We start from the raw sequence: 139,717 nt of genomic DNA, 5'->3' as shown, positions 1-139,717 counted from the left end.
GACCCAAGTCAGTCAGTGGTCATTAGCCTCCCAGGGGAGAAATGGTCGACTGAGACCGTAGAGGAGTTAATGAAGTCAGTGTCCCCAGACCATGAACCATGGGTGATGGAGATAAAATCAGACCCAGACATCTCATATCAGTACGCGCTAGTGGAATACTGGGATGGGATGCCGGAGGCTTGCAAGCGCAACTGTGTACGGACACAAGACAACAGATCCTATAGGTTGGCGCACGCAACAAAGGAGGAGCCATCGCCAACGGGATCACCGCAGGCTGCGGCCCGTACCTCACCCGAGAGTCTCAGATCAGCACCGGCCACCCTTAGCGCAGAACTGTGTGCTGTCCTGGGGAGATTGTGGCCCAGTGCAAGAAGGATCCCACAGATTACCCGATGTCGGGGTACAGAAAACTCCGGATGTTTTCAGGGAGGAAACCTGTACCTTCGGAAGAAGAGGGATTTGAAGAGTGGCTAGATAGCGCAACTCAGGCACTAGAGGAATGGGAAGTTCCAGAGCGCAGAAAGAAACAGAGGATTATGGAAAGTCTAAAGTGGCCTGCTCTAGAGGCCGTACACAACCTGAAGATGAGCAGGACAGACTGTAATGCGCAGGAGTACCTAGATGTATTACAGAATGTGTTTGGTGGGACAGAGAAAATCTCTGAGCTTGCTTATCAGTTAGAGCATTGCTACCAGAAGAAAGGTGAAAAACTATCAGACTACATGGGACGTTTAGATAAAATCCTGCATAGGATGATCCTAAGGAAGGGGATCAGCCCAGGGAAAGTAGATGAGGCCCGTGCTCAACAGGTACTGAGGGGAGCTCAACCCATGGATCCTATTACATGGACACTGCATGCCCGACAGGATGGGAAGAATCTGGAGTACACTGACCTCATCCGAATGATCAGAGAGGAAGAGGCCCTACTGGAAGAGAAAAGGGAAGAACATCTCATCGAGCCCGTCAAACAACCGGTAGCAATAGTTACACCGGCCATGACTCCCGCTAGAGATAAGGAGGTGGACACTTTGAAGTTACAGATGTCCCAGGGGATGGAGATGTTGACTGCTATGATGGCGAAAGGTCAAGGGGGAGCCGAGAAACCAAGTCCTAGGAAGGAGTTGTTTCCAGATACACCAACACCAAGCCCCACTCGAGACCGAGAAGAGATGCTATGCTACAACTGCGGGGGCAGTGGCCACTTCGCCAGTAGATGTTCCAGTCCCAAGAAGAAGAAGATAGATAACCGCCAGAAGGCGGGAAACTCCAGAGGGCCCCGGTGAGGGAGTCAACCGGGTGCCCATGCCTTTCAGTGAACTCCAAACTGAATAGAAGGAAGAGAAAGAGAGAAAACCAGACCCCTCAGAAGGAATGTCTACAAATAAGAAACAATAACATCCCTCAGTGGGTTTGTACTCCCATTACTGTGGGGAGGGTCAATGCATACCAGGCTCGAAAAAGAATAAAGTCAAAAACCAACTGGATGAAGACGGGTCCCCAGAAGAGGGTGGCCTCAACCCGGCCCTGCCCAGAAGAATTGGTCGGCCCGTCCCCCACTGTCTCCATCCAGGTGGAAGGAGTCTACACGAAGGCCCTCCTGGACACTGGAGCTCAAGTGACTTTGTTGTACAGAGACTTCTATGATAGGCACTTGAGCCATTTGCCTATACAGAAGATAGAAGAGCTGGAGATATGGGGCCTGGGAGCTCAGAGTTTCCCCTACGATGGTTACCTGCCCATAAAGCTGACCTTCGATCCATCTGTGGCGGGGAAAACAGAGGTGTTTGACACCCTGGCAGTTGTGTGTCCTAGACCGCCCGGGGCCAGCAAGATGTCCCTCATCATAGGGACCAATACGGATCTGGTGCGAAGACTTCTGACCCCTCTAGTGAAGATGAGAAACCATCAAGATCCCAATATCCATCCCATGCTGAAGACAGCCTACCAACGGTTGGTCCTAGAGCAGAAGACCCCAGGAGAGGGGATAGGGAAGGTGTGGAGACTTGGGAGAGAAGGAGTGGTGCTAAAGCCCGGATAGGTAGCCTGCCTCAGGGCCACGGTGAAGCTTACCTGGGAGCAGCCTGGCCCCTTTGTCATGCTGGAATCCGATCCAAGGGAGGACCACTCAGGCCTGGAAGTGATACCGGAAGTGATTCCAATCAAGGCCCTGAAGAAGGCTCCAGGAAGACTCCCAGTGAGTGTGAGAAACCCTACGGAGAGACCCATAGAGATCCCTGCCAGGATGCTGTTGGGGCAGGTGAGTCCTGCGGCCCCAGTCAGCTGGTCAGAAGTAAAAGGAACGGGTGAAGGAGGAGATGTTTGGGAAAAACTTTCCATGGAGAACCCGGACCTACTTGGAGCCTGGAAGGAGAGAGCCAAGGCCCAGCTGACTAGATGGGAGAAGATTTTCTCAAAGGATGAGTTTGATGTGGGATTTGCCAGGAGTGCCACCCACCGAATCCGCCTCCAAGAAGACAAACCCTTCAGGGAAAGGGTTAGGCGGGTCCCTCTAGCAGATCTGGAGGATCTGAGGGAGCAGCTTGCGGAGTTGAAGAAGACTGGTGTGATTCGGGAGTCTAGAAGTCCCTATGCCTCCCCCATAGTGGTGGTCAGGAAAAAGAACGGGTCATTGAGGCTTTGTATCGACTACAGGACTCTCAACAGGAGGACCATCCCTGATCAGTATACCACACAGAGAATAGAGGATGCCCTACAGAGTTTGTCTGGTGCCAAGTGGTTCAGTGTAATGGACCTCAAGAGTGGGTACTACCAAATCCTCATGCACCAGGAAGACCGAGAGAAGACAGCTTTCATAACCCCAGTGGGATTCTTTGAATTCAACAGAATGCCTCAGGGCCTGTCTGGAGCCCCTGCTACCTTTCAACGCCTCATGGAGAAGACCGTTGGAGACATGAACCTCATAGAAGTCCTTGTGTACTTGGACGATGTCATTGTCTTCGGGAAGACTTTGGAAGAACATGAGGCCAGGTTGGAGAAGGTGTTGAGAAGACTCAGCGAAGAGGGACTCAAGCTTTCTCCCGAGAAGTGCCGGTTTTACCAATCCTCTGTGAACTATCTGGGACACATAGTGTCTGAAAAGGGAGTGGCTACAGACCCTGAGAAGTTGGAGGCAGTTACCTCTTGGCCAAGACCGACAACAGTCACAGGACTCAGATCTTTCCTGGGGTTCTGCTCCTATTATAGAAGATTTGTGGATGGGTTTGCCCGGATTGCCAAGCCACTAAACGAATTGCTCAAGACTGAAGGAGAAGAGGATGGCTTGGGACCTAGGAGGGCCGGTGAGTCGGTTCAAGATCAGTGGAACCCAAGGTGTGAAGAGGCTTTCCGAACCTTGAAGAGGAGCCTTACCACGGCCCCAGTCCTGGCCTATGCCGACCCCACCAGACCATATGAGCTACATGTCGATGCCAGTCATGAGGGCCTAGGCGGAGTGCTCTATCAAGAGTATGAAGAGCAGCTGTGAACAGTGGCCTATGTGAGCCGGAGCCTGACTCCCTCGGAGAAGAACTACCCCACTCATAAATTGGAGTTCTTGGCCCTCAAATGGGCAGTAGTAGACAAACCGAAGGACTATCTCTATGGGGCGGAGTTTACCGTAAAGACAGATAACAATCCTCTGACCTACCTCTTCACTACTGCAAAGTTAGATGCAACCGGACACAGATGGTTGGCTGCATTATCCGGATTCAACTTAAGTCTAAAGTACAGACCAGGGGCTGGAAATAGGGATGCAGATGCCCTGTCCCGAAGATCTCATGTCATGGTCAATGACTGGGAAGACTGGACCCAGGTAGCACCGGAAGAAGTGCGAGCACTCTGTCAGGGTGCTGAGTTTCAAGCAAGAGGGGGCTCCAGAGCAGAGGAGATAGGAGTCACTGCAGTGGGAGTCCCTCAACCCTACTGTGGGGTAACTCAACTAGCAGAGGAACTCCTGCCAAAGCTGTCCAGAAAGGAGCTGAGCTATGACCAATTGGAAGACCCCATGGGGAGATTGGTCCTTGAAGCTTTGGAGAACGAGAATCCAGAGGGACTTCGACATCACCCTTCCAAGGAGGCTCGCCTGCTGAGGAAAGAGTTGGATAAGCTACAAGTACATCAGGGAGTGGTCTACCGAAGGGGCCCCTCTGATAACTCAGAAGATAAGTGGCAGTTGTTTCTCCCAGAGAAGCACCGAGAGACGGTACTAATTGCCTTACATGACCAGCATGGCCATCTAGGGGCAGAGAGAACTTTCCAGCTTGTCAGAAGCCAGTTCTATTGGCCCTGTATGAGGGCAGAAGTGGAGGAATATTGCCATTCTTGTGCACGATGCATCCAGAGGAAGACTCTACCCCATCAAGCTGCCCCAATGGGCAACCTACAGAGTCAGGGTCCAATGGATCTGGTGTGCATTGACTTTCTCTGCCTCGAACCCGATTTGAATGGATTGGGAAATGTTCTGGTGGTAACCGATCATTTCACCCGTTATGCCCAGGCTTTCCCCACCAAAGACCAAAAGGCCTCCACTGTGGCCAAGGTGCTCATGGAAAAATACTTTGTCCACTATGGATAACCACAGAGAATCCACTCAGACCAAGGAAGGGACTTTGAGAGTCGTCTGATCCGGAACCTACTGGACTCATTGGCAGTAGAGAAGACCAGGACTACACCTTATAATCCACAAGGAGATGCCCAACCTGAGAGGTTTAATCGGACCTTACTAAACATGCTTGGAACTCTAGAGACAGAGAAGAAGCAACACTGGAGCCAACACATATCAGCTTTGGTGCACGCTTACAACTGCACCACAAGTGATGTGACGGGTTACTCCCCCTACCGGCTCATTGAGGAGAGAAGCAGAACGTTGGTCTGCCTATGTAAACAAGGCCGATCGCCGATTCTGTCAGTAGGGAAGGTAGTGATCTTGTGTTTCTGCTAAGCAGGAACACAGATCTCTGCCTTCCCACAGTACAAACACCTCCCCCACAGTTAGTAAGCACTCCCTAGGAACACATTTAATCCTTTGATCACCCCTTTCCAGCCAGTGTCATTAGTACAGTGGCAGGGCATATTTTTAGCACTGATCACTGTACTGGTGTCACTGGTCCCCAAAAAAGCATCAAAATTGTCAGTGTCCGATTTGTCCGCCACAATACCACAGTTCCCTCTATAAGTCGCTGATTGCCGCCATTACTAGTAAAAAAACAAAAACAATTCCACAAATATATCCAATCATTTGTAGACGCTATAAAACTTTTGCGCAAACTAATCAATTTACACATTATGGTATTTTTTTTTTTTTCAAAATTGTTGGTCTCTTTTTGTTTATAGCGTAAAAAAGAAAAAAACGCAGAGGAGATCAAATACCACCAAAAGAAAGCTCTATTTATGGGAAAAAAGGACTTCCGTTTTATTTGGGTACAGCGTCAGGCAATCGCGCAATTGGCAGTTCAAGTAACGGAGTACCGTATTGCAAAAAATGGCCTGGTCATGAAGGGGAGAGCTGAAGTGGTTAAACTGCTCATGCATGAATATTTATGCTATACTATCAGCACAAATACATTTGTTGTATTTTTTTCTAAGACATCATAGTGTACAGGATTTTTTTCTGACAGGTCATTTAGCTTAGCACATGTACAATTTACTACACATAAATCCACTTCTTTTTTTTTTTTTTTTTTTCAATTCATTCATCTTAAGTAAAGTGTTGATCAACATTATCTACTGCATCTTCTAATACTTTTACAATTATTTTATATATTTATTCGTATCATATTACTATTACTCTAACCTAGATGGATCAATGAATAGTTAAAGTGAAGAGACATAGTAAGACTTGTATGATGACAGTCTGTATTGGAAAGCAGATGGTGATCAGTAAATTCAGCGTCTGTTTCCTGGGGGAATCCGGCAGAAACTTTCATCCAATAAAATCTCAGGTTTGTTGTTCTTTGGTGACTTTTGTTGTATTGTGAATGGAGCGGTCCCACCACTGTAATCATGTGCCGGTCTTGTGGTGTCTCTAGGGGGCGCTCAGCTCAGGTGTCAGTAGTCCTGGGAGAACGGCACACAGAAGGTTTACAATCGCTCTAATAATGAAGAATGATGTCAACGGCTTTACTATTCTCTACAATCTGCTGCCATGTGTGAGATATTGTCACACCATTCTAAATGTGACTCCAAACTTTCATCCAATAGAACAAACTCCGACTGTTCCCTGAAGAAGACGTCTAATAATACTTTACTAAAGAACTGCTTTCCAGGATCAGCAATGCTGAGGAATTAAATTTATAATGTTTAGTAGTTTCTTTTGCTAGATATCCAGTATATACAGCATTATCTTTAACATTCAGATGCAAGTATACAAAATAATGTAATTGTTATTAGCATATAAAATGTTAAGAAAGCTATATAATAATTCAAGATAAAATGTACTATTCAATAAAATATCAATAATACTAATGATTACAATAAATACTATAAATAATGGACTTTTGATTAGTAAAGAAAGCTTAAAGTGGTTGCAAACTTTCAAAAAGATTCACTGGCAGCCCCTCTATAAAGCCCCATACACACTATCAGATTGTCTGCTGACTTTTTCCTTCAGATTTACCAAAACCATATAATATGAGGTCAAACCTTAGGAGTTTCAATGTGTATGCAATCAGGCAGGCCCTTCTACTACATGGTTTTGGTAAATCTGAAGGAAAACTCAGCAGACAATCTGATGTACACAGTGTGTACGGGGCTTATTATATAATCCAGACATAATGCTCTATGTAAGGACTCAACCACACGGGGTGTTTTTACAGCTGCTTTTACCAGCATCAGACGTTTTTTTATTTTGTTTTTTTTTGCAGCTTAAAAACACCTCTCGATGTTATTCAATGGCCTCATGTACACACAGGCTTTTAGGAACTGTAAGTGGCATAGGTGTTTTCAAGCTGCAAAAAAAAAACAGGGCCAGTGCATTCTGAGGACCAGCATTTACAGCTGTAAAAACATCTGACGCTGTTAAAAGCTGCTCATTTTTATGTCAAAATCAATGGTTTTATGAGGATTCACCTGGTGGTGCAATTTGTGTTCTGAGAATCTTGAAGGAGAACCCCTTGCCAAAATGAAAAAAATTTAAAAAACGTCTCGCCCCCCTCCCCCCAAGAACCATCCCAGACCCTTCAGTCTGGTATGGATTTTGAGGGGAACCCCCACACCAAAAAAATGGTGTGGGGTCCCCCCTAAAGTCCATATCAGACCCTTATCGGAGCACCCCCCCTTCCTGGAACATACCAGGCAACACGGCCTCAACATGGGGGGTGGATGTTTGAGGTGGGGGGCTCTGCACCTCACCCCAAAGCATATTGACCCCATATTTATGGGGACAAGAGCCTCTTCCCCACAACCCTGGCTGGTGGTTGTGGGGGTCTGCGGGCAGTCAGATTATCGGGGACATGGGGACAAGGTGCTTTGGGGTGGGGGGGGGGGCTGAGAGTCCCCCTGCCCCAAAGTACCAACCCACATGTTGAGGTCGTGTGGCCTGGTATGGTCCAGGAGTGGGGGCGCTCGCTCATTCCCTGCTTTTCTGACCTGCAGGGCTGCATGCTCAGATAAGGGTCTGGTATGAATTTTGGGGGGAATCCCACACCATTTTTTTTGGCATGGCGGTTCCCCTTAAAATCCATACTAGACCGAACTGTGCATGCCCTGTGTGCATGGGGCCTAAATGTTTTTTTTTTTTAACCAAATCTTCTAAATAATTTTTTTTTCAGCTATATTCAGGCTGGTTTTGTTCCCTCTGACGTCAGCCGGGGAGGTCCCTGCTGTGAAATATTAGATCAAAAATTTTAATTGCATGCCCCTGTTTAAAAAAAAAATGTCCTTTGGTGGTGGTGGTGCCACAACACTGTAAACCCTCACTGTTACGCTTGGTGGGCACAGGAGCGGGCCCTGCTGTGAAATATTAGATCAAAAATTTTAATTACTTGCCCCTATTAAACAGGGGCAGAGAAATTGGGCCTTAGGCGGTGGTGCCCTAAACCAAAAATATTGTTGGAAGCTAGCATCATCAAGATTGAGGAGGAATAGGTGTCAGGGCTGGCTTAGCCCCTCCTTCTCTGGGCTGGTTGTTCAGCTGTCGGCTAATAGCCGGCTCTCATCTCAATCCACAGTTACCAGCTGTTCCTGATTATGCTCATCTGACCTGTCTACTTAAAGCCATCTAGCTCACTTCCCCTCTGTCTTCGCCTTGGTCACATCACAAGAAACCATCTCCTTCAGTTTGTTTAAATACTGGCTTGCTGACATCCCTTCTGGCTCCTTATCCTGCTTGCTGTTGCTCTACTTGGATCCCTGACTTCTGGCCTGGCTGACTACCCAATCTGGTTTTTGAACTCTGGCTTGGCTGACTACTCTATCCGGTTACTGGACTCTGGCTATGCTTGACTATGCTTTTTCTATTTACCTTTTTATTTTTATTAATAAACAAGTGTGATTTAATTGTACTTCTGTCTCAGTCCGATTCATGGTTTCTGACAATAGGATAGTCATTCAGCATAGGCAGTCTTCAAAGGATCCCATATCCATAGAAAAATCAATCAGTTACATCAGCTTGAGAGCTGCTGATCCAAGACTGTTTCATTTTTATGAATGTGAGCCTATCAACGGAGTTTGTGGAAAAGCACACTCTATGATCTGTTACAAACCCTCCAGCAGCACTGAATGTGCATTCAGAAAGAACGCTGGATGCAGTACAGGCCTCCGAGGGTCTGGAAATGCATTGCACAAACCTTTCTTCAAGGCCTCCTGAAGATGTTTCATCCTCTGCTCCCTCTGCGAAGGCAGGATGAGTTCTGCAACCTTACCCTTGTAACGTGGATCAAGAAGGGTTGCCAGCCAGTAATGATCCCTCTCCTTGATACCACAGGGTCCTTTTGCAAGCTTTGCAGAATCAGGGAGCCCATGCAGTGTAAGTTTTCAGAGGCATTCAATTCAGAGTCCTCTGGATCATTAAGGATCACATGATCCGTAACAACCTCCTCCCAGCTACGTACATTTCCTTGGGTTTCTGGGGACTGAAAACCATCCCTTGAAGTCTGCTGAGTGTTATCCTCCATGTCCATGCTGACACAATCCTCCTCCTCCTCCTTCTCCTCTTCTTCCTGTGTGTTTGGCGGGCCTGAAGGAATGCTATCTTGATAAAGGGGGCCTTGAGAGGTAAAGAAGTTGTCCTCTTCCTCCCGCTGTTCTGCCTCAAGTGCTCTGTCCATTATTCCATGAAGCGTGTGCTCCAACAGGAAGACAAGAGGGACAGTATCACTGATGCATGCATTCTTACTGCTCACCATCCTCGTGGCCTCCTGGTGATAGGACAGTGCATGCATCCTTGATCAGTAGCCACTGGCATGGCAAAAAGAAGACAAGCTCCCCTGACCCTGTCCTGGTGCTATACTCACACAGGTACTCCTTGTATGGCCCTCATGGTGGTCATGTCACAAATGAGGCAATTGGTGGGCAGATTGCATTCCCTTTGAATGTCAGCCAGCAGAGCACTGGCATTGTATGACCGGTGGAAATGACCACAGACTTTTATGGGCTGTCTCAGGAGATCTTTTAAGCCTGAGTACCTGCTCAAGAATCGCTGCACCACCAAATTTAAGATGTGTGCCAAACAAGTATCCCTGTCGGAGGGCGAAGAGAAGGATGGCGCCATTGTCATATACAACCATTCCTGGCTGAAGCTGGCGCGGCGTCAATCACCTCTGAGCCTGTTCCTGCAAAGCTGACATAATCTTGGCCCCAGTGTAGCTCCTGTCCCCTAAGCAGACCAACTTAAGCACCACATGGCATCTTTTTGCCTGACTGCTTACTTAGCCCCTTGAATGCCTATGGAGCACCGCTGGTTCAGAGGACAAATCTACAGAAGAGGCCATAGCGGAAGAAGAAGAGGAGGGGGTTGAGGAGAGAGCTGTGGCAAAATCACCACTAGCATTTTGAAGGCATGGTGGCAGAACAAGCTCCAACAATACTGAACCCTGTCCTGCATCCTTCCCAGCTACCAGCAGAGTTACCCAGTGTGCTGTGAATGAAAGGTAACGTCTTTGTCCATGCCTGCTGGACCATGAGTCTGCGGTAATATGCACCTTACTGTTGACCGCCCTGGCAACGGGGCCAAAACATTGACTTCCACATGCCAGTAGAGAGCCAGAATGGCCTTCCGTGAAAAGAAATGGCCTTTTGGAACCTGCCACTGAGGTGCAGCACATTCCACAAGTTCACAAAAAGGGGGCAGAGTCTACCACCTGAAAAGGCAGCAGTAAATAAAAAAAAATATTTTTTTCCTCAGTTGTTTCCTCTGTCATTCCTCTCAGAACAAAACATGGATTTGTGTGTTTACACACACACTTTCGTGTTTTGCCCTCGTGCTTGCAATGGCTCATGGCCGGCGGTCCTAGCGATCATCGACCACGAGCATCAGCGACCTGCTGTGCAGTGGGCGTATGTGCGCATCTCCGGTGGCATGCGAGCACCTGCTATATCGATCCCGCGAACCGACGTATAGCTATGACAGTTCACGGGATTGTGCCGACCTGCCGCAGTATAATGATGACGGCTAGTCGGTAAGCGGTTAAAAACACTGCTCCCGAAAAAAGAGCCATTTTAAAACTTTTGTTTTTTCACATTCGTGCCCTGAGACTTTAACAGTGTTTGCATGTTCAAACAAACTTTTTGCCTGTTCACATATTCTGCTGCGAAGGGGGGTGTTCGGCTTATCCCTAATAAACAGTCAAAAAGGGAGGACAGACCATATTGACCTCATAAAGAATGAGGATGGACATCTGGTTACAAAAGATGGGGAGATGGCGAAGGTATTGAATTTATTTTTCTCCTCAGTCTTCACAAAGGAATTGGGGGGCTTCAGTAGCCAAAACTGCAGTGTTTATCCTCATGACATGTCACAGGAAGCACCCTCATGACTAACAGAGGATATAATTAAAAATAGACTTGAAAAACGTAACATTAATAAGTCACCGGGACCAGATGGCTTGCACCTGAGGGTTCTTAAGGAACTCAGTCAAGTAATTGCCAGACCATTGTTCCTAATTTTTACAAACAGTCTACTAACTGGAATGGTACCAGCTGATTGGAGAAAAGCCAATGTAGAACCAATATTTAAAAAGGGCCAAGATACATCCCTGAGAATTACAGACCAGTAAGCCTAACATCAATAGTATGCTATACAAGATTTTAGTAATGAGAATGGTATCATTAGCAGTAATCAGCAAGGATTCATGAAGAATCATTCTTGCCAAACCAATCTATTAACCTTCTATGAGGAGGTGAGCTGCCATCTAGATAGGAAGGCCCGTAGAAGTGGTGTATCTGGATTTTGCAAAAGCATTTGACACAGTTCCCCATAAATGTTTACTGTACAAACTAAGGTCTGCCGGCATGGACCATAGGGTGAGTACATGTATTGAAAACTAGCTACAAGGGCGAGTTCAGAGGATTGTGATAAATGAGGAGTACTCGGATTGGTCTAGTGGGGTTCCCCTCCTGGAGGATGGGGCATAAATGACCTGGTATGGGCAACTAAGTGGCAAATGAGGTTTAACCACTTAATGACTGCACCATAGCCAAATGACAGATACAGCGTGGCTCGATAATTCTGGGAGGGTGTACTATGACTTCTTCCTAGAATCGTGCTCCCGTGCACCCCTTGGGGCATGCACACGAGAGTATCCATGACTGCTGGGTCCAGACAGCGGCTGTTTACCACGTGATCACTCTGTCAAATGACGGAGCGATTACTTGTAAACAAACCAGCATCTTGTCGGGTTCCTCTCTCCCCTCTCTGTACCGATCGGTACAGTGTGAGCTGAGAGGGGAGATATCGGTTGCAGCAGCACTGTGGGCTGGATCTGTAGTGCCCACATTGTTGAACTGTGAAAATTACAGCCTCATCCATCCATCCATCCATCCACAGCCATCCATCCCTAATCAGCAATACTCATCCATGCACAGCCATCCACCCATACTCAGCAATACTCATCTATCCATCCATGCTCAGCCATCCATCCAAACTTAGCAATACTCATACATCCATCCATGCTCAGCCATCCACAAATACTCAGCAATACCCAGACCTACTCAGCCATACTCAGCCATACTCAGCCATACCCAGGCATACTCAGCCATACGCAACCATGCCCACCCATACCCAGCAATACCCAACCATACTCAGCCATACCCAACCATACTAAGCCATACCCAGCCATACCCAGCCAGTACCCAGCAGTACCCAGCCATACTCATCCGTACCCAGTTGTACCCAGCCGAACCCAGCCGTATCCAGCCTTACTCAGCCGTACTCAGCTGTTCCCAGCCATACTCAGTCGTACCCAGCCATGCACAGCCATACTCAGTCACCCCCATCCACAGCTCATCCATCCCCATTCATGCTCAGCCATGCCACATCAGTTCTCATCCATGCCACTACAGTGCCTCACAAAAGTGTAATAGTTAGTCAAATAAGATTTGAAATTTATGTCCCTAGAACACCTGAAGGTGCTTCCCCCATGGTGTGCCTCTCTATGTTGCCAGGCTGGGGAAAAGTCTCACACATGTGGTATCACCATACTCAGGGGTAGGGATGGGCCGAACGGACCCCATGTTCGTTTCGGACCAGAATCTCTGAACACCACAAAAGTTTGGACCCGAACACCAAACCTCATTAAAGTCAATGGGACTCAAATGTCAAATATCAAAAGTGCCCATTTTGAAGGCTTAAATGCAAGTAATTAGGCATACAATGGTTATAGGGGTCCAGGTCCTGCCCTGAGGGACATGTATCAATAAAAAAAAAAGTTTGTGAAAAAGTCATTATTAAACGAGCAGTGATTTTTTAGATTTTTAAAGTGAAAGCCTAAAAATGAAAAATATCTTCCAATATAGTGCCTGGGGGGTCCTCTTAGCCCTTGTACACACGGTCGGAGAATCCGTCGAAATCTGTCCTATCGGACCGTGTTGTCGGATAATGTGTGTGGTATGCATCGGACTGATTCCGTCGGACCCAATTTTCCAACTTGTTGGAAATATTTCCAACCAACTGGTTTGATCGGACATACTCCGATCATGTGTAGAGAATTTTGATCGGACCAAGTGCCACGCATGCTCAGATCAAATTCCTACATCAAAGCTATTGGCTACTAGCCTGAATGTAGTCCCATTGTAACGAAATTACGTTATCACGTTCTGAATGATGGGATTTTTCGACAACTTAGTCCGACCGTGTAAATGCAATAGTTTTGGACAAGATCCGACGGACAAAATCCGACGGATTTGGTTGTCGAAATCTCCGACCGTGTGTACAAGGGCTTAGTATAACTGTAAAGTGGCAGATCTGTACCATGTCTAGAATCTGCTGCAGCAATCATTGAGTTTATAAAGCCAAAAATAATGAAATTTTTCCTGCAAGCTGTCTTTATTTTGCTCGGCAACAGCTGGGGAGCCAGTGTGTATGATGAGGTTACAACGTAGTGCACTGGGAACACGATTAGAGATTTTTTGGATACATTCTGGTGTCACTTTGCCTTTGGAAAGAAGTAACGGGTGCGTTAAAATTTATCCTTTGACCTTCCCACCATAACCCTATAGGGGTAATCTTGATGAAAGCAAGAATATGCCTTGCTGTAAAAAATTGCAATGATATGCACCTGTCAAACAGGTGCTGAAAAATTGGTCTTTGAGTGTCGGTGGCGTCTTCCCACTGTCACCCTATAGAGGTACTCTTGATGAAAGCAAAAATTTGCCTTGCTGTAAAAAATTGCAATTATATGCACCTGTCAGACAGGTGCACAAAAATTGATCTTTGTGATCTTTGGGTGTTAATTGTGCCCATGAAACCTATACCAAAAAGATTCTTCCAGATGGAATGATTGGACACTCTCAAAGCTAGGCAGCCTCAAAGTCCTGCAGAGATTCCACATCCAAAAAAGACTTAATCAGTGACATCGGCATCAGATGCTTCATAGCTGGTAATCCAGGATTGATTCATTTTTATAAATGGTTTTATAAATGGTCAAGTCAAAGTCGAACGGTCCACAGAGTCTGTGGACAGATGCGTTCTATGATCTGTGACAAAATCTCCTGCAGCACTGAATGCCTGTTCTGAAAGCACACTGGAAAGGGCAGCCCAACAACTCAATAGCATACTGGGCAAGTTCTTGCCACTGGTCTATTCTCATGACCCAGTAAGCCAGTGGATCGTCAGCTGGAAAGCTCTCCATCTCTGTTTTGGCCCCGAGGTAATCATCCACCATGTGATGCAGACACTGCCGATCGGATGTGGAAGCTGACAGCCCTGGGCGGCAAGGACTAAAACAATAAAAAAATGCCTCACTTAGGCAGATGCCTTCTCCAGCGCTCCTTTCTTGACCAACGGAAGACCCAAAACAACATTTTCCACCACTTAGTAACCTACTAGTGTCAGTAAAAACATTCAATAAAATCCCCTTTAATGCTTCCTCAAGAGATTTTATCTTCTGCACTCTGTGGGGACGGGATGAGTTCTGAGACCTTCCCCTTATAACGGTGGTCTAAGAGGGTTGCCAACCAGTAATGATCCTTCTCTTTTATGCCACGTATTATTGGGTCCTTTTGCAGGCTTTGAAGCATGAAGTTGCCCATGCTCCTCAAATTTGCAGAGGCTTGAGAAGCAGACTCCTCGGGGTCACTCAGGATGACAGCATCTGGAATTTCCTCCTCCCAGCCACGTACTACTCCCAAGGGTCCTGGGGTTTGAAAGCCATCGCTTAGAGATTGGCGAATGTCTTCCTCTTCTTCAAAGCCTATGAAAGTGCCAGAATCCTCCTCCTCCTCCCTTCTCTCCTCCTGTGTGTTCTGTGACATAGGAATGATGGTGTCTGGATAAAATGGGCCTTGAGAGGAAAGGAAGTCCTCCTCTTCCTCCTGCTGCTCTGCCTCCAGTGCCCCGTCCATAATGCCACGCAGAATCTGCTCCAGCAGGAACACAACAGGGATTGTGCCACTGATGCATGCATTGTTACTGCTCACCATCCTTGTGGCCTCCTCAAATAGTGACAATACAGTGCATGCATCCTTAACGATTAGCCATTGGCATGGGGAAAAAAAGCAGAGGCGGCCTGAGCCTATCGTTGTGCCGTACTGACACAAGCCCTCTGCTGTATGTATAGCCACTGCAGCATTCCCAAAGTTGAGTTCCACCTGGTGGGCATGTCACAAATCAGGTGATTTACAGGTAGGTGGAATTACCGCTGAGTTTCAGCCAACCGAGCACTGGCTGTGTATGACTACCTGAAATGGCTACAGACTCTTCTGGCCTGCTTTAGTACATCTTGTAACCCTGGGTACGTACTTAGGAAACGCTGCACCACCAAATTGAGGACATGTGCCAGGGATGGCACATATGTCAACTTTCCCTCTTTAAGGGTGGACAGGAGGTTTGAGCCATTATCGGACACCACCATTCCTGGCTCCAGCTGGCATGGTGTGAACCACCTCTGGGCCTGTCCTTGCAGAGCTGCAAGAATATCTGCTCCGGAGTGGTTCCTGTCCCCTAAACACACCAGCTGAAGCACTGCATTTAGCCTGACTCTGGGAAAAGCCCTTTGAACACTTAGGGGGTACCTGATGTTCATATGACAATTCTGCAGAGGAGGACATGGAGATGGAGGAGGAGGAGGAGGAGGGGGTAGAGCTCACAGGTCTGGCATCATCACCACCAGCTGTATGGAGACATGGGGGCACAAGCTGCAGCACTGAGCCCTGTCCTGCATCCTTTCGAGTTGCAAGCAGAGTTACCCAGTGTGCTCTGAACAAAATATATCGTCCCTGCCCATGCTTGCTGGACCACGTGTCAGCAGTAAGATGGATTTTACAGCTGGCTCCCTTGCCCAATGATGCCAGAACATTCCCTTTCACATGAAGGTAGAGAACGGCCTTACATGAAAAATAGTATCAACTGGGAACCTGCCATTCTGGTACAGCACATTGTGCGAATTCACAGAAGGGGGCAGAATCCACCAGGCTAAAAGGCAGAAGTTGGAGAGCAGAGAAATTGCCGGCTACAGTCTACAGCCTGTGGTGTGCTGCTGGTAGATGATCTGCTAGGACCTTGGACACCCTGTGCTATACCATCATCCCTGTCAGTGGAGGCTGCTAAAAGGTAATGACTCGGTATCACAGGGGCAGACTGAAGTGGGTAAAGAGGAGGAGGAGGGACAGATTTGTGCCCCTTTTGTGTGGCTTTTTGGTGCTCTTGCCAACGGGCTGTGTGGTTGGACCTTAAATGCCTTGTTAGGCATGTGGTACCCAAATGGTTGGTGTTTTTGCCACGTTTGATGTGCCTGTGACACAGTTTGCAGATAGCAACAGTGCGATCTGCTGCAGATGTGCTGAAAAAGGCCCAGACAGCTGAGCTGTGGGGAGTGGCCCGGGAGATAACAGCTACAGAATGTGTTGGAATAGGGTGGCTGATCTCTACTCTTTCTTGATACTGATCTCCTTGGGGTTGTGCCGCCTCACCTTCAGTTTCCTACTGTGCTCTATCTGGCACCCAGGTTGCATCAGTGACCTCATAATCATCATCTCCTCCATCTTTATCATTACCACTGGAGACAACTCGGCAATACACTGCGGCTTGGGGAACATGAATGCCAATTTGTCCAGTGTTCCTCCCTCTCTCTAGGCTCATGTTCCTGTCATCCTCAACCTCAGAACCAGCATCTGAATCCAATAATGGCTGGACATCATCAAGGAACAAGTGGTTGGCGCTGTGGTCAAATAGCTCAGCTGACTCCTCAATGGCTGATGTTAGGGCTATGGCATTAATAGATGTGGACAAGGAGGCAGGTTTATCCACTCTGGCAACTGCAGGGGCCTGCACACTTGTCTCTGCTTGTGTGACAGAGGATGATGAGGATGAGGAAGGTTTAGTAAGCCAGTCCACCGCCTTCTCTGCATGCTGGGCTGGATAGCACGGGCAAACTCACTAAACAGAGGAAATGATGCCCTGCCTGAGGACTGACCACCACGTCCACCTTTGCCTGTGTACACATTTGCCAGACATTATTGGGAGGGAGGGGGCAGTGCTTATAAGCAAATATAAAGGAGAAGTTGAAATCTGTACATAGATGCACTTTAATCAATGTAAAGAGGTGTTTGGTGCACTTTAATTTGAGTACTCACACTACACAGACACACTCCATGGATACAATATAATATACTGCAATATGATGCGTCAAACATACAGTGAGGCACAGAACTATATGGCGTTGAACTGGCAGTAACGCGTACAGAACTAAATGGCGTTAAACTGGCAGTAACGCACAAAACGATATGGCATTAAACTGACAGTAACGCACGCAATACGATATGGTGTTAAACTGGCAGTAACGCACCCAAAACGATATGGCGTTAAACTGGCAGTAACGCAAGCAAAACTATAGTGTTAAACTTGCAGTAACACATGCAAAAATATAGCGTTAAACTGGCAGTAACGCATGCAAAACTCTATGGCTTTAAACTGGCAGTAACGCACGCAATATGATATGGCATTAAACTGGCAGTAACGCACGCAATACGATATGGCGTTAAACTGGCAGTAACACACGCAATACGATATGCCGTTAAACTGACAGTAACGCATGCAATACAATATGCCGTTAAACTGGCAGTAACACACGCTATACGATATGGCATTAAACTGGCAGTAACACAATCAAATATACAGTGTTCAACCATCACTACACTGATGCTATCTGAACTGTCCCTACTCTAGCTATACACTAATGTTGAGATTACTGACACGGTCTCACTACACTACACTGAAATTATCTGAGCTTTCCCTACTCTAGCTGCACACTATGCAAAGCTGAATGATGGTCCTCCTCACTACACTCACACTATCCCTAGACTGACACTAAACTAATATTCTACACTGACAATTGAAGCAAAATAGCACAGTATAGCACACTAACTGATAGCACTGAACAGAGTCCTGTTCTATCTCTCTCCACGCCAAAATCACACTGAAAATGGCTGCCATTTAAAGAATAATTTTATACTGTGGGGCGGGAATGAGCCTTGATTGGATAAAGTCATGATGACAGTGTCCAATCATGACTCTGACAGTGCTCTGTGCCCTGATTGGCTGAAGCTTTCACTGCTTCAGCCAATCAGGGCTTGCAATGCACTGCTCAGCACCGCAATGCATTGTGGTCGGTTTGGGGGGGAACAAACGGTCGAAGGACCCACTTGTTTGGCTATTTACCGAATGCCCGGACAGGGAAAGTTCACCCATTCCTAGAGTAGGAGAATCTATTTTGGGGAGTAATTTTTGGTATGTACATGCTATGTACATGCTATGTGTTAGAAATGTTGTATAAATGGACAACCGTGTAAAAAAATGTTTTCATTTTCTTTCCACATTTTCCAAAAACTTGGAGAAAAAAATGACATGTTTAAAAGACTCATTATGCCTCATAGATTATACATTGGGGTGTTTTATTTCCAAAATGTGGTAATTGTTGGGGGGTTTCCATGGTCCTGGTACTCCAGGGTCTTCAAAATTGTAAGAGGTAGTCAAGAAATTATATGTTTAATTCATGCTCCTAGAACGCCTGATGGTGTTCCCTGCATGTTGGGCCTCTGTATGTGGCCACACTGTGGAAAGGTCTCACACATATGGTATCGTCATCCTCAGAAGTAGTAGAATGTGTTTTGGGGTGTAATTTTTGCTATGCATATGCTGTGTGTGAGAAATAACTGGATAATATGACAATTTTGTGAAAAAAAGAAAAAAAAATCTTGATTTTTCAAAGAATTGTGGGAAAAAATTACAACTTCGAAAAACTCACCGTGCCTCTTACTAAATACCTTGGAATATATACTTTCCAAAAAGGGGTCATTTGTTTTTGTTTTTTGTTTTTACTTTCTTGGCTAATAGGGTCTCGAGAAATGAAATAGGCTGTCAGTACATCAGGTGTGATCAATTTTCAGAGATTGGCACCACAGCTTGTGGTCCTTTCACAAAGACCAAATAATATACACCGATTTTTGTTATTTTTACCAAAGATACAGTATGTAGCAGCATAATTTGTGGCCAAAATTTATGAAGAAAAATTACTAATTTGCTAAATTTTATAACAGAAAACAAAGAAAAATGCATTTTTTTACAGATTTTCAGTCTTTTTTCTCTTATAGCGCATAAAAAACAACAAAAAAAAAGTGATTAAATACCACCAAAAGAAAGCTCTATTTGTGTGAAAAAGGGACAATTTCATATGGGTACAGTGTTGCATGACTGAGTAATTGTCATTCAAAATATGAGAGCACCGAAAGCTGAAAATTGGTCTGGTTAGGAAGGGGGTTTAAGTGACTAATGTAAAAAATTTAAAATAATGAATTTGGGTGGAAAAAATATGAATGCAATCTACTCACTCGGGGGAGAACCTCTGGGGGAATCTAGGATGAAAAAGGACCTGCGGGTCCTAGTAGATGATAGGCTCAGCAATGGCATGCAATGCCAAGCTGCTGCTAACAAAGCAAACAGAATATTGACATGCATTAAAAAGGGGATCAACTCCAGAGATAAAATGATAATTCCCCCGCTCTACAAGACTCTGGTCCGGCCGCACCTGGAGTATGCTGTCCAGTTCTGGGCACCAGTCCTCAGGAAGGATGTACTGGAAATGGAGCGAGTACCAAGAAGGGCAACAAAGCTAATAAAGGGTCTGGAGGATATTAGTTATGAGGAAAGGTTGGGAGCTCTGAACGTATTCTCTCTGGAGAAGAGATGCTTGAGAGGGGATATGATTTCAATTTATAAATACCGGACTGGTGACCCCACAATAAATAAATACCGTACTGGTGACCCCACAATAGAGATAAAACTTCTTTGTAAAAGGGAGTTTAACAAGACACGTGGCCACTTAACCACTTGCCAACCGCCGCACGACGATGTACGTCCATTTTTTGAAGAGGGATATCACGGTAACGGCAGCAGCTGCTGCCACAACCGAGGTGTCCATCTCTTCAGGCGGCGGTCAGCTGTACGATAACGGTGGTCTCCGTGGCGGATTCGCCGCGAGATCACCGCTATCGGCGGCGGGAGAGGTGCCACCCCCCCTCCCGCCGCCCTCCCGCACCTTCCGCCGCTTACCGGAGCCGTCGGTAGCAGCGGAGGCGATCGTGTCCTTCTGTCGGCTGGGCATAGAGACAAGTGAGGCTAAGATGGCCCCCACTCGTCTCTATACCATAGGAGGGCGGAAGCGACGTCAAAACGTCACTTCCGCCCATACCTCTTAAAGGTATATTTTTTTTTTTAAATGTCAGATTTTCTTTTTTTTGTTGCATTTTAGCCCAAATATGAGATCTGAGGACCTTTTGACCCCAGATCTCATATTTAAGAGGACCTGCCATGCTTTTTTCTATTACAAGGAATGTTTACATTCCTTGTAATAGGAATAAAAGTGATCCATTTTTTATTTTTTTTTTAAAGTGTAAAAATAAATAAAATAAATTAAAATAAATAAGAAAAAAAAAAAAAAATTAAAAACACCCCGTTACGACGAGCTTGCGCACAGAAGCGAGCGCATACGTGAGTAGCGCCCGTATATGAAAACGGTGGTCAAACCACATATGTGAGGTATCGCCGCGATCGGTAGAGCAAGAGCAATAATTCTAGCCCTAGACCTCCTCTGTAACGCAAAAAATGCAACCTGTAGAATTTTTTAAATGTCGCTTATGGAGATTTTTGAGGCTAAAAGTTTGACCCCATTCCACGAGCGGGCGCAATTTTGAAGCGTGACATGTTGGGTATCAATTTACTCGGCATACCATTATCTTTCACAGTATAAAAAAAAATTGGGCTAATTTTACTGTTGTCTTATTTTTTTATTCAAAAAAGTGAATTTTTTCCAAAAAAAGTGCGCTTCTAAGACCGCTGCGCAAATACGGTGTGAAAAAAAGTATTTCAATGACCGCCATTTTATTCTCTAGGGTGTTAGAAAAAAAACAATATAAAATGTTTGGGGGTTCTAAGTAATTTTCTAGCAAAAAAAACTGTTTTAAACATGGAAACACCAAGTCCGAAAAAGAGGCCTGGTCCTTAAGTGGTTAAAATTAGAAGGAAAGAGGTTTAACTTTAAACTATGTAGCGGGTTCTTTACTGTAAGAGCGGCAAGGATGTGGAATTCCCTTCCACAGGTGGTGGTCTCAGAGGGCAACATCGATAATTTCAAGAAACTATTAGATAATCACCTGAACGACCGCAACGTACAGGGATATACAATGTAATACTGACATATAATCACACATAGGTTGGACTTGATGGACTTGTGTCTTTTTTCAACCTCATCTACTATGTAACTATGTAACAAGTCCTCTATGTGATAGTATGAACAGGTGACAGGCTCTATACTTTATACAGACATCCGGGGACTTTTAGACCCCTAATGTCTTCCCTGCCCCCCTGCAACCAATAAAGCACAGAACTTTCATAGAAGGATCTCCACACACTGACAGCTCTGAGTGTATTAAATGTGAAGAGCGGCCTCAGCCCCAGCTCCTCCCGATGGCCACAACACTGATGCGTTTCGCCCCCGGGGGTTAGACATAGCAGGGTGGGGCCATTGGAAGGAGCTGGGGCCGAGGCCGCTCTTCACATTTAATTCAGAGTGAGACACTATTGATGTAAAATCTCAATGGAAAGAAAACATTTCATTATCTGGGCATATTGTCGGAATTGTGTAGGGAGCGCCGTATATTTACTGTATGTTGAGAAGATTATGAGGTGGTCTTGAGTGTCTGAAATTTGTTGGATACTTTTAACCACTTAAGGACCAGCCCTATTATTTTAGAGTCGGTATTCACAAGTTAAAATCATTTTTGTTTGCTAGAAAATTACTTAGAACCCACAAACATTATATTTTTCTTTTTCTTACACCCTAGAGAATAAAATGGCGGCCGTTGCAATACTTTCTGTCACACCGTATTTGTGCAGCGGTCTTACAAGCGCACTTTTCTTGGAAAAAATAAACTTTTTTTTAAATTAAAAAATAATACTGCAGTAAAGTTAGCCCATTTTTTTTTGATATTGTGAAAGATGATGTTAGGCCGAGTAAATTGATACCCAACATGTCATGCTTCAAAATTGTGCCCGCTCGTGGAATGGCAACAAACTTTTACCTTTAAAAATCTCCATAGGCGACGTTTAAAAATTTCTACGGGTCAGTGCGCATGCGCCGCGCCCTGTGATGGTCGCCTGAACACAGGGCTCTGCAATGTCCCAGCCTTGCCGCTCACTTAGCGGCTGAACACCGCCGAAACACACAGCGCCACGAGTAGCAGAGGTACCCACCGACACAGGGGCACTAGCGGATGCCAAAAGGGAAGGCGAGGAGAGGGCTGAGCACCGTCTCGCAAGCCTCCCCGGAGCGGCCAACATTTCTAAGATGGCGGCGGAGCGGCCGCCTCACGAGGCCCTCGCTGGAACAGCAGGCTCTTCTCCCTGGCAGGACAGACTCCACGAAGAGGTATGTGGAGGGGGTCTCTCCCAACAACTCCAGGGAGTTCCCCAGTCCCCTGCCACCACAATATCGCTAATACAGCATACACTGGAGGACATCCAGGGCCTATCTCCTGAAGGGGATCACATATCACAGCATGCAGGTGCCTTCATAGACGCAGCACAGCTCATCCCTCAGCCATCCCAGTCCCCTTAGCCACAGGACATGTCTTTTATGTTTTCCAAATTTGCAGAGCTGCTTGACAGGGGGCTAGCGCAGACGGCGTCTAGAATTACCCCTGATATAAAATCTGATCTCCATATGCTGGGCTCCCGCATTGAAAGTATTGAACTTAAAATGGATGCCACGATCGATCGAGTAAATCAGAATTCCGATTGTTTCCAGGAACTACACGATCAACTTGAGGGGGCTTATGCCAAAATCGACGATTTGGAAAATAGATCCCGCAGACTCAATTTCTGCATCAGGGGGCTTCCTGAATCGGTAACAGATGTACATGAAGCTGTCCATTCACTTATAAAGACCCTCATCCCTGACATTAGAACACACCGAATGGAACTGGATCGCGCTCACAGAGCCCTGGGCCCCCCCCGCCAAGATGGTCTCCCACGCGATATAGTGGTTAAACCTCACTACTTTAGCGTCAAGGAAGAGGTGATGAAGAGAGCTCGGTCATCACCCCAACTTCAAATTATGGGTCACCAGATACAACTATACGCTGACATTTCTTTCTTCACCATCCAAAAAAGGCGATCCCTCAAACCTTTGCTGACGATCCTGACTCAGAAGAATATTAAGTACTGGTGGTTATTCCCATTCGGCTTGAAATTTGACTTTAATGGTAAACCTTTCCGCTTCACCTCACTCCATGAAGGAGAACTGCTGCTCCGCAAGCTAGGCCTCATTCCTTCGGATCCACCATCCCCCATGCAGGCCACTTTGTCTGGGATGTCCAAACGTCCGCCACCATCCAGCCCTCTCACTTCACTCTGGATCTCCCCCAAGCACAAGAAAGCTAAAGATGGTCTTCCTCCATGAAAATGACACAGTCCTATTTTTGGCCCAAAAATGTATTTTTTCTGTGGGACTCTTTTTTGAGTCTGAACCTTTTTAGGTTCTTTGGTTTCAGGACCTTTTGCTAATTTTTCTCTCTCATTTTACCCCCCTTATAACACCTTCCCACCCCCCATTTTTTTTTTTTTGTGTGCAAGTTATATATCACAGCCATTAGTTATGGTGTGCTACAGGTGTTCAGTTTTGTCTATTAGTTATAAATTGATTGCTATTAGGTTGGTGCTGTGGGGGCTGGGACGTTCTTCCTGAGCACTCTTTCCTCTCTGGGTGGGATAGTCCCTGAGGGGCCTGTCTCATCTAGTCTGGACGACTCCTCCTTTGTGAGGATAGAAATGTTGATTTCCTTCGGTGGGTGGATCCGTTATTATCCCCCACCTGGGAAACATTTTTCTTCTATGTATTTTTCTCTTGTCTGTTTCATTTTCTTCTTTTTCCTCCTTTCTCTCCCTGATATAGCATATGAAGCGGTCTCTCTCTCCCTTGCGGCTCATTTAGAAGCATGGATGTCCTTTCCGGTGCCTCGCAGTCTGCAGCTGGTAACAAGCGAGAAGGTGGGTCCTCAGGGTATCCCTACCTTCTGTGCCTTTCTGCTCCATGGCTAACATACCCTACCACAAACCATTACTGCGACTAGCCTCCCATAATGTGCAAGGTCTTAATTCCCCAATCAAACGTAAAAAGATTTTCCAGCATTGTCACGCCCTAAAAATTGATATCCTTTTTCTTTAAGAAACACATTTCCCGAAATCTTATCAACCCTCTTTCATTCACGCCAAATTTCCCAAATTTTACTTAGCTAATTCTGACAACAAAACCAAGGGGGTAGGTCTTTTTTTTTCAGGAAGGGTTCAATTTTCTTTGGTTTCCGAATTTAGAGACCCAGGGGGTAGATTTATTCTCCTTAAAATTATTATAGATGAACAAATTTACTCTCTTATCTCATATTATGCTCCCAACAAGGGGCAAGCACAGTTTTTCCAATCCATGCTTAGTACCTTATCTACACTGACGGAAGGAATAGTCATTTACGGCGGAGATTCTAATTTAGCTTTTGACTCTGGGGAGGACAAATCAAGTCCCCCAGGAAGGAATAGGGTTCGTCCGACTAAGCAGAGCCTTAAGGTAGCCAGACATTTATATCATTATGGTTTGATCGATGCCTGGAGGGAACTTAATCCCAGGGTTCGGGATTATACTCATTACTCTAGTCCTCACCAAACCTTTGCAAGAATTGATCATTTCTTTATCCTCCAACAACATATCCCACTAGTGCGTCGGTCAACCATTAGGGACTCTGCTTGCTCGGACCATTCCATGGTGCTTCTCTCCATTCAGGGAGGGTCGATCCCTCGATCCGAGTTTCACTGGCGCTTAAATGCCTCCATTCTCAGCAACCCTGTACACATTACGGAAATAGAACAACATATCCAGGATTACTTCCGCCTCAATGATGTGGAAGACATTTCCCCCCTCAACGCTATGGGCAGCTCATAAGGCCACCATAAGGGGAGTCCTCATCCAACTGTCTACCAGGTTACGCAAGGCTCGTAAGGCAGAAATACACAAACTTGAAAGGGAATTTTCTTCCCTAAGCAAAAGTCATAAAGCTAACCCCACACAACTCTCTACAGACAGACTAGATGTGGCCCGTAATGCATTAAATCTTGCACTTACTGCGGTAGCAGAAAAAGACCTCAGATGGGAGGGAGGACGCTATTACCAACATAATAATAGTCTTGGTACCCGACTTGCTAGACGTCTTATCCCTAAAACCAAACTATTTTCACTTCCCAAAATCAGAATGGATGATGGTTCACTATCCCAGAATCCCCCAAAAATTTTGGATGCATTTCATGATTTTTATCTCTCCCTCTACGGCAATACAGATAGTGGCTCGCATTCCGACGCTATTCATTCATTCTTACAGTCAATTCAAATCCCCACACTGAAGGATCACCATAGGGACGATTTGGAAGCTCCATTTTCTGCAGAAGAAATAGAAGGGGTCATTAAGGACCTTAAGTCGAATTCGGCACCGGGGCCCGACGAATTCTCGGTACCTTACTATAAACATTTTTCGCAAACTCTAGCCCCATACCTAGCACGCTTCTTTAATCACCTCAGATCTGGCTCTCCTTTGGATAAAGCCTTAAATTCAGCTTTTGTCACGGTAATTCCCAAACCTGGGAAGGACCCCAGTTGCGTGTCTAATTATAGACCCATATCTTTGATCAACAACGATCTTAAAATCTTAACTAAACTTTTGGCTAATCGTCTTTCTAAATTCATTAGCCTATACGTACATGCTGACCAAGTGGGCTTTATCCCAGGGAGACAAGGCCCGGATCAAATAAGGAGGGCCGTGGACATAATCTCACTGTTGCAGTCCAAGTGGGACGGGGGTCCCCCTCAACAGGGGTGCCACCTCTCACTGGATCTAATGAAGGCGTTTGACTCAGTATCCTGGTCATTCCTGTTCCCCACACTGGAAAAGTGGGGATTTGGACAATCCTTCATGAACATCATTCACGCACTCGACTCCAGAGGCTTGAATAAAGATGCAGGGATATTTTTCAAACCCCTTCTCGATCCTTAGGGGCACAAGGCAGGGGTGCCCCTTATCTCCATTGATTTTCGCCATGGTCATTAAAACACTTGCTATATCAATTAGAGCGAACCCTGACATTAAGGGTATAAGATGTGGATCGAAGATACACACGTGTGCTCTATTTGCTGATGATGTTCTGCTATTTATTTCCTCTCCCACCACCTCGCTCCCAGTAATATGCAAACTCCTTAATGATTTTGGCGGTATCTCTGGGTTAAGGGTCAATTATGCCAAGTCCTTAGTGCTTAATATCTATACTAGTTTCACAACTTAAACATAACTTCCGCTTTGATTGGTCAGAATCGACTCTCCCTTACTTAGGGATACACCTGACAGCTCCAAATTGTATTCAGCTAATTTCCTCCCGACATTCCGAAAGCTAGAGGAAGATCTGGCCTTCTGGGATACCCTTAAGTTATCCTGGATGGGCAGAGTAAATTCGGTTAAAATGACACTTCTTCCACGAATTTTGTATCTCTTTCGGTCATTACCTATCCCTGTACCTAAGGACCGCATTCGTAGTTTTCAGTCCAGAATCATGAAATTTATTTGGGGTTCCAAGGGTCATAGAATCTCTAAAGAAACACTTTTCCGTAATAAAAATCAAGGGGGTCTAGGGGTCCCAAACATCCTTTCTTATTATCAGGCGGCGCTACTCTCCCAACTGTCTACTATATACCTTAAAACATCCCAGCCAGATTGGGTTCACATGGAGAGACAAGCGGTCCCTAACCATACTTTGGATTACCTCCTATGGAGCGCGCCTAAGTCCAGACCGGCCGTTATGGCACCTACTCTCTCCCACTCCATCGCCCTTTGGGACTCTTTGAAAAATAATCGATTTATTACCTCACACTGGAAACCACTTTCCCACATATTCAGGAATCCCCTCTTTCTTCCAGGGCAGGATATTATGGCCTTCCGTTGGTGGCTAGATAAAGGGTTGTATAGGATTGGCCACTTTATTTCACCCAGATCATAAACCTCTAGCCTCAGATCTGTAAGCTGATTGTTCATAGTCTTATCTGGTTCAAATGGTTTAGTTATATTTAGTCCAAGGTAATTCATTGTTCTTCATTTCGGGACATTTATTTTCTGATACTTAATCCAGAGGATGCTGTTACATAGGTTCCGGATCCTGGGTTGGGTGGGGTCTCAGGGTTTTCAGCTCAGCAAGTTCCCATTTGGGGTGCTGGGCCCAGGAGGCTCGACCTCCCAGTTCATATATGGGTTCTCCGGAACCAAGGGTTTTATAACTATTGAGATGTTGTTTCGTTAGAATTTTTGAATTTAAGATTTACCTGGTCTTCACCCGATAGCTTATATAGATAAGCCTCGCTCAATAACTCTCAGGGTTTATTTTCTGTCTATTCTGTACTCTATTGTATTTTATGGTACAATTGTGCACTGTGCAAACATACTTTTGTTTCTGTATATAAGCTTTCAATAAAAATCTATTGAAATGAAAAAAAATTCTACGGGTTACCAGTTTTGAGTTACAGAGGAGTTCTAGGGTTGGAATTATTGCCCTCGCTCTAATGATTGCGGTGATACCTCACGTGTGTGGTTTGAACACCGTTTTCATGTGTGGGCACGACTCACGTATGCGTTCGCTTCTGCACGTGAGCTCGTCAGGACGGGGCACTTTACTTTTTTTTTATTATTATATATTTTACTTTTTTTTTAAACTGTCCTTTTAAAAATAAAAAAATTGGGTCACTTTTATTCCTATTACAAGGAATGTAAACATCCCTTGTAATAGAAAAAAATTATGACAGGTCCTCTTAAATATGAGATCTTGGGGTCAAAAAGCCCTCACACCTCATATTTACACTAAAATGCAATAATTTATTTATTTATTTTTAAATGTAATTTGAAAAAAAATAAGTAAAACAATTCTCCTTTAAGAGCATTGTGTGGAAGTGACGTTTGACGTAGTTTCCACCAGTCAGTGCTATGGAGCAGACCGGGGACCACCTTCCCCTTACTCGTCATCCAGGCTACCATGGGAGCAGACGCGATCATCTCCTTTCCTGCCACCGATAAAAGTGATTTTGTGGTGAATCCGCCGTGCTGTAGTCTTCTTTCGGCTATAGTGTGGCCAGAAAGCGGTTAAAGAAGAAATACAGCCTAGGAACAACAGAATGTTGTGAGTGTTGAAAGAGTGTTGTGTGTTCAGTATGGGTAGGTAGTTGGTAGGTAGGTAGCTGTCTCCAGGGGGTATGTAATATAGGGATGAGTTTGATGTTCGAGTCGAACGTAAGTTCGGCTTGAACATCGGGTGTTCGCCCGTTCGCTAAACAGCGAATATTATGGGGTGTTTGTGGGAAATGTAAGCACCTGTGGATCGTCCTATAATGCACTGCGAGATCGCAGCGCATTGCCGTTTGATGATTGGCCAAAGCATGCACCTGACCTGCATGCTTTGGTCAATCCCAGAGTGCTCTACTGAGAGAGCCATCAATTGCCAAAGGCAGTGTGCCTTTGGCCAATCATGGCTCAGGGGGACTAAGTTCACGGTCCACACTATGTAAGGCTGCTTATATGGCGGCCGTGTATGCTGTGCTAGATTAGGCAGGCAGTTTTTTTTTTCTCTGGACTGTCTGCGCTGTGAGAGAAGATGGATTTACATTGCGGAACACTTTTTTTTTTTTTTAATAAAGGAATTGTCAAAAACTGTCTACTGTCATTTTTTTACCTTTTTGATGCTTTTTTGGTGAATGGGTAGGGGTACAATATACCCCTACCAATTCACATAGGGGGGCCCGGGATCTGGGGGTCCCCTTGTTAAAGGGGGCTTCCAAATTCCAATAAGCCCCCCACAACCAGCTGGCAAGGGTTGTGGGGATGAGGCCCTTGTTCCCATCAACATTGGGACAGGGTTCTCTGGGGGGGACCCTCCCCATGTTGAGGGCATGTAGCCTGTTACCCCCCCCCCCCCCCCCCCCCATTCAATTTACAAAGAAATACACACACAAGAAGAAAGATTATCTGATTAGCTCCTATAAAAAAATATATATTTTAAAACACAACTGATCACAATGTGAACATGCTCTCATCAACTTAACTAATATAAAAAATGATATCTGAATACACCAAAAAATTTTATTTATTAATATAGCCGGATACATCTACATACAATATAATTAACCACTTCAGTCCTGGAGAGATTTACCCCCTTAATGACCATGCCATTTTTTTGCGATACAGCACTGCATCATTTTAACTGACAATTGCGTGGTCGTGCGATATTATACCCAAACAAAAATTGATGTCTTTTTTTTTCCCCCACAGAGTTTTCTTTTGGTGGGATTTTATCACCTCTGCAATTTTTTTTTTTGCGAGTTCCTGATTAGGGATGAGCTTCGAGTTCGAGTCAAAGTCACATTCGACGTGAACGTTGGCTGTTCACCCGCGAACAGTTTGGGGTGTTCGCAGCAAATTCGAAAAGCCGCGGAACACCCTGTAAAAGTCTATGGGAGGAATCTAAACTGCTAATTTTAAAGGCTTAAATGCATGGTATTGTCATAAAAAGTGTTTGGGGACCCGGGTCCTGCCCCAGGGGACATGTATCAATGCAATTTTTTTTTTAAAGCGGCCATTCTTTCGGGAGCAGTGATTTTAATAATGCTTAAAGTGAAACAATAAAAGTGTAATATTCCTTTAAATTTTGTACCTGGGGCTGTGTATAGTATGCTTGTAAAGGTTCGTATGTTTCCTGTGCTTAGAACTGTCCCTGCACAAAATGTAATTTCTGCAGGAAAAAAAGTAATTTAAAAGCACTCGTGGCTATAATGAATTGTCGGCTCCCCGTAATACAGAGAACAGTCATTGAAAGTCATTGATAAAAAAAAAAATGGTGGTGATCCCCCAAATTCAACTACCAGGCCCTTCAGTTCTGGTATGGATATTAAGAGGAACCCTGCGTCAAATTAAAAAAAAATGACGTGGGGTTCCCTCCAAATATCCATACCAGACCCTTCAGGTCTAGTATGGATTTTAAGGGGAACTCCACGCGAAATTTTAAAAAAATGGCGTGCAGTTCCCCCCAAAAATCCATACCAGACCCTTTATCTGAGCACACAACCTGGCAGGCCACAGGAAAAGAGGGGGGGGGGACGAGAGAGCAGCCCCCACCTCCTGATCCATACCAGGCCACATGCCCTCAACATTGGGAGGGTACTTTGGGGTAGACCCCCAAAGCACCTTGCCCCCATGTTGATGGGGACAAGGGCCTCATCCATGCAACCCTTGCCCGGTGGTTGTGGGGGTCTGCGGGCGGGGGGCTTATCGGAATCTGGAAGCCCCCTTTAACAAGGGGACCCCCAGATCCCAACCCACCCCCTGTTTGAAATGGTAATGGTACATTGTACCCCTACCATTTCACAAAGAAAGTGTAAAAAATTGTAAAAAAAAAAAAAAAAAACACAAAGACACTATTGGGATAAGTCCTTTATTAAAAATAAAAAAAAGTAAAAAAGATTCCAGCGGTGGTAATCCACTCTGGGTATCCAGCGATGGCTGATCATCTCTCCAGGGTACAGCGATGGATGATCTCTCCTCTCCAGGTCCAGGGTCCAACGATGATGTCCAGCGCAGTGCAACCTGTCTCCACCGGAGACACTGTGGGAATCCCAGCAGCCTGACAGGTCTCTTAGCTGAGGACGGGGCCACCCGTCACGTGACCCCATCCCCCTCTGACCCAAGGGGAAACCCAGGCTTCCCCAGTGACGTGCAGGTGACCCGCCCCCCTCTGATGTAATGGAAACCTACTTTATAATGTACCTGTTACCATTTCAAACGGGGGCGCCAGGGTCTGGGGGTCCCCTTGTTAAAGGGGGCTTCCAGATTCCGCTAAGCCCTCCGCCTGCAGACTCCCACAATCACCGGGCAAGGGTTGCGGGGATGAGGCCCTTGTCCCCATCATGGTTCCCCCAAAGCACCCTCCCAATGTTGAGGGCATGTGGCCTGGTACGGTTCAGGAGGGGGGCTCTTCCGTCCCCCCTCTTTTCCTGCGGCCTGCCAGGGTTGCATGCTCGGATAAAGGGTCTGGTATGGATTTTTGGGGGGAACTCCAGGCCATTTTTTTATTTGGCATGGAGTTCCCCTTAAAATGCATACTAGACCTGAAGAGCCTGGTAATTGAATTTGGGGGGACCCACACGCATTCTTTTTTTCTCAATGACTTTCAATGACTGTTCTCTGTATTACGGGGAGCCGACAATTCATTCATTTCAGTACTTTTTAATTACTTTTTTCCCTTCAGAAATTACACTTTGTGCAGGGACAGTTCTAAGCACTGGGAAACAAGCGCTACTTTACAGGCATACTATAGACATCCCCAGGTACGAAATTTAAAGGAATATTTCACTTTTATCGTTTCACTTTAAGCATTATTAAAATCACTGCTGCCGAAAAAAAGGGCCATTTAAAAAAAAAAAATTGCATTGATACATGTCCCCTGGGGCAGGACCCAGGCCCCAAAACACTTTTTATGGTAATAACTTGCATATAAGACTTTAAAATTAGCACTTTAGCCTTTTAATGGTCGAGTCCCATAGACTTTAATGGTGTTCAGATGTTCGAACAAATGTATTGTCTGTTCGCATGTGCTGATGCAAACCAAATTGGGGGTTGTTCGGCTCTTCCCTATTCCTGATCACTAGGAACAGCAGATCTTCATGCTGTCCCCTGTCAAAACAGGCATCCGCCTTGTTTACATAGACAAATTCCGTTCTGTCTCTCTGTGCAGTGATCGCCGGTGGCCGGCGGAAATTGAGTCCATACTATCAATTGCATGAAACGACGTACAGGTAGGTCGTTTCACACAATAGAGCCGCCCTGCCGCCATATATGTGATTAAAGTGACCCAGACACTAAAAATACATTACAAGCAGCTTATAAAAGAACATGTTTTATATATTAATCTTTCGGGAAGGTGGTGAGGAAAATCTTCCCTCTCTGGAAGAGTGATGGGTGTCTCTGATATCGGACACTTTAGGATGATTTGGATACTTTGTCCTCCTCTGATCACTGTGGTTCCTCCTCACTAAGTGACTACATTGTTCTGTATTGATGTAATGGCCGGTGGGAGTAACCACTACACCCAGCAGGGGACAAGGTTTCCAACAAACCCAAAGTGTGCAATACCAATGGTGTCCAGAGCAAAAATTAAAACACACCTTCCAACAGAGAGGTAAGTATTAAATGTTTATATTAAGCAGTGTTCATTCTCAATACACCAGCAAAATACTAATATTAACAGTGATAGAGATAATGTTATAACTACTGGTAATCCAGTGTTGCTCCATACATATTAGCGGATAACTGTTTTTGTATTCAGGTCGGGTCTGAACAGAATTATATAACTTTTTGGAAAAAATATACAGCCAAGAAGTCCAGAACTTGATGCTATTATAGCAAAAACCTCCACAGCCACCATGTACTTCCCTCTGGTGCTCAGATAGGCCGGGATCATGGCAATCCAGACACTGCAGAACACCAGCATGCTGAAGGTGATGTACTTGGCCTCATTAAAACTGTCCGGTAATGTCCTGGCTAAAAAAGCGATAATGAAACTCACAGCGGCCAGAAGTCCCATATATCCCAGGACTGAGTAGAAGCCGATAACTGAACCCTCACTACACTGAATGATGATCTTCCCCTGATAAGAGTGAGTGTCCCGATCCTGGAAGGGAGGAGAAATAGACAACCAAGAGACACAGATTATGACTTGAACCAGTGAGAAGACACAAATGATAGAATTGGGCAGTTTGGCTCCCATCCATTTCCTCCAGGGACTCCCAGGTTTGGTGGCTTGAAAAGCAATACACACCATGATACTTTTGGCAAGTAGAGAAGAGACGGCAACTGAGAAGATGACACCAAAGGAGGTCACACGCAGCATGCAGGTCACATCTACTGGATGGCCGAGGAACAAGAAGACACAGAGGAAGCTCAGCATGATGGAGACCAGGAGAAGATAGCTCAGGTCCCGGTTATTAGCTTTAACAATGGGGGTGTCCTGATGAAGTATAAATATGCCCAATATTAAACCAGTCAGAAGACAACAGAGGATGGAGACAGCTGAAAATACTGCAACAATGGGATCATCAGTGTAGGAGAGAAATTCCATAAACTTTGGAACACACCGATACTTCTTCTCATTTGGCCATTCATCATCAGGACATTTCATGCAGTTTTCACTGTCTGTAGGAAGAACAATACAAACACAATGAGCATCGGGGTCAGAGCTTCGGAGAAAATCAATTATCTTGTGTTTATACAGTAAAACCTTGGAATGTGAGCATAATTCGTTCTGGAAACATGCTTGTAATCCAAAGCACTTGTATATTAAAGCAAATTTACCCCCTAAGAAATAATGGAAACTCAGATGATTCGTTCCACAACTATTTATTCATAAGTCCTTCAGTCTATAGTCCATGTAAACAGATTATAGCAATGTGACCAGGTTGTGTGACCATAAAATGTCCATCCAGAAAATGGCAGCCTCTAAGGATTAATGTACATGGGACATTTTAAAAAACTCTCCCGAACGATTTAACTTGACAGATAGTAACCGACATTTAAAAACTTCAGTTTTTGGCGCGTTCAAATGCCGCATTTAGCCGCATTTACATTTAACAAAATGCGGCTAAATGCGAGTTACCGTGTTTACACACGTTTACAAGCTGTTAGAGTCATTTGGTGTTTCAAATGCCTCTGGAAATTGGGGGGGGGGGCGTGGCTAGCTGGGAACGAAGATGGACGTCTAATTCCTCAGCTCGTCAGCCGGGAGCTATCACCTCACGACACAGGCTGACATCGTTGACCCATCCGTGGCTATCCCACTCGGTAACGACCGGAGGAAACGATGAGCTCATCTCGGAAGAGACTCACCGATCGTAAACCTGAGAAACTCACTGAGTTTGCATACAAGCCGGCGGAGCGTCCGGCGACTAGTCAAAATGGCGCTGACCGGGCCGCACGAAGCGCGGCATATGCAGATCTACAGGACGCTCCATCGGTGGACATCGTGGACGCAGGTACCCTCTCCTCATCTTCCCTTGACCAGGCACCCGATCCCTTACTGGACAGTCCAGCTAAAGCCAAAATGCGGCTAGACATGCCGCCGCAGTGGCATCTCCACCCCCAAATCGAGACCCAGGCTTCAGATCCCTTGTTCTCTGACCAGGCCCTGCAATCCTCCATGGCTGCCTTCCCCAAAGCGGGCCAGTCAGTGCTTGACACGACCTTAAAGGAGATGCTCCTATCCCTCCAGTCTTCCTTAATGACTGATCTCTCCTCCATGTTCTCTAGAATAACATCTGATCTACATTCCTTATCTGACAGAGTGACCAACACAGAATTAGGATTAGCTGACTGTACCACTACAGTCAATGACATAATTGATACCTGTGAGGACCTTAAAGAAGAACACTCCTGGATGAAAGCCAAGCTGGCCGACCTCGAGGACAGATCTCACAGGAACAACCTCAAGCTGCGAGGGGTCCCTGAAAATGTCCCCCCTACTGACTTACCACGCTACGCCAAAGAGCTTATCCGTGTTATATTACCAGACATACCCCCACGTGATTTGATCATTGACCGCATCCACAGAATAGCCAAGCCACCCCGCTTAGCAGCCTCAGTCCTTAGAGCCGTGCTGATGCGGATCCATTTAGGTACTATTAGGTATGAAAGAAAAATCTCCTCTACCATCTCCGTATACAGGAATCCAATTGTTTCCGGATCTTTCCAAATATACCTTACAAATGAGAAGACACCTCAACCCAATCACCAAGTCGCTACAAAACCACAAAATCACCTACAAATGGCGCTTTCCAGCTACGCTCCTCATTGCTAAAAATGGTCACACACATGTGATCGGTGCGCTGGACAAGGGCCTAAATCTCCTCCACTCCTGGGGTGTCATGACTGAACCCCCCGCCTCGACCAACCACCACAGGGCTCCACCTGTGTCCAATAGAAACCTCGATTTCAACAAATCCTAAATGCCGCCTCACCTACTACTATCTGGCCATTTTACGATGTACTAGCTCCCGAGAGCTTTGATCCGCCGACACTTCACCCTTCGTTCCTAGATATCCGAACTGTTTTACCCCTGTCTGGAGGCTTTGTTTAGTGCTACTTGCACCCCTCCAACCGGTTGCCTTTTCCTCTTTTTATTTTTTTCTTTTTTTTTCTTTCTTACTAGTTCCATCGCATGGTTATACAACTCTCCCAATCCCGAGACGTCTAGAGGACAAATAAATAATTGTATCATTAAGTCCTACTAGTATCGCCACATCTTACTCTCTGCCTTTTTTTTCTGTTCCTTTTGTATATAACCTGCACAGTATTGCTCTATCCACAGCTTAGAGATCACTCACACTTCTGTCTCCTTGGACAGTCAACTACTCTGCCTGGACCCTCACAGCACTCGATCTTTGAAGAACCCACCTAAACGTGAGTGATTCCACTATCCTATTCCATTACCCGCCCACCATCTCATACCCACGATGCCTCTCACCATTGTGTCGCTTAACGCCAATGGTTTAAACCATCCGGCCAAACGCCACTCCCTGTGGAGAACTACCTCTGACCTCCGTAGTGACATTATCTGCGTACAAGAAACCCACCTACTGACAGTGGATACCCCACTCTGTAAAAAACACTTATTCCCTCATGTCTTTCATGCCACTGATGCCACCAAATTTAGAGGAGTTATGATTGCTGTCAAACACACAGTTGACTTCCAACTTCTGAAAGCCACATCGGACCCAGATGGCAGATACCTCATCCTTACCTGTAACATCAACCGAACGACCTATACGCTCCTTAATGTTTACACCCCTAACTCCCATCAGTTGTGATTCTTACACAACGTACTCCGAATCGCAAAACCTGCTCAGAATCACCAATTCATAATGTGTGGGGACTTTAACTTGACTCCAGATCCACTGATGGACTCCAGATCTACTGCTACTAGGCTTGGATCACCTCTAAAACACTTCATTTCCTCTCAAGACCTTTATGATGTCTGGCGCTGCCATCATGACTCTGAACGGGACTTTACATTCTTCTCTGCCAGACACCGCTCTTACTCGAGAATAGATCTCTTTTTATCTGATAAGTGGACCTTACAAAAAATTGTTAATTTCGTAATCCACACCACGACTTGGTCAGACCACGCCCCTATCTCTATCTCTATTGAGACTTCTCACTCCATCCCCACTGCTCACCTTTGGAGAGCAAACAACTACCTCCTCCAAAACGATCAATATGCATCAGAAATTTCGACCCATATCACTGATTACTTCCAGTTCAACAAGGGCACTGTGTCTGACCCAGGTGTGGTGTGGAGTGCCCATAAAGCATACCATATATACTCGAGTATAAGCCGAGATTTTCAGCCTCTTTTTTGAGGCTGAAAGTGCCCCCTCGGCTTATACTCGAGTCACCGCTGTCTGACTGCTCGATCAGCGTATTGAGCAGACAGACGGCGGACATTAAAATTCAAAAGCCGCGCCTCCTTCTCCGCCTCCGCCTGTGATAGGCGGAACACTGAATTTCCCAGCAGTCAGTGTTCCGCCTATCACGGACATCCGTTCATTCTCATACTACGGACGAGTATGAGAGGATGTCCGTGATAGGCGGAACACAGGCTGCTGGGAAATTGAGTGTTCCGCCTATCACAGGCGGAGGACGGAGGCGCAGCTTTTGAATCGTAGAATGGCCGCCGAGAAGAGCGGCGATCCATCGGCACGACACGGGACGGAGGAGGCACGGGACGGAGGAGGCACGGGACAGAGGAGGCACGGGACACCGGAAGGCACGGGACACCGGAAGGCACGGGACAGAGGAGGCACGGGACAGAGGAGGCTCGGGACGACGGCGGCTCGGGACGGAGGCTTGGGACACAGGTAGGCTGGACACACACACAAGGCTGCACGGACACACACACACACACACACACACACACACACACACACACACACACACACACACACACACAGGGATGGATGGATGGATGGATGGATACACACACACACACACACACACACACACAGGGATGGATGGATGGATGAATACACACACACACACACACACACACACACACACACACACACACACACAGGGATGGATGGATACACACACAGGGATGGATGGACGGACACACAGGGATGGATGGATGGATGGATGGATGGACACACACACAGGGATGGATGGACGGACACACACACAGGGATGGACGGACACACAGGGATGGACAGCCATGTCTCACCCTCGGCTTATACACGAGTCAATAAGTTTTCCAGTTTTTTGGGGGTAAATTGGGGGCCTCGGCTTATATTCGGGTCGGCCTATACTCGAGTATATACGGTACATGAGAGGGGTACTTATAAAATTGGGCTCTCACCACAAAAAAAAGAGGACGCAACGTTTTGACGGCTTAACAGCCCAAATTACTGCATTGGAACTGAAACATAAGTCCAACCCTAGCTACATATTGACGGACCAATTATTGACCCTACGACAGCAACTTAGAACCTTTCTGCTTCACTCTTATGAATACCTCCAGAGGAAAGTGAAAGCAACTACGTACTCTACTTCTAATAAGGTAGGCAAGAAATTAGCGCAACACATAAAGGGAAGACATCTTAAGACCAAAATTTCCCAACTGACCCACCCTCACACCAAAACTACCCTTAGCGACCCCCAAGACATTGCTGACGCTTTTAGTTCCTACTATAGCGACCTGTATAACCTTGCACAAGACCCCTTCATCCCACAACCCTCGCAAACCATGATTGACAATTTCCTTCAAAACCTGAACCTCCCCACATTGACTGCCGAACTATTGACCGATCTCAACGCCCCATTCACCGAAAAAGAAATTTTGGATACTATTAACACACTACCAAATGGCAAATCTCCAGGCCCAGACGGACTAACTGGCGAATACTTTAAACAATTTGCTTCAATTCTAGTCCCCCACTTGACTGAACTCTTTAACAACATTGCCTCCTCTTCTTCTTTTAATAAGGAATACTTAAAAGCATTTGTGATAACAATACCTAAGCCAGGGAAAGAACCGAATGTCCCCCAAAACTTCCGCCCAATCTCATTACTAAATCAAGATCTGAAAATTTATGCCAAAACCATAGCCCACAGATTAATTCACATCATGCCCACACTCATACACCAAGATCAGATGGGATTCACCAAGGGGAGACAAGCCCCTGATGCCTCCAGAAGAATGCTCAACTTAATCCACCAAGCAGAATCAACCGGAACGCCTTCTCTGCTTCTCTCTTTAGATGCAGAGAAGGCGTCCGATAGAGTTCACTAGCCCTTCTTACCTCAGTTTTGAAAAAAAATTGGTTTTACAGGGCATATATTGAATGGCATCATGGCATTGTACAGCACAAGTCTTTCCGGAAGGAATGCTATCCCGCCCATTTCCCATCATTAATGGTACCCGCCAGGGATGCCCCCTGTCACCCCTTATTTTATACTTAGTTATGGAAACCCTGGCTGAACATATTCGATCTCTCCCTACTATCTCCGGAATAACGATTGGCACAACCTCCCATAAAATTTGTCTGTTTGCAGATGATGTCATCTTGAGTCTTACGAATCCGACTTCTTCCCTGGCTGAGGTACAAAGATTACTTAAATGGTTTAGTTGGGTCTCCTTCTACAAAGTAAACGAGTCCAAATCCCTTATACTGGATATTCATATTGATGCCACCACAAAGAATCTCCTCCAAATGCAATATCCATTTAAATGGGCAACTACCCACATCCCGTATCTTGGCATTCAACTACCAAAATCCCTAAAACATTTATATGCGGTCAATTTCCCTCAACTGTTACACGATATCCAACAAAAATCGCAGAAGTTAGCAAAACATGAACTTTCCTGGACCGGAAAACTCGCCGCCTTTAAAATGATTTGCCTTCCCCAAATCCTCTATTATTTCCGAACACTTCCTATTCCTCTCCCTACTACGTTCTTCCGTTCCTTACAAACCATGTACAATAAATACCTCTGGAAGGGGAAAAAACCCTGATGTGCACACTCGAATCTCATTAAGCACAAAACAGTGGGCAGAATAGGCTCCATAGATTTCAAAGACTACCACTCAGCAGCCATTCTAGCCCAACTTCCTCACTGGTTCTGCCCACACTCATTAACTCCTTGGGCCCAGATAGAACGACAAACATTTACCAAATCTGATTTAAAATCCTGGCTTCTCAGTGTGCCTCTGGGCACTTCCATCCCGACTTTCATATCCCCAACACTAAAGGCGTCGGCTCTTGCCTGGCGTAGACTAGTTGACCGTCTACCCGAAGTACCTTCCTTTAGTATCCCTTTAGAGACACTTTCTCATCTAACTCCTGATCTACCAACTTCCCTCTGGTCCCTCAAAGGTATTCATAATCTTCACCAATTGTACCAAGACCATCAACTCAAACCCTTCTCCTGATTACAAGCCGAATGTGCGTTCCGAAAGAACGCTGGATGCAGGACAGGCCAGTAGTTCAATTCCATACTGTGCAAGCTCTGGCCAGGGATCCATCCTCAAGACCCAGCAACGCAGAGGATTTTCTGTGGGAAAGGTGTCCAAGTCTGATCTTGCCCCTAGGTATTCTTGCACCATGTAATTTAGATGCTGGCGATGGTTGCTGGAACCAATCATACCTTGGGGCTGCGGACTAAAATATTGTCTGAACGCATCGGTCAGACAGCCACCTTCTCCACCGTTCCTTCTGTGACTGACCGAAGCCTCAGCAACATGTTGTCCAGGACCAGGAATTTGTAACCTCCCAGTCTCTGGGAATGCATTGCACAGACCTTTATGCAAGGCCTCCCAAAGATGTTTCATCCTCTGCTCCCTCTGAAACAGCAAGATAAGGTCCGCAACCTTGCCCTTGTAACGTAGATCAAGGAGGGTGGCCAGCCAGTAATGATCCCGCTCCTTGATCCGACGAATACGAGGATCCTTCCACAGGCTTCGCAGGATCAGGGAGGCCATGCAGTGTAGGTTAGCTGAGGCATACGGGTCGGAGTGCTCTGGGTCACTAAGGAGGACATGATCCACAGCCACCTCCTCCCAGCCACGTTCAAGTCCACAGGTTTCTTGGGACTGTAAATGATCCCAAAAAGACTGCTGCTGATTCTGAGTGCCAGGCTCCACCTCCATGCTGACACAATCCTCCTCCTCCTCCTCTTCCTGTGTGAGGAACACTGTCTGGATAAAGGGGGCCTTCAGAGGTAAGGAAGTCCTCCTCTTCCTGCCTCTGTTCTGCCTCAAGTGCCCTGTCCATTATTTCACGCAGCGTGTGCTTCAACAGGTGGACAGGAGGGACAGTGTCACTGATGCATGCACTGTCACTGCTCACCATCCTCGTGGCCTCCTCAAATGGTGACAGGACAGTGCATGCTTCCCTGATCATGCACCACTGATGTGGGGAAAAAACCATGCTCCCCTGACCCTGTCCTGGTGCCGTAATCACACAGGTACTCATTGATGGCCCTCTGCTGCATGTGCAGCCGCTGCAGCATGTGCAGCCGCTGCAGCATGGTTAGCGTTGAATTCCACATGATGGACATGTCACAGATTAGGTGGTTCTTGGGCAGGTTAAATTCCTTTTGGAGGTCAGCCAGCTGAGCACTGGCATTATATGACCAGCAGAAATGCACACAGACTTTCCTGGACTGCCTCAGGACAACCTGTAAGCCCCTGTAACTGCCCAAGAACCACTGCACCACCAAGTTAAGGATGTGAGCCAAACAGGGCACATGGGTCAGTTGTCCCTGTCGGAGGGCGGAGAGGAGGTTGGTGCCATTGTCACAAACCGCCATTCCTGGCTTAAGCTGGCATGGCATCAATAGGCAGAGGGTGTGCCCTTAAGCTGGCCCCTGGAGGGCATCCTTCCTCGTTGGAGATGTGCCTCCTCCACCTCTCTCCTTTCAGGCACCCATGTGGAGTCAGTGACCTCATCATCCCCTCCCTCATCATCACTGGAGCAAACCTGGCAGTATGTTGCAGCTGGGGGAACATGACTGCCAGATTACTGTCCTTCTTGGGCATCCCCTCTCTCTGGGCTCAAGTTACTGCCTTCCTCTAGTATCATCATCAGAGCCTTCAAATCTCTGGGCATCCTCCTGGAGCATGTACCCAACACTGTGCTCAAAAAGTTTGGGGGACTCCTCAGGAGGACATGCTGGGGCTAGGAAAGGAGTGACTGATGCCATTGAGCCAAGGGAAGAAGCTGCATTGCCGGCTGCTTTGCCAGACAAAGTACCCTGAGCCTGGGTGAGAGAGGATGAGGAGGATGGGGAGCATGAGGACGGCTTGGTCATCCACTCTACCAAGTCTTCAGCATGTTGCGGCTCAACACGGCCAGCTGCTGAAAAAAAGGACAAGCGTGTCCCATGGCCACGTGCTGATGAGGATGCACTGTGTCCACGACCAGCACTGTTGCCTCTAGACACAGAGCCTGCTTGCCCTCTTTTATTGGCTTGTGATTGTCTGCCTCTCCTTGTTGGACTTACAGACATACTAATGGCCTGCAGGGAGATGTAGCTGCAAAAAGCTGGGACGTATATACTGATTATACTGCAGCTAGCAGAAACAACTGCCTTCCTGTAGTATTATTAGTATGAGAACACCAGAAATTGGGGTAGCTTTAGGTGCACACTGTGCAGATGACATAATACACTGACTGTAATTACTACAGCAGCCTGTGGATAGGATCAGCAGAACACCAGCAATTGGGGTAGCTTAAGGTGCACACTGTGCAGATGACACAATGCACCAACTGTATTTGCAACAGCTGCCTGCGAATAGGATCAGCAGAACACCGGCAATTGGGGTAGCTTTAGGTGAACACTGTGCAGATGACGCAATACATCAACTGTAATTGCTACAGCTGCCTGGGGATAGGATCAGCAGAACACCAGCAAGTGGGGTAGCTTTAAGTGCACACTGTGCAAAGGACACAGTACACAGGAACAAATCTAGCTAAACTGAATACAGTGTATATATATATATATATATATATATATATATATACACACACACAACAACACCTAGGATGCATATATATATACACAATACACTGACTGCAGCGAACTGACTAGCCTCCTGCCTGCTCTATCTAACTCAAATGAAATGAAGTGACACTGTCTATCTCTCTCTCTCTATCACCACGTCGGAACACACTACACAAGGCCAACTTCCAGGGAGACTTATATTCATCATCAGTCTGAAAACTTGTAGGCTACATGTATTATTACTCCCTCATAAATTATGGTTATTTCTTGCACCACTAGAGTGTAAAATTAGAAAACATTAATAAATAAAACTGTATATAAAATAAATAAGGTATACCTGTCTTATTAGATATCTGTCCTTCTGAACATTGGACACAGCCATAGCAGCAAGAGTGAATTGAAGATCCTGGCTTTTTTCTGTATCCGGGCGAACAAACATCCACACATCGAGATTCCAGCTTCTAAAAGGAAGTGAAAAAATAAATAAAAAATTAAGTCCACTTGTGTGAAATAACATTAGAGATTAAAAACTACTTCAGCCCCGGAAGATTTTACCCCCTTCCTGACCAGACCATTTTTTGTGATATGGCACTGCGTTACTTTAACTTCCGGTTGCACGGCCGTGCGACGCTGTACACAAATAAAATGTTATATCTCTGTCGGGAGCGATCGTAGGTAGCCAGCGGACATTGCTTCGGCCGGGCCCGATGACTGGCTCCCCCTGTGGCCAATCAGAGCATGATCGCAGCTCCGGCTGCGCATACGGGCCCCCCAGTGGCTATTCAACAAAATCACGTACAGTTACGTGATTTTGCGCAATAGAGCTGACCTGTCGCAGTATATATGCTGTAGGTGGTCGGCAAGTGGTGTGTCTCAAAATATTACTGTATTTTCTTAACCATTGCTTCCATTGGACATTACCCGATTGTCAACCAGACGCCGTCATTATATGGTAGCAGGTTGGCACGGCTGTCCAGTCACTGTCGGTTTACGTCGGTCGCTTTAAGTGCTATAGGAGGTGCACCCGTGACGCATTGCCAGAGCCGATGCATGTGGCCGGCGGCACGCGATGTCCGCCGGCGACCCGTGATTGCTCCACAGAGGCAGAACGGGGATCTGTCAGTGTAAAAAACAGATCCCCGTTCTGACAGGGGAGTAGAGAGAGATTTTCTGTTCCTAGTGATCAGGAACAGCGATCTGTCTGTACTCCCAGTCAGTCCCACCCCCCCACAGTTAGAATCACTCCCTAGGACACACTTAACCCTTTTCTCGCCCCCTAGTGTTAACCCCTTCCCTGTATAAATTGCTGTATAAATGTCAATGGTCCCAAAAAAGTGTCAAAAGTGTTCCGATCTGTCCACTGCAAAGTCGCAGTCCCCACAAAAAATTGCTGATCACCGCCATCACTAGTAAAAACAAAAATTTCTAATAAAAATGCCATAAATATACCCCCTATTTTGTAGAACTTTATAACTATATAACTTTAACGCAAACCAATCAATATTCGCTTATTGCCTTTGTTTTTTTGTTTTTTTTACGAAAAATATGTAGCAGAATACATATCAGCCTAAACTGATTTTTTGGGATATTTATTATAGCAAAAAGTAAAAAAAAATGTGTTTTTTTTGTTTATAGCGCAAAAAACAAAACAAAAAAAAGCAGAGGTGATCACATATCACCAAAAGAAAGCTCTGTTTGTGGGGAAAAAAAGAATGGCAATGTTGTTTTTTTTGTACAGCATTGCCTGACCGCGCAATTGACAGTTAAAACGACGCAGAGCTGTATCGTAAAAAATGGCCTGGTTATTTAGGGGGTAAATCCTTCTCGGGGTGGAAGTGAGTAAAAGTGCATGCAAACCCAAATTCTATTTTTTGGTGCCAACATGCCTCACTGTGTACAGTCTAGAGATCAGGCCAGGAACAACACTTCTTATTTCAGGTTGACAACGCTAAGCCACTGCCTGACATTGGAGGAGGACTCATGGTAGGCTGACAATGCTAAACCACTGCCTGACATTGGAGGAGGACTCATGGCAGACTGACAATGCTAAGCCACTGCCTGGCATTGGAGGAGGACTTATGGCAGGCTGACAATGCTAAACCACTGCCTGTCATTTTAGGATGACTCATGGCAGGATGACAATGCTAAGCCACTGCCTGGCATTGGAGGAGGACTTATGGTAGGCTGACAACACTACGCCACTGCCTGACATTGGAGGAGGACTCATGGCAGGCTGACAATGCTAAGCCACTGTCTTACATTGGAGAAAGATTCATGGCAGGCTGACAACTCTAAGCCCCTGTACACACGGTCGGACATTCTGCCAACCAAATCCGTCTGATTTTGTCCGACGGATTGTGTCCGACGGATTGTGTCCGAAACTGTTGCATACACACAGTCGGGCCAAGTTGTCGGATCATTCAGAACGTGATGACGTTGTTTCGTTATGATGGGACTACGTTCAGGTTAGTAGCCAATAGCTTTGGTCTAGGAATTTGATCTGAGCATGCGTGGCACTTGGTTCGATCTGAATTCTCTACACATGATCGGAGTATGTCCGATCGAACCAGTTGGTCGGAAAATATTTCCAACATGTTGGAAAATTGGGCCCGACGGATATTCCGACGGAATCAGTCCGATGCATACCACACACAGTCAGATTATCCGACAACACGGTCCGATAGGACACATTCTGACAGATTCTCCGACCGTGTGTACAAGGGCTAAGCCACTGCCTGACATTTGAGGATAACTCATGGCAGGTTGACAACGCTAAGCCACTGCCTGACATTGGAGGAGGACTCATGGCAGGCTGACAATGCTAAGCCACTGCCTGGCATTGGAGGAAGATTTATGGCAGGCTGACAATGCTAAGCCACTGCCTGGCATTGGAGGAGGACTTATGGCAGGCTGACAAAGCTAAACCACTGCCTGTCATTGGAGGAGGACTCATGGCAGGCTGACAATGCTAAGCCACTGCCTGGCATTGGAGGAGGACTTATGGTAGGCTGACAACGCTAAGCCACTGCCTGACATTGGAGGAGGACTCATGGCAGGCTGACAACGATTAGCCGCTGCCTGACATTGGAGGAGGACTCATGGCAGGCTGACAACACTACGCCACTGCCTGATATTGAAGGAGGACTCATGGCAGGCTGACAATGCTAAGCCACTGTGTTACATTGGAGGAAAACTCATGGCAGGCTGACAACTCTAAGCCACTGCCTGACATTTGAGGAGGACTCATGGCAGGATGACAACGCTAAGCCACTGCCTGACATTGGAGGAGGACTCATGGCAGACTGACAACGCTAAGCCACTGCCTGGCATTTGAGGAGGACTGATGGTGGGCTGACAACACTAAGCCACTGCCTGACATTGGAGGAGGACTGATGGTGGGCTGACAACGCTAAGCCACTGCCTGGCATTGGAGGAGGACTCATGGCAGGCTGACAACGCTAAGCCACTGCCTGGCATTGGAGGAGGACTGATGGTGGGCTGACAACGCTAAGCCACTGCCTGACATTGGAGGAGGACTGATGGTCGGCTGACAACGCTAAGCCACTGCCTTGCATTGGAGGAGGACTCATGGCAGGCTGATAATGCTACTGCTAATATTGGGGCAGTTGTTTAGCATTGTCAGCCTGCTACAGGAAGGGCTGCTACTGGTGTAATCTCTGGGTAAGAAACTCCAAAGGATTTGCAAAAAAATGAATTTCTTAAGAAAACTGAATACAGCAAGACATGATGCCTAACATACTGAAAACAAAAAAAAAAAGATTTGGGGTTTACATGCGCTAAATATTTTTGCAGACTATATGGCGTCAGCCGTCAGCCTTGCCCAATCTATTATTTTTTTGAATTTTTTTTGAATAGGTATAACAAAATTATTTTGATGGTATTCTTAACAGAGCAAACAGGAGGACATAAGAGAGATTCAGTCGGTTTACATACACTTGAAATCATTTTAACCTGAGGGACAGAAGTCATTGCTATGGATGAGCTTCAAGTTTGAGTCAAACTCATGTTTCGACTCAAACATTGCCTGTTCGCCTGTTCGCTGAACAGCGAACAATTTGGAGTGTTCGCAGCAAATTTGAAAAGCCATGGGACACCCTGTAAAAATCTATGGGAGAAATATAAAGTACTAATTTTAAAGGCTTGCATGGAAGTTATTGTCATATAAAGTGTTTGGGGTGGGGTGGGGGTTCCCCCCAAATTCAATTACCAGGCCCTTCAGGTCTGGTATGGTGTGGAGTTCCCACCAAAAATCCATACCAGACCCTTTATCCGAGCACACAACCTGGCAGCCCTCCTAAACTGTACCAGGCCACAACATTGGGAGGATGCTTTGGAGATCTGTGACCCCTCAAATCACCATATCCCCATGTTGATGGGGACAAGGGCCTCATCCCCACAACCCTGGTGGTTGTGGGGGTCTGCGGGCGTTGGGCTTATCAGAATCTGGAAGCCCCCTTTAACAAGGGGACCCCTGATCCCGGCCCCCCCTGTTTGAAATGATAAAGGGGTCCAAAAGTACCCCTACCCTTTCACAAAGAAAGTGTAAAAAAATTGTGACAAGTGACAATCCGCAATGTGTGGCAGGCGACGTGGCAAGTGACAATCTGCAACGTGTGGCAAGTGACAATACGTAATGTGTGGCATGTGACGTGGCAAGTGACAATGCGGAATGTTACATAGATACCCCCCAGGTACGAAATTTAAAGGAATATTACACTTTCATTGTTTCACTTTAAGCATTATTAAAATCACTGCTCCTGAAAAAACTTCAATTTTTAAAACTTTTATTGCATTGATACATGTCCCCTGGGGCAGGACCCGGGTCCCCAAACCCTTTTTAGGACAATAACTTGCATATTAGCCTTTAAAATTAGCACTTTTGATTTTGAATGTTCGAGTCCCATAGACTTTAATAGGGTTCTAAAGTTCACACAAAGTTTAGGTCTGTTCGCAGGTTCTGGTGTGAACCGAACTGGGGGGTGTTTGGCTCATCCTTAGTCATTGCCCATAGAGAAGCCCAAAGTCCAGAAGTATGAGTAATGCCGCGTACACACGGCTGGCAGAAAAAGTTAGATGGAAGCTTTTCATCGTCTATTCCAATTGTATGCCTCATCTGACTTTTTTTTTTTTCGAAAATTCTGACGGACCTAGAAATGGAACTTGTTCTAAATATTTCCGATGGAACCAATTCCTATCGGGAAAAGCGCTCGTCTGTATGCTATTCCCGACGGACCAAAAAACGACGTATGCTCTGAAGCAAGTATGAGATGGAAGCTATTGGCTACTGGCTATTGAACTTCTTTTTTCTAGTCCCGTCGTACGTGTTGTACGTCACCGTGTCCTTGACGGTCGGACTTTGGTGTGACCGTGTGTAGGCAAGACCGCTTGAGCAGAATTCCGTCGGAGAAACCTTCTGAGTTTATTCCTACGGCGAAACCGGTCGCGTGTACGCGTCATAAGAAATGATCCCTAAAAATATTTCACTTTCCTGTTTAATTTCTGTGTTATTTATACCAATATGTGAAGGGCAGATAAGACTAATATAATATTTGAAGCCAAAAAGTTCATGGGTAACAATAAGAAATGTCATTGCTTGACTATAATTGTTACACATCTGTTCAGTGGTGTCACTGAAAACAGTGCCACCCCCCCGATCAGCTGGGTCTGAAGAATGTACCCATCTATGGTGGGCACCGGTGGCTTCCCTTGCTCCTTGGCAGCAACGGCGGTTTTCCCTTCTCCTGTACTCCATGGGCATTGCGGTAGCTTCCGTTTCCTCCCTCCTCGTTGGCGGCCAATCGGAAAGCGGGTCTCGGGACCTGCTTCTGATTGGCCAGATTGAGGATCAGTGTGACAATAGTGAATATTCATACGCTATTATCACTCAACTGGGTGGGCTCATGGTGCAATGCTCTGAGCCATCCCTATTTTGAAAGCCTATTATAGCCTTTGGCTCTAATCAGGTGCTTAAAAAAAAACACCCCCGCTGTGGTAATTAAGGCGCCCAGCGTCCTGAAAGGGGCCGGACACATGTATAGGGGTTGGCCACGGCAGCCATGGATAGATTCATCCATCCATTATTCATATAGGGGGTGGCATGGATAGAGGGGGTGGCACCCAGGTGCCCCTAATGGACGGGCCGCAGACTGCATCTGTTGTAAAAATTGTAAAATTGGTTGCCAATGCAATGAAAAGTGAGAGCCCCGTGTGCTCTTCCTTACCGTATTTTTGCCTTGGCTCCATGTTATATTTTTGAGGTCAATGTGAATTTGGTCTTCCTCTTTAGCCCATGGTGTGTACAAACCAACGTCAGTAGATCCTTTGGTCAGGAAGTCCAAAGAAGACCTCCAATTAGCTATTTGGCAGTGGAAAGGAAATTTGCCGTTGTCATCAAAGAAGGTCATTCTGTCTGCCGTCTTAAATGGATTTTGTACTTGTTTCATATATTTATATAACTGGAAGACAGAAAAACTTCAAACTGTTTATGTGTTTTTTTGTTTCCCTTGTTTCTCCATCCCCCTTCATCAATATGTTATTTATTTTTATTTAATAACCTTTCTTTTTCTATTATATACCCTATTTTAGACTTATGCCCTGTACACACAGTCGGACTTTCCGACGGAAAATGTGCGATCGGATCTTGTTGCCGGAAAATCCGATCGCGTGTGGGCTCCATCTGACTTTTTCCGTCGGAATTTCCGACACAAAACATTTGAGAGCCGGGTCTAAATATTTCCGACAACAAAATCCGATCATTTAAATTCCGATCATGTGTAGACAATTCCAACGGACAAAGTGCCATGTACGCTCAGAATGAATTAGGAGATGACGGTCCATTTATAGTCCCGTTGTACGCGTTCTATGTCACCGCGTTCAGAACGATCAGATTTTCCGACAACTTTGTGCGACTGTGTGTATTCTAGACAAGTTTGGGCCAAAATCCGTCAGAAAAAATCAGACGGATTTTGACTGTGCATAGTCTGACCGTGTGTACAGGGCATAATTTTGATGTCATCACTGGGTCCATGTGCCTTCCTATGTAATGCGGGCAAATCATGGCTGGTGGGAGGGACTGGCAGGGTGCTGTACATAGCTTCCTGAAAACATCACAGCACCTGCCTCAGGTCTCTTTTCAAGAATCTACAGTCCCAATGCAAGCAATGGTTGCAAAACAAGTAAAGCCCGGCGCCGCAGGGGTTAATAAAATCCCGTAGGCAGAGGGCTGGCATGACTGCGTGAACAGTGCATGTCAGCCCTGCATGATAGGGGGCGCGGGATTGGCCGGGAGTGTAGGGGGTGAGTCCTTCTGTGTAGGGAAGGTGATCCCGCGCCCTCCACGAGGCAGCAGTCTGGAGGAAAGTTTCCCACCCTCCCTCCCTAATATTGGGTTGTATATGTCGAGTGGTGTTTTTTCTGTTGTGTGTTTGTGTTTTTTCTTTCCAGGATGAGAACATGGACTGTCGTGGCAGTGGCTGGTGTTTGGTCTTTGCGGGTGGAGGAAGAGAGTTCTGAATGAAGAGTCAGGATCTGTCAGTGGTACGGGTCCTGTGGGTGGTACTCCAGTTAACGGAAGTTATCTGGTAATTGGTTATGGGGGCATTGCGGTAGGTGGGTGTCTCCGAGTCAGCCTGTCGGCTTGAGGCCTAATAACCCATGTCAGAGGGACCGCAGTGTCATAATTTGTGGCTATAGCTGAGTGTTATTGGTGGACCAGCAAAGACCAACACTAGGGGGAGCTGATGTTTGTCATAACTGATGTTGTTATTGTTTTGTTGTTGTTTTATTATTGTTTACACTATTTAAAGAGTTATATATTTTTGGATATTTATACAGTTTGATTAATAAATTAATGGCTGCTACGGCCTATTTTACTCCAAAAGTGGTATGATCTTATTTATTATATAAATGGGGGGTAAGTTGGAGTATAGGTTGGTAGCAGATGCACATATGTTATACACTAGTCATGATTGCAAGACATGCAAATATCAGAATGTCCTAATGATTGGATGTCAGTCTGGAGGACTGAACACTTCTAGGCAGTCCAAAAAAAAAACAAAAAAAAAAAAACAGTTTGCTGTAACTGGTTTTAAAGTATGAGCTGGAGTTTGGTTTTCCGTTGTTTGTGTATCTAAATCTGCTAGCACATCTTACACTCCCCTTCCCCAGACTGACAATGCTGCGGTCTGCTGTGTCTCCTGTGCTCATTCCTCCAGGGTGAAGGCACTCTAATACAGGGTGGAGGCCCTAGACAGCTGGGCACACTCTCCTGTCATGCGAATTGGAATGCAGGGAAACCTGCATCCAATTTGCATAAGTGTGAACCCAACCTAATACTGCTTTAATATTTGCAAATGATCATAGGTATTTCATACATATGCAGGGATTTGCTGCCTTCCACTGTTAGCTGCTAATGTCACAGTGTTATATATATATATATATATATATATATATATATATATATATCTATGTATTCCTGTCTATGGAAGATTGGCTTTGAAAAAACTCAGAAGGAGGAGATGATGAGAGAGAGGGGGAGAGAAAGTCTCAGTCACATGTCCTGTCCATGCTGCTAAATCCAGACCAAAAGGAATTGATAGGCAAGTGCTCCTATGTCTAATAATGTACTATTAAACTATACACCTTAGCTTACAGTTTATACTGTATACTGTGTGTATGTGTGTGTGTGTATATATATATATATATATACTGTGTGGGTGTGTAGTGGTCACCTTGCCGTATGTTATTAGATGAACCTGTTTATTGCAATAGAGTTTATATACAGCCGCGGTTGTTTTATTTAATCCTATTCCTTCTGGTCTGGAATTCTATAGCATAGGCTAGAGCCAGGGACGGCATCCAACGGCCACTTCTGGTAGTTATAGGTCCAGTTGTAGGACAGCCTAGAATCTACTAGGGACTAAGAAGCAGAGCAGATGCGCTGACTCTTGAGTTCCAGTGCCAAACATGGTTTCTGCTGATGAAAAGCCCCATTTCAGGCTGGTTGGACAATGGCTGGAGGGTCTCCTCTTCACCACAAATCTTGTCTTTAGGTCTCAGACACAAAGATGGACGCTGCATCGCTGCCTTATCCTCAGAGACCCCTTAAACTGGACTTTGCTGCAACATTCATCTGGAGGTATCGCTATTAATAACTATATATGCCTGGGTATATGTACGCAATTCCCCCAGGACTCTTGTTGGACCCTTTGCTGATAAGACCTGTTTTTAGATTGGATGTATGTACTATTCTTTTCTTATATAAGGCTTGCATTGTTTTATACTGGTGTGCATCTATATACTTATGGTTAATGTTATTAGCTGGTTTCAGTAGTATTTCTGCTCCCACTTACCATGTTTAGATTACTACCTGATTTTCCAGGAAGGGAATCCCCTCTGTTTACAGAGGTCCTGTTCTAGGTGGAGGCATTGCCAACTTTACTATCAAACCCACTCTTCCACCTAGCAAAGGTTCTGCCGCTCTTACCTACAAGTTTAGTGCAATATTTTGTTATGGGGAGGGCCATTTATTATAACCCACTCAATACAAAAGAGGTCTACACATATCTTATTATTGTGAACACGTGCTCAATGTCTTCCATGTCAGTTGCTAAAAGGATAAACAAGGGGTGTGGTTTGGTGTGCAAACAAGATGGCCACTTGATCAAGGAGCTCTGCTGCCCTTGGGGATATTCTTTAGCCCTTAGATGTTCTCTATGCTAACCATGGTGAATATTGTCTGATTCCACCCAACAAGAACCCCTCACTCGCAACTAAGGTGTAATTTGTCCAAAATATTCCACACCCGGCCATCGGAGTCACAGACTGGATTGCGTGCCAGGACTTTTACTTCAATGACCGTGAGAAGCTCCATTGGAGTTATTGTCACTCTAATGTTCCAATAAACAACACTTCAAGGATTACAGTTTTGCCGGCTCTTCTTATTACGGTTGCATTGGAGTGTGTTGGGGAATATCGAGCCTCGGCACCTGTGAGTGGACCCAGTGTATGGATTGAGTTGTTCCAACAGAGAGCGCCGTTAACTTTCTTCTTCACCATTTATAGTGTGTTTACCGTATATACTCGAGTATAGGCCGACCCGAATATAAGCCGAGGCCCCCAATTTACCCCCAAAAAACTGGAAAACTTATTGACTCGTGTATAAGCCGAGGGTGAGACATGGCTGTCCATCCCTGTGTGTCCGTCCATCCCTGTGTGTGTGTCCGTCCACCCATCCCTGTGTGTGTGTCCATCCATCCATCCATCCATCCATCCCTGTGTGTCCGTCCATCCATCCCTGTGTGTGTATCCATCCATCCCTGTGTGTGTGTGTGTGTGTGTGTGTGTGTGTGTGTGTGTATTCATCCATCCATCCATCCCTGTGTGTGTGTGTGTGTGTGTATCCATCCATCCATCCATCCATCCCTGTGTGTGTGTGTGTGTGTGTGTGTGTGTGTGTGTGTGTGTATCCATCCATCCATCCATCCATCCCTGTGTGTGTGTGTGTGTGTGTGTGTGTGTGTGTGTGTGTGTGTGTCCGTGCAGCCTTGTGTGTGTGTCCAGCCTACCTGTGTCCCAAGCCTCCGTCCCGAGCCGCCGTCGTCCCGAGCCTCCTCTGTCCCGTGCCTCCTCTGTCCCGTGCCTTCCGGTGTCCCGTGCCTTCCGGTGTCCCGTGCCTCCTCTGTCCCGTGCCTCCTCCGTCCCGTGCCTCCTCCGTCCCGTGTCGTGCCGATGGATCGCCGCTCTTCTCGGCGGCCATTCTACGATTCAAAAGCTGCGCCTCCGTCCTCCGCCTGTGATAGGCGGAACACTCAATTTCCCAGCAGCCTGTGTTGCGCCTATCACGGACATCCTCTCATACTCGTCCGTAGTATGAGAATGAACGGATGTCCGTGATAGGCGGAACACTGACTGCTGGGAAATTCAGTGTTCCGCCTATCACAGGCGGAGGCGGAGAAGGAGGCGCGGCTTTTGAATTTTAATGTCCGCCGTCTGTCTGCTCGATACGCTGATCGAGCAGTCAGACAGCGGTGACTCGAGTATAAGCCGAGGGGGCACTTTCAGCCTCAAAAAAGAGGCTGAAAATCTCGGCTTATACTCGAGTATATACGGTAAATGATTCTGTTCTCTGTGTTTTGTACTCCTCTTTGAGGTGATTTTAATACTCTGATTTCTATTTAAATGAATATTTTTATTTAAAAAAAATATTGTAAATAAATATTAGTGCATCAGGGCTGGCTTAGCCCTTCCTCATCTGGGCTGGCCGCTCAGCTGTCGGCTAATTGCCAGCTCTCTTCTCTTTCCACAGTTACCAGCTGTTCCCGATGATGCTTGTCTGACCTGCTTATTTAAAGCCTTCCAGTTCACTTTTTCCTTTGCCTTCGCGTTGGTCACATCACAAGGAACCATCTCCTGCTGTTTGTTTCAAAGACTAGCTTGCTGACATCCCTCCTGGCTTCTTATCCTGCTTGCGGTAGCTATCCTTGGATCCCTGACTTCTGGCCTGGCTGATTACCAGATATGGTTAATGAACTTTGGACTGGCTGACTACCCGATCTGGCTACAGGACTCTGGCTATGCTTGGCTATGCTTTTTTCTATTTACCTTTTATTTTTATTAATAAACAAGTGTGATTTGATTGTACTTCTGTCTCAGTCTGTTTCATGGTTTCTGACATTGGTCTGGATTGCCATGTTTCATATGATGCCAGCTTGGTGGGTTTTAATAGTTAAATAGAATTGGCCAAGTATTAGCCATATTACCCTGATTTCTACACAAATTATGCATGGCATTGAAGCACAGTTACCCTGCTTACTCTGGTAACTCTGTACAATATGAATAGTAAGAATATGTGATTTATTGACTACTTGGTAAATGATTCTTAAACATTGATTTCTATGTAAAATATTAAAATATAGACATAAACGTCTGATATGTTTGAATATATGAGTAGATTATTCTACAAATGTACCTCAAAAGTTCTGATAAAGAAGTACACTGGAACCTCGGATTACGAGCATAATCCGCTCCAGGAGAATGCTCGTAATCCAAAGCACTCGCATATCAAATCGAGTTTTCCCATTGAAGTCAATGGAAATGAAAATAATCTGTTCCGTATTGACTTCAATGGGATGCAATACCGCATGCGGCCAAAGGTGGGGGGCGCCTGAGAGCCTCGGAAATGTCCGAAAAGGCCCAGGGACACTACGGCTGACCTCAGCAAACCTCGGAAAGACTACCCGAGATTTGCAGAGGTCAGCTGTGCTGTACTCAGGCCTTTCCCTGCATTTCTGAACGTGACGTTCGGCTCTGCTCGGCTCTGGTGCCCCCCCAACTCAGGCCAAAAGAGGTACTACACACCACTTTAGCCTGATTCGTGCTCGATTTGTGAGACAACACTTGCAAACCGAGTTACGATTTTTAAAAATACAGTGCTCATATTGCGAAACACTCGTTAACTGCGTTACTCGCAATCCGAGGTTCCACTGTATAATTTTCACATATTTTGCTAATGATTAAATGCCATTACAGTGTTTACAAGGTAATGTTAAGTTGTTGATATAATAACTTATTTACTTTAACCACTTGAGACCCGCGCTATAGCCGAATGACAGCTACAGCGCGGATCTCCTTTTCCGGGACGACGTCAATAGATTATGAGACTCGCCTGATCACCGATCCGTGCAAGGGGTCGATCCCGACCCCTTATCACGTGATCGGCTGTCAGCCAATGACAGCTGATCATGTGATATAACAGAGCCGGTAATCGGCTATTATTCCTCCTCGTGCTGACAGCGCGAGGAGAGAAAAAAAAGCCGATCACCGGCGGCCATGAACGGGACATCAGTCCCGATCACGGCCAGCCCTGCTAGTGCCCACCTGCCCCCTGCCAGTGCCCACCTGCCCCCTGCCAGTGCCACATTAATAAAAAGTGAGTGCCCCCCATCAGTGCCACCCAGCAGTGCCCACAGTGCCACCCAGCAGTGCCCACAGTGCCACCCAGCAGTGCCACCCAGCAGTGCCCACATTTCTACCCAGCAGTGCCCACAATCTGCCTCAATAAAGGTGCTGCACCCCAGTGCCACATATCCGTGCCCATCAGTGTCATCTACCAGTGCCCAGCAGTGCCGCCCATCAGTGCCCAGCAGTGCCACCTATCAGAGCCACCTATCAGTGCCACCTATCAGTGCCCATCAGTCCCATCTATCAGTGGTACCTATCAGTGCCCATCCGTTCCACCCATCCATGCCACCCATCCGTGCCATGTTATCTGTGCCCATCTTTGCCCATCAGTGCCGCCTTATCTGTGCCCATCGGTGCCGCCTTATCTGTGCCTATTAGTGCCGCCTTAACTATGCCTATCAGTGCCCACCAGTGCAGCCTATCAGTGCCCACCAATGCAGCCTATCAGTGCCCACCAATGCAGCCCATCAGTGCCCACTAGTGCAGCCTATCAGTGCCGCCTCATCAGAGCACTTCAATGAAGGAGAAAAATGACCCGTTTGCAAAATTTTATAACAAACTATTAAACATGATTTATTTTTTTTTGCATCTTTTTTTGTTTGTTTAGCAAAAAATAAAACTCCGAGCTGTAACTAAATACCACCAAAAGAAATCTCTATTTGTGGGAAAAAAATGATAAAAATGTCATTTGGGTACAGTGTTGTATGCCCGCGCAATTGTCATTCAAAGTGCATCAGCGCTGAAAGCTGAAAATTGGTCTGGGACTGAAGGGGGGTTTAAGTGCCCAGTAAGCAAGTGGTTAATAGAAGGATTTTGAAGAAAGATGTTATTGGAACATCCGGTTCTTTTCTGTATTCTTGGAAAGCCTTTTATGTGCAACATGCGACTAGGGATGAGCCCGATGTTCGAGTCTAACATCAGGCGTTCGCCTGTTCACCGAACAGCGAGCATTATGCGGTGTTCACGGCAAATTCGAAAGCCGCGGAACTATGTTAAAGTCTAAGGGACACTGACATGAAAAACCATAAGTGCTAATTTTAAAGGCTAATATGCAAGTTTTTGCCATAAAAAGTATTTGGGGACCTGGGTCCTGCCCCAGGGGACATGTATCAATGCAAAAAAAAAGTTTTAAAAACGTATGTTTTTTCGGGAGCAGTGATTTTAATAATGCTTAAAGTGAAACAATAAAAATTAAATATTCCTTTTAATATCGTGCCTGGGGGGGTGTGTATAGTATGCCTGTAAAGTGGTGCATTTTTCCCATGTTTAGAACAATACCACAACAAAATTTAATTTCTAAAGAAGAAAAAGTCATTTAAAACTGATCGTGGCTGTAATGAATTGTTGGGTCTCAGCAATATAGATAAAAATCATTGAAAAAAATGTAATGGGTTCCCCCCCAGTCAATTACCAGGCCCTTTGGATCTGGTATAAATATTAAGGGGAACCCCAAACCAATATTTAAAATAAAATTGTGTGGGGGTCCCCCCAAAATCCATTCCAGGCCCTTCAGAGCTGGTATGCATATTAAGGGGAACCCTGCGCCAAATTAAAAAAAGGGGTATGGCCCCCCAAAATCTATACCAGACGCTTATTCAAGCATGCTACATTGTCGGCCATGGGGGGAGTGAGGGCCCCACCTCCACATCAGGCCACATGCCCTCAACATAGGGGGGTGCTTTGGAGTCAACCCCAAAGAACCTTGTCCGGTCCCCCTCTGTCCTCCTCTGGTCCTCCTCTGTCCCGGATCTGTTAGGATGGAGAATGGAAGAAGGAGCCATTAAATCTGTAATTTACCGGCTCCTTCTTTTTCTGAATGAACAGAGTAAATGATCACGAACTGTCCATTCAAATAACTGAGCAATCTGTATTTTCGATGTCTCATTTTCAGTGCAGCTGAGGCTGCAGAGAAAGGAACTGGGGAATCTGTGCCCTCAGTCCCTTTCTGTGTCTCAAAAGGGAGATGTCAGGGGTCTGTTTAGACCCCTGATAACTCACCAAAGACCCCCCTCAACAAGGCTGATAAAAAAAAAAATAATAATAATAATAAAAAAAACGTAATACATATTTAAAAAGATAAAATTGTAAAAAAAAAAAAAAAAAAACACTGACACCGTCCACTCATTCCACCCTAAAAATAAATAAATAAAGCATTGTAAAAAAAAAAAAAAATAAATAATAAGCAACCTTTTGCAGAAAAAAATAAATCCACGGACTGATGGTCCCGCAGGGTTCCCAAGTCCATCTCCTTCACTAGGCAGAAAAAACTGAGGCTGCAGGAAGGAGGCTGAGGGGTTGTTACTGAAGGGACCGCCTCTTGGGCGGAACTAGAAAGTTCTGTTTTTTGTACATGTTAACGTGTTCTGCCTAGTCCTCTCCTGAAGGTGGCGTAACAACCCAATGGTCAAGAATAAAGGAGCTGTGTCAGTCAGTGAACGTAAGAGAAAATAGAATTGTAAAAAATAAAATTGTAAAAAATAAAATTGTAAAAAAATAAATTGTAAAAAATAAAGTTGTAAAAAATAAAGTTGTAAAAAATAAAGTTGTAAAAAATAAAGTTGTAAAAAATAAAGTTGTAAAAAATAAAGTTGTAAAAAATAAAGTTGTAAAAAATAAAGTTGTAAAAAAAAAAAGTCCACTGTCACATGACATTAAAAAAAGTATTGGTAAATCAGTATAGAAAAAAGTATCGGTACTTGTAAAGTGGTAATGGTGCAACCCTAATTGTAACTGTACTATTTTCCTTTTTTTTTGGCTTGTAAAGTACTGCGCAAACAGTTGGGGCTATATGAATCCTGTGTAACATTTTATTAAAGCTCCCAACTTTTTGGTCAAAGTACTCCTTAAAAAAACCTTCTTACATTTAAACACAAAAAGTCATCTAAAAATAATTGACAGGCGGTTGCGCTCTACTGTTTTACCTGCTTAAATCTGTTAATATTAAAACTGCGATTGAACTTGGTGAAAAGATTTATAGCTTCAGCCATCGCTTCTACCGCAAAATACACTCGTACAGATTCTTTGCAGAGCATTATATTTGTAGTGAATGAAAGCATGAATCTTAATTTACTGTGAGTGAAAATGGTAACATTTTGTAAATAAATATTTTTTCCATTTTGAGCTGACGTTATATTGTATAACGTAACGATCAAATCATCCAACAAAAGCTTAACTTGTGAACTTCCTGACAATAGATTGTCATCAAATAGACTTGTATTTCTACGGATTGGCGGATCAAAAAACTCGAAATTCAAACATGTTATAAAACCTAGGTAAAAAGCTATTGTCTTGATTTTATCTGAAGCCCAGGCTGGAGGAAGGATAAGCATATTGTTTCGATTGATCCGAGCGCATTCAATTATGTAGTTTTGGGCATTGCTTGTAAAGGAACCGCAAAGTATTAAAACTTAACAATTGACTTTATGAAGGGTGTCTGTCCACTGATCCATTGCAGCAGAATTCGTAGTTATTCTATTTTCAAAAGCCACACAAATCTCCTGGGAAGCCAAATGCCTCTTCAGAATTTGGGCCTCCGTCTCTCCCGTATCATCATCTGATAAAAGTATTCCAACCCAATTCCAGCCAAAATATTTCACTAGTTTGGCAATCCCCAAATAATAGACGTGATCGTTCTGAACGGTTCTGAATACATGCGGGTAAAGGTGTCTGGCACTTAATGAGTAATCCGTGGCTCCATAGCTAATCTGAAAAAGAAGAATATTAACCACTTAAAGCGGAGGTCCACCCTAAAATAAAAAATTACATTAACATTCACAAAAATATTTTTTTACTTACCAGAAAGCCCTGCTGCTAGGCAGTCTTCCTAATCTGCTTATGCCTATTCCGCGGTGCTTCCTCCTCTTCGGCGAGCTGCCCCCTTGTCTTCTGGGACACGTGTGTGTCCCAGAGAACAACGGGGCCATTCACAAAGTGCCGCGGGACTCGCATTGATTACCAGGGCCTGGTCATGGACTGGGTTCCCCCCAGTCCATAACCAGGCCCTTTGTATCAATGCAAAAAAAGTTTTAAAAACTGACGTTTCAGGAGTAGTATTTTTAATAATGCTTAAAGTGAAACAATAAAAGTGTAATATTCCTTTAAATTTCATACCTGGGGTGTGTGTATAGTATGCCTGTAAAGTGGCGCATGTTTTCTGTGTTTAGAACAGTACCACAGCAAAATGGCATTTCTAAAGGAAAAAAAGTAATTTAAAACAGATCGCGGCTGTAATGAATTGTCGGGTCTCGGCAATATAGATAAAAATCATTGAAAAAAATGACATGGGTCCCCCCCCAGTCCATTACCAGATCGTTTGGGTCTGGTATAAATATTAAGGGGACCCCCGAACCAATATTTAAAAATAAAATTGCGTGTGGGTCCCCCAAAAATCCATACCAGGCCCTTCAGATCCAGTATGGATATTAAGTGGAACCCTGTGCCAAATTTAAAAAAATGCCCCCAAAATCCATTCCAGACCCTTATCTGAGCACACAACACGGCAGGCCACAGGGGGGAGAAGAGAGACCCCCCATGAACCATACCAGGCCACATGCCCTCAACATAGGTGGGTGCTTTGGGGTCACCCCCAAAGCACCTTGTCCGGTCCCCCTTTGTCCTCCTCCGGTCCTCTCCTGTCCCAGATTTGTTAGGATGGAGAATGAAGGAAGGTGCCAATAAATCTGTAAGTTACCGGCTCCTTCTTTTTCTGAATGAACTGAGTCAGTGATCACTGACTGTCCATTCAAATAACTGAGCAATCTGTATTTACGATGTCTCATTTTCAGTGCAGCAGAGACTGCAGAGAAAGGGACTGGCAAATCTGTGCCCTCAATCCCTTTCTGTGTCTCAAGGGGGAGATGTCAGGGGTCTGTTAACCCCCCTGATAACTCACAAAAGACCTCCCCCAACAGGGCTGAAAAAATAAATAAATAATAATAATAAAAAAATTTAATACATATTTAAAAAGGTAAAATTGTAAAAATAAAAAAAAACACTGACACTGTCCACTCCTTCCCATCTAAAAATAAATAAATAAAGCATTGTAGAAAAAAAATGTACTTACCAGAAACCCCTGCTGCTAGGCAATCTTCCTAATCTGCCTCTTCCTATTCCACAGTGCTTCCTCCTCTTCGGCGAGCTGCCCCATTGTCTTCTGGGACATGTGTGTGTGCCAGAAAACAACAGGGCCATTCGCAAAGTGCCGCGTGACTAGGAATGCGCAATAGAAATTGGGGCAGTGAAATCGCAAGTCTCCAGTGCCCTTTTTCCTTCGTTAAGGTGGCAGCACCAGCACCCAATCCGATGGACGGATCAGCCTGGGGGGGGGGGGGGGGGTTGGGCGACATCGCAGGCTCCCTGGACAGGTAAGTGTCTTTATTAAAAGTCAGCAGCTACAGTGTTTGTAGCTGCGGCCTTTTTTTTTTTTTATTGCGGCTGGAACACCGCTTTAAGGACCAGGCCTCTTTTTTTAGATGTGTTGTTTACAAGTTAAAAACAGTTTTTGGGGTTTTTTTTGCTAGAAAATTACTTAGAACCCCCTAACAATATGAATTTTTTTATAAAAAATTATGAAGAATAAAATATAAAGAATAATAAATATAAAAAAAATAAAAATAAAAATAATAGCGGTCATTGCAATACTTTCTGTCACACCGTATGTGTGCAGCGGTCTTACAAGCACACTTTTTTTTGGGGGAAAAAATACACTTTTTTGAATTAAAAAATAAGACAACATTAAAGTTAGCCCAATTTTTTTATATTGTGAAAGATAATGTTACGCCGAGTAAATTGATAGCCAATATGGCACGCTTCAAAATTGTGCCCGCTCGTGGAATGGCAACAAACTTTTACCCTTAAAAATCTCCATAGGCGACATTTAAAAAATTCTATGGGTTGCATGTTTTAAGCTGCAGAGAAGTTCTAGGGCTAGAATTATTCCTCTCACTCTATCGATCGTGGTGATACCTCACATGGGTGGTTTGAACACAGTTTTCATATGGGGGAGCTACTCACATATGCGTTCGGTTCTGCGTGCGAGCAGGGCGGGACGGGGCATGTTTAAAACATTTTTTATTTTTTTTATTTTACCTTTTAAAAAAAAAGTGTCACTTTTATTCCTATTACAGTGGAACCTCGGTTTACGAGTAACGTGGTTAACGAGCATTTTGAAAGACGAGCAACTTTTTATTTTTTATTCTGACTCGGTTTGCAAGTGTTGTCTCACAAGATGAGCAGGATTCAAGCTAATAGGGCCTGCAGTACCACATTTGGCCTGAGGTGTGGGGCGCTGGAGCCAAGACGAGCTGAATGAAGCAGATTACAGCCGTTCGGCGCTATTCAGCAATACACAGAAAGACAAGGAAATACTCCGTTTCCTAGGCTTTCTGAGGTTTGCCGAGGTCAACCGAAGTGTCCTCAGGCCTTTCCGACCGTTTCCGAGCCTCTCCGGTGCCCCCCCACCTATGGCCACATGCGGTATTGCATGCTATTGAAGTCAATGCGGAACAAATTATTTTAATTTCCATTGACTTCAATGGGGAAACTCGATTTGATAACCGAGTACTTTGGATTACGAGCATTCACCTGGAACAGATTATGCTCGTAAACCGAGGTTCCATGATACAAAGAATGTAAACATCCCTTGTAATAGAAAAAAAAGCATGACAGGACCTCTTAAATATGAACTCTGGGGGTCAAAAAGACCTCACGTCTCATATTTACACTGCATATGCTGCAGTTGCAAATGCAATAAAAAAAAATTGTAATTAAAAAAAAATTGTTAAAAAAAATGTCCCTTTATGAGCTATGGGCGGAAGTGACGTTTTGACGTCACTTCCACCATGCAGTATCATGGAGACGGGTGGGGGCCATCTTCCCCTAACTCGTCTTCGTGCACAGCCAGTGACAGGACCGGATCTCTTCAGTCGCTGCCGACAGCTCCGGTAAGCTGCGGAGGGCACTGGAGAGCGGTGGGAGGGAGGGGCCCCTCTCCTGCTGCCGATAAAAGCGATCTTGTGGTGAATCTGACCCAGAGACCACTTTTATCTTGTAGCCGAACACTGGGATACCGGGATTATTGCAGCTAGTTGCTGCCATAACAACGATATCCGTCCTCAAAGTGAAGATGTATATCGCGTTCGGTGGTCGGCAAGTGGTTAAAGCGTAACTCAACTTTTGCTGAGAAAAAAACATTCCCCTCCGGGTGATCGATGTACATTACAAGGATTATAACAACCTTTGTTACAGATTCCTACCTTCTGTTATTCTGAAGTACACCCTGTGTGTTTGTCTGTGCCTCTGGGCTCAGTGGGTCTAATGGGAGGGCTTTCATAACTATCAGTCAGCTGTGGCAGCTGCAGAGCACTAATGAGGAAATCTGTGGGGCCTGCATACCTTTAGACGTGTTCCTATTAGAAATATCTCACCAAAAATGAAATTTTTGTTGCAGGGGATGCCTGAAATCTGACTTGTATCTTAGGCAGACTTCTGGGAAAATTGGGGAGCCAATCACACAAGCAGGAAATGATATTTCTGGGGAGTGGTCAGTACACATTCTGTGTACAGAACATCTCCAGGTAGCCATATTTCATTCCTTTTTTTAGGAAATTACCGTGGCTGCAGATTGAAAAGGAAAGGTGATTTTTAACAGCATTTAATTACAATATGATTTATGTCGCACTTGTACCAGCTATATTATTTTTTCTTTATTTGCTATTTTTTTTCTCCTAGGAAAGTAGAGTTACCCTTTAACCATTAACCGCTTGCCGACCAGCCGCAAAGTGATTGCCCCCCTTGTTAAAACATACTATAACTGTGGTTGTCCACACCTGAGTTCAATTTCTCTAGCCACACCCAGGCCTGATTATTGCCACACCTGTTCACAATCAAGGCATCACTTAAATAGGAGCTGCTTGACACAGTAAGGTCCACCAGAAGATCCTTAAAAGCTACACATCATGCCGAGACCCAAAGAAATTCAGGAACAATTGAGAAAGAAAGTAATTGAGATCTATCAGTCTGGAAAGGGTTATAAAGCCATTTCCAAAGCTTTGGGAATCCAGCGAACCACAGTGAGAGCCATTATCCACAAATGGCGAAGACATGGAACAGTGGTGAACCTTCCCAGGAGTGGCCGGCCGCCCAAAATTACCCCAAGAGCGCAGCGACGACTCATCCAAGAGGTCACAAAAGACCCCACAACAACGTCCAAGGAACTGCAGGCCTCACTTGCCTCAGTTAAGGTCAGCGTTCATGCCTCCACCATCAGGAAAAGACTGGGCAAAAATGGCCTGCATGGCAGAGTTCCAAGGAGAAAACCACTGCTGAGCAAAAAGAACATCAAAGCTCGTCTCAATTTCTCCACAACACATCTTGATGATCCCCAAGACTTTTGGGACAACATTCTCTGGACCAATGAGACAAAAGTGGAACTCTTTGGAAGGTGTGTGTCCAAGTATATCTGGCGTAGAAGGAACACTGCATTTCATAAAAAGAACATTATACCAACAGTAAAATATGGTGGTGGTAGTGTGATGGTCTGGGGCTGTTTTGCTGCTTCAGGACCTGGAAGACTTGCCGTGATAAAAGGAACTATGAATTCTGCTGTCTACCAAGAGATCCTGAAGGAGAATGTCCGACCATCTGTTCGTGTACTCAAGCTGAAACGAACTTGGGTTCTGCAGCAGGACAATGATCCTAAACACACCAGCAAGTCCACCACCGAATGGCTGAAGAAAAACAAAATGAAGACTTTGGAGTGGCCTAGCCAAAGTCCTGACCTGAATCCTATTGAGATGTTGTGGTATGACCTTAAAAAGGCCGTTCATGCTCGAAAACCCTCTAATGTAACTGAATTAGGACAATTCTGCAAAGATGAGTGGGCCAAAATTCCTCCAGGACGCTGTAAAAGCCTCATTGCACGTTATCGCAAACGCTTGGTTGCAGTTGTTGCTGCTAAGGGTGGCCCAACCAGTTATTAGGTTTAGGGGGCAATCACTTTTTCACACAGGGCCATGATGGTTTGGATTTTTTTTCACCTTTAATAATAAACACCTTCATTTACAAATTGCATTTTGTGTTTACTTGTGTTGTCCTTGACTATTGTTTAAATTGGTTTGATGTTCCGAAACACTTAAGTGTGACAAACATGCAAAGGAACAGGAAATGAGGAAGGGGGCAAACACTTTTTCACACCACTGTATGTGTATACTGTGTGATTGTATACTGTGTGTGTATACTGTGTGGCCCCATAATTTCCTATTGCCCGGGGGCCCCCTAATCTCCTATTGCCCGGGGGCCCCATAAGTTGTCAGTCCGCCCCTGGTAGAGAAAGATCATCTGTTCCTAGTGATCAGTAGCCAATAGCTGTGGTCTCTTAATTTATGCTGAGTGTGCGTGGCACTTTGTCCGTCGGAATTGTCTACACACGATCGGAATTTAAACGATCGGATTTTGTGCTCGGAAAATTTTAGATCCAGCTCTCAAACTTTGTGTGACGAAAATACCGACGTAAAAATTCCAGTGGAGCCCACGCACGATCGGATTTTCCGGCAACACGATCCGATCGCACATTTTCCATCCGACCGTGTGTACGGGGCATTACAGTTGGACAGTAACAGGCAATAGATTACTTTTCCAACTCAAACACAAGTGGCAAGTTTTTTTTTTTTTTTTTTAAGAAACCAAAGAATCTCTGCATGTTCAGTTAGAAGTCGGTTTCTGGTGACAGTCAGAATGTGTGACGCTGCACTGAACAATCTCTCACTTTCCACACTACTGCAAGGAGCTGAAAGATATCTTTGTGCCATTTTGGACAAGAGTTGGAAATCGCAGCTTATTGACTGCCCAATACCCAAGAGGTTTGTCCGAATGAGGCACATTGACCTCTCCAAGATAAGCTTCAAAAGGGAAGAAACTGAACTTGGAAAATCGGGAGAGGACAATAAGCGACCGACCGGCAGGAATCTAGTAGTACTAGCTAAGTGGTGTATGGATCAAGACATCGAGGGCCTTCTATTTCATTTAATACATTTAATACAAAATATCCTTTGATCCCGCTAGTCACTTTTTCCTACTTGGTGCCAGTGGCAAAGATCTGATGGCTTTTCTACCCTCTGCAGTGCGTCTACCACTTGCGAGCATGCTCCCAGTGTCTACTGCTTATCCTGCTCTCTAACCAACTTGTGTAGTGGCTTTGACCTCTACCCTGCTTTGCCATTACTTGTGTACATGCTCCAGGTGTCTAAGGTACTTATCTATCTGAATGGCCCTGGTGGGCGACAGGACTACTGCCCTGCTGTGAATAATAATGACAGGAGGAGCCACTGTCAATCAAATACCCCTGTCCACCCTGTCAAACAATGCTGTTGGTGAAGCAGGAAAATGGGAGCCTAATGGGGATGAGCTTCAAGTTCGAGTCAAACTCATGTTCGACTCAAACATTGCCTGATCGCCTGTTCGGCGAACTGATTCTGATAAGCCCCCCGCCCGCAGACCCCCACAACCACCGGCCACGGTTGTGGGGATGAGGCTATTGTCCCCATCAACATGGGGACAAGGTGCTTTGAGGGGTCACGGACCCCCAAAGCATCCCCCCAATGTTAAGGGCATGTGGCCTGGTACGGTTCGGGGGGGACGCACTCTCTCGTCCCCCCCTCTTTTTCTGCAGCCTGCCAGGTTGCGTGCTCGGATAAAGGGTCTGGTATGGATTTTTAGGGGGAACTCCACGCCCTTTTTTTTTTAAATTTGGAGTGGAGTTCTCCTTAAAATCCATGCCAGACCCTTGGTATGGGTATTTAGGGGGAACCCCAAGTCATTTTTTTTTATTTGATGCGGGGTTCCCCTTAATATCCATACCAGACCTGAAGGGCCTGGTAATTAATTTTGGGGGAACCCCCACGCTTTTTTTTTTTTAATCACTGACTTTCAATGAGTGTTCTCTGTATTATGGGGAGCCGACAATTCATTATAGCCGCGAGTGATTTTAAAGGACTTTCTTTCTGCAGAAATGACACTTTATGCAGGGACAGTTCTAAGCACGGGAAACATGCGTCCCTTTGCAGGCATACTATAGACACCCCCAGGTACGAAATTTAAAGGAATATTACACTTTTATTGAAAAAACTTTTAAAACTTTTTTTTGCATTGATCCATGTCCCCTGGGGCAGGACCCGGGTCCCCAAACACTTTTTAGGACAGTAACTTGCATATTAGCCTTTAAAATTAGCACTTTAGATTTTGAACGTTCGAGTCCCATAGACTTTAATAGGGTTCTAAAGTTCACACGAAGTTTAGGTCTGTTTGCAGCTTCTGGTGCGAACCGAACCGGGGGAAAATATGTAGTATTAACAGTGGCTCCTCCTATCCCATAACCCAGCCCTCACCACTGTAATTGGCAGCCACCCTCAGAATTAAATTAAATGTGGTGTGTATCTGCCACAGGGTGGTCCTGGAGATACACTACAGAAAAATTAAACATGCCACGTCCCGATACTAGACTTTTTAAAAAAAAAACAAGAAAAGAAAAACACCAAAACCTCAACAAAAATTGTTGACCATACTGGGCTTTTTAGGCATACATATATATATATATATATATATATATATATATATATATATATATATATATAAATAAAAAAAGGAGGGGAGGGAAAAATAATTTAAAAAATGTTTATTCTTCTAAAAAGAGAAGAAAAAAAACACACCAAATCGCAATATTTCTTATCCTGTCTAGTTAGAGGTATGTCATAATCTGTATATATTCCTATACATATTCAATCATAGGAACATTAAGGAAAAATTGATACTTGGTACAGAAAACAGTTTGTATAGACAGGATAGCAATTGAGGAACAGCTCAAAGATATTTTGATGCTCTACATGTTTCGCGTTCATCATAACGCTTCCTCAGGAGCTTAACATTTTTATTCCTTTGGATAGCCAAAAGAGAAAAAAGGGAAGAAAAGGTGTCTCTACAGGGGTAGAGTGGTATATGGTATTGTAGTCAAACTATTGTATATAGAGGAGCCCACAGGTGAGCAAGGAACTGCAGACATATACATATAAAGCGACAGAAGAAGGTGGTGTAAGCCGTAATATTCTATTAGTCCAGTCAGAGATCCCAAAGTGCCTTTCCACTAAATCTAATCCAGACTTTAAGGTATCATTGAGGGAGAGGGGGAACAGCAAGACCCCTCAATCACCTTCTCACCTCGACCGTCGGGCTGCTCGGCCAGCTGTTCCCCCTCTCCTTCAATGATACCTTAAAGTCTGTATTAGACTTAGTGAAAAGGCACTTTGGGATCTCTGACTGGACTAATAGAAGATTACGGCTTACACCACCTTCTTTATACGCTTTATATGTATATGTCTGGAGTTCCTTGCTCACCTGTGGGCTCCTCTATATACAATAGTTTGACTATAATACCATATAGCACTCTACCCCTGTAGAGACACCTTTTCCTCCTTTTTTTCTCTTTTGGGCTATCCAAAGGAATAAAAATGTTAAGCTCCTGAGGAAGCGTTATGATGAACGCGAAACATGTAGAGCATCAAAATATCTTTGAGCTGTTCCTCAATTGCTATCCTGTCTATGCAAACTGTTTTCTGTACTAAGTGTCAATTTTCCTTATTGTTCCTATGATTAAATATGTATAGGAATATATACAGATTATGATATACCTCTAACATACTAGACAGGATAAGAAATATTGAGATTTGGTGAGTTTTTGTTTCTCTTTTTAGAAGAATAAAAATTGTTTTTAATTATTACTCTTTTCCCTCCCCTCCTTTTTTATATATATATATATATATATATATATATATATATATATATATATATATATATATATATATATATATATACCTAAAAAGTCCAGTATGGTCAACAATTTTTGTTGATGTTTTTGAGTCACCCTCAGAAGTCTTCTACAGCCTCTGCCCTCAGTCCTCCAAGCAACAGGAGAAGAGCATGCCAAGTATTCACATGGCTATAGATAAAAGCCCAAAAATAGTTAATTACATTGGATTTTCTAGATGTAAAATGGGGAAAAATCATTAGTGATGGTGCCAGGTGTGTTTTCATTTCTTTGACTGGCGTTTACATTTACACACACTTTAACGTTCACAGACCACCATGTTTTTGTAAAATGTATATTGTTGTCTCTGTTGACCCAGAATAGTGTTACAAATATTCAAGCCATTTCCACTCACCTGTGTGTATCTGTACAGTCCGAGGATTTGGGCGATTGGGATTGTAGTGGATGAATAGTGATCTCCAATAACACCGGCCAACTTGCCATGTCCTTTACATGAATAATTAGGAACGGTCCCATTTGGTCCAGATAAGATCTGCAGAACACTCTGTACAGCCTTCCTGGGTTCCAGCCATGAATCATATAGATGGAAGCCGAGAGTGATATTGGGTAAGATGTCTGGATCCTGGTTGATGTTATCAATTGCGTAGAGGAAAGCTAGGAGGTTCACGTAATACCGAAAAGATGAGCTATAAAAAGATCGCCCCAAAACAGTGAGTTAACAATTTGTATATATATATATATATATATATATATATATATATATATATATATATATATATTTATAATATTTTTCAAATATTCATACATGTGATCAGCTTAAAGTGTTACTAAACCTACACCAGTAAAATCAGTCTGTATATGCAGTAAAGCATGCTTGTTATACACACTGTGAAACCTAAGGGGTTAATCCTTTGCAGTGTGTAAGAAGGCTGCTTGATCCTGTCTTTTCTGATCCTCACTTTTTTTTTATGAACGCTATTTTTACAAGACCGAGCGCTTCCGGCTTGTACTTGATTCCGAGCATACGTGGACTTTTGTGTGACGGACTTGTGTACACACGATTTGTTGGCAGAAAATTTGAGAACATGCTAGGCAACATTTGTTGGCAAAAAGTCCGATAACAAATGTTCAATGGAGCATACACACGGCAACAAAACCATGGAATTTTGTTCGAAGGTTGTTCGAAGGTTGTTCAAAGCTTGTCTTGCATACACACAGTCACACAAATGCTGGCCAACAATTACAAACGTGGTTACGCACAAGATGTACATAATATCTCTATTATGAATGCTAGTTTTACAAGACCGATCGCTTCAGAGCGCTTGTACTTGATTCCGAGCATACGTGGACTTTTGTGCGACAGACTTGTGCACACTGTTGTAGAATCTCATATTAGCCAATGTAGTTCACATTATTCATATTGATTTGCATATATTTTGGTTTCAAACTTATTATTATTGGTAGAAAATCACAGAATACAACAAGAAGTAATCTGATTCAAAGATACAGTGGACATCTCACAGTACAAATAACTTATAACTTGTACAGTAATAACAGTGTAACATCCTGTCGGGTGCTATCAGTGCTCGTTATTACGAAGCAAGGTAGAGTAGTTTTAACGACTGTATAGACAATATCAAGAGTCACTGGGGAGTTACTCTGAATCAGTAACCATATGTAACATAAACCGATCAATATCAGGTCAGGGGAAAAACGGTCAAAAAGGATATTTATTTCAGTCTTGTTCTTGTTGTAAGGGATATGTATATAGGATTTTGGTCAGAAGGTAAAGAGAAGAAAGAAGAAAAGTAAAAAGAAGAAGAGGTGGAGAAAAGTGTATAGAAGGAAAAGAGTAATACAAGAAAGAGTATAGCAGTGTCGGTGGGACCGCACTGTCCCCCAGAAGACCACCAAATCACTGAAAATCATGGCGTAAGCAGACTAGTGTCGAAGTCTTCAGGAAGAAAGTTATCTGCCCAGGGTGTCCAAATTTTAGAATGCTGGGGGATACAATCTAGGATCGTCGCCTCAATTTTGCTGTGAATTATGGCTTGGGTTACTCTATTTTTCATTTCCGCTATGTGAAGTTTTGGGGTTTTCCAGGCTCTGGCCATTGTCTGCTTAGCAGCCGTAGTTAATTGGAGAAGAAGGTGAGTTTGGTCTTTAGTATAATCTCCTTGTATATGACTTAGAAGAGGCAGGGCAGGATCAGGGATTAGAGTATCATGAAGTAAAGTGGAAGCAATTTGGAATACTGCCATCCAGAATTGTTGTGCAATCAGGTATGACCACCAAATGTGGGTATGGGTACCCCTCTCCCCACAGCCTCGGAAACATACTGATGGATAGGTTGGTAGAAATTTTGAGATCCTTGCGGGGACAAGGTACCACCACATGAGCACCTTATAGTTAGCCTCCAGCGCCACTACGTTTTGGGTGGAGAAATTTGTGTTGGCCCAGATATTAGACCAGTCCTCTGTATCAAGTGTTAGTTGCAGATCTTTGGACCACTGTACAGCATAAAGGGGAAGGTCAGCTGGTGTCGAAATAAAATGGTTATATATGCGTGATATAATACCTGGGGCATGAGGGTCTGAGTTACAAATATTAGATAAATAAATAAGAGCCTATCGCTGTCCTGACGAAGTGAGCTATTTGGAGATAGTGGAAAGCTTCAGTAGGGGGTAATTCCACTTGCCTTTTCGAGGGCTGGGAATGTTTTAAGGGTGGTATCAGTAACAAGATTTCATATTCTATGTAGTCCAGCCTGAGAACAGAGTTGAAAAGAACCGGGTGCAGTAAAGGCAGGATAGAATAATGGGTGGCCTATAAAGGAAAGTAATGGGGCATGAGGAGAAACCAGGTTAAAGGGATCATGTAATCTGTCCCATAATTTCAGTGAGTGACTTGTGACCGGATTAGTTATGGGGCCTCGGACTGGATTTGCATATATTCTATTGATAATATAATAATTATTGTTATTATTATTATTATTATTATTTAGTGGTCTTAGCAATATTATTATTCAATAGTAAAAAATTGTTATTACATTTTCATTAATGTACACTATGTTATTCTAAAATATAGAAAACGTCTTCATTTTTAAATGTTGAACTTTAGATGACCTCTCTGCTTCTTTCTGATATTTTTTATAAGATAGTTTACTGGGTGAAAGTTTATTAGAACACATTCAAGTTATATAGAATGTTATATTAAAGTCTTGAAATGCATATAAATCACAGAGATAGGAAAAGTTAATGTTTAGTTACTAATTAGAAGAAGAGAGAACTTTTGACAGAAGTGAAATATAGCTGATAAGATAAGCACTGTCAAAGATTAGAAAACAGGTGGTTAAAATAATTAGGTGGAATACGGGAAAGTTATGTACAGAACATTAAATTAAGTTTGACAGGGTAAAACAAAGGTCTGCTTGAGCCCTCATTAAAACTGTTAAAATCCATTGAATACGAAGTACACTCATGTGTATGTATATAGTATATATAATAATAATAACATTGAATATGAATAAGTAATTGGCTTGTGTAAAAGTATATATATATATATATATATATATACAGTATATAGTAAGTAATACAGTACCTTACGTATACACACAGGATTGTATAGTGAAAAACATGACACATCTGGTGGGGGAGTCGTAAATCTGTTATTCTTGAATATAGTTAAACCTTATCAAGATGAGGATGGTTGCATTTAACACAGCTGGGTGCCTTTAATTGTCTTTAATTGGACAAAAGCAGTTTTAAATCATTTTTAATGAACATATAGGAATTCTGGGAATATTTAAGTTTATCTGGTTGTAGAACAGGTGTCAGATTTATGGTTGTTTACATTGACATAGATCTTAGTGACCAATCATATTTAGGACAGATGGCAGAAATAGGCTTCTAAATTGGTATATAAATGCAAGCTCTACAATTGTTAGTCAGACAAGTCAGATAGGAGCTCATAAGGCTGCACTCTGTGTATGCAGCCCTATTACAAGGGTCATAGAAGTCAGAACCAATGGGCAAATATCTGTCTGAAACTTGTCTCCTCGTACAAGTCAGAGAAGACTTCTTAAGCCGCGTACACACGGGCGGACTGTCTGGCCAACTTGGTCCGTCGAAACACATTTCAGCGGACAGTCTGCTCGTGTGTGGGCTTCAGCTGACTTTTTCAGCGTGCAGTCTGGCGGACTAAGTATTTCGGAATTTCGGAAGACTTTGGTTTCAGCGGACAATCCGCTCGTCAGTAGGCTAGTTCGACGGACTAAGTATGGTGCATGCTCAGAAAGGATTTACACGGCGAAAGGTTGCATTGCTGTGTATTGGACTTCCTATTTCTAGTCCCGTTGTACGTGCTGTACACGTCATCGCGCAAGCTTTCGACGGACTGTTTGTGCATCCGTGTGTGGTCAAGTCCGTTCATTCAAAAGTAGGACGGACTGTCCGTTGGATTGTCTGACGGACTAAGTTGGCCAGACAGTCCGCCCGTGTGTACGCGGCTTTAACTTGTTCCAGAGTGTGGTTTCAGGTGAATTTACCTCACAAACTTGGTCAAGCTGGAACCCAGAACTCTGAGGGGACTGGACCACTGGTCGATGGACTGGTCCCTATCAGGCGACGGGTTCCCAAGAATTGGCAGAAAAGACCCATTCTGTTTCAAGGTGAGAACAATTCACAATTGGTTCAATTTGGTTAGGGAATAAGAATACCTATAACTAATATGCTTGCATTGTAAGAAACTGTATAAATTAGGCCTGTATCTTTTAATACTTTGAACATAAACCTGTATGTTATCAGCTGTTAATAAACCTGCATTGCTTAACCACTTTCAGCCCCGGACCATTTTGCTGGCTTAAGACCAGACCACCACGATTCAGCACTGCGTCGCTTTAACTGACAATTGCATGGTCGTGCGACGTGGCTCCCAAACAAAATTTACGTCCTTTTTTTCCCACAAATAGAGCTTTGTTTTGGTGGTATTTGATCACCTCTGCGTTTTTTATTTTTTGCACTATAAACAAAAATATAGTGACAATTTTGAAAAAAATGCATTATTTTTTACTTTTTGTTATAATAAATATCCCCCAAAAATATATAAAAAAACTTTTTTTCCCTCAATTTAGGCTGATACGTATTCTTCTACATATTTTTGGTAAAAAAAAAGTCACAAGAAGTGATTATTGATTGGTTTGCGCAAACGTTATAGCGTTTACAAAATAGGGGATAGTTTTATGGCATTTTTATTAATATTTTTTTTTTTTACTGGTAATGGCAGCGATCAGCAATTTTTATTGTGACTGTGATATTATGGCGGACACATCGGACATTTTTGACACATTTTTGGGACCATTGTCATTTATACAGCAATCACTGCTATACAAATGCAGTGCTTCCTGTGTAAATGACACTAGCAGTGAAGGGGTTAACCAGTGGGTGGCAGTGTAGGGGTTAAGTGTTCCTAGGGGTGTGTTACTAACTGTGGGGGGCTGGGCTTTGTTTTAGTGTACACTGATCTCTGCTCCAATCACATGGAGCAGAGATCAGCGTCACTTGTTGCTAGGCAGAACGGGGTGATGTCATCTCCTCGTTCAGCCGCCCCGTGAGATGATCGCGGGTATGCCTGCGGCGATCAAGTCCGCAGAACCCAAAACTGGACTCACGGGGGTCCCGACCGGCACGCGCACACGCGATGGCAGGGCGGCATTTAAAACTGGATGCACCTGTACGCCAATATGCCTGCCCATGCCATTCTGCCGACGTACATCAGCGTGTGCCGGTCGGGAAGTGGATAAGTTCTGCCCGGTTCGATACTTTACAATTCTACTTCAACACACGATCGGACTTTCAGACAACAATCATTTGTTGGCGGAAAATTTGAGAACATGCCAGCCAACATTTGTTGGCGGAAAGTCAGACAACAAATGTTCGATGGAGTGTACACACGGTCGGATTTTCCACCAGCAAGCTCACATCCAACATTTCCCATTGGAAAATCGGACCGTGTGTATGGGGCATTATAGGGAATTACAGGGCATTACAAGGAACTACAGAACTACAGAAAAAAATGGGAAAGGATCTTTACTATAGCCCATAAAGGCTCAATAAATGTCTTGACCCAAGAAAACAATTATAAAACTTTAACTAGTTGGTATCGAATGTCATTCCCTACTCAACAAATATAACCCTGATATTTCTAGTAACTGTTATGCCCCATACACAAAGTCAAACATTCTGACCACAAAATCCGTCAGATTTTTTTCTACGGATTTTGGCCGAAACTAGTCTTGCATACACAGAGTCACACAAAGTTGTCTGAAAATCGGATCATTCTGAACGAGGTGATATTATACACGTACGACGAGACTACGTAGAGGCCAGTAGTAAATAGCTTTCATCTACAATTTTTTTCTGAGCATGCGTGGCACTTTGTATGTCAGAATTCTCTACACATGATCGGAAAAAGTCCAATCGGATTTTGTTGTTGGAAAATATTAAATCCAGCTCTCAAAATTCTTCCGCCGGAAAGTCCAACAGAAAAAGTTCTATATAGCCTACACACGATTGGATTTTCCGACAACATAATCCGATCGGACTTTTTCCGACTTCTAACCGTGTGTTAGAGAAAATGCGGAGAACAGGGTACACTGTTGCATATATGGTGGTCATGCCCATTAATACAACCATTCTGGATTCACTTACATGAAATAACGACACAAATTTCTATATACCCATTTTTTGTTTTTCGGGTCATTTGTTATGATCACAATTTGTAAATCCGTACATTCGTAAATTCATACATTCGTACATTCATAAATTTGTAAATTCATACATTCGCACATTCAGAAATTTTTAAATTCGTACATTCGTAAAATTCAAAAAATAGTAAATTAATAAATTCGTACATTTGTAAATTTGTACATTCTTAAATTAGAACATTTATTAAATTCTTACATTCGTAAATTTGTACATTCTGAAATTCGTACATTTGCAAATTCGAAAATGTGTATATTCGTACATTCATAAATTAGAAATTTCGGAAATTTGAAAATTTGAAAATCCAAAAACCCGAAAATTTGAAAATCTGAAATAGTAACTAACTATTAAATTATAGGTATTGTAATTTCCTTTCAAATTTGGCTGTTAGTGAATGTAATGAATACAAAACAAATGGAACGGAACAAATTAATAATAAATAATAATAATACAAAGTTTTTATTATCGTTATTTATTATTATTCATTACGTTCCATTCATTTCTATACGGCATTCATTATTCCGGATAATTCGTAACTTTGGATTTTTCAAATGTTCACTAACAGCCAAATTTGAAAGGAAATGACAATACCTAGAATTTAATAGTTAGTAATAGTTAAGCTATTATTAGTTAATTATTATTTCAGATTTACAAATTTACTAATGTATGAATTTACGATTGTGCGTATGTATGAATTTACAAATGTGTGAATGTATGAATTTACAAACTCTTCAATAGTTCCTGATGTTTTGTATTGTATTGTTTTTTTCCTGTAACTCAATAACTAAACTAAATGCCGCTACTGGTTAGCTTCTAATGAGACATTCGTAATATGATTGGACTTCCTATATGAGATCCAGCTTATATATAACAACCCTAGAATAAAACAGACCCAGTACCCCAGCATGACCCATTTCGGCATGAGTAATGCCGCGTACACACGACCGAACTTTTACGGACTTGGTTCGGCGGACTGAAATCCGTCAGACAATTTGATTGTGCGTGGGCTCCAGCGGAATTTTTCTTCCCAAAAGTCCGGCGGACCTAGAAATAAAACTTTCTGACGGACTTGAGTCCGGTCGAAAAATCCGGTCATCTGTGTGCTAGTCTTACGGACTAAAACCGACACTAGGGCAGCTATTGGCTACTTGCTATGAACTTCCTTATTCTACGTCATCACGTTCGAATCTGTCTGACTTTTAGAGTGATCGTGTGTGGCCGAGTCCATTCGTTTTAAAGTTCGGCGGACCTCAACTGCAAAGTCCGTCGGATTGTCTGCCAGACCAAGTCCATCAAAGTCCAATCATGTGTACGCGGCATTAGATGTTGCTTCTTTCTTCACAACACAATGGGCCCTACCACAAGGTGGCCCCTTTATCAGTTGTCTTGAATAAGTCCAGTTTAAGGCTCCATGCCCACTGAAGCTTATAAACAGCTGTTTTGGGGAGTTTGGGCATTTTTTTTTAATAACTCATAAACTCTCCTCTATGTTATCCTATGTGTCCATGCACACATGGAAGTTTTTGGACATTTATCAGCAGTGGAGTTTATGGGCTATTTTCTGAACGCCTAAGTCCTCATGTACACTGCTGCTGGTAAACGGAGGTTTAGAAGCAGTTGGGAATTTTTTTCAACTGCTCCTGAACTCTCCTCTATGTTATTTTATCAGTACATGTACGCAGTGTGACGGAACCAATCCCACACTCCGATTGAGTGCTTCCATCTATATACCGCTTTCTAAGTCCTGGAACACAAGTCCAATGGATCTGGCTATACGAACCACCAAGCACTAGACGACACCAGGCTTCGGAGTACATCAGGAATGACCTTTATTTGAGATCTCACACAAAATATATATACAGCGGGGTGACTAAAACCTAACCTAATTAGCATGAGCTAATTATCTAATCAACACTCAGACTAGTTTGACTGAAGGGATAAGACTTTTCGGCTCCTAGCTCACAATTCAATAAACATTACTATAAACATAAACAAAGGGTTAATTTGCACAAACAACAACGTTTGGAATGTCCTTACAAGCCAGACTAGACTCATTTACACCTCAGACAGGTGTCTGGAGTTCATGACATTAGCATCTGACAGTGTGTGTCCCAACAGCATGAGACAACACACATTATATATACATATATACAGCATTGAATCTGACTAGCACAGATTATAGTGGGGTTCTCATTCACCCTGTGCCCCTTAAAATCCAGGACCCAAAATCGATCGGCAAGAGGCTCGCACTCAGTCCTCTCAAAAAGCCTGTGTCCCGGCTAGGTCTGTCACATGCAGGTTCATTTATAGTCATCTCTAGGCAGTTGAGTTTAGAGGCCTTTTTTGGAACCCAAACAAATTAGTTCATATGTCGAGTTTAGAGGCATTTCAAGAGCTAAACATGGCTCAACATTGTAACTTGCGTTTAGCCGCAGCATGTAAACACGGCAAAACAGACGTTTTAAATGTCGGTTACTATCTGTCAAGTTAAATCATTCAGGAGAGGTTGTAAAAACGTCCCGTGTACATTAAGCCATAAATCACATTTAGGAGTCACTTTTCTCTTTTCAAATGTTTTTATTGAGATTTTTAGCAGAGTTAGTTACAACAAGGGTTACAAAACAAAAAAAAAATAATATATAGTAATAAAAGTAACATAACGCAGTATAATGTAGTGACAGGGTTTTCTCAGCACAATATAGCATATAAACAAATAATCCACAATAAAGAATAAAGTAGTATTCCCAAGTATCTAATATTCATAGTCATAAAGGGACTCGAACAAGAGTAAGTCTCTTAGAATTTGTATAATAAAGTCCCTAATATAATTATTGTAAGATTTATAAATAGCGATATGGATAATGGCCACTTCTGAACCCCAAGACACCCCTCACAGGGATCTATCTGTGTCTTGGAGTACCTAGTCCAACATCCTAAAGGAAATTCAAACACAGTAGTTATCTTTTATGAAGGAAAATAAAGATCTATTCTCACTTCGCAGCTCAATTCAGATAAACAAACATGTGATATATTTGTCACTTTGTTATGAAATTATTTTTAAAGCCATCCAAAAAAAAATATTAAAACGCACAGGAGTTCTTTCTTCTATATGATTAAAGAATCAGCATTATCTAAATTTTGGAAGTATAATTTTTGTACCATGTACTCCAAGGTTCCCATAGTTGTTGTTCCTTAATATATAGGGATTTGTCATTAGGAAATAACAATTCATAGGAGTGGTGGAGTTGGGTTAATTCTATAACTTCTGTCATAGTAGGAAGAGAGTCAGTTTTCCATTTTCTAGTTATGGATAGTCTCACAGCTAAAAGTATATGTGTTACTACTTTATGATATTGTTTGGGAATCGTATGTAAATTCATATTCAGAATGGCTAGTTCTGGTGAAAGTTGAAGGACAATACCTGTTATGGAAGTGAGTAAATGGGAGATTGCCTGCCAGTAGTTATGTAAGCTTGGGCAGTCCCACATAATATGAAATAGGGTCCCCAATTGGGTACAATTTCTCCAGCAATTAGGTGACAAGTTCCCCTTGAATTTTGCTAGGATATGTGGAGTCAGGTATTGTCTTTGAAAAAAATGTTGTGCCAGTTCCCATAGTGTAACACATGTAGTGGCCCTATATATGCTTCGTAGGGAAGCCATCCATTGTTTAATTGAAAAGTCTTGCCCCAAATCTTGTTCCCATTTAAGGAAGGAAGGTAGTTTGCTGGGTATGTTTTTTTTTCCCTAGAATTGGGTATATTGTAGCTACTCCTTTCTGTGAGGTGGCATGGTTATTGAGGAAAGACCATATTTTAACCGGGATTGAAGCTCTGAGTTGTGGATTGTGTAGCAGACACTTTTCTATTTGAATATATGTAGATCGCTCAGAATTCGGAAGCTGTAATTCATTACTTAACTGAGAAAAAGACTTTAATGAGCCCTGTTGGAAGAAGGAACCAAGTTTGATATCCCGACCCAAATTCCAGTCGTGTATTTGTACACCAGGAATTAATGTTGGTATAATTGTTAGAGGAGGGTTTAACACCATGATTGGAGCTTTATCCCATTTGTATGTGATGATTCTCTGCCAAGAGTGTAGCGTCGCTTTCACCGTTGGTGGGTATTGAGCTGTAATTGTGGACTTAATTTTCCTACTAGGTAACCAGAATTGCATATTAGGCTGTCGTGTGATGTCTTTCTCAATTTGTCCCCATAAAGTTTTAGGAGTAGGCAAGAACCATTCTTGCAATTGGGTCAAAAGAGTTGCGTCATAATAATCCTGTAGATCAGGTACGGTCGCACCACCTATATTTCTATGTATAATTAGTATATGGTATGCGCAACGGGATTTTTTGCCATTCCATAGATATTTTCCCAAACTGCTTTGTAAGGATTTAAAGTAGTATTTAGGGATACATATTGGAAGGGACCTAAGTTGATATAATAATTTTGGTAAGGTCATCATTTTGAAAGCTGCCAGGCGACCAGCCCATGTAAGTTCGAATTTACTAAGTGTTGTCAGATCTGTTTCAAAATGTTTCTTAAATGGTAAAAAGTTTGTTTTAAATAACTGTTTTGTTTTGTTAGTGAGAGTGATTCCTAAGTAAGAAATCCCCTCGTCTTTCCAGTGGTAGGGGTATTTATTAGACAATAACTGCCTGGTTGTGTTATCTAATCCTAGGTCTAAAATATGGGACTTAGTTTCATTGATTTTATAATATGATGCTGCTCCAAATGTCGTTAGTATATTTTGGAGATTCGGGAGAGATGAAATAGGATCAGACACTATAAGCACTATGTCATCTGCGAACAGACTTATTTTATTATCTATTTGCCCAATTTTTATACCAGATAGTTTTGTGCCAGATCGTATACGTTCTGCTAGAGGTTTGATGGCTAAATTAAATATTAAAGGAGATAAGGGGCAACCTGTCATGGTTATGCAGTGATCTTCCTGTGTTTGCTTACCTTCCCTCATGTCTTCAGACTAAGAAGCCAGCTACTTCCACCTGGTGGTTTTTATAACCTCTCCTCTAAGCATGGCTCCACCCCAGGCTCTATCAGGGAGCCTAAATAAACCTGTGCACTGCAGGGCTCAGTGCTGATCAACCATTGTGTATTCCTTTGTGTATTAGCTTCCTGTTTCCTGTCGTGTGCTCTGCTTCTGATTTCCGTTACCGACCTTGGCGTGTTCTGACCATCCCTGCTTGCCTGTGACCCTGACCTATTGACGTGTACCCGACTATTCTGTTCTGCTTGTGGCCCCGACCTTGGCTTTGTCCCTCACCATCCCTATCCTCCTGTTGCCTACTGTGGGTGTGAGCTGGGGGACCCTGGGGGTCGCGACCTGGAGCCAGTTGCAGCCAAGACCATCTTCACCACTCGAAGCTCTGGTGAACACCAGCTGGCTCTTAGACTCCGCGCCCCAGGGAATCTCACGCTCTATCCCCAGTGGGATCTGTCCCCGTCTGCAGCAGTCAGCCGTAGGGTCCACAACCTCGCGGTGCACTCCGCATCCCTACGGTGTGCACCTGTCACCTCGCCTCAAGGTGACCTGACACAACCTTGTCGTGTTCCATTCGAGATGCCAAAGGGCCTAGACATCATATCATTTGTGTATACTCTTGCTGAGGGGCCCTTATACAGTGCAAAAATTGCCGATAAAATATTTCCATGAAAGCCGAATTTTAAAAGCACTGACTGTAAATAGCCCCAATGGACCCTATCAAACGCCTTCTCTGCATCCAAAGAAAGGAGCAGAGAAGGCGTTTGATGTCTCTCAGTGAAGTGTATAATATCAATCAGATGTCTTGTTGTATCTGAAGATTGTCGACCTTTAGTAAAGTCAGATTGATCTTTGTGAATGAGGTCTGGTATGTAGTTCATCAGTCGATTCGCTATTGCTTTGGCGTATATTTTGATGCCAATGTTCAATAATGAAATCGGTCTGAAATTTTGGGGAGCTTTGGGATCTTTGCCTGGTTTCGGCAGTGTTATGATCAAGGCCTGAAGCATCTCAGCCGGAAAATTCTGATTTGGATGCTGCCTCGTTAAAAAGTGAGCATAAGTGGGGAGCCAGTATATCTCTAAGTAATTTATAGTATTCTCCTATCATTCCGTCTGAGCCCGGAGATTTATTGTTGGGCAGGGAGTCTATAGTTCTAGCAATTTCTTCCACTGAAAATGGGACATTAAGATCAGAGATTTGATCAGTAGTTAATGATGGGAGACTAATAGTATCTAAGAAATCACTTATTATCTTTGAGGTAGGTGTGGGAGTCTGAGAATCATCTTTAAGATTGTAAAGGGAGCTATAATAACAGCTAAATGCATTTGCTATGTCTTGGGGGTCTTGCAATTTTTCTCTAGTAATAGGGTGGTATAGATATGGAATCTTTGATTTGGAATATCTGCCTTTGATCCGAAGTGCCATGTTTTTTCCTGCTTTGTTGCTAGTATGGTAATATTTAGCTTTAAGTTTTCTAGTATGTTTTTCAAATGTATCCAATAAAGTCGTTCTGAGTTCCTGTCGTAATATTTGTAGTTTAGTTTTCATTTGTTGTGATGGGTGAGATTGGTTTTGGGAATCTAATATTTTAATGTCAGCAGTAAGTTTCTCAATGAGTTTCGTTTTATTTTTCCTGAATTGAGCATTCAGTTGCATTAGGATTCCCCTACTAAATGCTTTATGAGCACCCCATAGGGTGGCGGAGTCTGACACCGATCCCACATTATATTTAAAGAATTCAGTTATCTGGTTTTGTTTAGCTGTAGCATAGGTAGGCATTTTGATAAGATATGCATTTGTTCTCCATAGAAAATGGGTCGTTTGAAAGTGTTTAGGTAGAATAGTCATACTAATTGGGGCATGATCAGTCCAAGTGATGGGTGCAATGTCAGACTCCCTCACCCGCTGCAATAACCACTTATCCGTAAAAATATAATCAATACGAGTATAGGTATTATGTACCAGGGAATGATATGTGTATTCACAAACTCCAGGATGATGGCATCTCCATACATCATAGAGATCGCTTTTATTCAAAAAATGTTTAAGTGCACAGTTGGTTCTGGTTTTGGGATTAGAAGTGTCTAGTTCTTGTTCATGTATTGTGTTGAAGTCTCCACAAATTATTAAGGCACCTTTTCGGCATTTACCTATTTTTCTCATCAGGCCATTCAGAAAATGGGATTGCCTTTTATTAGGCGCAAACACATTTACCAATGTAGTAAGTGTATTATCAATGGTACATATTAATATGAGGTATCGTCCATTGGTATCTACAATAGATTCATGTAATCGAAAATTAACTGAATGATGTATGGCAATAAGTACTCCTCTTTTTTTCTGTTGGCCTGATGCTGTAAATATGTGAGGAAAGTTCTTATGGGTGCAAGTGGGAATAGCGCCTGTTTTGAAATGGGTTTCTTGTATACACAATATTTGACATCGCTGGGTGTTAGCCATTTGCCACATCGACGCTCTTTTTGCTGGATGGTTAAGACCATTAGTATTTAAAGATATTAACTTTATACTCATAAAAGGATATTAATAAGATGGAAAAAATAAGTACATACTAGCCTGCAGGGCTGGTGCAAGGATTTTTGACACCCTAGGCGAAACCTCATTTTGCTGCCCCTTTGGCTCCACCCCTGACTCCACCCCCTTTGCCCTGCCCATGTATACCCCACCTTTTTAATGAAGCACCCATCAATGCAGCCTACCAATGAATGTTTGCTTGCTTGCATTCATTCAGGAGTTGGGACACAGACACAGTCCTCTGCCAACGCTGCGCCTCTGACACTTTGTGCAAACGGAGCAGTGGTGGCCTGGTGATGCTGAGGCTAAGTTGCTTGCTGCAGAGAGAAAAGAGTAGGAACACCAGTGGCCAGGTGCCCCTAGGCAACAGTGCGCCCTAGGGGGCTGTTTAGTTTGCCTAGTGGTAGCACCGGCCCGGCTCCTGCTACATAACTATAAATCCCCATGGTTGAGCACTCAACTGCTACCCTCTTCAGCTGCAGAGGCAGCAGCAGGTAGTCAATATTTTTGTTTATTTAGGCCCCATACACATGATCAGAACAAAAAATATTGCTTTTGAATTGATCGTACGATAATCTGATTGTACACAGCATTCCAGAGCCAATCATGACAGTTCATCTGATATATACGATCGGACATGCTTGAAAAATTTCTGTGTACGATACCAGATTGTATGATTTCTGCACTTTTCCCACACCACATGAAAATACAGAAATTTATGGGATCCATTGATTTTTTTTTTTTTTTATTGGCATCCCCACACATGCAGCAAACACACTTGTATTCATACCCACCAAAACAGACCACACTGCAATATAATGCCGATTGGTGTGAAGCGATTTCAAAAATCACATTTGCATCTTTATTGCACGTTTCACGCAAACACGGCTGCCCATTGATATTAATAGGCTTCCTTAAGTGCCAGTTCACACTAGTGCGATGCGAGAACCCTGCGAACGACACGCACGGCAGTTCACATTGCCATATGCGAACTGCTAGGGAGTGTCATTATATGTTAACGACACCCCCATTTCAGCTCACATATCGCACTGCGAACTGACAGTTTGGACATGAATCGGATCGCATATATGTGAACACACATATGATCCGATTCTGGTCCGAACAGAAAAAAGCATCCTGTGCGTGTTTGGACTGAATGCGGTGCGATATCAGCCATACTATCTGTACGGCTGACATCGCACAGCACAGACATCGCATGTAATGTGAACAGCAGTGCGCTGCGAATTACATGCGATGTCTGGCATCGCACAAGTGTGAACTGCCACTAAAACACGATACGTGGGAACACACACACTCTGATACACCTCGGAGGGAGCAAGTCCTCAATAAAGTGAAAAGGGAATGTGATTCCCCCCCCCATCACTACACATGGGATGACCCCATTATTACATATCAGTACACATGGGGTGAGCCCACATTAACATACAGGGGTAACCCTCATCACTACGCAATAGTTGACCCCCATTATTACACAGGGGTGACCCCTTAATTACTGCACAGAGTTGCCCCCATTATTACAGATAACCCCACATTAATACACAGGGTAGACCCCTCCATCACTACACAGGAGGAACCCCATTATTACACATCGGTGACCAAATGTAGAGAAAGTTGCATAGAGGTGATAGTGGGAGGACTGAACCATATACAGGTGGGGGGGGGGGGTGTCCAGGCACACACTTACCCCATGGTGATGGGTAGTCAGGCAGCTGCGGATGACAACTAGCAGGAGGACTCTGTGTCTCTCCAGCTCTCAGGAGATCACACATGCGGCTCTCATCAGTGGATTCCCACAGAGCTCCAGCCGGGACCAGACTGAGTATGAACCCGGGAAGGAGAGATGGAGTGTGCTCAGTCCCCCCCCCCCCCTCCTCCTCCAGTGACCAGGGTTAGTGGATATCTGTTCTCCGCTCTGATGTACTGTGGAGGAAGTGAGAACACCGGCGAAGAGCATCCCCGGCATCCCTTTAGATGGGTCACAGGCAGCACCAGAGTTCTCCACCCGTCGCCACTGAGACTGTACGGGGCCTCGGGAGCAGCTGCCTGCTGTGTTAAGATGGACATAGTAGCTGACTGCAAACAGAGGGAAGAGGGTCACCAGTGGTCAGGCGCCCTAGGCGGAAGTGCGCCCTAGGCGGCTGCCTAATCCGCCTAGTGGTAACACCGGCCCTGCTAGCCTGATAATAGCTTTAAACTCTACTTCCATGTGAACAATCTGTAGTCTGAAATGACTATGAATGTCCAAAAATTTAGTGACTGAAAAGTTTTGATTCAAATTTTGTAGGTTCACAACATACCTGTCCCTTTGAACGCTATGAGTTGTGTATAGGATACTGTGAAGAAAAAAATAAAAGTAAAAACACAAACAAAAATATAACCAAACATTAAACTTAACTTGCAGTGGTAAACATTTCAATGCATACTGCAACATTAGAATGGGGAATTAGTTCAAAGGTCAGCTGTTCCAAAGAGTTAGTATCGCACGGCACGGCAGGCAAGCTGATAGATCGGTTTCCTAATGATAGGATTGTATTTTGACTGGATCTAGTCAATGAAAGCTAATGCCATTGTGGCGTAAGTTTCTCTGGATTCTTCTTAGCTCTGATAGGTGGAGTTGGTTCGGGGATAATACCCCATGCGTGAAGTAACTTAATGCCTTGTTCCACAGAAGTGATTGTATGGTAGGTGTCGTTCTTCTGTATCAGTAGTTTAGATGGTTGTTTCCAACGGTATTCAATTTTATGATTACGCAGAGCTTTTGTAATCATGGAAAGTTGTCTTCTCATATCTAGAGTATGTTTAGACAAGTCAGCATAAATCTGGATTGTATTATATGGTTGTGGAAGTTGTCCTAGATGTCGCACTTTATATAGGATTTGTTCTTTAACATGGTAGAAGTGTACTCTAAGTAGTACATCACGTGGTATCTGTGGAGGGAGAAATGACGGTTTCGGAATCCGATGGATACGATCAATTGTGAGCTCTAAGGCTGGTATAGCTGGCAGCAAGTTGGAGAATAAGTCAGTGGCATATTTTTTAAGATCAGACTGCTATATATTTTCAGGGATACCCCTGATTTTGAGATTGTTCTTCCTTGAGCGGTCTTCTAAATCTGCGATTTTAAATTTAAGCCACTTTTTTCAGCTTTATTTTCTTCATGAGCATCTATTAAATTATTAATAGTATTGATCATGTCTCCCATAGAGTTCTCAATAGTGTGTACTCTTTCACCTAAGGAGTTCACTGCTTTGGAGAATTGATTTGTGAGTTGTAAAATATCCGTATGAAGGAAGCGAAGTATGTAAAGATAATAGCATTTCTTTTAATTGGGTGTCCAGAATAGGCTGGTTATTAGTGGGGAATGCGGCTATAGGCAAAGCTATAGGAGTTATGACTGTGTTATCTTGACTAATATGAGGTATTTTATGGCTTACCTCCTGGCCTGTGAAATCCAGTTTGATACGAGTTTTAGCCGGGCTGCGACATGTAGGGCTGAGGCAATCTTCCTCATGAGGAGATTCCAGATGTGTTTTGTGAGTTTATTCTTCTAGAGCAGCATCAGGCATGTCAGTGTAGTGCGCTCTCCCTGAGGAGGCCATTGCTGGTACAGCAGCTGTGAGAGGATCTGCGCCATCTTTTTTTCTCCCTCCCGCTGACTGAGAGGAGAATGTCGTTAGTTTTTTTCATTTTCCGTTCGTCTTTCCGCTTTTTGGACATCACCTTCGGATTCAGGAACTCTTCCGTCATCTGTTCGTATCTTTTTTACCGATATTCGCTGTGAATTGTTGCTAATATGCCCGTTCGTGTCACGGAGCTCTCTCACAGAGCGTCCATTCGGCTCGTGCGCTGGCCACGCCCCCTCTGCACTATGTCTATTTCAATTGTTTCTAATTACAGCAGCCCCAAAACCTGACAAAAAAGACCAGTGACTGTCTATAGTAGATCTGTATCCCCTCTTGCCTCAGCTAGCCCCCGTATGCGAATATTTTGCCTACGGTGTCTATTTTCCTGGTCATAGAAATTGATCTAATAATGAATCTATTATTCCTTCATGATGCTTTACCATCTCTTGAGTTTCAGCCACCACCTGCTTAATCCCAACTTGACTTATCTCCATCTCTTCCACTCTGTACCCCAGAGCTACTGTGTCCTCCCTTAACCCATCCACTATTTGTTTACATGACAATTCCACTGCAGCAATAAGTGATTGTATATCCGTTTTTGTAGGAAGGGCTCTCAAATGTTCTCTGAGCTCTTTATCCAAGTCCATACTTATTGCCTCTGTTTGGAATACCACTTGCTCTGGGGAGGACTTTGAGTCAGGGGTATAGGTCTCTGTATTTGTGTTCTTAAGTCCCCCTCTCCTCCTGGGGTCCATCCCTGGCTTACATATCCCAGTTCCCTACTGGGGGTTCCACCCTCACAGTCCATCTCCCTGGGGTGATTCCCCAGTTCTCACCCCTCCACTCCCATCTACCGGGGTGACCTGGACCATGTCCTGTCCTCGGGTTCCTTTCTTAAGCTTATTATTAACACCCGAATAGTCACTTTTAGGGCTCTTAGGGCTTTTCCCCATGGCCAAGTGGTCATCCCTCCTGGACAAACCATCCCACTCCACCATCCCCAGTCCGCCAATCATAGTGTCCTCTGCCATTGCTAAACTCCTTCTCTCAAATTCTGGCCGGCCTTGGCCCTTTAGTTGTGTCTCCCTCTCCCTCTCATACCTGTGTCCTCCTTGACCAGCTTTGTATTCGGGATATCCGTGCCTTGTCCCATCCTGCTCCAGTATCTTCTGGGCTGTTCTTCCCAGCTCCGCGCTCTGTGGAGACAAATACGCTCTCCAGCCAGCCATCTGCCCCATCTGCAGCTTCTCTCTACCAAGGGGCTGCAAAGCAGTACGTTAGCATATTGCCATACTATGCTGCAATCTTGGGGAAACCAGGAAGTGGGAGAGCTATCGCCGTGTCTCACTGCTGCTCCGTGTTGCTCAAATCTCTCAGAGGCCAGAAGTTTTCCGCACGCTCACACAGCACGTCTCATCTCCATACCGCACCCCGCTGCTGACACCGTCCACTACTCTACTGACACAAATCTCTGTCCTACTGACACTGTCCACTACTCTACTGATGCCAACCTCTGCTCTACTGACACCATCCACTGCCCTACTGACACTGTCCACTGCCCTACTGACACCAATATCTGCCCTACTGACACTGTCCACTGCCCTACTGACACTGTTTACTGCTCTAGTGAAACTGTCCACTACTCTACAGACACCAATCTCTGCCCTACTGACAATGTCCACTACCCTACTGACACCAATCTCTGTCCTACTGACACTGTCCACTGCCCTACTGACACCTTTACTGCTCTAATGAAACTGTCCGCTACTCTACTGACACTGTCAGTATATATACACATGCACACACACACAGACATATGTGTTTGATCTGTGGGGGGCAATCCCCATTGCAACAGGCTGTGCACACCTACACACTGGTAGGAAATACCCCAAAGATATAACACAATACCATAAAATATTAATTATTATTATTATTTGTGAACAAATGTTATGTTACATAGTTACATAGTAGGTGATGTTGGAAAAAGACACAAGTCCATCAAGTCCAACCTATGTGTGTGATTATGTCAGTATTACATTGTATATCCCTGTATGTTGTGGTTGTTCAGGTGCTTAGCTAACAGTTTTTTGAAACGATTGATGCTCCCCTGGGGAGTCAATTTAATAAGGAGCACAATACGATCCAGGACTCCGAGAGATTGGGATCAGCAGCAGATGAAATATATGTCCCGAGGCTGTGGTCTTACAACAGCCTGCGTCTTTTGATAGGCCACACCAAACCCAGGTCATCACTGTCGACACTTCCTTCTATGCTTCCTTCCATGCTGCAGTGGTGGGTTGGGTGGCTGTGATGTTGGTGGTGTTGCTTAAGGTGGTGGAAGAGTATGGTCCAACTCACACAGCTGGGTTTATGTTGTTAGTTCGCCCCTCATCCCCTTGTTTAGGGCCTACCAAATTAGTTCTTCACAGATTGTGCATTGGCCCTCCTCCATGTTTTCTAGTTTGCTTGCAGTGACAAGTCCAAATGCCTCATGTATACCAGGGGTCATGTTAAGTTCTGCAGTGGCCTGTTTGAGGAAAACAGCCACGGACTCCTCAAGGTTGCTTGCCTTCCTGGTCCCGCTGATTGGAGGGCAGAGGGGAGGAACCTAGGATTCCATCAGACTGCTTGCCATGTCCTCCTCCCGGCTGAGATATTCCTGTGTATGAAAATGGTACATAGTTTTTGGTTTTGGTCATCAACCACACACAATTTTGAGCTCCTGATTTTTGGCTACTACTGTCTACTGATATGTAAACCACTTTGTTAAATCAGAAATTAGTGATCAATAACATCTAGTTAACCACTTCAGCTCCGGAAGATTTTACCCCCTTCCTTACCAGAGCACTTTTTGCGACTTTAACTGACAATTGCGTGGTTGTGTGACATTGCACCCAAACAAAGTTGATGGCCTTTTTTTTCCCCATAAATAGAGATTTCTTTTGGTGGCATGTGATCACCTCTGCAGTTTTTACTTTTTGCGCTATAAACAAAAGAAAAGCGACAATTTTGAAAAAAAACACAATATTTTTTACTATCAGTAAAGAGCAGTGCTGTGTGTGCACTGTTGGTGTGTGAGGAGATCCCAGCTGTTAGCTGTATGCAACTGGCCTTACCATATGCGATTCATTTTTCTGGAAAGTGTGAGTGAAGTTTACCTTTAGTTTATAGGGAATATTCAATATACTGTCTGTGCAATGGTCTTTTTCTTTTGTTGTTTCATACTGCAGAAGTTCTTTGAAAACCAGAAGCCAGCCCATTCTAATGAACAGCTGGATATATGAGAAAGCCATTTCTATCATTGGGATAACTCATTGAAACCTGTCTAAACTCATCAATCACTAAAGACATAACATTTCTTCACAGCGATATGCTGCCCTATTGAGATATTTGTGCAGGATAGGATTATAGGATTTTGTTATGGTGAAGGATGGTATGTTATTTATAATAGGCTCCATTTGCTTATTTTGCACACGATTCACTGATTAACCATTAGGAGGTTACACCGTGTTATATTGGGAGGTTAATATTAGCACATTATACATTCTAAATATAATCAGCACACAACCTGATGATGTGGATGCAGAGGTTCAGGAAGTGGTTGAAATGGTGACCACAACAGGTCAGTGTCTGAGACCACAGCTTCAGGTAATAAATATATGCCAGCATATTTATAATACATGGTGTGTGTTTTTGTTTTTTTTAGGTGATGTGGATGGTGTGGAAGAAGAAACTCACTTCAGCAATGCAAGTGCACAAATACTTATCAGTGAGATAATGGTGTGCAATCAGGATTTAGAAAAAGTTAAGCAAAATATAAATGATGTTCAAAAAAGACTGACCAACATCATTGATGTTTTAGCCAAAATCTAAAACCCCCAAAAATTGAAATTTTGTCATTATTGTTTTACGTTTTTTTTAAAGTTTTAAAGTAATTGCAAAGCCAAATTTTGAAGCTGCACACAGTTTGTCAACCTGGGCTATCTACCATCTTGGGATATCAATGTAAACCTTTGTACGCAATACAACCCCTTCCTCAAAACTAAAGTAGGTGAGAGGAAGGAGTATCACCCTAAAACACGTCCTGTGATCCCCCATGATGGGATCTAGCATATGTTGACACACTGTGGCTTATTTAAAAAAAAGCAAAACTACTTTGCACTACAAGTGTAATGCAAGTGCATTTGAAATTGCACTTGTAGGGCAAAGTGAATTGTCCTTTCTGAAATGAGGCCCAGTGTGTCAACATGTGCTTGGGGGTGCAACCTCTTCCTCTCACCTACTTTAGTTTGAAGGAAGGGGTTGCACCCACAAAACGTGTACATTGTGTGACAGCACGCAGGTAAAATCACCTGGTTGCATCCAGGATGAAAAATATATATGCCCTAGATTCAAGCTTTATGCTGACTTATACCACTAGAGGGAGTGCTGGGAGTCCTACAGGGGAAGAGTTAATGAGCCCAGCTGAAGTAAATGGGCTCATTAAGATCTCTACAAAAAAAAAACCAGCATGCTTATGTAGATGATCCATCCTGGAACTAGTTCTGTGTTTGTGTAGACTGGGGAGTGTGGCATCTGTTCTGTGCGGTGAGTTAACGCCTGTGTGGCAAACTTCTACAACAGAGAGACAGGGACTGGGCATCACAAGGCTGCACCCAGTTGTTAGACAGGGAATCTACGTGTGTAGTAAGTGGTCAAGCTGACCAGGATTTATTTTCATGTTTCTTTTTGTTTTGCTGTTATATCTTTCACTGCATGTAGCATAAATAAACCCCACCTTTGTTTTTTTTCACCTACAACACTGTCTGCTGTGCCTGATTTTGTGTTGTGAAGCCATCCTGGGGGTCACACACACCCGCTGCTGAGCGAACCCCTCACAATTGATATCCCATGATGGCAGATAGCACAATAGATGTAGGGAAAAGACACACATTTTAGGCATGGGATTATGAGGGAAATCCACATTTTGAGTCCCAATTTGTGTGTCTTCAAAATATGGTTTTTACAGGGGTGAGATCTCCCCATCTGATGAAGGCAAAATCAACACCGTTTTGACATACTAATGTCTCATATGGCCTTCACTTTAGCAAAGTTGAACTTTGTAGGTTCCTGAGTTGAGGGTGTGGCTGTTATGGTTTTAAACATGCCTGTTTAGCCACAAAAAAGGCTATATGCTGTCAAACATACATGTTATACACCCACCAAAGATGTGAATGTGTTTGACGTAAAATGTTTTATACTCAACATTGTGCGTCTTCTTCTTTCAATACTCAATACCAGTTGTTTTAGTAAGTTGGTGTAGTTACAGTGACAATGGGGGTTATTTACTAAAGGCAAATCCACTTTGCACTTCCAAATTTTGAATGGAATAGAATAAAATAAAATAGAAAGAATATAGCTGTCATCCAAAAACCAAAAGTTGAATAGATTATAATAAAATGGAGTTGAATAAAATAGAAATAATATAACCATGTTCCCCAATTTGAAAACTGAAAAGAATAGAATAAAATAGACAGAATATAGCCATTTTCCAAAATTTGTATTTCAATATAATAAAATAAAATCTAAAAATATATATCCGGATTTGGAAATTCAAAATTTTAAATATGCATTTTGAATAGAGACATATAGGAGAGTATAGCCCCCCCCCCCGTGTAATTGAATTTCAAATTTAGATCAGAATAGAATAAAATCGAAAGAATATACCTTTCATTCAAAATTATAATTTTTAACTACAAAATTCAAATTGAATAGAATAGAGTAAAAAAAGAAGAGAAACAGCCATCTTCTTGAATTCAAACTTAAAACAGAATAAAATAAATTAGAAAAAATCCATAACTAACTTTCAAAATTTGAATTTTGAAGTTCAAATTTTGAAAGTAAAAGAATAAAGTAGAAAGAATGTAACTGGTTTACAAAATTAGTATTTCAAATAGAATTCAAATTTTAATTTCATAGAATAGAATAGAATAACATGGAAATAATATAGACATTTTCTGAAATGTGTATTTCAAATTTAGAAAATAATTGATTAGAATAAAATAGAAAGAATATAGCTTTTGTTCAAAATTAGAACTATGAATTGCAAAGTTTAAATTTTGAATTCAAAATTGATTAAAAAAGAACAAAAAAATAGAGCCACCTTCCAAAAATCAAATTTAGAAAATCAAATTTAGAATAGAATCAAAAGTATATAGCCTATTTCCCAAATTCAAATTTCTAATAAAATAGAATACAATAGAAACATATATAGGTGATGTTCATGATTTGAATTTAGAAATTAAAATTTAGAATTTTGAATATAATAGAATATATTAAAATATAAAGAATGTAGATGGTTTCCGAAATTAGTATTTCAAATATAATTAAAAAAAAATACACATTTAAATAGAATAGAATAGAATAACATAGAATATAGCTGTCATCCAAAATCCAATTTCAAATTTTTAATTTAGAAAAAAATAGACTAAAATAGAAAGAATATAGCTGTCTTCCAAAAATCAAAAGCTGAATAGATTAAAATAAAATTAAGTTGAATAAAATAGAAAGAATATAGACATCTTCCCAAATTTGAAATTTGAAAAGAATAGAATAAAATAGAAAGAAGATTTTCCAAAATTTGTATTTCAAATATAATAAAATAAAAATATATATCTGGGTTTGGAAATTCAGATTTTGAACTATGCATTTTGAATAGAAACATATAGGATAATATAGAAAGAATATAGCCCCCCTGTGTAACTGAATTTGAAATTTAGATCAGAATAGAATAAAATAGAAATAATATAGTTTTCATTCAAAATTAGAATTTTGAATTTCAAAATTTAAATTGAATAGAATAGAGTAAAAAAGAAGAGAAACAGCCATCTTACATAGTTACATAGTTACATAGTTACATAGTTAGTAAGGTTGAATAAAGACATCAGTCCATCCAGTTCAACCTGAGTGAGTGTCTACAATTGTCCCTATCCCTTTACATTGCACACTCACATTGGTCCCTACCCTCAAGGAGCCACAATCCAAGATCCCCAGTTGTATACTAGGGCCAATTTTAGACAGAAGCCAATTAACCTACCTGCATGTCTTCTTAAATTCAAATTTAAAATAGAATAAAATACCGTATATACTCGAGTATAGGCCGACCCGAATATAAGCCGAGGCCCCCAATTTACCCCCAAAAAAACTGGCAAACTTATTGACTATAAGCCGAGGGTGAGACATGCCTGTCCATCCCTGTGTGTGTGTCTGTCCCTGTGTGTCCGTCCATCCCTGTGTGTGTGTGTGTCCATCCATCCATCCATCCCTGTGTGTGTGTGTGTCCATCCATCCATCCATCCCTGTGTGTGTGTGTGTCCATCCATCCATCCATCCCTGTGTGTGTGTGTCTCCATCCATCCATCCATCCCTGTGTGTGTGTGTCTCCATCCATCCATCCATCCCTGTGTGTGTGTGTGTCTCCATCCATCCATCCATCCCTGTGTGTGTGTGTCTCCATCCATCCATCCATCCATCCCTGTGTGTGTGTGTCTCCATCCATCCATCCCTGTGTGTGTGTGTCCATGTGTGTGTGTGTGTGTGTGTGTATGTGTGTGTGTGTGTGTGTGTGTGTCCAGCCTACCTGTGTCCCGAGCCTGTGTCCCGAGCCTCCGTCCCGTGCCTTGCCTCCTTGCCTCCGTCCCGTGCCGTGCCTTGCCTCCTTGCCTCCGTCCCGTGCCGTGCCTTGCCTCCTTGCCTCCGTCCCGTGTCGTGCCTTGCCTCCGTCCCGTCCCGTGCCGTGCCTTGCCTTGCCTCCGTCCCGTGCCTTGCCAGGATCGCCGCTCTTCGTCGGCGCCTCGGAGGCCATTCTAAAATTCAAAAGCCGCGCCTCCGCCTTCGCCTGTGATAGGCGGAACACTGAATTTCCCAGCAGCCTGTGTTCTGCCTATCACGGACATCGTCTCATCCTCGTACTACGGACGAGGATGAGACGATGTCCGTGATAGGCGGAACACAGGCTGCTGGGAAATTCAGTGTTCCGCCTATCACAGGCGGAGGCGGAGGCGGAGGCGCGGCTTTCGAATTGTAGTATGTCCGCCGTCTGTCTGCTCGATACGCTGATCGAGCAGTCAGACGGCGATGACTCGAGTATAAGCCGAGGGGGGCACTTTCAGCCTCAAAAAAGAGGCTGAAAATCTCGGCTTATACTCGAGTATATACGGTAAAATAGAAAAAATCCATAACTAACTTTCAATAAAGAATGTAACTGGTTTCCGAAATTAGTATTTCAAATAGAATAATAAAAAAAAAATATATATATATATATATATATATATATATATATATATATATATATATATATATATATATATCTGTCTTTCAACACATTTTTTATTTCATAATTTGCATTTTAAATAGAAAAGAATGGAAATGAAAAAAAATAGAAACAACATAGCCCTCCTTTGAAATGTAATCTTCAAATTTTGAATATAATAAAACAAAAAAATAGAAAGAATGCAGCTGTGCTCAGAAATTAACATTTTGAAATTAGAATTTTGAAAGAATCCAGCTATCTTTCAAAATTCAAACTTTGAATATAAAATAATATAATCAAATATAATACAATAAATCTAATATAGCAACCTTCTGAAATTCAACTTTTTAAATTTGAGCTTCACAATTTGAATACAATGGAATAGAAAATACTTAGTCATTTTCTAACATCCATAATTTCAAATGAAATAGAATAGAATAGAAAAAAAATGAAGCCAACTTCCAAAATTCTAATTTCAAAATGTTAATTTCAAATAATAAAATAGAATAAAATGGAAATAACAGACATTTTCTGAAATTTGAATTTCAAATTTAGAAAATAATTGATTAGAATAAAATAGAAAGAATATAGCTTTTGTTCAAAATTAGAACTTTGAATTGCAAAGTTTAAATCTTGAATTCAAAATTGATTAAAAAGAAAAAAAAATAGAGCCACCTTCCAAAAATAAAATTTAGAATAGAATAAAAAGAATATAGCCTATTTCCCAAATTCAAATTTCTAATAAAATAGAATACAATAGAAACATATATAGGTGATGTTCATGATTTGAATTTAGAAATTAAAATTTAGAATTTTGAACATAATAGAATATATTAAAATAGAAAGAATGTAGATGGTTTCCGAAATTAGCCATCTTCCCAAATTTGAAATTTGAAAAGAATAGAATAAAATAGAACATTTTCCAAAATTTGTATTTCAAATATAATAAAATAAAAAAATAAAAATATATATCTGTGTTTGGAAATTTTAATTTTGAAATATGCATTTTGAATAGAAACAAATAGAATAATATAGAAAGAATATAGCCACCCTGCGTAATTGAATTTCACATGTATAATAGAATATAATAAAATCAAAAGAATATAGATTTCATCCAAAATTAGAATTTTGAATTTCAAAAATTTAATTGAATAGAATCAAGTAAAAAAGAAGGAAAACAGCCATGTTCTTTAATTCAAATGTCAAATAAAATAAAATAGAAAAAACCCATAAATAACTTTGAAAATTTTAATTTTGAAGTACAAATTTTGAATAGAAAAGAATAAAATAGAAAGAATGTAGCCGGTTTCCAAAATGTGTATGTTAAATAGAATTAAAAAAAGAAAAAAATCTCTGTCTTTCAACATTCAAATTTTACATTTCATAATTTACATTTTAAATAAAAAGAATGGAAAATAATAAAATAGAAAGAATATAGCCATCTTTTGAAATGTAAACTTCGCATTTTGAATATAATACAACCCAATACAAATAGAAAGAATATAGCTGGTCTTCAGAAATTTTAATTTTGAAATTAGAATTTTGAAAGAATACAGCCATCTTTCAAAATTCTAATTTTGAATAGAAAATAATAACATATAATAAAATATAAAAAAAATAAAAATAATATAGTAACCTCCTGAAATTCAAGTTTTTAAATTTAAGTTTCACATTTCGAATACAATAGAATAGAAACAATATGGTCATCTTCTAAAATCCATAATTTCAAATAAAATAGAATATAGTAGTAAAAAATTAAAGCCAACTTCCAAAATTCAAATTTTAATTTCAAATTTTGCATAGAATATAACAAAATTGAAAGAATATACAGTAATTGCCATCCAAAATTTTTAATTTCAAATTCCAAAATTCTAATTTTGAATAAAATAAAATAAAAAAAGGAAAGTATATATCCGTCCTTCAAAATTCAGATTTAAAGGAAAAAAAATCATTTTAATATAAAGAATAGAATAAAAGAGAAAGAATATAGCTGTTTTCCTAAATTATAATTTCACAAAAGGCAACTTTTGAGAATTGAATTTTGAAATTTAAATTTCAAGTTTGGAATAAAATAGAATAAAAAAGAAAGAATATAGCTGTTGTCTGAAATTTAAACGTTGAAACTTGAATCTTGAAAAGAACAGAATACAATAGAAAGTCTCTAACATCTTTCAGAGTTCAAAATTAAAATTTTGAATAGAATAGAATGAATATAGCCATCTTTCAAAAGTCAAATTTCAAATCAAATTAAATAGAATAGAATAAAGTAGAAACCATATTTAGCCGACTTCCAAATTTAGAATTTCAAATCAGTTTGAAAATAGCGAATATACAAAACAAATTTCAAAAACAAATCATTCTAACATAACAAATATGAATAAATGAAATGAGGAATCAAATGAACGAATCTCATTTCAAACTAAACAAATGTTTCCATTGTGCAGATCTCTACTAGCCCCTCCCCCATAAAGCCCAGATGGAGGAGGGCTGCATTGGTGTCCTTCTGGAACTTCATTCCATCTCCACACAGGATCTCTGGAGCTCAGTCAGAGTGACCATCGGGGCCACTTCTCTTACTAAGGCCCTTCTCCACGATTGGTCAGTTTGGTCAGGTGACCAGCTCTTGGAAGAGTCCTGGTTGTGTGATTCTTCTTCCATGTGAGAATTATGGAGGTCGCTGGGCTCTCGGGAACCTTCATAATTCTCACATGGAAGAAATGTTTTGTACCCTTCCCCCGATCTGTGCCTTGCAATAATCCTGTCTCTGAGCTCTGCAGGCACTTCCTGTGACCTCATGGCCTTTGCTCTGATACAGAATACATTGTCAGCTGTGATCCCTTCTATAGAGAGGTGTGCGCCTTTCCAGATCATCGGTTCCCCCCAGGTGGGCTCCAATCAAGGTTTAGAAACATCTCACCGACCATCCAGAATCGGGAGGCTCCTGAGATAAATCCCAAGTCTTGATGTAAAGGGTGTGAAGACTTCTGCCAATGTGAGATTTCAGTTACATTGGTAACATTTCTAATATTGTGATGTCACATTATGGGATACTGAGCGTAGATCAAAGAGAAAACGATGAATGTAACATCTGTAGTATCATCCGGGGCAACATAACAACCCTGAGAGAATCTGATGTTTTTCACCCTACAATGAGTTACAGCTAGTGACTGGGTGGGCTAAAGGGTCTTGGATCGTGTGGTACCGGACAGAGGAAGAATTTAGGATGGACATAGTCCTGTTGAGGACGGAGGTCCGTTACAGTTACATTATCTATTTAGCATTTAAAACAACTTATCTTGTTAATTCATGTTGCAACTTGTATCTCGATATCCTGCTTTTGATCAATTTTTTGTATCAATTAAATGTATGGTTTTTACCCAATGCAGAATCTGTCCAGGGTGCCGAGATAGTCCAAGATTCCCGTTTTCTTGTCTTGGAGACTTTTGAGGGGATTAGTCTCTCTGCTTTCATCTCTATCAGAAATAGACTTGAAAAACCTAACATAAATAAGTCACCAGTAGGGATAAGACGAACACCCCCAGTTCAGTTCGCACCAGAACTTTTGAATGGACCGAAAATTTGTGCGAATTTTAGAACTCCATTGAAGTCTATGGGACTCAAATGTTCGGAATAAAAAGTGCCAATTTTGATGGCTAATATGCAACATATTGTCCTAAAAAGGGTCCGGGGACCTGGCTCCTGCCCCAGGGGACATGGGTCAATGCCGAAAATGTTTTTTTGGGGGCACTGATTTTAATGACGATTAAAGTGAAAAAAAGTGAAATATTCCTTTAAATATCGTGCCTGGGAGTGTCTATAGTATGCCTGTGAAGTGCCACGTGTTTCCCATGTTTAAAACAGTCCCTGCACAAAAATGGAAAATTGTATACTCACCTTTCCGTAATTTTCCTTTCCTGTTGCATCTCATGGCAGCATACACCTTTGGGTTGTGGCTCCGTCCCCGCAACCTGATAGGACCGTTTGACTATTAAATCTTGAGAGGGCCTCTGCCTCAGTATTCTCAATATATAGATACCTCACCTCAGACGGGTGGGCATCTGTATGCTGCCATGAGATGCAACAGGAAAAGAAAATTCCGTATTGGTGAGTATACAATTTTCAGTTTTCCTGTCGCATCATGGCAGCATACACCTATGGGGAATAACTTGCAAAGCTGGGTGGATATGAGCAGAAGTTTATTTACAAGGAATGGAGGAATTGGACTGAATAATTGCTCTCCCGAACTCCACCGTGGACAGCTTAGCGGAGTCCACTTTGTAGTGGGATATAAAAGTGCTTTTTGAAGACCATGTGGCTGCCCTGCAGATGGTTTCTGAGGAGACTCTTGAGAGGTAGGCTAGTATGTTGGATTTTACATCTAGTGGATGTGGGTTCCCCTGCTCGGTGGAAAGAGCGGGAAGGCATATTTCCTGATTAAAATGAAAGGAGGAAGCCACTTTCGGGATGAAGCGATCTGAAGGTTGTCTGGGTAGATGGTTAGGTATGGTTCCTTTGCCATTAGTGCATGCATTTCCGACACCCTCTTGGCTGATGTAATCGCTATCAGGAAGGTGATTTTGAGGGTTAGATCCCAAAAAAAAGCTCCCTCAACTGGAAAGAATGGATCACGGGATAGGAAATCCAGCACTATCAAAAGATCCCAAGAGGGAAAAGAGGGTTTCCTGGGAGGTCTTAATCTTAGGCAGGCCTTCTGGAATTGAGAAATAAGAGGCTCCTGAGCCGATTTCACCCCCGTTATGGCTGATAGAGCTGATACGTGCACCTTCAGGGTATTTGATCCAAGACCTTTGTCGAGACCTAGCTGTAGGAACTCTAGGATCTGAGCAACTGTTAGGGATGAAGGGTCCCAGGCTTGTTGTTGTGCGATCGAGAGGAACTTATCCCAGATTCTCTTGTAGGTGTTATTAGTGGTAACCCTTCTGGCTTGAAGAAGGGTGTTTATCACTTTGTGGGAACAGCCGTGAGCTATGAACCTAGCCCTTTCAGTCTCCAGGCTGTAAGGTGTAATTTCTCTGGGCATGGATGGAGGAGTTGACCTTAAGAGAGTAGGTCCGCTGTCACGGGAAGCAGCAATGGTTCTGCTGTATTCAACTGAAGCAGTGTCGTGAACCATGGCCTCCTTGGCCAAAAAGGCAGGACTGCTATTACTGTGGAACTTGAGTTCCTGAGTCTAAGTAGAAGCCTCGGTATGATTGGTGTTGGTGGAAACACATAACCCAGGTGGAAGTTCCAGTTGCGTTGTAAACAATCCGTGCCTTCTGCCAAAGGAAAGGGAATCCTCGCCAGGTACCTCTGACACTGCGTTGTTCAGAGTTGCTGCCAGATCGATATCTGGAACCCCCCAAATTTTTGTTATCAGAGAAAAAGCTTGACGGCTTAGGGCCCATTCGTGGTTGGATACGAACTCTCGGCTCAAGGTGTCTACTATCTGATTCTGGACACCTGGCACGTATGTTGCCCTGAGACTAGCTAAATTCAGCTGTGCCCATTGGAAGACTGGTTGGACTTCCTGCAACATGGAGCAACTCCTGGTGCCTCCCTGCCTGTTGATATAGGCCACTGCCACTTGATTGTCCATCCTTAGTAGAACTTCTTTCCCCTCCAGGAATGGGCTGAAGGCTAGTAGTGCCTGGAACGCTGCTTTCATCTCTAATATGTTGGAGACCACATTGTGTGTCTTGAACGGCCAACGACCATGGACTGCATATTGACAGTAGTGTGCTCCCCATCCTTCCATGCTGGCATCCGAAGTGATTACCTCTTGAGAGGGAAGGACTATGCGTTTGCACCTCTTCAGATTGTGTGGTTTGGTCCACCATGATAGTGATTGCTTCACCTCCTTCCGAATAACTATTGGCTGGGTCACTGACACGCCATTCCATTGCTTCAGAAATGATATTTGAAGAAGCCTGGCGTTCCACTGGGCCCATTGAACCATTGGAATAGTTGCTGAGAATGACCCTAGAATACTGAGACATTCCCTGGCGGGAATGGTAGTGGGCGCGAGTAGTCTCTTTGCTTTACGGATCAGGATGGGAATTTTCACCTCCGGGAGCTCTACTGTATTGAGTCGGGTATCCAGTTCCGTGCCCAAAAAGATCATTCTCTGCGTAGGACTTAGACTGCACTTTCACCAGTTTATTAGCCACCCAATTTTTTGTAGGGTGGAGATTAAGATTGCATGATGAAGTAGGAGGGAATCTTGGCAAGCAGAAGGATATCGTCTAGATAGTGGTGCACTCTCAGGCCTTGTTCCCTTAATAGGGCTATTACTGGGAGTAAGACCTTTGTAAATGTTCTCTGAGCAGTGGATATTCCGAACGGGAGACTTTGAAATTGGAAATGTTGATGACCTACCACAAAGCGAAGAAATTTCTGAAATGAGGTTTGAATGGGAACATGCAAGTAGGTGTCTTGTAAATCCATGGAGAGCATCCAATCTCCTATGTTGATGGCCTGGAGAATTGTCTGCAGGCTCTCCATTTTGAATGCTTCCACCTGGATTCTGTGATTGAGATTTTTTAAGTCCATGACAGGACGTAAGTCTCCTGTTTTCTTTTTTTACCAGGAATAGAGGAGAATAGAATCCTTTCCCTCTCTGTGGCAGTAGAACTTCCCTTATGGCTTGTTTCTGGATGAGGCCCTGAACATATTCGTTCAGTAGCAACCTCTTTTGGTGAGATGACGGTAACTTTGTTACCTGGAAATGGTCCCTTGGTTGCTTTCGGAACCTCCATTTGTGGGCGAACTGGACAGTCGCCACTGCCCATGGATCCTTTATTGCCTCCGCCCATACCTGCCTGAACAACCTGAGCCTGGCTCCTACAACAGCTGGTTGGGCGGGCGCACCTTCAAAAAGACTTTTGATCCCCTGTAGTAGGGGTCTTGGCTTTCTGGAGCTTGAGGAAGGATGATTGAGGGTTCTTCCAGTTCCTCCTATATTCTCTGCCAGGTCTGTAGGATCTTGCCTCCCTATATTTGTCTGGGAGATTTCGTCTGGAGGCTGGCGGTCTTCACTGTTTAGATCTTCTATCTGAAGGGATCAGGCTCGATTTTCCCCCGGTAACTTTTGAAATTGCAGAGTCTAGTTTCTCCCCAAAGAGATTTACTCCGTCAAAGGGAATCTTGCATGAATTTGACTTTGAGGATGGGTCTGCTGACCAGCGGAGCTCACCATTGCCCTTGATGTAGATTTAATTATGTCTACAGAGGCTTCTGCGACAAAATCGCCTGCGAGAGACAGTTCCTGGAGGGCTGAGATTACTTTCTCTTGTTCCACTCCTTCTGATACCAGCTTTTCGGCATTGGCGGACCAGTTGAAAATGGCCCTACCGACAGTTGCTAGAGCCACAGCTGGTCTGCATGCGCCTCCTGCCAATAGGTAAGATCTTTTAAGATCTAAGTCAATTTTCCTATCCAGCACATCTTTAAATGTAACAGCATCTTCGATTGGAAGTGTCACGTGTCTAGCAAGACGCATCAGAGAAGAATCCACCACTGGAGGGGTCACCAATTTAGTGACACTAGGCTCCTTCAGGGGGTAAAACTTTGCTAACCTGTTAGTTAGGTTGATCTTCTTTTTTGGCTTTTGCCATTCCTCCTTAATCAAATCCTCCAGTTCATAAATAAATGGGAAGGTCTCAGGATCTTTTTTGAGATTTGGAAAATATTTCCCCACTTTTTGAGGAGTTGTTTTTCTTCCACCCAATCGATCGCTTCGTTCACTGATTTAATGAAGGGTTCGACCAGTGCAAAGTTGAAGCCGGTAGATGTGTCAATGTCATCGTTATCTGACAAAGGATCCGATCATCTTTGAAGAGGAAGGAGCAGCAGATGTGGTACCTTGCAAAGGTCTGCTAGTTTCTGGCCCTGCGATTTGGAGGGGCGATTCAATAGCTGGATTACTAGGTTCTAATTCTCTGTCTTTAGTTGCTTCATTAAAGCATGAACGACAGGCCATCTTATCTGGAACTGCTATTGCGCCACAAATCCAGCATGAATTCCCAGATGAACGGAGACTCCGAGCGTGAGAAGAATGTCTGCGCGTGGGGGATCTTCTGTAGTAGGAGTGGCCATGTCCAGAGTAGGACCTTGATCGACTCCTCCTGTGACCTCCACTCTCTCTGTGCCTTGAACGGCTTCTGCCATGGTCTCGGTTTTGTCTATGACTTGAGCGACTTCTTCTCGAGCAGCTTGAGTGCGATGATCTGGATGACCTGATAGGGCTGTCAAATTAGACAGCATTAGTGACAGGCTCTCTTTTTCATCTTCGTACTTACCAAGTTGACCCCACTTACCTATTAGGCTGGTGATGGTCTGCTGGGGCAGCGGCCTCCATGAAGAGTGATTCCTAAAAATGAACGGAAGTCAGTGTGCAAAAAGGCAGGTAGGGAGATATGCAGAGTTGCAAGAAAGGAAAAAACCACAAGAAACGAAGAGACTGACCTTAAGATCCGAAGGAAACAAGACGGAAAAACTATTGGAAAAACTCTTAAAACGATCTTATTAGAAATGCAGCAGCAGCCACAGTACACAATGAAAAAATTAATTTTTTTTAATTCAGCGCCACCACCGTCCGCAACGCTGACATCATCCCGCGCATGCACAGAAATGTCCCGCGACGTCTGGTGCCATCTTGGAAACTGTTGAACAGATAGAACAGCGAGGTACTGGCCACCAACGCATGTGCTGAAGAGTCCAAACATCGGCACCCGAAGAGGGAGGAGAGAGGAACTACAGAGCTCAGCAAGGAAAAAGTACAGAACATACTGAAAAAATACAGGTTAGAGGCCGCTGCATGATAAATCCTTTTAAGATTTGTAAAGATAAGAATGGTACCCCTGAGACCATCAGAGTGGGGATTCCTCCATTAAGCTCATTTAGAGGCTGTACAGGTGGGACGTCCACCCAGGAGAGGCTTGAACCTGGCTGGGGCGATAGCGGTAAGGGGTGATGTCCGGTCTTCTCAGGTGAGGAAAAAAGGAGAATACTGAGGCAGAGGCCCTCTCAAGATTTAATAGTCAAACGATCATATCAGGTTGCGGGGGTGGAGCCACAACCCATAGGTGTATGCTGCCATGATGCGACAGGAAATGACATTTAACTGAAAAAAAGTCATTTAAAACTGCTTGCGGTTTTAATGTAATATCTGTTTCCGGCAATATGGATGAAAATCATTGTGAAAAATGGCATAGGTAGCCCCCCCTGCCCATTACCAGCCCCTTTGGGTCTTGTACGGATATTAAGGGAAACCGCGTACCCTTATTAAAAAAAGGAAAGGTGTGGGGCCCCCAGGCCCTATATACTCAGAACAGCAGTATAATGGTGGTGCAAACAAGACAGGGACTGTGTAGGTTTGTTTTGTTAAGTAGAATCTGTTTGTAATTTTGAACTGCTACATTTTTAAAGTGTAGCTCCAGTCAAAAAATCAGTTTTTAAGCTTTTTGGAAAACATAGGGAAGGGTTATCACCCCTATATAATTTGTTTTGCCATCCGTCTTTTTTCATCTCAATTCCTGTTGTCTCCTTCTGTTTGCAAGTAGGAGACGTTTGTAAGTTGGATGTTTGAAAGTAGGGGCCTGCCCTATATGCTTGGCAGAAATGGCGGAACAAGTTGTTGGTGTTGCCACAACACTGTAAGCCCTCAAAGTGACTCTTGGTGGGCGCTGGAGCTCCCTGCTGTGAACGATTATATCAAGAACTCTAATTACATGCCATTGTTGAACAGTGGTAGAAAAATTGGGCCTTTGGTGGTTGTGGTGGTGGTAGTGGTGCTGGTGCCACAACACTGTAAGTCCTCACAGTTACTCTTGGTGGGTGCAGAAACGGGCCCTGCTGTGAAATATTATATCAAGAATTGTAATTACATGCCTCTGTTAAACAGGGGCTGAAAAATTGGGCCTTAGGCACTGCTTGCTGGTGCCACAACACTGTAACCTCTCCCAGATACTCTAGTTGGAGTGCAGGAATGAGCCCTGCTGCAAAGCATTTCATAAAAAATTGTATTACATGCCTCTGTTAAACAGGGGCTGAAAAATTGGGCCTATACACTGCAACCTCTCCCATATACTCTATTTGTAGTGCAGGAATGAGCTCTGCTGCAAAGCATTGCATCAAAAATTGTAATCACATGCCCCTGTTAAACAGGGGCTGAAAAATTAGGCTGGTGGCATCACCCAAAACCAAAAATGTTCTTCCAAGATATCAGCGGAGGAGGAAGAGGATAGACAGTCAACATAACAGGACAGTCACTCAGCATCAGCATAGGCAGTCTTGAAGGGATGTGATATTTAAAAAAAAATATTCGGTTACATCAGCTTCAGGTGCTTGGTAGCTGGTGGTGATCCAAGAGTGATTCATCTTTATGAAGGTCAGTCGATCAACCGAGACGGTGGATAGGCGCACCCTGTGATCGGTTACAAAGCCACCAGCAGCACTGAAGTTGTGTTCCGAAGGAACGCTGGATGCAGGACAGGCCAGTAGCTCAATTGCATACTGTGCAAGCTCTGGCAAGTGATCCATCCTCAAGACCCAGTAAGCCAGAGGATTTTCAGTGGGAAAGGTGTCAAAGTCTGACCTTGCCCCTAGGTATTCCTGCACCATGTAAATCAGACGCTGGCAATGGTTGCTGGAACCGATCATACCTTGGGGCTGCGGACTAAAAAATTGTCTGAACGCATCGGTCAGACAGCCACCTTCTCCACTGCTCCTTCTGACCGATGCCTCAGCAACACATTGTCCAGGACCAGGAGTTTGTAACCTCCCAGTCTCTGAGAACGCGTTGCACAGACCTTTCTGCAAGGCCTCCCAGAGATGTCTCATCTTCTGCTCCCTCTACGATGGCAAGATAAGGTCGGCAACCTTACCCTTGTAATGTGGATCAAGGAGGGTTGCCAGCCAGTAATGATCCCTCTCCTTGATCCGATGAATACGAGGATCCCTCCACAGGCTTTGCAGGATCAGGGAGGCCATGCAGCGTAGATTAGCTGAGGAATTCCGTCCTGAGTCCTCTGGGTCACTAAGGACAACATGATCCGCAGCTACTTCCTCCCAGCCATGTACAAGTCCACGGGTTTCTTGGGACTGCAAATCATCCCTACAAGACTGCTGCTGCTGATGCTGAATGCCAGGTTCTACATCCATGCTGACACAATCATCCTCCTCCTCGTAGTTTTTCTGTGTGATGGGTAGGACAGCAGGAACATTGTCTGGATTAAGGGGGCCTTGAGAGGCCTCTGTTCTGCCTCAAGTGCCCTGTCCATTATTCCATGCAGTGTATGCTCCAACAGGTGGACAAGAGGTACAGTGTCACTGATGCATGCACTGTCACTGCAGCATAGTCAACACTGAGTTCCACCTGGTGGGCATGTCACATATAAGGCGGTTCTTGGGCAGGTTGAACTCCTTTTGGAGCTCAGCCAGCCGAGCACAGGCATTAAATGATCAGTGGAAATGCACACAGACTTTCCTGGCCTGCTTCAGGACATCCTGTAAGCCCGGGTACCTGCCCAAGAACCGCTGCACCACCAGGTTAAGGACGTGAGCCACACAGGGCACATGGGTCAGTTGTCCCTGTCGGAGGGTGGAGAGGAGGTTGGTGCCATTGTCGCAAACCACCAATCCTGGCTTAAGCTGGCATGGTGTCAACCACCACTCGGCCTGCCCCTGCAGAGCTGACAAAACATTCGCCCCAGTGTGGCTCCTGTCCTCCAAACAAACCAGTGCAAGCAAGGCATGGCATTGTTTTGCCTGCGTACTTGCGTAGCCCCTTGAACGCCTATGGAGCACTGCTGGTTCCGAGGACAGAGCACTGGAAGAGACCATGGAAGAAGAAGAAGAGGAGGGGTGGAGGAGAGAGGTGTGTCACAACCAGTAGTAGCATTTTGGAGGCGTGGTGGCGGAACAACCTCCAACACTACTGCACCTTGTCCTGCATCCTTCCCAGCTGCCAGAAGAGTGACCCAATGGGCCGTGAAAGACAGGTAACATCCCTGTCCATGCCTGCTGGACCATGAGTCAGTGGTAATATGCACCTTACCGCTTACCGCCCTGTCCAGCGAAGCAAGGACATTGCCTTCCACATGCCGGTAGAGAGCCGGAATCGCCTTCCGTGAGAAAAAATGGCGTTTGGGGACCTGCCACTGAGGAACTGAACATTGCTCAAACTCACGGAAGGGGGCAGAGTCTACCAACTGAAGGGCAGCAATTGAAGTGCTAGCAATTTAGCCAAGCTAGCATTCAACCACTGGGCGTGTGGATGGCTGGGAGTGAACTTCTTTCTACGGTCCAGCAGCTGGGGCAGGGAAATTTGCCTGCTACAATCAGACGTGGGTGTACTGCTAGCAGAGTGCCTGCAAGCACTTGGCTGTGACACACCTAATTCTATACCTTCATTCCTCTCAGTGCAGGTTTCAGAGAGGACTGAAGGTCTAGTGGGATTGGAGATACCAGCTGATGAGGAGCAAGGAGAGGTACGCTTTGTTCTTTGGTGTGGGTCTTTGAGGTAAGCTTGCCAACGAGCTGCATGGCAGGTCAACATATGTCTGGTCAAGCATGTGGTGCCCAAGCGGTGATGTTTTGGCCACGCGAGATACGCTTGAGACATATGTTGCAAATAGCAGCGGTGTGATCTGATGCACTCGTCTCAAAAAAGGCCCACACCAAAGAACTTTTAGAATAACGCGCAGAGGCAGCGCCTTGCACAGGCGGAGCATGTACCCAACACTGTACTCGAACAGTTCAGGGGACTGCTTAGGAGGACATGGTGGGTCTAGGGAATGAGTCACTGATGATGACATTGAGACTGGGCACGCAGCCTGGCCGGTCAGGAAATGGGGTGGGGACGAGTGAGCTTATCGGAATCCGGGAGCCCCTTTAATAAGGAGGCCCCCGGATCCCGGCCCCCCACCCTATGTGAGTGAGTATGGGGTACCCCTACCCATTCACCTGTGAAAGAAAATGTAAAAAAAAACATAAAAAGGTTTAAAAATAATTTATTGCACTGCTCCGGGGGTCTTCCGTCTTGGGGGGGTCTTCTCGCCAGACTCCTCCGCTATCTTCTGCTCTTTTACTAGCTTTTTTACTAACCGAAGGAGCCCAGCTTTCTTCTTCGCCGCCACCCGGGGGTCTTCTTACGACTTTGGGGGTCTTGTCCACCTCTTCGGCGGTCTTATCTCTCTCTTCGGTTCTTCTTGCCGGGCCTCTGCTTTTTTCCTTTATCTCTTTTACTAGCGGAGACCCGGTCTTCTGTCACCGCCGCCTCTTCTTCCATCTTTTTCTGTCTTGTCCACCTCTTCGGTTCTTCTTGCCGGGTCACTGCTCCTTCTTCCAGCCTCCAGAGGGGGAACCCATGCTGTTTTTTAAAAAATTTGCCGTGGAGTTCTCCCTTAGGATTCTGTGAGGGCTTACCTAGTTTGGAGTCCATGGTGCAGAGATGTACGCTCACCCTTGCAAATACACACAGCCCACGGTAACAAACAGATAAGCTACCCGGGTTGTGAATCTGTGCATGGGAGCTTGACAAGAATAGCCAAGGGATCGTCAAAGTAAAGCCGTTGTCCAGGATTCCAGAAGTCAGCATAAACTAAATACAAGCCAGGGTCAGAAGTCGGGGTCAGTCTTGAAACACTGTAACTTTGAACACAGGTACCTTTGGTGGCAAAAGACAATGAACTGACCAAGCCCTCAGAGTGAGGCAGTGTTTTATACCCAGCTGATTAGGTAACCTGCCACAGCTGATCCAAGAGTGACAGGTACAAACAGAATTGCCCACAGTACTTAATGCAAAACTAGGCATGGCTGGAAAGCAGGCAGTCTAGAACTGAGATGTGGCTCAGGGGTAAAGAAACAGGAGCAAGAACAAACAGTCATTAGTTCAATACCACCCAGAGCCACTTGGGGCACACCCACGCCTGGCTGTCTAAAATACACGGTAGGGACTGTGACAGATTCGTACCAAATACAGTGCCTGGTATTAGTGGGAATCCAATTCAGATCCCCGCACCAGTGTGAACCCAGCCTCAATGTCAGCGATGCTTGTCTCTTTTTGGGAAAGTAAAAGAAACATTTTTCCTTTCCCGATGCGAGCCGGCACCTACTGTACAGGTGTATTCTGTGGTGCAGGCACGCAGACAACACCCAGTCACCCACTACCTCCTGCAGATGGCAGATGGCTCAATTAGAGAACAGCAATGAATGGTAGATAGAGGTGTATTCTGCGGTGAAGGCACACAGACAACACCCAGTCACCCACTAACTCCCTCAGATGGCAGATGGCAGATGGCTCAATTAGAGAACAGCAATAAAGGGTAGATACAGGTGTATTCTGCGGTGCAGGCACACAGACAACACCCAGTCACCCACTAACTCCTGCAGATGGCTCAATTAGAGAACAGCAATGAAGGATAGATACAGGTGCATTCTGCGGTGCAGGCACACAGACAACACCCAGTCACCCACTAACTCCTGCAGATGGCAGATGGCTCAATTAGAGAACAGCAACAATGGGTAGATACAGGTGTATTCTGCGGTGCAGGCACACAGACAACATCCAGTCACCCACTAACTCCTGCAGATGGCAGATGGCTCAATTAGAGAACAGCAATGAAGGGTAGATAGAGGTGTATTCTGCGGTGAAGGCATACAGACAACACCCAGTCACCCACTAACTCCTGCAGATGGCAGATGGCTCAATTAGAGAACAGCAATGAATGGTAGATACAGTTGTATTCTGCGGTGAAGGCACACAGACAACCCCCAGACACCCACTAACTCCTGCAGATGGCAGATTGCTCAATTAAAGAACACTCAGAACAGCAATGAAGGGTAGATACAGATGTATTGTGCAGTGAAGGCACACAGACAACATCCACTAACTTCTGCAGACGCCGGAAACACTACACAAGTCCGCCGCGCTGGCGGCCTTATGTAGTGTGGGGAGTGTACTACACAGCCTGAGCAATAATTGGCCACAGGAATCCTGCCTGTGGCCAATCATGGCTCTCCTCGCTGCTGGCGCTGTGATTGGCCAAGCATGCGGGGTCACAGTGCATGCTTGGCCAATCATGAGCCAGCAATGCACTGCGATGGAGCAGTGCATTGTGGGCCATGAATGCCATGCAAATTTGGTGTGAACGGCCCACAGAGTTCTGGCTTCGCCGAATGGGCGAGCAGCCGGTGTTCGAGTCGAACACCAAGCTCATCCCTAATGCCAATATTCCCACCCAGGCTAAGTCCTGGAGAGCAGCCCTCATCCTTTGCTCTCATTCTTAGTTGGGGCCTCAATAAACAGGACCATAAAATTGAATTGTAATAGGTTTATAAACTTTTGCCCTGTCCAGCAGTGCCATTACACCAGTCATTCTCCGGGTAGTTAAAACCCTCCATTATTATCACTGTCACAGGTCTTGCAGTCCTTTCCATCTGTGCAAGGAGCTGAGTCTCTACCTCTTCACTAACACTGGGAAGTTTATAAAAAAAACTCCAATTACAACCTTTGTAGTATGCACACCCATGTACAGTTCCACCATAATGCTTCAGACTCATCACATCTCCATTAACTTGGTCCTCTTTCATAATTGCTTTGAGATCACTGCTCATATAGAGACAGACACCACCACCCTTCTGTCTTACCCTGTCTTTCCAAAAGAGAGCATGGCCAGGAATATTAATAGCCCAGTCATGAGAAGAATGAAGCCAAGATTCAGCAATACCAATTAGATCATAGTTCTCCTCGTAAATGTGTAGTTGTATCTAACATCCTGGTGTCTTTGTACTATAAAATGTGCCCATATACTGTATAAGTCAAGGTTCATCCATTATTGTTATGTTACTGCTGAGGAAAGATTCAATTAATTATATTTATTTCTCTTTTGACCATATAGCTGTATTTCTGCAGTGTTTCATGAAATCACAAGTTTATAGGAATGAAGTTTGGCTTCACCCCTACAATAAATTTGCAGCAATACCCTGGCTTCACATAGTTTGCATCCTTTGGACCTTTGACTGATAAGTTTTCAGGTTCACCATAAATAAGGGGCAACCTATGATGCAGTGAATAATTATTACTCCTAGTCAGCTGAGTCACAAGAGCCGATAATGTAAAGGAATGGATAACCCAGACCTCTTCTTATATAAAGGTGGCATTATGAAAGCCACATTGTCAGAGAGTTATTAGGGAAAATCTGTGTAGGGAGAGATTTTTTTATTTTGTCATTGGTACATCCATCTGCTTCTGCAACAGAAAACTTCAACTTGTAGACCTTTCCTTGTCCCACTACACAATGTGATATCAAACAATAACAGGTCTACAATCCCTTCTGCTATTTCATAGAATTATTGTCTATGATAGGTGCCGAACCTCATCCCTACACCTGTATTTATAGAGCAATAATAATATTAGGAATAATAATAATATTAATAAACGTGGCGTTCTTGGCCATCAAACTTCTAATTCTTACTGTTTCATGTACAATATAGCATAATTGTATTTTATAACCTTCACTTTCTACAGTGCTGACAAAGATGAATTCTGTGTATTTTATGTTTGGCCTTTTTTTTCCTACTCTATAAGCAGATTCATATTCCAGTCTATCAGTAATAAATAACAGAATTATTCTTTATAAGCCTGACACTCTCACAGCCTTCAGTTGAGCCATGAAATCAGTGTCAGGATCCTGGGCTGCTGTCAGTGATGATGAGGTGAGAGAAGAGGAAGAAGTCATTGGAGTCTATCAGAGACTCGGCCATGCTGTCTTCAGATATCCACTTAGAATATTGTGGTTGTTGTCTTTGTGTGTGACCCCCTGCACATCTCACACCCAGAACTCTGATCACCGCTGTGATATGACTATGAAGAATTATACATTTGAGTACAAGTATTCTCAGGATGGAGACATCATTATAGGAGGGATATTCACTGTACATTCTGTAGTGACACTGTGGAAAGAGAAAGGAAGTTTTATTAGAAATCTCATGTGTGCCGCGTAAGTGAAATATGAAGTGTAAAGCTTGCAATCTGATCTACAGAGCTGTGTCTTTAGGAGATATGTGTGATAATGTACAGGACTCATTCAGTCTGTTACACTGCATTTATATAAAAATATGTTCATGAAAACCACGTATGGCCCATTCACATTTAGGTGTTCCATTGCCGGGTATTAATGGTCACATTTATTCATTATGAATAGCTGTCAATGCACCACAATGGTGGAAAAAAACACACAATACCTTTTTTAATAAGGTAGCATACCGCAGAGCATGGTATGTGTATTGTGGTGCCAAGAGGTGTGTTGTGTGTTGGGATCTATTGTACAATGCATTTGGCAATTCACAATGAATGACACCGCATTGCACTGCAAGGTGCTTTGTTATGCATTATGCAGAAGTGTGAATGGGACCTTGAATAACTTTGGCCCTTAATGACTATATATTTTTTTCACTTGCAAATAGAGTGGGGAAGGATAAAGAATCCCTGTCAGGTTTTTACTACTATCTGGGTCTCCATAAAAGAGAATCTGCAGAACAGGAAGTGAGGGAAAATCTCTATAATGGAGCCCTGGACAGTGACTGTCCAAAAAAAAAAGGTTTTTGTTGGAGATGCATTTTAAGGCACCACAATAACACTATATAGTATTTTGATTTCTGATGGCCGACATTACATTTACCTTTTCACTGGAATACATAATTTTAAGGCTTTACACGTTGGGGTTCTATTTGCTCAGAACAACCTCATATTTTATATTTTACTAAAAAAGTTGAGTAACACATTTTGTTTGTGTGCAGTAACATTACTTTTAGTGTATTTTTCACTGAAAATATGTGTTAAACAGCTCTGCTAGTATCATAAAAAAAAATTAACTACCACCATTGTTTTCAGGGTCTTTGCTTTCAGAAAATATATAATGTTTGAAGGGTTTTAACCACTTGCCTACAGAGCACTTTCACCCCCTTCCTGCCCAGACCAATTTTCAGCTTTCAGAGCTCTCACACTTTGAATGACAATTACTCAGTCATGCAACACTTTACCCAAATTAAATTTGCATCATTTTGTTCACACAAATAGATCTTTCTTTTGGTGGTATTTAATCACTAGTCTTTTTTTTTTTTTTTATTATCTGTGCTATAAATAAAAAAAGTGAAACTTTAGTGAAAAATGCAATTTTCTTAGTCTCTGTCATACAATTTAGCAAATTAGTAATTTTTCTTCATAAATTTTGCCCAAAATGTATATGGCTGCATATCTTCGGTAAAAATAACCCTAATTAGTGTATATTATTTGGTCTGAGTGAAGGTTATAGAGTCTACAAGCTATGGTGCCAATCATTGAAAATGTATCACACCCGATCACACCTGATGTACTGAAGGCCCATCTCATTTTTTGAGACACTAACAAGCCAGGAAAATACAAATATGCCCGAAATGACACCTTTTTGGAAAGTAGACATCCCAAGATATTTAGTAGGCCACATGGTGAGTTTTTTGAAGTTGTAATTTTTTCCCACAATTCTTTGCAAAATGAACAAAGTTGTCAATTTATACGATATTCCAACACATAACATGTACATAGCAAAAATGAAACACCAATATACATTCTTCTACTCCTCCTGAGTATGGCAATACCACATGTGTGAGACTTTTACTCATACACCACATACACCACATACAGAGGTCCAACATTGAAGTAGAACCTTCAGATGTTCTACAAGCATAAATTACACATCTCATTTCTCAACCACCTATTACACTTTTGAAGGCCCTGGAGCACCAGGACAATGGAAACTCCCCCAAATTAACACCATTTTGGAAAGCTAACATCCCAGCATATAATTTATGAGGCACAATGAGTCTTTTGAACGGTTATTTTTTGTTTACAGTTTTTGGAAAATGTGGACAAAATTAAAACACATTTATTTTTACACAAAATTGTCAATTTATAAGATATTTCTAACACATAGCATGTACATAGCAAACATTACACCCCAAAATACATTCTGCTACACCTCCTGAGTATGGCGATACCACATGTGTGAGTTTACACAACCTAGAAACATACAGAGGACCAACATTGAAATAGCACCTTCAGGCATTCTAGGAGCATACACCAATCTAATTTCCTGATAACCTATAATTTTTTAAGGCAAATCATATTTCTAACAAATAGCATGTACATACCAAGAATTACACTCCAAAATAAATTCTGTTGAGGAAAATGTAAAAAAAAAATATTACCTGTGGTTTTAGTAGTGTCTACAAAAGGGAGGATTGGCCCAGACAGCAGGCAGGGATGTGCTTAATGACAACAATAGTGATTATCCAGGCAGCAGGCAGGAATATTGTTTATAGTCTGCACAAGGATATCGTCAGTACAGCCAAAGAATGTGTCCATAGGAATTGTCCAGGCAGAGACACACTATTGGTCCTGGTACACTGTTACCTACAGACACTCATTGTACTGCTCTCCAGTCCTTCATAAACATACTGCTCTTGCTACAGCTATTTATTTCCATAGTCCAGGCAGTAAGCAGAGGTGTGGTCAGTTCATGTGGCAGGTAGAGGCATGATGGCAGTAATTCAGCAGCAGGCGGGGAGCTGCAATCAGGTAAGACCTGTGCACAGGGACACTGGGGTAGAGGCTTCTCTCACCCAATTATATTTGAAGTCTTTAGACTCCAGACCCTAAGTTGGAAAGTATGAAACCTGGAGAAAACAAAAATATTTTTTCTTCATCCAGAAAAACAATTCTGGAGCCCCTCACATGTGGGACCTCACTACAGTAGCAGATCAGTTCAAGTGGTAGGGAAAAGCATAGTAGATAAAACAGGCCAGGGTCAGTTAAAGTGAAAGCAGTCCGAGCAGTAGGCAGTGGCATAGTCAAAAAACAGGCCAGGATCAGTTCACATGATGGCACTGGCATGGTTATTTTAGGAAGCATGGAAAATGGTCAGCACAGATGAAAATGAGGAAATGGTTAAAAATATGGGCTAATATTTTAGGGATGTGTGAAAAAGTCGGAAGCATTCATCAATGCAAAGGCTGGGTTGGGAGGGACACTGGGGATAATGGTAGTTGGCATCTCTTCAAAATCCTTTTTTGCTGTATACTTGACATCTTTTTTGGCATCTTCAGCCTGCTTCAGATGGTGGAATGTTGTCTGGGAAGTGGCACTCATGAATTTGGCTAACAGCATCAGAGCAAAGGGTTTCTGGGGGGGGGTCTTTGTTGGTAGATGAGGGACTTTACAACTTATTCAATTAATATTTTAATTCAATTTTAGGAAGTGGGCAGGGGTTTCCATGGATTTTGTGTAAATTATGTATGCATTATAAATGGTCAAATTAATTAGATAAATTGCTACTTTCTTGTACCTGAAATGGGACCTCCTTATTGACAAAAGGGCTGAAACATTTGGTCATTGAAATCCACCCCCCCATGTAGAGATTGTATTCTTGAACACACGTTGGCTTTTCAATGAGACCTCATCTTCTTTGAACCTCAAATGTAGTTTCATCATGGATGGTAGACATCATGTACACATTTCTGTTATCCGTCCACTTCAAGGTCAGCACTTTGTTGCATCTCAAAGTTGCTTTTTCCCCCCTTTGCAGCTTTTTATTCACTATAGATTGTGGGAAGCCCTTCCTATTCTTTTTGGAGGTTCTGTAGGTCAGGGTTTCTACGAAGTATAGGTATTTGAAAAGGGGCAGGCTGGTGTAGAAGTCATCCAGGTATATGTGGTAACCTTTGTTCAACAGTGGGTGTGCCAGGTCCTATACAATTTTTCCAGTTGTGCCCATGTGGGCCGGGTACTCAGGGGGCTGGAGCTAGGAATCTCTTCCTTCGTATATGCGGAACGCATACCGATATCCCGTGACTTTTTCACACAGCTTGTAAAATTTGACTCCATATCTGTCTCTTTTGCGAGGAATCTATTGTTTTATTCCGAGCTGGCCTGAAAAGGGTACCAGGGACTCATCTACACATATATGTTTATCAGGGACATAGAGTTCTGCAAATCTTTGGGGGAAAAAAATGTATGAAGCTGCAAATTTTATATAGTTTGTCATAATTTCGATGATTTTGGGGAGGGCACTGGGTGTTGTCACTGAAATTAAGGAAGCATATAATAATCTAGTTTTGGGACCTGGACATTATGGCAGAATAAATGGGCATGTGGTGGATGGGATTGGTGGACCAGTAGAGATGTCCTTAATTTTTTTTTGGAAAGCCCTATATTTATGGTGGACTTACTCTGGAGGAGATCAAACAAGTTGAACTCCTCCAGAGTCAAATTTATCCACTTAAACGGACGGGTGTATGATGATTGGGGTTTGTTGGCAATTTGCTGCTGTGCATATAAAATGGTCTGGTCCATGATAAATTGCAGCAAAGTGTCGGGCAAAAACATATAAAAGCAATCAATTTCTGTAAAATTTTGGGTGTTGGCCTGCACACCTGTCTGTGCGGTGAAAGAGGGAATTCTTGCTGATCCCGAGTTGGAAGGCAGCCATGTCGTGTTGGCAAGACCATCTGGGAAATATGTAGCGGCCCTTAGCTCTTGGGGGATGTGACACTCCAGTGCTGGTAGTTGGGGGATTTGAAGTTCATGTGCTGATACTTGGGTGTGATGCGGCAACACTGGTACTGGGCCTGGGCATTTCTTGGGGTCTATCACTGGTGGCAGAACTGGTACTAGGTTTGGGAAGTTGATCCTGGGGTCTATTTCTTGTGGCTACCTGGTTTCCAGAGTGCCGTGCCCTTTTAGGAGGGACTCATTCTTCCTTTGATTAATTTGCAGATCCACTACTATTGATCGGTTCAAATGCTGAATTTGATTCATAATTTGAATTGGCATTTGAATCTGATGAGAACTTCCTGCTGCTCTTATCAGTCATGGAGAGGATCTGGAATGGCTCCTCACTGTTATAGACTTTTTTGGACATTTTGCTGATGGGCTGTGTGATGGGTGACAGATATGTGGCAGGTGACGTTCACTGATAGTTGACAGGTAACAGTCACTAATGGGTGACCGGTGACAGTCACTGATGGGTGACAGGTGACAGGTGATGGTCACTGATGGGTGACAGGTGCACTTTATGGGCACTGTTGGGTGACAGGTGCACTTTATGGGCACTGATGGGTGACAGGTGCACTTTATGGGCACTGATGGGTGACAGGTGCACTTTATGGACACTGATGGGTGACAGGTGCACTTTTATAAGCACTGATGGGCACTGATGTGGATCACTGTTGGGTGAAAGGTGCAATAGGTGGATGTGACAGGTTCTCTTCACTTGTGTGGTGTTTGTGCGGTACAGTACACACACATCGGTAACTCATTGCTCCGGGCTCTTCTCTCCTCACACAGGGAATGGAGTGTGAGGAGGGAAGAGCCGGTAATGGCTAGTTACTGGTCTGTATTTACATTTTGTGATTGGCTGTGAATGGATCACAGCCATTCACGTAAACAGCCGCCAGTCATTGGCAGTCTACCATGCTTGGTGATGAGCAATGTTTCTGGGAACATGCCGCTACTGAAATGCTTGCAAAGCGCACTCCAGATCGCGCACATGCACTGTCTTCAAGCAGGCAGTACCATTTGTGATCGGCCATGACTTAATCATGTCCAATCACATGGTAAACAGCCATGCCCAATGGCTGTTCACCCCTATTGGTGACACTCTGTGTCTTGGGGACACGCTGCCATGACAGTTCAGGGCTACGTACACAAGATCTCGTGCATGCAGTGTTTGAATGGTGATGTCTGCCCAGAACCAGAGCCACACCGCCCCTCCATCATTTGACGGTGGCTGGGCGGCAACTGGTTAACTAATTGTCAGGTATTTTAATATTTCCCACAAAAGTGGCTCTGGCAGTGAAAGGGTTTAAAACAATGCAGTCACAGAAAAATTCCCATTGATCTGTTCTTGTTATGGGCTGACAAAACTGCACTATTTGTGAAATGAACTCACAAGGAATGGTGTCAGCCCTGCCAAGTTTCTTTTGGTAATCTAAAGAATGTCTCCCCATCTCCTCAACACTACAGCATTGGAGGATTGTTTTGTTCTCAAAGTAAAAACAGAAAACCAAAAAAATGAATGTGTGTTTTGGGGGTTGATTAGACTCTTCAAGGTAACATAGGTAGAGTTAAAAAAGAGGAGAAAAATAAATAACTAGCATGCTCTGGGGATGCCCTGATGCTGCCAGTGAAGGGGAGTATCAGTATAATGTATACAACCTACTACAGCAATATTAACATTTACAAATGAAGAAGATGCTGTTTAAATTGCTGGCAAATTACAGCTTCAGCCACCTACCAATCAGCTGAGGGATCACTTAATCTATAGCAGACTCTTATCCCAGGTGAGGGTCTGGTATAGATGTTAATGGTGGACCCCACACAAAACAAAAAAGTGTATAATTACTGATAAGGATACATAAATTACCTTTATCCCTGATAGGCTATGGATGTGGAGGAGGACCTCCCAAAAATGGCATATGGCTTCCCTCCTAAATATTCATGCTTGGCCATTTGGGTCTGGTATGGATTTTAAGGGGAAATTCCAAGCAAGAAAAAAAAACAAAAAACACTGGGTTCCAGCCAAAATCCACACCTGACACTTACTGTATATGATCATGTACCCTGTCAGGACAGGAAAAGGGAAGTGAGAATTTAGCCTCCTCACCTGAACCATAGCAGGCCATATGCCATTAACATGGGGGTACCTTTCCAGGAGGGCCCCTCTGGCAAAGCACCAGAATGATGAGGATGATGCATATTTCCCATGACTTGGGCCTGGTGGTTGTGGGGGTCTGCACGTTGGGGGGGCTTATTGGAAACCCCAGATACAGGCCCTATCACCTATGTGAATAAGTAAGGGGTACCCAGTCCCCTTATTCATTCATAGAAACATTAAAAAGATAAACGCACCACAGTTGTTGACAGTCCCTAATTTAAAAAAATAAATAAAAATCCCACAAGGTAAATCCATCATCAATCAGTTTGTCCAACATTTTAGAATCAATCCACCCACATGAGCAGATTATGTTGCTGGCTGCCTGTTTCCTTACAACCAGTCAGAAATGAAGCTGTCACATTTAGTATCGTTAGTAATATTGAGGCCAAATGTATAATTTCCAGCTGGTGCCGGAGGTTTGACCGAGCCACACTAAAATTAGTTCAGCCCTTTGCCTAACCTTCAAACAAACAAGCAAAAGGTGGTCTGAATCTGTGACCAAGCCGGAAGCTCATCCCTAGACATTATCTTGGTCAAAAGAGCCAATAATGTAAGTGAATCAACCCAACCAACTTTTTGAAAAAAAGGTGAGCTTACATCAGCCATATTGTTAATGTGTGGGAGCTTTATGGAAAGCTGAAAATACTATGTAGGGAGAGACACTTTCCTAATGGTATTGGTACATGTCCCCCTCTCCTAAATTGCAGTGGCCAGTTCCCATGCCTTTTTTGACAATTGTTTGCATATTAGTCCTAGAAATGGACAGAACAAAAAAAAAAAAAATTGTCCCCAAAGAATTTAATGCGGTTTGCTGACAGTTTAATAACTTCAGAATTTAACCAAGATTTGAGAAACTTTTCACAAACTAAACCCGGGAAGATTGCCTTATCTCTGGCCCTGACTGTCTCCTATGGCATGTCTGTAGGATCCAACCAGTCCTGTAGCAAGCTTGTAGTCTCTGACCCTTTCCTATAGTAAGGCCGCGTACACACGGGCGGATTGTCTGGCCAACTAAGTTCGTCAGACAATCCGACAGACAGTCCGTCCAACTTTTGAATGAACGGACTTGACCACACACGATGAACAGACAGTCCGCTGAAAACTTGCGCGATGACGTATACAGCACGTACGACGGGACTAGAAATAGGACGTCCAATACACTGCAATGCAACCTTCGGCCGTGTAAATCCTTTCTGAGCATGCGCCATACTTAGTCCGTCCAACTTGCCTACACACGAGCGGACTGTCCGCTGAAACCAAGTTTGTACGGACAAAACCAAGTTTGGACGGACAAAATTACGGAAATTCCGTAAGACTTTGTTCGTCAGATTGCCCGCTCAAAAAGTCCGCTGAAGCCCACACACGAGCGGATTGTCCGCTGAAACACGGTTCAGCGGACTAAGTTGGCCAGACAATCCGCCCGTGTGTACGCGGCCTAAGTCTGCATTCTCTGACCTTCTTCTGTAGCATTACATATACTGAATATTGTGTGTGGCTATTTGGTTAAATCAGTGGGCTACAGCTGAGGTCCTCTATGCCTCGTAAATTACCAACCACTGCTATAACTCATATAAGTGCAGGAATAATTGAATTTCACTATATGTTTCATGGAGCAATGCACACGGCCACCAATCCCACCATAGATCTGCATTTGAAATCTATTATGCATTTAGCCATAAAAAAACTTTGGCTTTAATCCTTGTACTGTAGACCAATGCAAAACTATCCATTTTCCGCAGGGTTTATAACAGAGAATACAGACATCTCCTGGCTTTTATATATGCTATTGATGAGATAAACCGCAGTCCAGATATTCTGCCCAACATAACTCTGGGATACCATGTGTATGATTCTTGTGGACATGTGAATAAAGCTATAAAAGACGTTCTACAGATATTGTCTGGACATACAAAGGAAGCTCCAAATTATTCCTGTATGGAGCGGGGTGCCCTGGCTGGTTTCATTGGAGATCTCAATTCTGACACCACTCTCCAAATGGCCCAGCTGCTGAATCTATATGGTTACACCCAGGTAAGAAAAGCTGAATTTTCTATATTACATAATGTTAGGACAACTAGTCATCTTATGGTGAGATGGGTCAAAAGGAAGCAAAAAGCTTGGCCTCAACCATTGGCACCTCAACCTATACCTGCACAGCGCTGCATTATTTTTTAGAACAATGCTATATTTTACAACATTTTGCCACATATGCTGTAAAATATAGCATTGTTCTAAAAAATAATGCAGGTATAGACCAATGGTTGAGTCCAATGTTTGTCTGTTATGGCCAGTGGCTACTCCAGCTTTCCTATTTGGGGGGGGGGGGGACATGGGGGGCAGGAACAAACGTGGGGGGGCAACTATAAAACACAACATCTATCTATCTATCTATCGATCTATCTATCTATCTATCTATCTATCTATCTATATTCACACACAGCACCTTGAAAAAGTATCCATACCTTGTGAACAGCTGGACAGCCTGGTGGTTCCTCCACTCCTCTCCATGTCCTCTCTCCTCTCTTCTTCCCCCTCCCACTTGGCATGCTGGGTGCTGCAGTACACTCCCAAGTAGGGATGAGCTTCGTGTTCGAGTCGAACATACGTTCGACTCGAACATCGGCTGTTCGCCTGTTCGGCGAATTCCGAACGTTATGGGCCGTTCGCGCCAAATTCGTGTGGCGCTCACGGCCCACAATGCACTGTGTCATCGCAGTGCATTGCTGGCTCATGATTGGCCAAGCATGCACTGTGACCCCACATGCTTGGCCAATCACAGCACCGCTATATTCACCTCACCTATATAGCTAGTGATCTATCTTTTATAATAGAGATTGCAGTCAGTAGTGTTAGGAGTTTGTGCGTGCTGTCTGCGTGCTCTGTACCCAGTACACACCGCTATATCCACCTACATAGCTCTTCTCTATGTGAGCCCACTTGCCACTTGCGGGAGTTATTGGAAGTTGTGTGTGCCTCCAGCACAGCACAGTATACATCTGTATATACCCCTTTATCTCTGGTGTTCTATAATAAAGGCATCTGTGAGAGTTAGTGGGTTTTTTGTGCCTCCAGCACAATATACACCTGTATCTACCCTTTATTGCTGTTCTCTAATAGAGGCATCTGCAGGGCTTAGTGGGTGTTGTGTGACTCAATTACAGTATACCCCTTTATCTCTGGTGTTCTATAATAAAGGCATCTGCAGGAGTTAGTGAGTGTTGTGTGACTCCAGCACAATATACACCTGTATCTACCGTTTATTGCTGTTCTCTAATAGAGCCATCTGCAGGGCTTAGTGGGTGTTGTGTGACTCCATTACAGTATACCCCTTTATCTCTGGTGTTCTATAATAAAGGCATCTGCAGGAGTTAGTGGGTGTTGTGTGCCTCCAGCACAATATACACTACCCAACTGCTGTTTTACCCAACTCCCTTCAGGCCATTACCATGTCTGGAAGGCCAGCAAGGAGAGGCAGACAGGCGCGAGCCGATAAAAGAGGGCAAGCAGGCTCTGTGTCTAGAGACAACAGTGCTGGTCGTGGACGCGGTGCATTGTCATCAGAACATGGCCATGGGACACGCTTGTCCTTCTTTTCGGCAGCTGGACATGTTGAACCGCAACATGCCAACGACTTGGTAGAGTGGATGACCAAGCCCTCTTCATCCTCCTCATCCTCTCTCACCCAGTCTCAGGGTACTAGCAAAGCAGCTGCCAACGCATCGTCTTCCCTCCTCTCAATGTCATCATCAGTGACTCCCTCCCTAGACCCACCACGTCCTCCTGAGGAGTCTCCTGAACTCTTTGAGCACATTGTTGGGTACATGCTCCAGGAGGATGCCCAGTGTTTTGTAGGCTCTGATGATGACACTAAGCTAGAGGAAGGCAGTAGCGTGAGCGCAGAGAGAGGGGATGCTCAAGAAGGACAGCAATCTGGCAGTCATGTTCCACAAGCTGCAGCATACTGCCAGGTTTGCTACAGCGATGAAGAGGGAGGGGATGATGAGGGCACTGACTCCACGTGGGTGCCTGGTAGGAGAGAGGAGGAGGAGGAGGAGGATGCACATGTCCAACGAGGCAGGATGCCCTCCGGGGGCCAGCTTAGGGGCAGCACACCGACTGAATCACACCGCAGAGCTCCGCCTGTGCAGGGCACTGCCTCTGCGCGTTATTCTAAAAGTTCTTTGGTGTGGGCCTTTTTTGAGACGAGTGCATCAGATCGCACCGCTGCTATTTGCAACATATGTCTCAAGCGTATCTCGCGTGGCCAACACATCAGCCGCTTGGGCACCACATGCTTGACCAGACATATGTTGACCTGCCATGCAGCTCCTTGGCAAGCGTACCTCAAAGACCCACACCAAAGAACAATGCGGACCTCTCCTTGCTCCTCATCAGCTGGCATCTCCAACCCCACTAGACCTTCAGTCCTCTGAAACCTGCTCTGAGAGGAATGAAGGTGTAGAATTAGGTGTGTCATAGCCAAGTGCTTCCGGGCACTCTGCTAGCAGTACACCCACGTCCAATTATAGCAGGCAAATGTCCCTGCCCCAGCTGCTGGACCGGCGAAAGAAGTTCACTCCCGGCCATCCACATGCCCAGCGGTTGAATGCTAGCTTGGCTAAATTGCAAGCACTTCAACTGCTGCCTTTTCAGTTGGTAGACTCGGCCCCCTTCCGTGAGTTTGTACAATGTGCGGTTCCTCAGTGGCAAGTCCCCAAACGCCACTTTTTCTCACGGAAGGCGATTCCGGCTCTCTACCGGCATGTGGAAGGCAATGTCCTTGCCTCGCTGGACAGGGCGGTCAGCGGTAAGGTGCATATTACTGCTGACTCATGGTTCAGCAGGCATGGACAGGGACGTTTCCTGTCTTTCACGGCCCATTGGGTCACTCTTCTGGCAGCTGGGAAGGATGCAGGACAAGGTGCAGTAGTGTTGGAGGTTGTTCCCCCACCACGCATCCAAAATGCTACTATTGGTTGTGACACACCTTTCTCCTCCACCCCCTCCTCTTCTTCTTCCTCCATGGCCGCTTCCAGTGCTCTGTCCTCAGAACCAGCGGTGCTCCGTAGGCATTCCAGGGGCTACGCAAGTACGCAGGCAAAACGATGCCATGCTGTGCTTGCGCTGGTTTGTTTGGGGGACAGGAGCCACACTGGGGCGGATGTTTTGTCAGCTCTGCAGGGGCAGGCCGAGAGGTGGTTGACGCCACGCCAGCTTAAGCCAGGAATGGTGGTTTGTGACAATGGCACCAACCTCCTCTCCGCCCTCCGACAGGGACAACTGACCCATGTGCCCTGTGTAGCTCACGTCCTTAACCTGGTGGTGCAGCGGTTCTTGGGCAGGTACCCCGGCTTACAGGATGTCCTGAAGCAGGCCAGGAAAGTCTGTGTGCATTTCCGCCGATCATTTAATGCCTGTGCTCGGCTGGCTGGGCTCCAAAAGGAGTTGAACCTGCCCAAGAACCGCCTTATATGTGACATGCCCACCAGGTGGAAATCAACGTTGGCCATGCTGCAGCAGCTGCACATGCAGCAGAGGGCCATCAATGAGTACCTGTGCGACTACGGCACCAGGACAGGGTCAGGGGAGCTCGGTTTTTTCTCACCACGCCAGTGGGGCATGATCAGGGATGCATGCACTGTCCTGTCACCGTTTGAGGAGGCCACAAGGATGGTGAGCAGTGACAGTGCATGCATCAGTGACACTGTACCTCTTGTCCACCTCTTGGAGCATACGCTGTGTGGAATAATGGACAGGGCACTTGAGGCAGAACAGAGGCAGGAAGAGGAGGACTTCCTTGCCTCTCAAGGCCCCCTTTGTCCAGACAGTGTTCCTGCTGTGCCACCCATCACACAGGAAGAGGATGAGGAGGAGGAAGAGGAGGAGGAGGATGATTGTGTCAGCATGGAGGTGGAGGCTGGCACTCAGCATCACCAGCAGCAGCAGCAGCAGTCTTGTAGGGATGATTTACAGTCCCAAGAAACACGTGGACTTGTACGTGGCTGGGAGGAGGTAGCTGCGGATCATGTTGTCCTTAGTGACCCAGAGGACTCCGGACCGAATGCCTCAGCTAACCTACGCTGCATGGCCTCCCTGATCCTGCAAAGCCGTATTCTTCGGATCAAGGAGAGGGACCATTACTGGCTGGCCACTCTCCTTGATCCACGGTACAAGGGTAAGCTTGCCGACCTTATCTTGCCATCGCAGAGGGAGCAGAGGATGAGACATATCCGGGAGGCCTTGCAGAAAGGTCTGTGCAACGCGTTCCCAGAGACTGGGAAGTTACAAACTCCTGGTCCTGGACAACGTGTTGCTGAGGCATCGGTCAGAAGGAGCGGTGGAGAAGGTGGCCGTCTGACTGATGCTTTCAGACAATTTTTTAGTCCACAACCCCAAGGTATGATCGGTTCCAGCAACCATCGCCAGCGTCTGATTTACATGGTGCAGGAATACCTAGGGGCAAGGTCAGACTTGGACACCTTTCCCACCGAAAATCCTCTGGCTTACTGGGTCTTGAGGATGGATCACTGGCCAGAGCTTGCACAGTATGCAATTGAGCTACTGGCCTGTCCTGCATCCAGCGTTCTTTCGGAACGCACCTTCAGTGCTGCTGGTGGCTTTGTTACCGATCACAGGGTGCGCCTGTCCACTGAATCAGTTGATCGACTGACCTTCATCAAGATGAATCAGTCTTGGATCACCCACAGCTACCAAGCACCTGAAGCTGATGTAACCGAATAATTTTTTTTGAAATATCACATCCCTTCAAGACTGCCTATGCTGATGCTGAGTGAATGTCCTGTTATGTTGATTGTCTATCCTCTTCCTCCTCCGCTGATATGTTGGAAGAACATTTCTGGTTCTGGGTGATGCCATCAGCCCAATTTTTCTGCCCCTGTTTAACAGGGGCGTTTAATTACAATTTTTGATGCAATGCTTTGCAGCAGGGCTAATTCCTGCAATAAAACTAGAGTATATGGGAGAGGTTGCAGTGTCGTGGCACCAGCACCAGTGCCTAAAGCCCAATTTTTCTGCCCCTGTTTAACAGGGGTGTTTAATTACAATTTTTGATGCAATGCTTTGCAGCAGGGCTAATTCCTGCAATAAAACTAGAGTATATGGGAGAGGTTGCAGTGTGGTGGCACCAGCACCAGTGCCTAAAGCCCAATTTTTCTGCCCCTGTTTAACAGGGGCTTTTAATTACAATTTTTGATGCAATGCTTTGCAGCAGGGCTAATTCCTGCAATAAAACTAGAGTATATGGGAGAGGTTGCAGTGTCGTGGCACCAGCACCAGTGCCTAAGGCCCAATTTTTCTGCCCCTGTTTAACAGGGGCGTTTAATTACAATTTTTGATGCAATGCTTTGCAGCAGAGCTAATTCCTGCAATAAAACTAGAGTATATGGGAGAGGTTGCAGTGTGGTGGCACCAGCACCAGTGCCTAAAGCCCAATTTTTCTGCCCCTGTTTAACAGGGGAGTTTAATTACAATTTTTGATGCAATGCTTTGCAGCAGGGCTAATTCCTGCAATAAAACTAGAGTATATGGGAGAGGTTGCAGTGTGGTGGCACCAGCACCAGTGCCTAAAGCCCAATTTTTCTGCCCCTGTTTAACAGGGGCTTTTAATTACAATTTTTGATGCAATGCTTTGCAGCAGGGCTAATTCCTGCAATAAAACTAGAGTATATGGGAGAGGTTGCAGTGTGGTGGCACCAGCACCAGTGCCTAAGGCCCAATTTTTCTGCCCCTGTTTAACAGAGACATGTAATTACAATTCTTGATATAATATTTCACAGGAGGGCCCATTCCTGTGCCCACCCAGAGTAACTGTGAGGACTTATAGTGTTGTGGCACCAGCACCACAACCACCAAAGGTCAATTTTTCTACCACTGTTCAACAATGGCATGTAATTACAATTCTTGATATAATCATTCACAGCAGGGCGCTCCAGCGCCCACCAAGAGTCACTTTGAGGGCTTACAATGTTGTGGCAAAACCAACACCTTGTTCCGCCATTTCTGCAGAGCATATAGGGCAGGCCCCTACTTTCAAACATCCAACTTACAAACATCTCCTACTTGCAAACGGAAGGAGACAACAGCAAGTGAGATGAAAAAAGATGGACGACAAAACAAATTATACAGAGGTGATAACCCTTCCCTATGTTTTCCAAAAAGCTTAAAAATAGTTTTTTTGACTGGAGCTACACTTTAAAAATGTACCAGTTGAAAATTACAAACAGATTCAACTTAACACAACAAACCTACACAGTCCCTGTCTTGTTTGCACCGCCTGTATACTGCTGTTCTGAGTATATAGGGCCTGGGGGCCACACGTATTTCCTTTTTTTAATATGGGTACGGGGTTCCCCTTGATATGCGTACAAGACCCAAAGGGGCTGGTAATGGGCAGGGAGGGCTACCCATGCCATTTTTCTCAATGATTTTCAACCATATTGCAGGAACCAGATATAACATTAAAACCGCAAGCAGTTTTCAATGATGTTATTTCCGTTTAATGTCATTTTGTGCAGGGACTGTTCTGAACACGGGAAACACGTGGCACTTCACAGGCATACTACAGACACCGCCCAGGCACCATATTTAAAGGAATATTTCACTTTTTTTTTTCACTTTAATCGTCATTAAAATCAGTGCTCCCGCCAAAACTGCAATTTTTAAAAACATTTTAGGCATTGACTCATGTCCCCTGGGGCAGGAGCCAGGTCCCCAAACCCTTGTTAGGATAGTATCTTGCATATTAGCCATTAAAATTAGCACTTTTAATTTCGAACGTTCGAGTCCCATAGACTTCAATGGGGTTCTAAAGTTCGTACGAATTTGGGGTCCGTTCGAAAGTTCTGGTGCAAACCGAACCGGGGGGTGTTCGGCTCATCCCTACTCCCAAGGAATCGTCCTGGGTCCGCCGGTATCTGGGACTACAAGTCACAAGGACTACAAGTACCTGGCTGTTAGTTTCCCATTGGTCATGAATTGCTTGCTGGGCTGGATGAATGAGAGCCACTGGGCTTAGGGCCGCCACCTTTTTTCAAGTCTAACTCAAACACTTTAGCGGTGCACAGCTTTTTTTGTATTGTAAACTATAGGATTGTAAAAGATGTTTGGTGCCCCAAGGAAAGTAGTAATGTGGCACACTATTTACGCCACAGTGAACAGTTGGTAAGGCCAGATTGTGGTAACGATTTGAGGGGCTTACAGGGGCATAAATAAAGGGGTTATAAAGGGGGTAAAGGGGTTAAATAAACCAAAAGCTTTCTTGTATCCGTAAAATAAGCTTATATTGCTGTGCCACAAGACTCTCACAAACATGTATAGATGTGCTGAAGTGCATTGGGAGCCCACTTGCAATGCATGGAGTACCTGAATGCAGAAAAACACCTGCACTACCACACACAGATGTGTACATGACTTGGGAACTCCTTTAGGCCCCTTTCACAGGGACGCCTCTGTGAAGTGGAATCTGCTTGCTCAGTGGGGGATATGTCTGCTGATCCCCTCTAAGCTGTTAGATGACAGATCAGTGTCTGCCCCGCTATTTAAAGTGGACACGGACACAGTCCTGCTCTAATCTATAGGGCAATCAGATGGAAATGGGCTGTCTCCCTGTTTTCATCTGATGCCATCTGATCCAGCAGACAGATGGAAAATAGGACCTCTATCTGTATGTTTTTGGTGGACAGGGTCAGATTGGATGGCGGTGGGTGTCAGTGGACATCCATCGTTCTATAGGAGAGACTGCTGTGTCCAATCCGGTCTGCCAAAAAAACGTATAGGGCCTGGATCTAATTGGATCGCCTGTGTGAAAGGGGACATAGAGAACTTGTGATAAGAGGGAGAAGCTGAGGAAACTTCATAGAATAACCATATAATAACTCATAGGCCACTTTTACACTGGGGTAGTGGTAAAGCTCCACTATTTCTACCATTGTTTTAGCAGCGCTTTTCAGCTGCTAGTGGGGTGCTTTTAACCCCTGCTAGTGGCCAAAGAAGGGGTTAATACTGTCTGTGTAGCGCTTCTGCTGAAGCGCTGCCCGTTGTTTTCAATAGGCAGGGGTGGTTTAGGAGTGGTGTATTCACTGTTCCTAAACTGCATCAAAGATGCTGCTTGCAGGACTGTTTTGCAAGTGCACCGCTCCAGTGTGAAGACACTCAGGCTCTCACACTGGAGTGACAGGAGAGGCGCTTTACAGGCGCAATTTATATTGCTAAAATGCTTGTAAAGTGCCTCAGTGTGAAAGTGGCAATATAGTGTCCTGTGCACAGCACCCATATGACAGGTCACAGGTCAGACCATCCCAAGGATATGTCAGGGGAATTATGAGCAGAAGAAACCTGAGAATTCACCACACAAGCCAGCCCAGGGCCCTCCACCCCTGCATAGTGTAAACACTATTCCTGACACTAGAAGAGCCTGAAATAATATGGAGTTCATCTTCCATGATAGGAACACTACATACAATGTCCCAGTCAGAAACAAAGCCAGACACTATGCACATGTACATTTAGAATAGATCATATCATCAGTGAAACTTGCTGACCTCTTTGCTGCCATTCTAGCAGTGCTCAAGACTGCCTGTGTCACAGGAAGCAAAGCAAAGTGTAATCTGAGCCGGCCGGGGTGTCTTCCATTATCAGGCACTGTCCTCACTACAGGGTCCAGGAATCCATCATGTCAGAGACACAGGCAGCCCTGCCTCTGCTCTCTGCTGGAGGGCGCCGCTTTCTCTCCTCCTCATTAGGCAGCAATGCTGGGGGCACACCTGGTAATTGAGGAGCCACAATTCCGGGTCAAGGAGGAGAAGGAGGGGTGAAAATCCCCCTCAGCTGCAGCTCTGCCTGTGTCACTCCCTTCACAGAGACTATCAGTTTTGGCTCGGCTACCCTGTGTCCTGCTGATGGAATGTGCAAAGGGGTGTCGGCATCAGCACCCGCTACACATATAGAAAAAGGCATATTAATTGGGCGGCACATGGAGGGGCACAGTATAATGTTGGTGGTGCCATGGTCCCCTCTGGCCCCACCCTGGTGACGCCACTGGTTATGGCATTTGGACAAATGCCTGAACTTTTGTCCATTCAGCCCCCCTGCTGATCGTATATAGAAGTAATTTTTCAGGCAGCTAGGAACTGCCGAAGTCACCAATGTAATTGGCTTACACGACTGTTAATACCTGGCCATGGCAATATTTGGTCAAAGATGTCATTGTTCTCCACATACTTTCCCTGTCATGTGTGCCAGGTCTGTTGGGTTTTTACTTTCGACAAGTTTTCAGGTGGCAGACATCATAAATAATGATGGATTTACAACGAGGGGCCTTTCTGGGGTTCTTTTTATTTCTTAAATAAAGGATTTGGGTGTCTTTAGAGGTTACTTTTTTTAGGAATGAGTATATAACTATAACCCACTCATTCACATGGGGGGGTAGTATCTGGAGGCCCCCCTTATTTTTAAAAGGTGTGAAGTGTGAACTCTTAATAAAAATATAAATATGAAAATAAAGTCCATAAACTGTGTAAACAAAAGTCCAATTTGTGATGAGATCTCAGATATTCAATGTGTAATTCTTGTCATCATCCAACGCACCTCTGTGCCAGTGATTCCACTCCCCTCAAAAATGCACACTCACCAGCTGCTTTAGCCACACACTCTCGTGTTTGGCCAAAGTCACCTCAACCCTCACAACTGGGGGGTTAAATCCAGATCTCCAATTTCCACTCATATGTATTTCAAGTACCTTCCATGAAATGATTGCTCCACATGTCTGATAACGGAAAATTGTTACCAATACTTACTGTAATTTTCCTTTCCTGGCCTGCCCTCACGTCAGCACACAATGGGTTAACCCCGTCCTCCAGTCTCTCAGTACCACCTTCTCTTAGCTGATAAAAGGGAGCCTCTCCTCCCCTGCCCTTGTTCCATTACTAGCGGACAACAGGCTTGTAGGGAGGGGAAAAAGATTGTGCTGACGTGAGGGCAGGCCAGGAAAGGAAAATTACAGTAAGTATTGGTAACAATTTTCCGTTTTCCTGGCCAGCCTCACGTCAGCACACAATGGGATTTGATTTAGCTGACATAGGATGGGATAACAAAAAGAGTTGAAAAACAACTGGTAATACTGCTTTAGTGAATATTTTATTTTGCTTGGAAGGGTGCTGACACCACTGCGTTTCCAAAATTTGATGCACTAGCCACTGTGACATCTAAGCTATAATGTCTTGCGAAGGTTTCGCAGGAGCTCCAACTAGCGGTCCTGCATATGTCTTCAACCGATATTTTAGCAGAAGCTGCCCATGAGGCTGCCACCCCTCTTGTAGAATGAGCTCTAATAACTTGTGGAGGCATCAGCCCCTGTTTCTCATATGTGAGGCGTATCCCCTTGGTGATCCAGGTAGCTATGGTTCTAGCTGATGCTGCTTCTCCTCTTCTAGGTCCTGATGGCAGGACGAACAAGGTATCCGTTTTGCGCATCTGAAGAGAGCGGTTTAAGTAGGTTGATAATAAGTTGACCATGTACAATGGTCTGAGATCTAGTTCCTCCGCTTCTCTCGGCGGTTGGGTGAAGCTGGGTAGGACCGCCTCCCAATTGACATGGAACTTGGAAACCACATTAGGGGTTAAGGCTGGCGAGGACCTTACAATCACTTTGTCTGGGAGAATCATCCAAAAGGGATCTTTGCAAGATAAAGCTGCCAGCTCTGAAACTCTCCTTGCTGACGTTATGATTGTGAGGAAAATCAGCTTGACTGTCAGGAACCAGAGTGGGCATGTCTCTGCAGGCACGAATAGATGTTGGAGCAAAGCTTTTAGCACTGTGCCCAAGTCCCAAGCTGGGAACAGGGACTTCCTTGGTGGTCTTATTCTTATGGCCGCTCTAAGAAATTGCTTTATTAATGGCTTGTCTGCCCATTTGTGGCCTGTGAAGCAAGACAAGGCTGACACCTGCACCTTTATGGTGTTGTATGCTAAGCCCATACTTAAAGCTGACTGTAAAAACTCCAGCACCTGCGCAATGTTTGCAGACAATGGGGAGAAATTTTGTTGTAAAGCGAATTCTGTAAATTTTCTACAAATCCTGGTGTATGTGGCATTAGTTGTGGCCCTTCTTGACTTCAATAGTGTCGAGAGTACCTCCTCTGAGATGCCCTGAGACTGCAGTCTGGCTGATTCAACAGCCATGCTGTCAGTTGCAATCTGCCTGGGTTGGGGTGATACCATTGGTCCTGCTGTAGAAGGTCCCTCTTCAGCGACAGCCTTATTGGGGGAACTGCCGCCATCTGCAGGAGCAGTGGGAACCATGGCCTTCGTGGCCAGAAGGGTAGGATTGCAATTGCATGGACGTTCTCCCTCGCAACTTTTAATAGGGTTTTCATTATCAGTGGTACCGATGGGAAAACCTAGACTAGGGGAAATTCCCATGGGATTGAGAAGGCATCTTGTGCTAGCGCTTCGTAGCAGTGGAATCTTGACACAAACTGGGGTACCTGTGCATTCTCTGGGGTCGCCATCAGATCTACCAAGGGTGTACCCCACCTGTAAAAGATTGTTTTCAGATAGTCCTTATTGAGTGCCCACTCGTTTTTGTTGGGAAAATCCCAACTCAGATGGTCTGCTATATAATTTTGACTGCCCGAAATGTAGGCTGCCGTCAAGGCTTCCACATGTGCCTCAGCCCAGGCGAATATCTCGGTTGCCAACTGCAGCAGCGGCAGGCTCTTGGTTCCTCCCTGATTGGTTATATAAGTGACCGCCGTCCGGTTGTCCAACATAAGCTTGACCCGAGCTCCCTGAATCAGGTTCTCGAATGCCAGTTGGGCCAAGTATCTTGCCTGTAACTCCAAAAGGTTGGAGTGTCTGGTCTCCATCCTGCTCCATTTGCCTTGAACCCGTCTGCCGAGGCAGTGAGCACCCCAGCCCCAGAGACAGGCATCCGAGGCTATTTGGATCCAATCTCCGGGGCCGAGAGGCATGACCCGCGACAGAGTTCCTGGCAGAGTTTAACCACGCCAAGCCCTGGTGGATCCGTCTTGGTATGAATATTTTTTTTGGTGGAGTGATACTCCATCCCACTGGTTCAAAAATGACATTTGGAATGCCCTTGTATGGAATCTTGCCTAGGGAAGAGCTGGGGTTGCTGCGTTAAACATTCCAAGAAGCGTCATACAGTCCCTCGCCGACAGCGATGAGGACTCCATCACGTTTTTCACACAGGCTACTAGCTCAGCTATCTTGCAATGTGGTAGCAAGACCTGCCCTTTGCTTGTGTTGAAAACAAGCTCTAGGTACTCCATCTCTTGGGAGGGAATCAACTGGCTCTTCTGCTTGTTGATAATCCAGGGAATTTGGATAGCATTTTCAGCACCACTTCGCCTTGTGCTGTTAACTCTTCACTTGCACGGGCCACTACCAAGATGTCGTCTAAGTAGTGGAAAATTTGTATGCCCCTCAAACGTATAACAGTGAGGGTAGCTAGCAAGATCTTGGAAAAGACTCGAGGTGCTGTGCCGATTCCTAAGGGAAGACATTTGAACTGGAAATGATCTTCCCCTACCATGAAACTCAGGTATCTTTGGTGATGCCTGTTGATTGGGACATGAAGTTAGGCATCTGCTAAATCGACTGATATTAGCCAGTCCCCTGGTTGCAGAATTGATATAATTGTAAATATTGATTCCATCCTAAATATCTTGGGATCGATGTAGTGGTTTAGAGATCTTAAGTCTAAGACCAGTCTGAGACCTCCGGAGGCTTTGGGCACCAGAAAAAACGGGGAGTAAACCCCTGTTCCCTGCTGCTTTACAGGAACTGACAAGATTGCCTCTTTCTGAAGTAATTCGGTCACATATTCTTGCAAGCACCTTTGTTTCTTCTGATCTTGTGGCCATTCTGTTTGGACAAAAATGCCCGGTGTTTTTTCTCGAAACATTATCTTGTACCCTTGCTTGAACGTTTTCTGGACCCATTGGTCCTTGAGCTTCTCCTCCCATACCTTCCAAAAGGATGCCAACCTGTCAACCCGTCAAAAGGACTTCTCCGGTTTCTTAGCGGTCTGAGCGGCCTTAGCCTTCACATTCCGAAGAAAGGAGCTTTGTGAGCCTCTCCATTGGGGTCTTGTATATTCTCGGCCTGGTCTATATGACCTGGCCTTCTGCGACCTTCTGAACTCTGAGTGGCCTGACTGAGCGGTTTGCTGTCTCCTTTTGGGTCTCTGTGATAGCAGACCCGACTTCCCTCCAGTAGCTCGTTTAATAGCTTCCTCCAGGGTGTCCCCGAAAAGCATCTTGCCCTCGTATGGAATGTTACAAAGTACCTGTTTCGAGGTACTGTCTGCCACCCATTGCTGTAACCATAGGGCCATTTTGCCGTTACTGAAAACATCATAATTCTTGCAGTTTTACTAGGTCTATAGAGGCTTCTGCCAAAAAGGCGGCTGAGGGATAAAGTTCCTCCATTGCTGAAGTGATTCTGGCCGTCTCTACGTCAGACTTCAGGGCCGTCTCCACATTTTTGACCTAGCCCTTCAGCGCCCTGGAGATTGAAGTTAGGGCTATGGCCGGGCGACAAGCTGCTCCAGCAGTTAAATAGATCTTGTTTAGATCTGTGTCTGTGCGTCTGTCCATTGGGTCTCTGAATGTTGTAGAATTCTGCAATGGCAGGGGCACCTGCCTTGCTAGACACTGCAAGGCCACCTTTACCCCTGGAGGTGAATCCCAAAAGACAGCATCTGGGGTGTTAAATGGGTATAATCTTAAAAAGCGATTTTGTATGTTTGCCTTCCCTTCCGGCTTTCCCCATTCCTCATCGCATAATTTGCAGGTCTCCGTCATGAACGGGAAGGTTGCCCCTTGCCTTTTTAAGTTAGGGAAATATCTTCTAATTTTTTCCAGAGGCTGAGTGTCTTGATCCCAGTCTATGGCCCCCTTCACTGTTACAATGTAAGGGTCTATGAGTTGGAAGTCGAACAAATATTCCAACGGTTCATCAGAGTCTGAAGAATCTCCTGAAGATATCTCAAGCCCTGGTGATGCGTCTTGCTTCTGCTTAGATGCGTTCTTGGCTCTAGGCTTAGTCCCGGAGGCACTGCGACCGCCTGCATACTCTCCGTCACCGCCTCCTGAATATAGTCTTTTGTCCTACGTGCCTCTGTTTCTCGATCTGTGGCTACATCTCTTATGCATTCTGCGCACAAGAGCTTTTCAGGGGCGGATGGCGCTGAACAAGCCCAGCAGAGGCCTTTGATGGGACGGCCTCTTGTCGAACTTGGTTCTGCCACCCTAGCTGTCTGAGCATTTTTGCAGCTTGGACTGCCCATTTCTTGGGGTCTATGTCCTGTGCGTGACCCAGAAGCATGCAGAGATTTTGAACGGTGGCGGGACTTTATCTTCCGCGACTGTCTTTTTTTAGGACTTCTGCTCCTATAAAGACAAAACACCTTATTAGGCTGGTGTTGCACTCTTTTGTTTTGTGGCCCCCGTAGACCCCTCCTACCTTTCCGATGATCTTCGTGCACTTTGGGGCTGTGGTGAGCTCATACTACAGCAACAAAAGACAAGATATAGAAATAAGAAAAAAGAAGTTCCTATTCTGTCGGATCATCAGTGCCCTGATTACAATAGTGCCACCAGTGCTAGCAATCAGTGCCCTACCGATCAGTACCTACCAGTGCCACAAGTCCGTGCCCATCAGTTTACCACAAGTGCCAGCCATCAGTAACACCCATAAGTGACACCCATCAATGCCCATCAGTGCCCATAAATGCCATCTATTCATGTTGCCTTTCATTACCCACCAGCGCCGCCTATCAGTGTCCATCAGTGCCACCTATCTGTGCCCACCAGTGCCACCTATAAATGCCCATCAGTGGCACCGATCAGTGCTCATCACTGTCACATATATGTGCCACCTATCATTGCCCATAAGTATAGCATATTAGTGCCTCCTCATCAGTGCCACCTAATCTGTGCCCATCAGTGCCACCTCATCAGTACACATCAGTGAAGGAGAAAAATTACTTTTTTACAACATTTACTGACAGAAACTAAGAAAATTATTATTTTTTCCAAATTTCTGGTCTTTTTTTGTAAAAAAAAAAAAAAAACAGCAGTGATTGAATACCACCAAAATAAAGTTCTATTTGTGTGAAGAAAATGTGACAGCGATGAAAACTGAAAAATGGCTTGGGAAGGAAGGGGGTGCAAATGCCCTGTATTGAGGTGGTTATTGCCACTAAGTTTTTTATACTGCCCTAGGGATATCATCAGAGCAACTTTCCACTTTGAGCAAAACCTACCCGTTTACATGGGCTAAAGATCTCATATTTAGGTATCAAACTTACTAAATCAGTGTGAACGCTGTTTTAAGCAAATTATACCCCCTTCTTAAATAACCTTCTTAGGTAATTGGACGGTATATCCAAGTTGTACCTCACATGGTCAGGCAAACTTGCCACGTTAAAAATGCTACCACAATTGCTTTATATCTGTGCCCTTATCCTTTTTTAATTCTTTACAATTTACTTTGGGTAATTTTTTGTGGCAAAACATGAAAGCCAGAAGCTCCAGAGCAAACCAGCTCCAGAGATAACCTGACTAAACATAGATTAGTAGGAGGAACCAGGTAGTTAAATAGTTACATAGTAGGTGAGGTTGAAAAAAAGACACAAGTCCATCAAGTCCAGCCTATGTGTGTGATTATATGTCAGTATTACGTTGTATATCTCTGTTAGGGATGAGCCGAACACTCCCTGGTTCAGAACCTATGAACGGACAGAAAATTTGCACAAACTTTAGAACCACATTAAAGTCTATGGGACTCGAACACTCAAAATCAAAAGTGCTAATTTTAAAGGCTAATATGCATGTTATTGTCCTAAAAAGGGTTTGGGGACCCGGGTCCTGCCCCAGGGGACATGTATCAATGCAAAAAAAGTTTCCTTTAAATATAATACCTGGGGGATGTCTAAAGTATGCCTGTAATGTGGCACGTGTTTCCCGTGCTTAGAACAGTCCCTGCCCAGAATTCCGTTTTTAAAGGAATAAAAGTAATTTAAAACTGCTTGCGTCTTTAATGCAATGTCAGGTCACAGCAATATGCATGAAAATCAGTGAGACAAATGGCATGGGTACCCCCCCCCCAGTCCATTACCAGGCTCTTTGGGTCTTGTATGGATATTAAGGGGAACCCCACACCCAAATTAAAAAAAGGAAAGGCATGGGGCCCTATATACTCTGAACAGCAGTATACAGGCGGTGCAAACAAGATAGGGACTGTAGGTTTGTTGTTAAGTAGAATCTGTTTGTAATTTTGAACTGGTACATTTTTAAAGTGTAGCTCCAGCCAAAAAATCTATTTTTACGTTTTTTGGAAAACATAGGAAAGGGTTATCACCCCTGTAACATTTGTTTTGCTGTCTGTGAACCTCTTCAGAAGATTTCACTTCACTTTCTGTCCCAATGACAAATGTTTTTTGAAAATGTGGGGTTTTTAGTGAAACAAGGATTGGTGATAAACCATCAGTGGAGAGGAGACACGTTTTTCCCATATCAACTCTTACAGGAGAGAATTTTCCTTTCTAGGGGTAGATTTCATCTTACTTCCTGTTGTCTCCTTCCGTTTACAAGTAGGAGATGTTTGTAAGTTGGATGCTTGAAAGTAGGGGCAGGCCCTATATGCTCTGCGGAAATTTGGGCCTAAGGTGTTGGTGTTGCCACAACACTGTAACACCTCACAGTTACTCTTGGTGGGCGCTGGAACGCCCTGCTGTGAACTATTATATCAATAATTGTAATTACATGCCATTGTTGAACAGTGGTAGAAAAATTGGGCCTTTGGTGGTGGTGGTGCTGGTGCCACAACACTGTAAGTCCTCATAGTTACTCTTGGTGGGCACTGGAATGGGCCCTGCTGTGAAATATTATATAAAGAACTTTAATTACATGCCATTATTGGACAGGGGCAGAAAAAATTGGCATTTGGTAGTGGTGGTGATGGTGCTGGTGCCACAACACTGTAAGTCTTCACAGTTACTCTTGGTGGGCGCTGGAACGGGCCCTGCTGTGAAATATTATATCAAGAATTGTAATCACATGCACCTGTTGTACAGGGGCAGAAAAATTGGGCCTTTGGTGGTAATGGTGGTGTTGCCACAACACTGTAAGCCCTCACAGTTACTCTTGGTGGGCGAAGGAATGGGCCCTGCTGCAAAGTATTGATTCAAAAATTGTAATTACCCGCCCCTGTTAAACAGGTACAGAAAAATTGGTCTTTATCCACTGGTGTCGGCACGATCATTGAGGAGGAAGAGGATAGTCACTCAGCATAACAGGATAGTCACTCAGAATCAGCATAGGGATCTGACATTTAAAAAAAAAAATTTGGTTACATCAGCATCAGGTGCTTAGTAGCTGGTGGTGATCCAAGACTGATTTATTTTTATGAAGGTCAGTCGATCAACTGAGTCGGTGGGCAGGCGCACCCTGTGATTGGTTACAAAGCCTCCAGCAGCACTGAATGTGCTTTCCGAAAGAACGCTTGATGCAGGACAGGCCAGTAGCTCAATTGCATACTGTGCAAGCTCTGGCCAGTGATCCATCCTCAAGACCCAGTAACCCAGAGGATTTTTGTTGGGAAAGGTGTTCAATTCTGATCTTGCCCCTAGGTATTCCTGCATCATGTAAATCAGACGCTGGCAATGGTCACTGGAACCCATCATACCTTGGGGCTGCGGACTAAAAAATTGCCTGAACACATCGGTCAGATAGCCACCTTCTCCACCACTCCTTCTGTGACTGACCAAAGCCTCAGCAATACGTTGTCCAGGATCAGGAATTTGTAACCTCCCAGTCTCTGGGAACGCGTTGCACAGACCTTTCTGCAAGGCCTCCTGAAGATGTTTCATTCTCTGCTCCCTCTGCAATGGCAAGATAAGGTCCACAACCTTACCCTTGTAATGTGGATCAAGGAGGGTTGCCAGCCAGCAATGATCCTTCTCCTTGATCCGACGAATATGAGGATCCTTCCGCAGGCTTTGCAGGATCAGGGAAGCCATGCAGCGTAGGTTAACTGAGGCATTCAGTCCGGAGTTCTCTGAGTCACTCAGGACGACATGATCCGCAGCCACCTCCTCCCAGCCATGTACAATTCCATGGGTTTCTTGGGACTGTAAATGATCCCTGAAAGACTGCTGCTGATGCTGAGTGCTATTCTCCACCTCCATGCTGACACTATCCTCCTCCTCCTCATCCTCTTCCTGTGTGATCAGCGGGCCAGCAGGAACACTGTCTGGATAAAGGGAGCCTTGAGGGGTAAGGAAGTTCTCCTCTTCCTGCCTCTGTTCTGCCTCAAGTATCCTGTCCATTATTCCACGCAGTGTGAGCTCCAACAGGTGGACAAGAGGGACAGTGTCACTGATGCATGCACTGTCACTGCTCACTATCCTCATGGCCTCCTCAAATGGTGACAGGACAGTGCATGCAACCCTGATCATGGCCCACTGGCGTGGGGAAAAAAACAAGCTCCCCTGACCCTGTCCTGGTGCCATAGTCACACAGGTACTCATTGATGGCCCTCTGCTGTGTGTGCAGCCGCTGCAGCATGGCCAACGCTGAGTTCCACCTGGTGGGCTTGTCTCAGATTAGGCGGTTCTTGGGCAGGTTAAATTCCATTTGGAGGTCAGCCAGCTGAGCGCTGGCATTATATGACCTGTGGAAATGCACACAGACTTTTTCTGGTCTGCCTCAGGACATCCTGTAAGCCCAGATACCTGCCCAAGAACTGCTGCACCACCAAGTTAAGGATGTGAGCCAAACATGGCACATGGGTCAGTTGTCTCTGCCGGAGGACGGAGAGGAGGTTGGTGCCATTGTCGCAAACCACCATTCCTGGCTTAAGCTTTCATGGTGTCAACCACCTCTCAGCCTGCCCCTGCTGAGCTGACAGAATCTCTGCCCCAGTGTGGCTCCTGTCCCCCAAGCACACCAGCACAAGCACTGCATGGCATCTTTTTGCCTGCGTACTTACGTAGCCCCTTGAATGCCTATGGAGCACCACTGGACAGAGAAGGGGGTGGAGGAGAGAGGTGTGGCAGAATCACCCATAGTAGAATTTTGGAGGCATGGTGGAGGAACAACCGCCAACACTACTGCACCTTGTCCTGCATCCTTCCCAGCTGCCAAAAAAGTCACCCAATGCATCGTGAAAGATAGGTAACACCCTTATCCATGCCTGCTGGACCATGAGTCAGCAGTATTATGCATCTTACTGCCGACCGCCCTGTTCAGCGAGGCATGGACATTGCCTTCCACATGCTGGTAGAGAGCCGGAATCACCTTCTGTGAGAAAAAGTGGCATTTGGGAACTTGCCACTGAGGAACCGCATATTGCACAAACTCATGGAAGGGGGCCGAGTCTACCAACTGAAAAGGCAGCAGTTTAAGTGCTAGCAATTTAGCCAAGCTAGCATTCAACCGCTGGGCATGTGGATGGCTGAGAGTGAACTTCTTTCGGTGGTGCAGCAGCTGGGGAAAGGAAACTTGCCTGGTAAAATCTGATGTTGGTGTAGCATTATACTGCATGGATGTGATTAATAAATGTGCTTGTG

At 44.1% G+C, this 139,717-nt stretch overlaps 1 pseudogene; it reads right to left on the bottom strand.

Moving 5' to 3' along the window:
• Positions 1–31,884: 31,884 nt before the first annotated feature.
• Positions 31,885–87,287, bottom strand: LOC143941291 (vomeronasal type-2 receptor 26-like; annotated as a pseudogene).
• Positions 87,288–139,717: the final 52,430 nt, after the last annotated feature.

The sequence above is a fragment of the Lithobates pipiens genome, unplaced genomic scaffold (assembly GCF_037356315.1).
Source record: "Lithobates pipiens isolate NorthernLeopardFrog02 unplaced genomic scaffold, aLitPip1_a1.2 Scaffold_3, whole genome shotgun sequence".
NCBI classification, from domain to species: domain Eukaryota; kingdom Metazoa; phylum Chordata; class Amphibia; order Anura; family Ranidae; genus Lithobates; species Lithobates pipiens.
The sequence above is the reverse complement of the archived record's forward strand: the minus strand, read 5'-3'. Positions and strand labels throughout refer to the sequence as shown.